The sequence below is a fragment of the Callionymus lyra genome, chromosome 7 (genome assembly GCF_982586985.1).
Source record: "Callionymus lyra chromosome 7, fCalLyr1.hap1.1, whole genome shotgun sequence".
Lineage (NCBI taxonomy): Eukaryota > Metazoa > Chordata > Actinopteri > Syngnathiformes > Callionymidae > Callionymus > Callionymus lyra.
The window spans coordinates 29472340-29584576 of NC_141824.1; the positions used below are offsets into that span (position 1 = coordinate 29472340).

Here is a 112237-nt window from a genome sequence, read left to right on the forward strand (position 1 = left end):
GAGGAGGAGATTTTGACACGACAGACTTGATCATTTGAGTTAGTTTTAGACATGATTCCAAGCCAGTCGTTGGGGCTATTTCCCATCAGGAGGAGGTCCTGGTGCAGACCTAGGGGTCACCCGAGTGATCAGTTGTCCTGGAAAAACCCGAGGAGTTGTCTGGACAATAGATGAAGTTGTATGTATGTAAAACAGCGATTACATTGTAGAAAATCAAAGGAAAGAAAAAGCACAGATGGTTAGTTTGGTTGTGTTTTATTCTGTCCTGATCCATAAATATTTGATAGAGTAGGTTTTGTCTATTTGGTGGTGATCTGCTGCGTGAGCTCTAAAAACGTACATACAAGCAAATAAAATAAGCTGCAGCCACCTGCTGGTTGATTAAGCACATTGCTATCAGTGATATTTCAAATGCTAAAAAGGTTCTTCAGTTAAAACGATGAAATAATGTTTAGTTGAATGAAAGTTCATTTGGGTGTTTGGTTTGTTTTCTGGCACCTTGATGATTTTTCCTACGGAGTGCTCGTTTCATAAGTTCCGCAAAAGGTTGGTGGAATGTGAGTGCTGGAGGTATGCACTCTCTGTGTGCTTCATCACTGTTGCTTCTGAATTAAAGGTGCTCCAACAGAAAATCTCAATCAATTCATAATGAAACAACAGCAGCAGGACAAACAGCGAGAATGCATAAAATAGTCAATATTTTATTCTTTTTTGACCATGCCACTGAACACTGACGCATACAGAGTTGTGCCTGAATCCACACTGAGAAAACACTTCCACACACTGTGTTACAAAGCTGTAATGAAAGGATTTTACTGCACACATGGCAAGAAGAACGACCCTGATTGGACACCAGGTCAAGTTTTTGATCCGGCCCTGAGGTAGACAGACATGGACGATAATCTAAAACAGTGCTAATCACATCCTTCTAGGACAAAATCAAAGGACATCTTCATCATCACGACATAGAAAGATCAAAGAAAAAAACCCTTTTCAGACAAAAGTGCTCGATTTCTTTTGGTCCAGCGAGGAAAACTCCACGTATAGTGCATGTAGAGAAGATACAGTGAATGTGTTTTCATGGCACTGAGTTAACATTTTGCGATGCACAAGCTTTTTCTTTTCTTTTTTTTTTTTTAAACCAGAGAGTTGTCCTTTTATTTTTTTCTTTCTCTTGAAAGGAACATTTTTCAGACACACGTTAGACTTTTACATCAAAATTGCTCGCAACTTGCATCAGATTCTCAGCCACGATCACAGTATGTTGCTTCCAGTTGCGATATTCAGACGTGGGGATCTACATGGCAGTCTATCTTTAATTAAGTAACATTAAACAAACACCCAGAGACGACTACCGAACTTCACAGACCCACATACTCGAAGCATATCGATGCTCTACGTATTTAGAAAAGAGGCACGAGGGAGGGATCTTAATCAAATCGGACTTATAAAACACAAGATCAAATCATAGCAAATGTAAACAGTGATACAAAAATACAACATGTCTATACGGCCTGCGTCAGGCTCACGTGAGGGAATAACATACTGTGACAGTTACAGCTACACAATAGAACCAACAATATCCTGCTCATGGTGATTCACGTTTTTGTAAAAAAAACAACTTCTTTTCATGATTTCTTTTCTTTTTCATCTAGAAAATTCTCCATGGGTGACCGTATAAGACATCTATAAGCGGGTCATTAAAAACACACAGTATAGCCTCGGTCAGGCTCTTCTTTTTTAACATTTAAAGTTTAAATGTAATGACGGCAGTCATTTCTCAAACAGAGTTGTTCAGATGTAGAGGAGGCCCCACAGAGGATCAGCAGGCTGTGGTGATGATGATGATGATGATGATGATGATGATGACACATATTTGGTAACACAAACAACAACACAAATAGATATCTCTCTGCAAATAAAAGCCTTGAATACAAAATAACACTCACTGCAAGTAAAACAAGGCGATGAAGGAAATTAGGTTGGCAGCAATTCAAGTAAAACATGCAAATAATCAACTCAAACAGGAAGTGAGGAGAGAACATATGAGCCCGACAATCAAAGGAGACGTTCGTGGGACGGTTTAGTGTTGATTTATTCTCGGAGCTGAGCGTTCGTGCCGGGAGATGGAGTCGCCTGGAAGCTGTTGTCAACGGTCGTAATCATTCATCAGGAAGTCAGACTTTCCCGACACTTTTGGTTGAAATAGAAATCTGCAGTTTTTTTCACTAACGCATGTTGCATTTAACAAAGAAAATTCATTCAACATCCAAAGAGCTGAGATGATTTGTCGGGACCTTTATATGTCGTGTTCCTACTTTCTTAATTTGTGATAAATTCCAGTACAATTTATACATTGTTTTTATGAAGGTCGTAAAATTAATTGAATTTTAAGAAAACAACATTGTTGCAGTTTTAGAAATTGTCATTTAGAGACGTAGAGAGACAATCTGTTGTCCTCGTTATTGTTTTTGTGTCAAAGTTTTCACAACAAACAAACAATTTCTATCATAATAATTACAAAAACTTTACTTTACTCTTTTTTTCAAATGATGCATTATTGAGTTTAAACATATTTCATTATTAAATGCAACATTCTTGTGTAAAAACAACAGTAGCAGCTGGGCTTCCTCCCCACAAACAGACTCCTGATATTATTCAGCCCAAAGTTAGAGGAATTCACAAATAACTCTTGGAAATATGTTGAGCAAAACTACAACGGAAATCATGTCTTGTTAAAAGTGTGTCTACACTGGTAAATTCTGGCTTAAGCGTTCACAGTTAAGTGATTTAGTGTCTGAACTGAGTTTGAAAGCATGTTTATGAATAGATGAAAGCAACTATATATGAATAAATGTTTTATATCATGACTTGAACGATGACCTCTGAGCCTGTGCTGAAAACGGGAAAGAATTTCTACTCTGATGTCAGAGATTCACTGCAATTCTTTACGAAGCTCGATTGCAACACTGTGCTCTGGTGTGTGTGTGTGTGTGTGTGTGTGTGTGTGTGTGTGTGTGTGTGAGTGTGTGTGTGTGAGGGGTCCAAGTCCAGCTCAGACGTAACAGACATACAAGTAAGTCTTTTCTATCCTCCAGTCGGCCGGGACGTCTTCGGGCTTGTGGCCCTTCATGTGCTTCTGCATGGCGGCCAGGCTCGGGCAGAAGTCCTGGCAGATGGTGCACTGGTACGGCGACGCTCCGTTGTGAGTGCGCAGGTGTTTGATCATGGCTGAGTAGTCTCTGGACCGCTGATGACACAGCTTACACTCAAATGGCTTCTCACCTGAAAGATTCAGCAGCACAACATTAACCTTGTAGACCCGGAGACGCTCGGGTGAAACTCAAGTCTGATCACCGTCACTGTACATGTGTGTCTGGTGTCTGTGTCTGTGTCTGTGTCTGTGTCCTCACATTCTCTTTTCTTTTTTAACTTCAATTGAGTTGCAACAGTCAAAAGCAAACAGAAAGAAAAGAAAATTAAAGTATATGCTAAATTATGCTTAAGGAGATTTAATTATCAGCAAAAAGGGGGAGATTCAAATGAACTCATACATTTTAGTGTATATAACCCAATTTTTATAACTATTACATTTTATGTAATTCTCTGCAGTAAAACAATTTGCGGTATTAACTCAAATCAACAATATATACATTTTTAAATACTGCAGAGGATGTATATCTAATAATGGCTTGGAATTTTATATTGAAATATTACTATTATCAACAAAATAATGTGAATGTTAATATTAATTTATATATGTTTGTTGGTTGTTTTTTTGTATTCAGCTTTAATAAACTGTAATACAAATAAAACCCCATTAAATTCTCATAAATACGCAGCTATAATCAATTTTAAAGTTCATGTAAATCAAAATAAATTAATCCTGGATAAATAAAAGCTATTAGGAAGTAAACATTGTTAATGTTTGGGCAATAACCTTTGACTGACAGGAGCAGCCGCTCAACTGTCATTTCAACATTGATCATTTAATAGTAACTTACAGAAACATGTCCTTGGGTTCCTCAATAAGAGGGATGTGTGGTCAAGTATTTGCTTCACTCTCACCTGTGTGTACTCGGTAGTGCGTCTCCAGCTGGTGTTTGAGGCTGAAGCGCTTCCCGCAGCCGTTGCACTCGTACGGCTTCTCGCCGGTGTGGATGCGCTTGTGGCCCCTCAGCGTGCCGTCGTCTCGGAAGCAGCTCCCGCAGAACTCGCACTCGAAGGGATGGTCGCCTGCGAGCGGGAGACGTGTCACCGGAGAGAGTATCGCTCGACACGCGGCGGTGTTGGCATGGTACGATGCATACGAAGCGGTGTAGGTCAAACAGCCAGAAAGGTCTCGGACACGCACGTCAGTCAGGGGGACGCTGTCCTTTCAGACGTGGCTAATGTTGTGACACGAGACGCGTCCTCGCAGATAATAGCTAGTAAAAAGTCCCGCAGCCACGTCCGGCTCTGTTCTCTATACTGTATTAATCTGTTTCTCTCCTCGGACGAGGTTTTGACTCATCTCCAATGACCTATGTGTCTCATTATCTCAGTGTCCACAGCAACAGCCTAGTCAGAGGATACATTGCTCTCCTCATTACAGGCCGATTCCCCCCCCCCTATCCCCTGCCCCCCCGCCCCGCTGCGGAGCATCTGACATTTACAAAATGTTACTTCCAAGCAGAATGGCATACAAACAAGATCCGCTGCCATGGCCAAAACTCCTTTCACTTCTGTCTCTTCACATCAATTATGTATTTCTCCTGTCTAGACGTCAAGCTGTCCTGACAGCTGCGAGTGTTATTTAAGGTAAGGGAAGGAAGGGGGACATCTTCTCGGTAAATATCTCTCCGTCTCTCGCGGCGATAAGACTCACACTCGGTGGAACACGCAGACAAGTCATTTCCATTTGCTTTTCCTTCAATATTTATTTGGGTTTCCTCTTTCATTTTGGCTAAACCACACTAGAACTGACAGCCGTGAATTGCAGCAGCCCGACGGCTGTCTAAGAAACCCAAAATATAAACTGGATGAAATTGTCCGAACTATGCAGCAGTACAGTGCTGTCATCCTCAGAGGTGAGTCACGGAGGAGGGTGGGAGAAGACGCCTGTAGATCCATTCTTAAATAAACTCACATCATTGTTTCAGCACACGCTTAATGTTTTATGTCGTGGGAAAACACGAGTCATTGAAACTATCCATTGAACCTATTCTAGCAATGGTTTTCTTCAGGGGTCAAAACACGATTCCAGAAATAATCTTATCAAAAAATATTCATCTGCTGACCTTTAGAGCCTTAGAACATTGTGTTAATACAAGTGAAGAAGGTGTCTCCAACAAGTCACGGCTGGTAAAGTCAGAAAGTAAAGAAGGTTTGCAACTTGAGATATTTGTCTTAAAGAAACCTTATTGTATCTAAAATAAAGGTCTGAACCCCTTTGGCACGGCCCCTGTAGTTTAGGGAAGACACATTTGGAGATGAAAAAAGCGATTGTAGTTTGAATTTACTTTTTGAATGATTATTGGATTGTTTACATTCGTTTCTTTACAAAAAAACCTAATATGTTTTTTTTGTCAATAAAAATACATTACCTTTTTCCATTTCAAAGTAGAGATTAGATTTTTCTAAATTAAATAAAACTATATATATTTTTTTAAATAGATTTCATGGGTTTCATTACCAATATTAGCCCTAGTTTATCATTCAAGTGGATTTGTCGGCTCTGAGTGAGTTTGAATTTTGCAGGAAACGTTACTAAATGGCTCTTCTCAAGATGGCGGTTTAATCTACATGATTGATGATAACAATCATCTAGATTGTGTCATGAGCGTGGCAACGATAAATAATCATTTGAATTCATGTTGATCACTGATCAGACTGAAGTTCAAGTATGAAAACTGTTTATACGTACTTTTATATTATAATTTAATAAGTAAGTAATGTGCCCCTTTAAATAATAAATTGATGGTTATGAAATTATTATTAATATAATTCAATTAAATATGAAAGAAATCATTATAATGGAAAATGAACATTTGATTCCATTATGTTGAAATAATGTTCTAAATCAGCCAGCACAACACAGTGTCATTTCCGCTTTCAGCGTTGCCTGTGAATGGCAGCACCTAAAGTCGGCTCCTGCTATTGAGTGTTAAACTATGCAGCGAGAATTCTGACCCGCTCAAGTAGGAGAACTCACATTTCCCCGATCCTTAAAACTATTCACTGGCTGACAGTTTCTTTCAGGATCGACTTTCAAAATTATTTTTCTGGGACTCCTGTGTTTGTCTTATGTGTCTTGGCCTTTTAAACTGTGTATTGTTTTTGACTGTTAAAGCGCTTTGTGAACCTGGTCTAGATAGGGGCTTTACAAATAACCTTTACTTACTTACTTACTTACTTGTGCAGGAAGGTTTGCTAACACTTTTTATCATCTGTTCAGAATCTCTTTAAACTTGTTTCAGCAGAATATTAGCAAGATTATTATAAAATATAATTTTGATGAGATTAATGAGGTTCTACAGTAAAATGGTCACTAAGAATTCACTGTAAACTATATCATAATTATTACTATTAAACTAATAGTAATAATGCAATTATAATTAATAGAAATAACAGTAAATAAGGAAATGCATATATTATCACTTATTTAAATCGTAGAAGCTTAATTGAGCTTAATTGCTATGATCAATTTATTAATAGCTTTAAAATTAATCAGATAAAAAAAAGGATTTAAGGGACAAGTATTGATTTTAAACATGTAAATAAAATGATGTGTGTAAAAGTCAGTAAGGCAGCTTTGTCAGAGACAGGGTTGGAAGTAAACAATTAAATTAAAAGCTGCAATCCTTATGTTAAGCTTCATGATTAGTTTACTGGTCACTTAAGAAAAAAGAGAGGATCACCAAACTAACCAAGTCTGGATGCAGTTGTGAGTTCTTACCAGAGTGCGAGCGCAAGTGTCTTTTGAGCGTGGTGTGGCTGGGGAAGGGCCGATCACAGTGGCTGCAGATGTAGCTGTGCATGCCGGCGTGGACCTCCATGTGCTGCTGCAGGGCCTTCTGGGTCTGGAAGCGCTTTGCACACAGCAGACAGAACACCGCCATGTCGGTCCCTGGAGAACACGCAAGACACCGACACAGTTATTTCCGTAGCACACACAGACAGGGCCTTAAGTGGAGAAACTGGGTCACTTCAACTTTGTGTGAGTCCTCTGAGGGAAAAGCTTCTTTCAAAGAGCAAGTGCCTCTACCTAAACTAACTCCTCTAAAAAGCCCACAGGCACTTTCAACTGCGAGTCCTTATGTGCTCTATTTTAAACCATGAAAGTCATTGTTTTCTTTAAGAATTTCCCACACAGCATGCCAATCACACAATCAATGGCGTCTTCCCGCCGTGTTAGATGTGTAATTATTCTCTTCAGTCTGCACCAGGAGTCACATCCCGCCTGTGAAGTCTTCTGTCTCGCCTCTCGACGAGCGGCTGATAGCGGCTCCACCCTAAATGATGCCTACACTACGCGCTCCGTGCAGAATGTTAAGTGGTGATATCAAGCCATTAAAGGCAGGACTGCAGGAAAAAACACAATCCAGTTTAATCCTGTGTGTGACCTGGCATCTCTTTGGGGCTGCTTTCCTGTTGCACGGAGTGTGGCGAGGAATACAGATGGGAAGTCGCTGGCTCAAGCGTTTAAGTTAAAATGGCAAAATGTGAAGAAGATCTATCGGCTGTCATAGAGGCGACGGCATTATCTATGCAGAGAAGACACGCTGCATTTATACTACGACTCTCGTTGTTCTTACTTAAACCAAATTGACTTATTTTGAGGCTTTGTATTAAAGTCGATCACATCCAATGTATATTAATCAAACGGTCTTTAATAGCGAGTCTCTCTGCTTCACCAAACACACAGAAAAATCCCTTTCTTTCCAAATCAGTTTGACTCTTTGAATTCTGTCTCTGAATAATTATAATCATTTCTCATCTCTGTTATCCTAAACACAGGCATCTGTATATGTCAAAGTTAGCATAAACATTTATTTGATTTTCGAGATAACCCTTTGAAGGGCCCTTATAACAACTGGACGTGTCAGATTTGGTCCCTGGGCCTTAAGTTTTAGCAGCGTGTGCTCTAATACAATGGCCCCTAACACCGGGTCCACGGACCAGTACTGGTTCGTGAGGCATTGATTTTGGATTTCTGTTCTATAGATTATTCTTTAAAAATACGTTTTTTATAATCTGAAAAATTTCAAATGTGTTTGTTTTATCCCTTGTTCAAGCTTAATCCTTCAGTTTTTTAGAATCGACAATTTAAAAATTGATTGACTTTTGCAACACAAGCTCTGTTCATTGTTGTCTACTAGTGAGTGAGTCGATCAGGCCTCATGATACAGCATCAAATGTGTCATGATTCAGTGTCTTCATTTTGAAAGGCCACTAGATGGCAATAATATTTGGATCTACTTATTCAACAAAACCTGGAATAATTTTCAAAATGAGAGTGTCATCTGCCTTTCATCATAATACACTGGATGATGTATATGATAGAGCTGATGCAGGATCAGAAGCCCTCATCAACCCATCATTAAAGTCACTGTACCATGATATATCATGAACCCATCACTACTGTCTACTACTGAATGAGTTCCATGAACACCACTGATCTCATTACTATCCTCAATATTTCAAAGGCTACAAAAGGAAATATTATATATTATATATAGTAAAACTATATTAGTAAAACATTTCTACAGCAGCTACATAGATGTTAAAAAAATGTTGTCTTGGTCTCTTCTAGATTATTGTTGTGAATTACAAACGGCCAGAGGAAAGTATCATAAGTATTCTATTCGATTTATTCTAGACTTACTCATTCCATGTCATTGCTAACATGTAACCCCAGCCTCAACTATTGTTTCATATACCGTCATTTGAGTGCTTCATCCATTAAGAAACACCGTATACAACTGTGAAATCCCGCTGAAGATCTAATACGTTGGCAAACAAAGCACACCTGAAGTGATCAAGATAGTCTTCCACATGAAGCAGACGACAGCCACAGTTTGCTTATAAAACAAACTCATCTCTGCACATTTACGACGTGTTCAGATGGAGATTGCAGAGACTAAATGTATCTTTTTGTCCTGAGTGAGTCTTAAATGCGGGATTATGAGGTCCTTATTTCTTTGTCTGCTCGGGTTGTAGCTCATTCACGACGCTAGCCGGTCCCGTCGCTGCTGACTAGGATTCAATCAGACATCTCCAGCGGAAGATCATTAGTAAACACAGGATTGTGTCGGCACTTCATTGGAATTCAAGTGGGGTTGCTGTGTCGCATTTAAAATGCAGTCTGATGAGGTCCACTAAATCAAATCATTTGTTACTGTTATTGAAGTGCCTTGAGGCAACTGGCAATTAAATTGGAATTAACGCGGGGAGCGGAATACAGCGTGCTCATACTAAGAAGGGAGAGTGTCAGCCACTTTCTTGTGGTTCAATCAAGTTAACGGACAAGAGCAGAAACAAATCAAATAAATCCACGCAGAGAGACACATTTCACGTGTATTGTTGTCCTATTCCCTCCTAGAGATGCACGGAAGACGATTCTTGGACTGATCATTTGTAATTATTAACCGGGGATGAAAGACATTCCCAACTCTTAACAATCCACCCCCCAGTGAAGCCAGTCCAGTGGAATGAGCTGCACCTGTTCAGAGGTTTGGGTCTCTGGACTGCACAAAGGACAGACAAAGAGGTTCAGACCCTCCTTGACCGAGCTCATTAGTCATTGGCTGCTCACGTCCCTCTAACAATCTCTGTCATTATGGAGCCTGGCTAATGACCAAAGCCTTTCTCACCCACAGATCACAATATTTTAGTTCGAGAACAAAAGAGCCCGCACCCCCACTCCGGGTTTACTTTCTGACACGACTAAAGTGCTGTTTGTGTCAGATAAAGATCCAGACGCTGCTGGAGACATTTGGGGAATCACAAAGTGGGAAGTGTGATCTGAGATCAGAAAGAGAAGATTGTGATAATTTAAGCAGCCAGCAGGGGGAGTGCTTTCTTTTCCGATGTGCCCACTATAGTCACGGTTGCTTTCGCTGCAGGCCGAGCAGCACTGATCCTGCAGCCCACTGAATAACACATCAACCTCTGAAATCACTTCAAAGACTCTTTAATTATCCACACTTTTACCAACAATCCTGAATCACGATTAACAGCAGCCCTGTTCTGTCTTTTCAGGAAGAGGAATATTCTAGTGCGACACCTGCAGATGTAAAGTCTGATCCCTCCTTTACAAACTACCCTGAAACTTGGGTGAAGGAATCAGACGAACATTCTGTCACAAGAATCACACTCTTGATCTCTGGTTGACACGCGGCGGCTCAGCATCCGTTTGCAGTCGCAGCCAAAAGTGAAAATAAAAATAACAATAGCTTGAAGTCTAAACAAAAAACAACAACTTTGGAGGCTGGGACGTGTTAGGGGCTGAGATTCTTGCCTCTCTGTGCTCACTTTTCCAACAAAAGGGATTTGCAGTCGTGGAGTTTTCCAGTAAGCTTGGTAATAAGTGCAGATGAGCTTCTTTACGGGAGAATAAGCCCTAAAGTTGGCTGTCATCGCCCCCTGCTTTTTCACCCTTAACTAGACAATGGGCTGGGGATTTTAGGCTCTAAGGCATGGGATGACCCCATGACCTGTGGCCCTGAATGGGTTAAATACCACCTAATCAATGGTAGTCCTCAAAGGCTGGACAGTTGACTGAGCATTGTGTTTTCAGGCAGGAGCTTTAACAGTGGGAATAATCATTCACCCACTGGTAAAGAAAACTTTTAGTGCAGCCATTGTTTTCTCTGCTGTGTGAGCGGCAGGGCAAAAGCACGACTAGCTCGGAAACAGCGCTTCTACACATGCAGCAGTTTTAACTCTTTCCGCCGTAACTTCTTCAAGTCCAGGCCTGAGAAACCAGACCACGTGTCCAGGCAACCAGATAGCATCATGCTTCTTGTTGGGGTGAAGTGTTGGAGCTAATCCCTTCATTCACAAATAAGCACAGCCTGTTTCCTTTCAGACACCAAACAAAAGTTTTCCCACCCTGAGAAACTGGAAGTAAACCCACGTCGCGACGTACAAGAGAGCGGCCCGCCAATCTGCATCTTCTCTTCTGTTCCTGATCTCGACTTATGCATCTGAAGCGGCCCAATTTAAACGATTAGCCTGTGGATGATCTTACGCTAAATAATCTAAAGTTGAATTAACCACCTAAATAGTGAGAAAACAGAAGTCATATGATTGTAAATATTTGCACTCGTACGCAACATTGACGAAAAAAAACTAAAAACAATTCGACATCAAAGTTCGTTTTCACAAACAAGTTGTTTAGATGGATCTTTATCTACAGAGTCTGACGGAGGCTTTACAACTGTCAATAGCTCGGTTTGTGCTGCCAATTTATTTTTTATTTTATGTTAAATTAATTTTACTCAATGAAAACTTGTATCCGTCCATCACATTTGTATAATTTTATTTTTACTTTTGAATCGTTTTCTTTTTGAAACAAATGACAAGGAAAATATACAAAGCATTTAAATTATGATAACAGTACTGGTAACTTGTTCTAATACATTTGAATTTAAATGTTTCTATTTTATCTTGAGTTCATGCAGTATCTGAGTGCGTGGAAAAGTGACGCAATTATTAACTTATTGATATAATCTTTTTTACCAGAAATTATATGTATATGCCTGTAGAATTATTACTATTAAAATGTGTTTATCTAGAAATTATAAAACAAATGATTCATATTACAAGAAAACTATTTAGTGTGATCGCTCCATATAAAGATCTCAAGAGATTTTTAATAACCGTTAGAGGTCAGACATGGAGTTTTGGGAGCCACTGACATTGGTTTGAAGCGAGGACACAGAACTCATTGTTAACTATCTCAGTGGAACTATTTGATATGTGAATAAGATTAAATAAATTAAATTAGTTTTCACATCAGCAGGTTTACGTGAAACAAATTCATATTACACAGTTTTAGTGCTCTTCAGATTCATCTCATTCCTCTGTGAAATATTAGAAATCCATAAATCTAAATGTGTTTACCAACATTGCAACATGGCTGATAAAGTCCACAGTCTTGTCACAGACTGTAACCTTAAGTACGTTCTTCTCTTGTGTGTTTAGTGATCTCACTGTCTGCCGCTATCATGCAGACAACATGATGTCCATTACCTCACATGACCCTGTGCATTCATGCTTCGTGCACTCAGCCCGCGGTGGGTGAAGTGTCACTAGCCTCCCGCACACACACACACAACCTACAGTACCTTAAACAACCTTGGGCGCTCATCAGTCACATGCTAATCTACCCGAGTGAGTAACAAGCGACTTCATAATTAATGCAACAAGAGATACGTTGCTCGTGTTTAAGCACTACTCCATGAACGAAGGAAGAGGTCGTCTTCTCTTTTTAAAGCTCTACCTGGTTTGCAACGAAGGTCTGCATATGTTGTGTCTGCAGCGAGGCAGGAGAGGTTTCTGTGTGTCATAATGGCCGTTATAGCAGGTACATGCTGATGACAGACGTGCAATTAGTGGAGCTAAAAGGTCTGGATTAAGAGCGCTGCTTTATAAAGCCGTGCTGTATCTGAATGGAGCGCTGCAATGTTTAATTAGAGCTTGGACAGAAGGTAATATTATTCACTTGATGAAGCAGCCTGTAATGTGTGGCAACACTGCAGCTGTTGTGAGTACACAAAGCCAGCACTCTTGTGGTTTCGGCCTTAAAGGTGGTGAGGTGGCGAAATGGTTGGCCAACCTGGCTGAAGCAGATAGAATGTCCATGAGGTCGAATGACGAGTCGTGTAGTTCCGTAAAATGAAAGTCGTGAGACCAAATGTCTTCATTTGACTTGATAGATTTCAGACTGGGGCGTATTTGCCCCAATAAAACTTTCTAAAATAGAATGAAACCAGTGATCAGTTGCCAGTCACTACCTCAAAATTTCCCAGCTGAGGGTTTTAGAGAGGTTCCAGTGTCAGAGTCAAATCATAACTTGTAATATTATTTCCTTCCATCTTTCATAGTTAAATACATCAAAGCATTTAAGAGCCACTACTGAGAAAACGTGATCTTGGCACTAGAAGTGCATTTTTTGGTCGTAATCGAATCAAAATGTCTCTAATTCTGTCTGATATGTTCCTTCCTTGATCCTCCGGACGCCCCGATTGAACAAGACCCTTTGTTGTGCGAGCAGTTCGGAGACGGATCCATTCTTTTATTTTGGGCACTGACAAGTAGGTCAGACTATGACAGGGCTGTGGTGAGGAGTAAACAGCAGCACATGATGTTGTTTTCCTCCCACTCTTGGCATCCAACACCAGCAGCAATCCTCTCGCCCTCAGGAACTCCTCACATACCCTCTACCCCCATCCACTCCTCCCCCGACCTCCCCCGCCTCCCTTTGATCTTCGGCAACCCACGGCCGTTCACCTCTGACTTATCCAATTGGCCGCGGCCACTTCCACTTGCAGAGCGGTGCGTCAGAGTGAGATCTACCCCCCAAAAAAGTACTTTCACAAAACCCTGCTCAGAGAAGGTGGCCAGCAACTCCTGCAGCTGTCGTGGTCTGACAAGTGCTAATCTGCTAAGAGTCGTTTCATTTGACTCACTGCTTCACCAGCCACATGACACATTAAGGCTGCAAACCCTGAAAGTAAGTGTGCTGGTATTTTCTTAGGCTGGCACTTTTGACAAACAATAACCTTTGTTTGTGACGACCTCTTAATAAATACCAGACAATGCATCATTGTCGTTATAGCTCCACTTTTTTTCCCCAACGTTAACAATTGTGAAAAGTGAAATATGGAATTGTAAGACATTTGTTTTATAGAACTTAAACATATATTGATCACTTTTCTGATCTACAAATGGTAAAGACAAACTCATTGTTGAGTTTCATTTGGAGATTTGGAGGTGTTGCGATCTTCCTCTAAAGTTTTGGTTGTTTAAATTTATGCACTTTATTTTATCTAAATTTCTTAAAAAAGAAACTACACCTTAATGTTTTGTCATTCTACTCGTATTTGATCTATCTAACATTATAGTGATGCACATTAAAGCTGAGTCACGGTTATAAAAGCTGGTGTTTCCATCAGCGGAGAAAGAGGACAAGAAGTATCTCCTTCTACAGGTGGCGATCCTCATAAATGCATCACAACTGAGCATCTCAGTTCTGCATGTGTGTGTCACGCACACTCAGACCATCAGCTGCGTCCAATATATGAATTAATCAGTATATCAAATAAACGCTCCCTGCGTCAGAGCGAGCCGAGCTGGGATAATGACAAGCTAAGAGAGTAATGTCCTTATGCACCGGGCTCAGGACCGGCTGCCAAGCTGAAACTGAGCTTGGGATGTTTACAACTTGGGGGGATGAGGGTAGTATCTTCTGGGCATCGTTAACACCCCTCCATGTCCACAACCATTAAGTATTCATTTTGTGTGTGCCACCTGGAGTTACAGTTACATGCCAGTGCTCCTGAGAGCCCGATCGCCTTTCTCTGACAGTAAGAGAAAAGGTGTGGGTTCACACGCTGGCCGGCAACAATTCAACTTCTTTACTAGTTCAGAGTCTGTTAAACTCAACGGAGCAGAAACAAATATCCAATATGATGAAGCCGATATGGAAGGATCTGTCTAATCATACCATTATTATTGTTAATTATACATATAATATTGGTAAAAATAATAATTACAACAATAATACTAATGATAATGGTAGTCAAAGTTTCACTAAGTAGTTGTTTGTTTCTGCCTGGTGAATTAAATGTTTTCATTTAATAGATCCATAGTCACAATCTCTCATCAATCCTCTATCGACTACATCCCTGTGTCCTGCTTTTCTTTGTGCTTGTCAAATCTAACATGCTCGGTCCACTACAAATGAACAGCAAATACTTTTGGAGATTTTCAGGATTATTTGTTGCATGATCACATGGTTATTAGAATATATAAATCATTTTAAAATAAACTGAACTGAACTGAGATGAAATTTATCTTTGAGATTCGTGGAAGGATTGAGAGAACATTCTGAGCATCGAAGTCAGTTCTCAGACATTAAAAAAATCAGTTGATATATAAAAAGCACAGTAAGCTAAGACAATGACTTAATTTAAGCAGTTTGTCGCATCAGCTTTGGTATGCTGGTTTTGAATCACTTGGGCATGTTTGGAGCTTCAGGACTAGTGGGTGAATGAATTCTTCACATGCATCATATTATGTTTGTTAGATAAGACTGTCACTTTAATGTCTAGCTGTTTCCAGATGAAACCGACTGTTAATGCTAATGTAAATTGTTGTGACATTTTTAGTACGTGCGGTGTGAGATAACATTGTAATAAATATTTGGATCCTCAAACAGATTTGAGATTTTGTGGCTACAACTTGCAAATGATGACATCCAATTCATTCCATTCGCTTTTTCATTTTCAAGGATTTTCACCTACAGGCTTTTTATAGTCTCTTCTTTCCCATGGTCATCAGTCAAAAACCCATGCTGAGGTAAATATGCATCTACCATTAGTTTCTTCATGGAGTTAAGCCGCAGCTTCCATCCTCCATCCAAGGCAGACCACAAGAGCAAGAGTAAATAATGGATAAGATGTGGTGAGAAAAGATGAGTTCAAATATTCGGTACCAGTCATACAGAGTTATGGGTGATCTGTGACAAAGGGTAGGAACTAGAGTGAAAGGGTAAGCCCTGATGTCTGGTGTAGAATCAGTGGCTGCGACTCACAAATATGGAAGTAAGTTTGGAGACTAGTATGAGATGCCAGCAGAGGTTTATGGATGAGGTGAGCCCATGAGGTTGGTAGGTGTGTCTGAGAATGATGACCAAGGTTAAGGAAAAGATGATGAAGTATGTTATGAATGATCCACTTCATTCCTGAAATGTATTCTGTAGGTCAAGGCTATTCAACTGATATTTTCGAGCCTGACTGAGATCAGTTCCGATATCAGTTCCTGAACGATACTTTTTTGATACCAATTTTATCAAATCAATTCGAACAAAAGAAAAATGACATTAAAATGAAACCAAAGTAGATAACTTGAGTAAAATGTTTCAGACTTGGTAAATTTCCCCAAATAAATAACAAATATTTTACATTGCAAAAGAACAAGTGACAAATTAATCTGATATTCATTGCCTTTGTCATTTGTTCTTCTTTTTTTTTACGTTTTGGTCCTGTGTGGGTACCTAAACTTGGCGAAAGACAAAGGATGTTTCAACACTTGGTGCTACCTAAGCTTTTAGATCAGTGCCACAAAAGAACTGGGATTACGATATTCAGCCCGTATCATTGACAGCCTATTAGATTGCACTGTCAGTTAAAATGATTCCGGGTTTCTTTGAATTATTACATCAAAGCCAAAGTTTATAAAGTGCCATCAATTGTTCTTTCAAAACTGTATCATGATATAGGTGATGCTGTATCAAAAGACCTCATCAACCCATCATAATGGAAAGAAGCTGCAGTGTGGCAGTAGGAGAAACTACAATTTTAATTTCAAATTTATTGATTAAAGTGTCTCTTAAATGGATCCTGGACCTCTATTGTACTCATCAGTATGTGTCTGTTTGTACAAAACCTTCTTTTAATTGGAATATTACATTAGAAAATATGCTTAAGCTCCGCCCACTGAAAACACTTCTGTTTTCTCTGAAAACCTTGTTTACCATAACTTCACCTAGGCATTGAGGTTTATCACTGTTTGTCATCAATTATGGAAGTCTCCACCTCCAAGGGACTCATTCTATAAAAAAAAAACAGGCATGATTACAGCTAGCTGGAGGGAAGCCCATTAATATGTCACAATGGACCCTGCCCTCGTAACGTCTAATTCGTCGACATTTAAGACACGGGAGAACTTTGTAAAGTAATAACTTCAAAACACCGTCATGATGAGGAACTTACTGGGTCATGGAGAGGAAGACTTCAACATATGAAACATGTGAGTAAGTCAGGGAGGTTTGGTTTTCACATTCGTTTCCCTTTAAGTTTAGTTGCCCCAGTGTAGACCATATGGTTGTAGGTGGGTGTAGACGAGCAAAACAACAAACACACATGCTCTGGAGGAAACTAGAGTCTCCTGTTGACACAACAGATCATAGAAACAGACACTAGTTCCCTCCATGAGTAGAACTATTGCTCATCAGATCAGGATTTCTGCTCCGAACTGTAATCAGAGATGTCTTGTGTCATTGTCTTTCAATTGATATCCTAATATGTTCGTTTAATTTGAGGCAACAGACTCATAAGGTTTTTACATCTTTTTTAACTTTAATCTAATCTCACCATCATTCATGAATCAGTTCTAAATGTAAAAATGACAATGGTTCGGACTGACCGACAGAAGGTCTTGGTGTTGACGCCCAGTGTCAGGTAAATAAATCCACGGAAGGAGGTTGAGGATCGTATGACTGTTTGATACTGTAATGCTGGCACCGCCGAGCCGGCTGCTGCTCGTGGCAAAGTGGCATGCTGTGGGATTGGATGCCAGGAGATATTAGTGGGTGACATGTGAGTGGGCCTCCCACCTCCCTGTTGATAAATTATGGAGCATCATGACAGGAACAGTTTAACCCAGCCAAGCATGACGAGCAAGTTTAGAGTCGTCAGAATTCCCGCAGTCACGGTTTGCGCAACAACCCCCATGTATTTGTGCGAGCACGTGTGAGTGCAGGAGTACCTGTGTGAGTTTGCCTGTGGGCCTCCAGAGCCTCCTCGGAGGAGAACGTCGCTCCACACTGGTCACACACCAGCGCTTCGGCAGGAGCTGGAGACAAAAATCTGATTTGTTAGACGGTAACTTGATCAGCTGGTAAACACAAGCATGTGTTTCGTAAATGAAAAGCAAACAGGTTCATTTAGAGAGGAAAGGAGTAAGAAAAATGCCCAATTACAAAAAAGGCAGCCCTTGTCAAACTCTTGTACTTTTCAGGTGTTTCCCAAGTGCAGTGGACACAGTGGGGAATCCCTTAAAAAAGCAACAATCGAAAGGCTTCAGTCGCGACGTCCATTCTTGACGAGAACGGAGCAAAGAGTTTTATTCACCGTGGCCTGTTATCAGTCTCCGAACAGCGAACAGACTGTCTGCATGAGAGGCCACAGAAGGACTGGGTGTTCTCTCTACAGCAGACATTTACCGCCCGCGGCACATCCCTTTATCAAAAAAACACAGTTCAGAGTCAACACCCTAAATCCCATCGCATGCAGCGGAACTCCAGTCACAGTTCACCTTTGGAACGCCCTTGTCTGGTCTGATGAAGACATGAAAGAGACAAGTTTGCATTTGCTGGCAGGAATTCTCAGCCCTCTTTCTGCGCTCACCTCACACCTGCTCAGGCAGACACGCCGGACAGACACACGCACACAGCTGTTGGGATGTGCTCACAGAGAGATGTAAATCGGTTGCAGATCCATACTGGCCCAGGGCTCATTCACTGATCTATTTTCTGCTCAGCTGGCTTTAAATGAAGTTAAAATGAGTCATTAAAACACCCACAAGCTTTGGGAACTCTTGAGCACGCTGCAGCCTAAATGTGCTTCTCTTTCAACTCCTATGAAGCCTCGACACACAGACGTTGTGACACTGTTTCCAGAAGCCGCACTGACACACACACACACGCGCACACACACACACACACAAACCTCTCTTTGAGAGAAAAAACAATTTTTGAAAACAAACGTTTGAACGCTTTGTGAGATGAAGCGGAGACGAAACTTGGTTGGAAGTTTGTGTTGCAATCGTCGAAACGGCACCGCCGTGTTGTCGACACTGATGTTGTGCGACGCTGTCCGGTGCGGTGCGTTGTGTTTGTGTGAGATTGTGTGATAAGGGGAGAAGAGAACATAGTGCATTGTCTTGTGCAGTCAAAGGCACGGAGTGTGCTCTCATCCATAAACCATCAAACTGTCTCCAGACGCGGCTGCAATCGTCCTCCATCAAAACACTTTGTCTGGCATACCAAAATAAGAGCCTGCATCGAGCTGAATACCAAATCAGCCCATTAGAGCGGTGGAGCACTCGCTCCTTAGCAACCAGCAGGATCTAAGGCTGCTACACAGAAACACACAGCGACAAAGAAATGAGATCTGCATCTTTTTTGTCGTCAGCGTGGTTTAGGTTGACACTCGGGAAGTTGTGTGAGGAAAAAAGGTGTCGCTGTGGATAAGAGTTTGAAAATCAAAGTATTCAGCGAGTGTGTGTGTGTCTGGGCGCTTGTGAAGAGAAGAGGGGGAAGCGAAAGGGTAGACTCCGGTAAAGTCCATCTTAAGTTGAAAGCAGCAGATTTGCTCTGGACTGTCAGCAGTGTGTCACTCCACAACAATATTCCGAGGAGAAGGCGGAGAGGTCCGAGGCCTCGTCATGTCTATACACATTTTCCCACTGAGGTTTCAGTCGAAGTTTCATTTTTAGCCCCACTCCCTTCCCGCCCCTCCACTCCTCTCTCACTTCCTCTCTCTATTTCGGATAAAGTAGCCGGGAGAGCAGTCAGGTCTGATTAAGTCTGCATTTGGGTACAGTGTGTTCCTGGACACACATCTGCGAGCGAGCCATCACACACGCTTCGGAACACTGGCAGAACACCCAGGCCTGCCGGCAGCTGATGATGTCATCAGTCAGAAGGGGCAGAGCTGGCGAGCTGCCAGAATCTCTCCGAAAAAAAACACTGAAACATTTCAACGTGGAGACAGGAGAGTAGAGAGAGACGTTCATAGACCTAAGCGTTGGTAAGAAAGTGCAGGGAGGAGAGAGGAAGAGGAGGAGGAGGAAGAGGAGGAGGGCGGCTAATATGAACAGGTGCACGTGAAAAGGCAGACTATCAAGAGACTTTATGAGCACTGAATAGTCTGAGATGAGTGTGTGAGAGGAGCTGAGTACCTGTGTGAGACAGCATGTGCATCCGCAGCCGCATGCTGTCCTGGAAGTGCTTGCCACAGTATTCACAGCCGTGGCCCTTCTCCTCATTATGCAGCCTCCTGTGGAAAGCAAACACTAATGTGAGCACAGAGGAGAACTGAGGGAGCACACTTGTGATAATACAAGAATCTTGTTGTGCCGCCGCCTTCTTCTGTCGGCTCTCTCAAACTCGGCGGCGTCATTGTCCTCGTAACAAGAGGAGCATGTTTTAATTCCGGCAAGAATCCCCGGCTGAATGCAACATCATTAGTGTAAGAGGCCCTCGGTGTTGTGAATCACGACGCATGAATGCTACTGAAACACAGACAATAGTAGATCAGGCTAATTTCAGAGCGCAGGCGAACACGTGCCTCCACCCATTACACACAAACACACAGCCAAATAAAGACCATCTGCACTAACACATTGTCACACACACATCCGCCGCACAAGATAACTAGCACAACAAGTTGATCAAATGCATTGACATGATCCTAAAATACAGTTTTTAGAATCAAACCTTTCATATCAACTTAAGCTTTATTTTACAACGTCAGTACATGATGATTGTCCACAGTCAAAACTTTTCAGTGATGGGCTGAAATAAATGATATTTATCAAAGTCTCGTTACATTTTGAATGTTAAAGAGTAACTATCATTGTGTTCTAAATTGAAGTGTAATCCGTCACTACTCATTAGAAGAGAAGTAATCCGTCCCCCTCATTACTCAAAAGTAACTCCTTCTTCTCGAGGGATCTGTTTTCCTGCCTTCCATCATCTTACTTTTTATCTATCTAGCATAACTAAACCACCTATGAGGAAAGAAAAGCTGACATGCACTTAAGGTGATCTAGTTTCTGGAGCGGTTTAGTTTCGCATTAAATTGAATGTTAAGTTAAACATGAATATTACGACTTGGGCTGCGTTACTCAATAATTATAATGATTTCTGGCCTTCTCTCTGTTGATTAATCAAGTAATCACTAAAATTATGAGCTTAAATATGATATAATTGCGTAGGAAAGACATCTGTTATTTGGAGTGGTTAAGTCTGTAATTAAATACATCAATTATTTTGAATACTGTGTGTCAAGTAATGCAAATTCATGAATATGCTCTGCACGTGTAAGGTGCAACAAAAACCATGTACTGTATGTGTAAAACATGACATGCAACATTTAATAATTGAAATCATTGGAGTGACTCAATTACAGGTTTTATCTGTGAATAAGATAAGCCTATTGGAGCAGTCAGAGAGTCTGAACATCTTCCTAACCAAATGTCAACATTCCTCGACATGAACACACACCTGCATGAAAACACCCTACATCACCCAAATGAACACACATTCAGTCGCCGTCTGATGCACACAAGTAGACACTTATGATCGCACATGTTTCAAAGCAAACCATCCTTAAACAGTCATTAAGTTTATCTACATGATCTCATTTTACATTTCTGTACTTGCACATGTGCACATACACACTTACACGCGCCTCTTCTGTAAGTGCAGTGAGGAGCAGGAAAGCAGATGATTCGCTGGAGCTCAGCCGGCAGCCAAACCTATCATATCATATCACAGACATGGGAGCATGCGAGGCATCTGTACTTATATCCTTACATCACCCCGCTAACAGCAAATGGCCTAAAAAGAGTCTGTGCTTTAACTCAGTCTGCGCTCCAATGAAATGTGGCCTGAGCTGCACTGCTGTACACGCCGCGTCGTTGCCAACATCAACATATTGAGTTTTTGTGCGTCATTTAGCTTGTTAAAATTATTCTGGGTTATTTATTTTGTTGTGCCCAGAAATAATCACTTCGGCATACACAAAGTGTAAGTGGCCTTACTAGGGATTTATTTCGAGTTTGAGCTGAGGTGCTAACAGAAACACAGTGAATGATTTGAACTAACGTGCCAGCGTCTGCAACATGCAGCGTCCTAGTAAATGTTGTAGCCTCCTGCACTTCGTATTTTTCACCGCTGATTTTAGTTCTTCATTGAAACATGCATTTGAAATCAGTCTGAAGTATGTCAAACTAAATCTGACCCCTCATACCATTTTATGTGGCCCTCTGGATGGTTGGCTCTAAATGAAAGTAGATGCAGATGTTCACCTATATAGTTGCTAATGATTAAGCTAAGATAGAAAGCAGATATCATGAATGTCAACAATTATATAGGGACTTCCTAGTCTCTATAGTTGATGGGAATTCGAGCCTTTTTTTAAAAAACAGTATGGTAAATAGGAAACTAGCTCGGCCAGCGACCAAGACTGCTAAAAGAATGTGTCCCCTTTTCTGATTGACTTTTACGCCTCCTCGTTAAATAAATACATAGTAATTCAGATGAATATCTGAATCATTAAAGTCCCATCTTTTAACTTGAGAATGTAAAATGTAAAAAACATATCTGTAAAAAAAAAAAGGTTTAATACAAAACAAAGATTTAAGAATTAACATTTATTTATTTGGGAAATTAAGGATGAATGCCTTTTCACTACAATAGACTTTGTAACTTACCTACAGGATGAAACACATTTAAAAATAAAGTTCACGACCTAAAACAGCATCATCTTGAGATGCACAAAACATGATTCTTCATGGTGGTACACGATGTCACGTTTAAAAGAAAAATAGTTTCAGGTAACAGCAACAGTACTCTCTGGTGGGATGGTTGAACTATCGCTGCAAAAGACTTAAAAAATGTATGGAACATTTCTACCTTAACAAAGTAAAAGGACAGGACTGACACATGCAGCATTTATGAATCTAATTTGTAAAAACAGACTGTGCTTTCCTCAAACCTGGGCTGGTGTCGCTTCAACAAAATGTCATCCTGCAGACCAGGTGTATGCTCAGTGACCTGGTTACAGCACCTCCAAACAGCCTGAAGCCCAGTCGCCACCGAAACTCTCCAACCCTGCAGAAACCCACATGTCCGTCCACGAGTGGAGAGCAGCCTCTCTAAATACTCTACGGAACACTATTTTCCAGCAGGTCTGTGTCTCCATTGTTCCTTCAGGATTTGCTCCGAAAACAAACAACCTGCCATCTTCAAATTAGGAGTTTTACTTTACTTCTGCCAGATCTCACAGGTCTATGTTCCCAGGCCAGAGTAGAGATTGGTAAAGTAAACCTTGCTGCTCTATGAAGAAAATAACCAAATGTTTTTTAACCTATTCTTTCATCTTTTTTTGGAAAAAAAAACATGTGATGAAGTGTTTACATCTTCACTCTGTTTTGGGTACATCCCGGACCATTCGCTGAATACCATTAAAACAAACAGAGAGGAGTATAGGCCGATCCTTCAATCCAGGCAATTGATAGGTTGGAAATCCCACAACTCTGAGTGGGTCGAAGCAAAGAGCCGAAATAATTTCTATTCATTGAGGAGTCATAACAAAAAAGATCTGCCTCATGTGAGATCAGTATTGTCCTCCCTTTCCATTTAATTAAATCGGAAGATGGAGGTGCAAGAAAAAAGCTTTTAATTCCAACTAAACATTTTTAAAGTTCTTGCAGGCCAAACAAAAGAACTTTTAAGGCTATATTTGCCCCCCTGGGTCTTGGATTTGCACCCCTGGGCAACACAGTTAGAGCAACATTTAAAATGAAAGTGAAGAAGATTCAACACAAAACAAACCAACCTGTCCTCAATCTCACAAACTGAACTGGTTTTCTCCACATGTCACTGTTCCGTCTTGAGCTGAGATAGTAATCAATGCCGGATTTAGGACAAGCAGATTGTCTTGTTTTTCCTTGAATGATTAGTCAGACGCTGCCAAACACAGCTTTAAACATCTGCAATCAAGTTAATGAGAGTCGGCGTCGGACTGAAATAAGAAGTGATGTCTTGTAAAATAAAAGTGAATAGAACAAAAAAAAGAAAAACTCGAATAAATTGATTAGTAACACACGAGTTAAAAGAGGAAGAGCGATGCCGGTTGCTCAGATAATCAAACAAAATGGACAAGAATTAAGCTTTGTAATGACGACAGACGACACACAATCTTCTATATCCTCACAAAGACTCGATTCAAAGATGCTGCTGCTGTCTGACTGCAGACACGTGAGTTCAGGTGTCTTTAAGATTCTCATCTCTCCCGTTTGCTGCATTGAAACAAGGCGGCATGAATCACCACACCTTGGATAATTGTAGAGAGATGTTGAAACCAAAATCTGTTTTCGTAGACAATCATACATTATATTTTATTTGGAAGCAGCTTTTATATGAGCTGCTGTATATGAGTCAATTTTATTTACCATCATGATTATTCATCATTTGAAATAAAATACTGTTTAAGTGCATGTCTGTCGCACCTCCAGCTCACAACACATCAAAACGTGTTTTAACTATGCAAGAAAATCATTTTGCCGAAGTTGTTGACACATCTGGAAAATAACTTTTTTTTTTTCTCTCTTAGTAAATTGTCTTTTTTGTGTAACTATCTGTTTCCATAACGTAGGAAAGATGGAACACTCACACCTTCTCTTTTCGCTCTGCAACCATATCTGTAGCTATATCTATTTTTAAGTTGTTGTTGAAATAGTTTTAGTACCAAAATCTTTTTAACACTAACTTAAAACATCTCAACACGACATCAATTTTTTTCAGTGTGTGCAACAGTAGGAGTGTCACTTTCAGATCTAGTGTGTTACCTGTGTTGCTCCATGGCTTGTCGGCTGTGCAGCTGAAGTCCACACTCGGTACAACACTGCTGGTTCTGTTCCTTCCCCTCGTGCCTCATCCCTGCAGCAAACTGGCCCAGTCTGCTCAGGAGCTCACGGTGCAGGAGGCCTTGATGTAGCAGGCCACTGTAGGCCCGGGGGTCCAGGGGAACACCCAAGGACGGAGCCACCGTGACCCCTACTGGCATCACCCCGTCGTTTGTGTAGCTGGACATCGAGTATAGGGAGGCTAGGTGTTTCTCAGCGATCCCGGAAAATCGCTCGAAGGCGTTTCCCACTGCATGTCCTCCCTCATCTGAACTGGTGTGCAGATCCCGGGCACGGGTGATCACACTGCCTCTCTGGGGGGTCCCTGGACCATCATCCTTGGGCACATCTGACAAGCAGCTGTCTTCCTTGGTGCTAGACGACCTACCCTCCCAACCGTCTTCATCCTCCACCTGCATCTTCTCTGACTTGATGGCTTGATCAAGAGAGGAGGCGGTCAGCCCCTGAGGCTCATGGGAACTCTCCACGTCCATCTCTGTGTCCACTCTAGGGATAGGTTGCGGGGCTTCTTCAGATTTGGGACCCGGAGAACCCCTGTCATTCACGTAGAGTTTGAGGTGGTGCAGAGAGTTGGGAGTGCCGTGGCTCTGGCCGTCATGTATGGAATGTTTCTTGGACATCATGTGCCTCCAGTGCCTGGCCCGGCCGTGGTCACTGCCATCTCCGGCGTTATTCCTCACCTCCTCGCTTTCTTCTGCCTGGATGGTTTCCAGAACTTTCAAGCACTGCTCCTCCAGGTACTCAATCTCCAGGATCTCTGCGGCATACAGCAGGTCATCCAGGTCTTCGGCCGTGGCCTGAAGGGAAGCCGTGTAGGCATACTCCAGGATCTGCTGGAAGGTTTTGGGTGAGAGGAAGTCCAGGGCGTACCTCAGGCTGCTGCGATGGAACAAGATCTCAAACATCTTGCTGGTGCACGCCAGCACTGTTCGGTGAGCAGGGAACTCCTGACCATCGACCGTGATGATGACGTCACACAAGGTACCCGTCAGACGCAACTGGTTGGCTCTATGCAGGAGGGTGCCGGGGTGGGTGGGATTGTGGAGCTGGAGCACACCCATGTTTGCCAGCGCTGACCTGGCCAAGCATCAGCTGTCGCGTCCTGGTGGAGGAGACAGTTAGTTCCTTCTTCAGGAATGATTTTCAATGCCAATGGCAATAAAACCACAGATCAGGAGAGACTAAAGGGGCAGGCTCCTTTAAGGGAGCTGTATTTTTCCGGAAGTTAAAGATGGAGAAAACTATGTTTCCAATTCTTATATCTAGGGCACATTGGCATTAAAGAGATAAAAAATGCAAAAACCAGGGTTTAAAATAATAGTTAAAGGGTCTTTGGGACCTACCGCATCTTGGAGAGAATGACTTCAACATTTGAAACATGTGAGTGAGTCAGGAGAGATGGGTTTTCACATTAAATATCAGAATATTGATTATGAATTACTTGATGTCACACATTTTCCTCCGAGGAGGCTTTGAAAATAATACTGGAAATTAAAAGTCTGTTTTCCCCCTTTTTTCTTAATGCCAAAAGCACACATGGGCTAAAATATAAAATATAAAATAACAGTCCATCGCAAGAAACAAATGTGTATTTTCAAACTGAAACAAGAATTTTAGTCAGATTATTGTCTTTGCATACTTGGAGGTTCAATCAATCTCAATGATCTGTGTTTGTCCTCCTTCAGCAAACACTCCCTTGAAATTCCTTCAGCATCACTTTCAATCTTATTGGACATTTTTAATCATCTATAATCTCTATTATTTATCTTATCTTAATTACTGACATCTTTATATCAATGTCAACATCACTGTAGTTCAAGGCGGACCCTTTTAAATGAGTCGGTGGGCCTTGAGTTTGACTACTTGAATTAAGGATCCTAACTAATGTTTTTAAAGAGGCTGAGATAAATAGTCATCTGTCTGGAAATGCATCTATTTTGTGACCAAGGTCTGTGAAAGAAGCTTTACAAATGTAAATTACTTACTTATTTTGTTTGACCTTCAAGTGTGTCTGGAAAGGCTTACTTACTCTAACATATTTTTAAAAAGTTTGGACACTTACGATTATTATTCAACATTCTCTGTCAATCATCCTGTTTCAAACAAAGATACTTTCACATCTTTAAATCATCAGAGGAAGACATATGGTTAGATTAGGAATTTATTTACACTTCTATTCAATCATAAAGCGACTTAAATCCAGTAAATTGGTAAGTAATTTATATTTATAAAACGCTAAATTTATATTTATAGAACGCTGATCTGATCCAGCCTTACACCCCAGCTCGGGCTCTGAGGTCTGTGGATCAGAATCTACTAATGGTTCCTCGCACACGGTTCAGGACCAGAGGAGAGAAATCCTTCCAGGCTGTTGCTCCTAAGCTTTGGAACGATCTTCCTCTCTCTCTGTGTTTGATGAAGTCTACTGACTCCTTCAAGAAACATCTTAAGACATTTCTTTTGTTCAGGCTTTTCCTTGATTTTCTGGAACTCCTGTTGTGTTATCAATTTATCTTGACCATTAAAGTATATACGTTATTGAATATTGTTTTGATTGTTTAAGCGCTTTGTGACCCTGGTCTGGAAAAGCGCTATACAAATAAAAATTACTTACTTACTTACATTTCCAGACCAGGGTCACAAAGTGCTTGATCAAACAAAACAATACTCAATAAAATATATACTTCAAAGGTCAAGATAACAACAAGAATTGTGCATCCAACTTTTAGTTATTGTATAAATCTAAACTGTCTGTAATTAGGTGACCTGCGGTGAACTGGCCTTCTGTCCAGGGTGTCCCCGCATCTCACCTTTGTAACTAAGATAAGCGACAAATAAATAAAACAGAAAACGAGTATCATAATTGAAGAGCAGAACTTCTGTGTAATCGCCGCCATTAAGAGACAAAACAGCAATTACTCCTGGTGTCTGAGTCTGATCTCTTGTATTATTTTAATCAAGACTCTGCAGACAACAGGTCGATGCGCGCAACAGTTTCTATTGTGGGGATTAGTCACGTCGCTGTAATAACGTCTGCATACTGAGAGGTGACGGTTCACTTCATCACACACACACACACACACACACACACACACACACACACACACACACACACACACACACACACACACACACACACACACACACACACTCAACAGGTAGACTCGTTATTTAAAAAACACGCCTGATGAGTTCATCTGCTCACGTCCATGATTGGATGTGTTGCGGACAATTACGCGAGGAATCCTGGAATAACTTATCCAAGTCTCACGTTCACGAGAGTGGGGGTCGCGTGGGTCCTACAGAACCACCTGGAATTTAGACTCGATTTTACCAACAAGCGAACGTGTTATTGGAGGCGCTGACAGATGCGAGAGGAGCCGGCGCGCATCAGGTGCACACGCGCCAAACACCCGAGAAAGAAGACAAAAAACACTTAGACACTTGAACAGTGATGTCTTCAGCGTGACTGATGCATCCGATCATCTCCACCTTATAAGTTCCACACTAAAAAACTTGTCTAAAAAACGAATAAAACCCCGCGTGACAGGATTGTAAATGGTGAGAAAAGTAAGTTGAGCGGATGGTGAAAGTGTGGCGCGAGCGCGTCTCCTCACCTCTGGTGTCAAGCGTCCTCCTGATGATTATCCTCGCGACATCACGCTTTCACGTTTCACAGTACGCGCTCCAAACACTGCTGCTCCGAGTCCGCGCGTCAGGATGCGCCGGCGCGTCAAGGCGCGGGAGACGTAGCCTACTTCCGGCGAGACCTTTCAAAATAAGGTCAACATCTAAAAAAAAAAAAAAAAAAAGAAAAATACTTATTTTGAATTCCAAAACAATTTAAGTAAAAAGTAAAGATTAGGGTTTCAATATTTGTTTTTATTTTAACTAATAAAAAATGTCTAAGCTACATCTTCAAATAAGACATTTGAAGCTTACAGTCTTAAGACATTTCTATTTGTTCAGGCTTTTCCTTGATTTTCTGGAACTCCTGTTGTGTTATCAGTTTCATCTTGATCTTTAAAGTATATACGTTATTGAATATTGTTTTGATTGTTTAAGCGCTTTGTGACCCTGGTCTGGAAAAGCGATATACAAATAAAAATGACTTACTTACTTACTTATTCTTGAAGTGATTAATTGATTAAGTGTCTCAATTTAAATCGGCTCAAATATGTTTTACTACACTAGCATTGAAGTTTTGTTGAGAAATATACATTCAAATTAAGATATTACAAACAATGATGGTTCCTGTGAAACATTACTCCTTTTTTCTCTGAAACTGCGTTATTTCATAGTAAATAAGCTGATATTTGTTCATGAATATAAGGCCTGACCTTGAGAAACCCTGGACGTTAGTCTGAATGTTTTACGCTGAAGGTGGAATCGACTCTTTTCCGGTTTAAGGGCTGCTGTCTTGGCTGACGAATCGTCCTCATCCTCGCGGTCACGTACAGACGTCAAGAACTCCTGGCATCCACAGCTGTTCTAGTGACGAAACATCAGGTAAACGGTGAGCAGATACGGGAACGAACCACCGTGTTTTCAAACTGTTGACTGGATGGAGCAAGCGCGCCGTCACGTGACACACGGGATGAAATGTCAAACCACAAATAGAACATCGCCGGTGTTTACTTCCACTCAATTGTGCAACATGTGTTTGTGAACTTCCGTGCGCGTGTATTCCCCGCGTACCTTATTTGCTCTATGATCTGTAGAAATAGCGTCCGTGACGTGACTGTCAGAGATTCATCATCTGTCCTTTACTTCCACCTGCTGTCAGTAGTGCGTCATTACATGTAGAAAGTGATTTATTTTTCATGACTTACAAAGTGGGCCAGGACAGAATTAGACTCGGAAATCTTTTTTTATTTTTATTTTTGAAAATGGGTTAGCAGTCAGACTGTACGCACAGATCAACAGGGTGGAGACCAGGAAGCGAGGTGGTGGAGGACTGTTCCATTCGCTCAAGTGTCCACACTTCCAACACGAGTGTTGACCTTCAACTGAGGAACACGTGACTGCACTAGAGACTGGAGAAGTATTCAGCTAGTTGTTATGCCTATTACATGTTAACTTTCAAAACAAGGATTCCTCATCTGACCTAATGTAAGATAAGACAAGACTGCCAATGCTGGTTTCCTTTGATCTGTATTAGAGCATCTGAACGTGTGACAAATATAAACCTAATATTCATCCTTTCTTGTTTATTTCATGGGTTATTTAGCTCACTAGTGTTAGTCGCAGCTATTACCCAATTGAAATAAATTGAACTTAAATTGGTGTAAAAGAAAAAACAGTTCAAACCATGAAGGAGAAAATGATTTGCAAAATTAAGCATGACCAACTAGATATGGAGAAAATATGTTCCTAAAATAAGCAATTGTTTTCGTATGTTCATCAGGCGTGAGTTCTTCTTTTTTTTGTATCTGTAGAGCTTGCTCTGTTGACTTGCTCTAAATGACATTTGTGTCTTTGTGAAGGAGTTTAGAATACTAAACTTTGAGTCTCTAAAAGATGACTGAGCCGACGATGGTCCTACTTTTGTGTCTTAGCCATCACTCTCTCCTGCTGTAGAGGTCTAGTTTCTAAACTCCTTCACTGACAACATAACAAATGAAGTCTTTATTGGAGGGCCAATGGTTCTCTTCCTGCCACGCCAAATCCTTCTAAACTGGTAACTGTACCCCAAGCATCTGTGACTCTAGTGACCACCTGCTTCCTGAGCCTCCTGAACTGTACAAGCTGGGTGTGAATTTTTTCTAGAAAAAGAAAAAGACGAGAAGGTGAAATAAAAAGACCACATTACAGGACATTCAATCAACAATTTTCGGGGGAAGTCAAATAAAAACAGTGTGTGTTCACGCACATACGAGCTCCAAAGACACTTACTGGATCAATAATGGAGCCTTTTGAGCCACTCGGACTATCTGCCTCGCAGTAATAGAATTCATGCCACGGCTCAAATCCTGCATCTGGCAATAATACAGTGCTGTGACTGGAGACAGACAGTTTAATACACCACACCTATTATTATAATCATCACATTAGTCCATTGATCATACTCTTTTTTTCTAGTTTTACAGTAGATATCGCTTTATATTCATCTGAATCAAAAGAAAGAAGCTCACGACAAAGCTATGCAGATTATCATGGAAACCAGTGACGAGACAATCTACCGACACACAGGCACAGTGCACAAGCTTGCAGGCAGGAATGGAAGTCTTTGTAGATTTTAAATAGTACAAAAATGCTTTTCAGACGCTCCTTATCATCGTCCCAAAGTCAAAAGTGTGACGGGGGAACCTTGGATGTGTGGTGAGGATGAGGTCGTTTTCGCAGACGCACGTGGTGGATATTCAACTCGTATCATGAGACATTCATTGATTCCTGGACCCTTGGCTTAGAATCTGCTGGAATTTTCTTGCACCCAAAACATTTGGTGAGTGGCAGTGACAGAGAATTTGATGGGTGAGTGGAGTTTGGTCGGATTCAAACTGTAGGGGGGGATTTCCTGCCTGGAGAGGGTCTCCCTGACCCGCGTGCGATTGCATTTTTCACCAATGTTCCAACTCCAGCTTGGGTTTTCACCTGTGCCAGCGCGTCCGGGAGCAATGACACGTCTCCAAAAACAGACGGAAAGAAAGAAAAAATCCTGCAGTTTAAACATGCATACTAGTGGTTTCATGAATCTATGCTAAAATCCAAAACAAAGTCAGTGTCACATTGAAACAGTACACACAACATAAGAAAAATAATTTCTCTTTAAATTCTCCTTATTTTTTTACACTTCTTTCATCATTTGCACGACATGAGCAGCTGGACTTCATATATATTAGAGATTCTCCCTAAACTTCTTGACCAGTTGAATAAAAGCATAAAAAAATAATAAATATCTTCATGAGCTTGAACGTCTCGGTTGCAGATGTAGCTTGGATCCCTTGACAGACAAGCGAGTGGTTGTTATGGACGTGTTGCTTAAGGGCACTGGAAATCAAAACTCCTGCAGCGAGTCTTGCCATCAGAATGTTTTGGGTTGATTCAAAAGGGGGTGTTTCCTTCCCATCATGCCTTGTTCTGTGTGGATTTTGTCTGTATGACACTGTTGTGTTCTGCAGTGATCTCTGTCAGGGCGTTTGCTAGCTCAGCCTCCTCCTGTTTGAGTTTGTCTTCAGAGAAGCCTTTCCTGAACATGGGGAGAGAGAAGAGAGGCGGGCGGAGGTTAACAACAGATCTCGGCGACGGAGAATTTGAAACGTTCAATGACGACTTCACCCAATATGTAAGAAGACTGGAGTGAGAAGTCTTCTTACATATCTCTTCACCACCTTGACAACAATCAGCAGAACATATCGATTATTCAAACTCTATACTTCCTATGCAGCGGTTTATTTGTCTTTTGTTGGATTTTGATTGTGTAGATTCAACTTTTATGTCCAACCTCCCAGAGCATCATTAGACCTTGTTCACTGCAGACTCAGACATCAGGAGGCGTCTGAAGAGTTGCTACTTAGTGGAGACAAAGTATTTCCATCTAAACCTTTAATGGCTTTTGCGTGTGTTTTAATATTGAGGCAGATCTGGAGGTTTGGTCCTTTATCTATTGGAAGTAAATGTGCAAGGACATGTTGTTGATCCTGTTCTGTATTTAAATATTTCTCGTGAAATATAAATAAATACATTATACCTTTTTTTCTCTGCTGATAAACTTCTTGAAATGTCCTCTAGGTGGCAACAAATATACGTTGAAGCGCAACAGAACAGAAACCAACACTACTCTTGAACCTATTTCAACTTTCGCATTCTCATTTTAGGACTCGCTGCTGCTGAATCTCTTTGAGGAATTATTTATTAGCTTGTTGACACTGTCTGTGGATGTCTGTCAATAAAGAGGTTTGGAACTTCCTGCAAGGATTCACTTTAAAACATATGTGCCAAACTAGAAACCCAGAGGAAAAATTCAAGCTGCAAATTTAAAATAGCACAGTAATTCAAAGTAGCATGTTAGAGCTGTAAAGACCTTATATGTCACCAAGCACGTACTGTACAATTTAGACACGTAAAAAACATCTTGTTTTGTCTCAGGAGAGACTGTGTTTCAGTTTTGTGTGCTTTGTGAGATTAAGTTTGATTGTTGATTTTGTGAAAATAGAAAATTCATGTTGAGTGTATTTATTACTTTCAACAGCACATGAAAAAAATGTTTGCACATTTACTTCCGTTTACTTCAGAGCTGAACTATTTGTAAATCCACCACCACAGGTTAACGTGTCATTTTGTAAGTGGTAATGAACACAACATAAAACAATAATACGATTGATACTATTCATTGTTTAGTAAAGAGTCAAGTGTCATTTTACACAACACACTTAAGAATAAAATAACAGTCCAGCGTTCAATAAATGATGTTTTTCCTTTTTGTCCCCAAAAAACAAAATTCTAACCATCATTTCCACAGTTTTACATGGATATATTTAATGTTTGATGGCAAGATGCGGTGGTGAATGAATGGGCACACGAGTCACACACACACTTGCACACAAACAGATAAACCTCTAGAGGGAGCCGTACTCATCGTTGATAGGAGTAGTCTTTGCCAGAGTCTCTGTTGCCTCCAGAACTGAAGGGGAGAGGTCTGCTGCGTCTCCGTTGGGCAAGAAGGGGGCGGAGGGTGGGCTCGCTAGACTGATTAGGTCTGGGGGAGGCTGGGATGGACTCTCTGTGCCGTTACTCAACTCTAACTCGAAGCCTGAGTTTTTAAGACCCATGTCGTCCATCAGGAAGTCGTAGGTGTCTGGTGATGAGTTTTGCAGGTTATTGGACATGATGTCCATGTTACTTTTGGGGTTCTGGGCAGTGGGCTGTGGAGGGGTGGCCACACTTGTGGATCTTTCAGCGATGAGAGCTGATGGAATGTTAGATTGTTGAGTTTGGTCATCTAGTTTAGAGGTTGCTAGGCCACTGGAATCTGTGGCATTATCGTCTGGTTTGGTCTGAGCTGGTGTCTGGCTGTCTGGCTTTCTGATCTTGGTGACAGGGGGGCTCGGTGCAGGTTTCCTGGTGGGCATGGTGGGTGAAGGGGAGGCAGCTAGTGGTGACACAGGGGGGCTGTTTTTCTTGGCGTTTAACGCAGCAAGTTTTGGAGAGTGTCTGCGCTTGGGTGGGATTGGTGTTCCAGCCTTCTGAGGTCTGGTCAGATCAGGGGTACTGGGAAGACTGATCTTCATCTCCTGATCTTCAGGAGGTTTACTTTCCCTTTGCTCCACTAGGGGAGCAATCTTAGCTTCCATATCCGAGTTGGAAATTGTGGGAGTGGGCGGGGCGGTGTTTGATTCTGGGGTCGGGGCGGGGGCTTGCAGCGGTGTGGGCGAGGGGTCATTGGCCATTGGGGTGGACAGGCTGCAAGTGAGTGTGGTGGTCTCGCTAGAGGGGCTGTCCTGAGTGGGGTCAACGGTGGCGGTGGCCGTGTCAGAGTTGGTGGCTACGGAGGAGAGCGTGTCCAGTGCCAGAGCAGCAGTGAAAGCCGCCAGCCTGAGAGAGCAGGGAGAGAACAGAGACACACAGACTAGACACCAGGGTGACTGTGACACAGGTAGGGTGGTCAAGACGAGCATGCAGGATTAGTTCTTAATCAGAAAATCATACAAACGGACAAAGCAACTGAAAAAGAGCCACTAAAAGCTCGGTGAGACAAAAAAATAAGGACGTCATGCTGTGAGTGAACATTTAAGGAAACTTCTCATACACACACCAGCATGGAGTTCACTAGCTGTATGTTGAAGAGCGTGTCTGCACAGCACCGCTCAGAACCACCCGTGTGGGTTAAACAGTACCAGTCTCTCTTAACCTCTCTCCAAACTTGTCATTTTCAATTACGTGTGCGGTGTCGGTCGGTTTTTTAACTGGTATTGCTTCAACCTTCAGGTAATGAGACAAAAAAAAACTCTCCAAAAACAAAGTGAACATCCCTCAGAACCAGGACGAGAAACGTGAAGCAACAATGGACTCCACTCCAGAGCGATCTCGTCTTCAAGTGCCATTGATCCACTTTTGAGGGTCATGGTTCGGACGTTCTTGGAGGGGAGTGCAAGGTACGACAGAGAAAAACCTAAGTGCACGTGGCCACCAGGTTGTTTTCTACTCACTCAGGCTCTGTGAGCGGCGTGGTTTCGTTGGGTTCTGTCGGTCCAGCTGCATTGTGATTGGCTGTACACTCGTCCTCTGTTCTCACCTCCACTATCGGCTCTTTGGACTCGTCCTTCCTGTGGAGGCAAACATTGAATCTTAAAGTGGTAAATACTTGCGTAAGGAATGTTTGGGGAGTGGTTGTATCTGCTTGACCATTTGACTCTATTGATTTCTGTAGACATGTCTGACATTACTTTGCTGCCCTTGCATAAACATCGGCCGCACAATAACTCATCATTCATCTTCATCTCTGTGCATCTTCTATACATTCTACCCGTGACTGGGCAATTAGTAACCCTGTGGTTGTTTTGGGGAACCCTCTTGAATATAAAATTGATCGTCACATCAAATGAGATTCAGAAATACCAAAGAAAGTTGCATCTTTGTTTGTTTTAAAAAATGATGTGACGTGGAGATTCACCACAAGGTGGGAGCAGAGCAGAGCGAAACTCATGTCAAGTGAAAGTAAAAATATATATCTCTAGATTTAAATGTTTAAAACAAAAGAAAAGTCTGGAGATTGATGCAATAAATTGTAAAATAATTAATCAGTTCCATACCGTTCAGAGAGATACAGGAAACAAAAATGTTGTTAAAAATTCTACTTTAAATTTTGAGTTTAGCATTTTCCACTACTAATTTCCTCTGTGAACTTTGTAAGCCCTCGTAGCTCTGATGAAATATCTAATCTTTAAACTGAAAAAGATTTCAATTCAGGCATTAATGCACTGACTATATCGTGGAACGTTGTGGCAAATTGTCGTAGCTACAGCTGTCACACCGAATCAGTGACACGACAATCAAAGTGCAGCATTTAAAGACAATTTGATCATTTATTTTTATTTTTTTATTTATTTAGTAATCGTCTTAGTAGAAAAGAAAAACTAGTCAAATAATTTCTGCATCAGTTAATATATATATTTATATATTTTTTAGCTTGTTCTTGATAGATTTTGTCATCTTATTCCAAATTATTTCACAATCTAATCCAGCAATTTCGTTTTATTTGGAAATATTGACTTAAAAAATTGAAACTGCACATTATTATAGTTTAAAAAATAATTATTAAACGTCAATTTGATCTTCTCTGGTCAGAAAAAAATTAATTTCTAGACAAGAGGTTATACATTTGCTACCACAGTAAAATGCCCCAAAAAATGTAAATGGGCGATATATAGCAAAAACAATAAAAAAAAATATGTGCAGAAAAAAAAGCCTAAAGACTACAAAATCTGCAGTCGAGTCCTGAGAAAATGTTTCTTTGGTGCCCCCGTGCCAATTGAGTTTGACATAATATAGATATCAATGTATTACAATATTTGGAAAAAATTGTCATAACTACAAAAAAGTGAGAATGTTCTTGTCTCCCTGTCAGTGTTGTGACACATATGAAACACAGGTATGAAGTAAGAGAGGAGAGCAAAGTCCTCTCGCGGAACTCACATGAACGCAGCCTTGCCCTCCTCCAGGTTGTGGCCTTTACTGCCGGTACCAGACTTGCCGCAGAGACACATGATGAGGCCACATTTGTTCACAAAGTAACAGGTGACATCGACGGCTAGCAGCAGGAGTACAAACACCACGACAAGGATCCCTGCCCAGAGGAAGATGCCCATGGAGAGCGCCGCATCATCACCCAGATCTGCCATATAAGAGAAGAGTGGAGCAGCTAGTGAAGCGGGACTGTATAAGTGACACTGTCACAAACCAAAACTCAAAATGCAGCAACAGAAAAAACACTCACCTCCTTGTCTGCAGAGAAGTCAGAGATAGTTTCAATTTAAATATCACAGTAATCACAGACTTTCTGAAAATATTCTGAAATTTATTTGATCATTTTAATCCTAGAATATGAGCAGTTAGCTGAAACTTTAAAAACAGCTGGCTTATATTACACTGAATTAGCTTGCATGCAAAGTTAAGCACCATCCAGATATAAATGTATAAAAACATTATTCACAACGTTCATTAAGTATTACTATTTAAATTTATGTTAAAATTCTGCTGTGTTACACTTATTTAAACACTTTTTGATGAAACATACACTGTGTTGTTATAAACACGTCTCCTATGATAATTAACGGCTAATTCTCCTTCTAAAATCCATCACAGTGAGCTGGTTGTCCTCCTCTAGTCCCTGTGAATTCACGTTCTATCGCTGTGACGATTCTTATCCACAGCCTTTGGTTCAGCATGAAAGTTCACAGGCTAAAGAATGACCTCTTTTTTCAGTCCATAAAAAAACAACCATCTGTGAGTGAAGGCCTCCGGATCAACAGCCGAGACAGAGAAGGTGTGTGTTTGAATTCTGTTCAACTCTACAACAGCAGGCGCGTCGTGATGAGGGACAGAATGAGTGATGCCAATGTGCACGTCACAGATGAGCAGCCCTGAGTGGCTGGATGGAGAGAAAGCACAGCCCGACACCACAATGAAGACGGAAATGTTCAGGTGGTCCACAGCAGCAATGTCCAGGGGCAGGTATGAAGACAGGAACAGTGAGAGAATGTCGACGCGGAAGGGAGAACAAAGAGGGAGAGGAAGAGAGAAAATGAAAAAAATGGTCAAGCCTGAAAAAACAAAATGTCAACAAAACAAGAAAAGTCTTAATAAAGTGGAGAAATAATATTCGAACAAGCTCAAGCAGAGGGACAGATCGGGAGTGAGGCTCAGTGGTGGAGCAGGAAGGGGCTTGAGATTGAAAGGAAATGATGGTTCTCTGCTTCTTGTCACACAGACAACCCTTCCAGGATTGTACGCATTAGTTGTCCTACCTTCACCTCAAGTAAGTTTGTCACTCACTTCCTGTCTACAGTTTTAACAGTTTTAATTATGACAACGACATCCAAAATAGTTTGAAGTATAAAGACAGCTGACTTCACTCACGATGAACACTTTATTATTACGATAACATGTGAAATTGACTTCAAGAGCTGTTTCAGAGACAGTGGATGAACTGTGTATGTGTGTGTGTGTGTGTGCTTGACATGCTTAAAATAATAGTTGCTGTCATTTAAAATCAACTCTGCTGTTACATCTGGACAGAAGATCATTTCTCTCCCGCAATCATACAGCGGAAATGGTTTCGCCCTGGACTGGAAGTGCACACACTTCTCTGCCGGAGAAGCCCCGCTTATTTAGCGACGGCTGTCAAAACTTTAAAGGGAGGAAATCCAAGTGGAAAATCATTTCAGGCGCTCTGCTCTCCAGGAAATAGTTTCCTTTTAGTGGATTTATTAAGTTGTAATTCACCTTTAAACGCTTGTGAGTCAAACATACTCCTGCTAGTGCTCTGAGAGGTCTGCTCTTTAGTTTGCAGCTTCGTATTTGTACTTCAGATTTAGCTTGATTTGCAAGGATACAGAGTGGAGGTCCTTTCCTACAATTTATTTATCAACACGATCCACAGAAAAAAGTGACTAAGCAGCTACTATTAAGGCTTAAGTGCATTTATTTTAAATGTCTCATAAAATATGTAATGTTTAATTATTTATGTAATCCAGGATCTAAAAAAGAGGTACATTTTAGGGAACTGCTACAGTGTCCACAAAGAGTCAAAAGTGCCTACCTGGAATGGCAGCCGGTTCTGACGATGTCCTGATGGAAATGAGTGCTGCTTCAGATTTTCCCTTCTTGTTCTCAGCCACCACGCGCACATTGTACTCCGTGTCCCACTCCAGCTCACTGAGCACCACATGGACACTGGCGCTTGGAAGTTTGATTTCAGGTTTCCAATTTGGGTCCTTTGCCTATTGTAAGATGATTTGTGTTAATGAATTGACATGAAGTTCTTAACCCTTGTGTTACCTCAGGGAAAAGATGACCCAAGAGACAACACAAGGGATACCACAAAACAAATGAACACACTGTATAATGATGCTGATGCTACTCATAAGCATTTTTTTGAGGTGCAACGAAATATGGATGAGATCATTTACTGGCCAATTAACTGGATAATTACAACAGTATAAAATGATCAACATTAGTCTCTTTGGTAGCACAATGATGTCATCCTGTTCACATGCATGGTAAATGTTGCGTAGTAGTCACAGCTCTCAGAAACCAAATGTTTGGCAGAAACAAGCACTAACTGTAGGTAGTGTCGTCTAGGTGGCACATTAGTCTTTCTATGAACTGGTCCTAGTCATCAAAAAGATGCCATGCCACATTATTTAACGTATGTATCACTGTTACCCTGCATGAGAAGCAAACACTTTGTTCTTGCTAAAGCCAGATGCCTTTCATATGAAAATATTTGTTATAATTAATGTATAATTTTTTTTTGCAGTTTATGATCGTGTTAGTCAGGCTAAGAATATTGTCCATTGTCAAGAATCCATTTAAAACCATAGAAATAATGAATAAACCTAAATCATATAGGGTGGATTTCGTCATATCTGCAAACCTCGTCTCGTTATGCCAGCACATCGTTGTTTGATTTAGTACATTTGATTAAAATTCAGTAAACATTTGTGCTCATATTTTGAGAGACAGTCATGAGCCTCAACCGCTGACAAATCAAATAATTATGACGAATGAGATCAAGGGTTGACTCTTATTTTTGTTTGGCTTTACAACTCTCAAAATGTCCCGAGGTAAAAGCTGATTAACTCCCTGTTGACTTCACTTTCTGCTCCAGTTGTTATACTCACTGGTTTGTAGCGGACCAGAAAATGTAAGATGGGGGAGCCGCCGTCGTCCTGCTTGATCCAACTCACTTTGAAGGAGTTGCCTTTGGACTGGAGCTCGCCTTTTAGTTTCGGAGGGTTTGGATTTCCTGCAGGAAGCCGATCAGATGAAAAGAGAGTTTATTCATCACACAGAGACGTGATTTCAATTAAATGGGTTGAAGATTAGCGTTTAGTCATTGAAAGAGCTCAACTGCTTTTCTTATAAATCCTTTGAGAGACGTATCAATAAATGCAAAAAAAGTGTTAATAACAATGTATTCTCGGGGGTCAGCTCTAGAATCAGATGATAGCTCGTTGAGTTAGTGAGATGAGACATAAACCAGTGTTACTGCTCACTGGTGATAGGTTGATGAGGCTGATGCTGAATCATGATACATTTTGAGAGGCCATTAGATGGAACTCTCAATGGCAATGATGCCAGGTTTCATTAAATTAGTAAATCACAGCCAAAGATAATAAAGGAGAGAGTGACATCTAGTGGCCTTTCAAAATGATGACACTTTATCGCGATACAACTGATGGTGTATTATCAGGCCTCATCATCCCATCACTACTGATAACTTACAAAAGTGCTTCAGCTCAACACTTAAAAACTTCTTCTTGGCCTAATTTACTCATCATTTCCTGAGCAGAACCAAAATTATATTCCATTGCTTGCAGGAGACTTAACTATTCAGATTCTTTCTTTCCTTTCACTAAATTTTTTAGCAAACAATAGAAGAACATTAAGTATCTTGTTTTTGCCACACTTAGAAGGGCATCGATTTACATTCTGATGGCAAATGGGAATAAGTAGAACGTTTAGTTTGACAAAACAAAAACAAAAGGACAATTTACTAGTACTAGCGCTACAACTACTGCCCCCACTAACATACCTTCTGCGTTGTGGACGGTCACCACCAAGCACGCCACATAACAGTCATGAAATGAACACGTGATTGGAAGAAAGAGATGGAAACGGTGAGAGCAGCAGCAGAAACAGACATGGCAGTAAGATGTGAAGGCGGAGAGAAATGAGGAGTACAGAGGGTTTCTAACGTGGAGTTGACTTTAATTAATGAGCGTCAAGATAAATGTTTCACCGCCGCCGCCGCTCAAGTCTGCTGCAGATGTAAACAGCCCCAATTAGGCGAAATCTCTGCAGCCAGAGGGTGAATGTGCAGCGCTTAAAATTCAAAGATTTTAATTTCTTCAATAATGCACTTTGTTAAGCCAATTAATCGAAAGATGCACACTTTTGTTAATATTTCCAGAGCTATCCATTCATGGGTGTAAGTGATCTACATGTGAAAGACAAACGTGTTTTAACTGACAAACCCAAACCCCAGAAAGTAGAACAAGATGTGGTTTAGTTTAACAACGCTGCTAATTAGTCCTGGTGATCAGGGAAATCCTGTAGCGACATACAATGGAAGTCTATTATCGTCACTACAGAACGAACCTGTGTCTTCAGAGAAAATATGAAAAATGCCATCTGAAGACACAAAAGAAAAGATGTCAGTCATTTGGAAGCAAGACAAAAGCGGCCCACGATAAGTGAGACGTTTTTCAGCGTGATCCTAACACTGGATTTCCAACAATGTCCTCTGTCTTCTTAATCTTTTTGAAGATGTCACAGCTAACACCCAAATATTTGCAGTTTAAAACTCTAATGTTTTTCCTGCATCACTTTTAGGAGTTGCTGTTCATCCAATTTGTGTTCTTTTGGCAGCCGTTTTAGAACAAACAGATGCTGCGAATGTTCAATATAGTGGCTTAGACAGCATGAATATGAAAATGAACGTTTGTTTCTTCTAATAGAAAATCAAGAGCAATCAAAAGTATCCATGCAAAGAAGAGTTTCTCAATAAAATTAAAATGATTAATAATGTAAGATTTATGGTTTAATATTTCTAAAAACGTTCACATACTTTATAGAGCTTATACTTTGTTGCTATGCTTAAACATGTGCAGCTTATATCATCTTCTTTATAGTCAATAGCAAGCAAATTCTGTTGAATAATAGGTTTTACAAATGTGTGGATATTTCTTGTTACGATTACTGTCATTTCAAACAGAATCCGTTTGGGTTTGGGTCAGAAGAGGAACATTATAATATTTATTACTTACACATTAACTATTATTCACATGTGTATTATTAGCAAAAATGTATTAGCCATTTGTTTAACACTATAAAGTTCTAACTCACAATGACAGAAGTTATTTACGGTTATTCACAAAATATTGTTTAAAATAAAAATTCACAACTATTAAAGTATTAATCCTTATTAATAATTTTACCCTATTATTATTGTTATTAATTCCTAATTACTCAAAAATGAGTTTTTGTAATTGTAAATATGTTCCCTATTGTAAAGTGGCAGAATATTCATAATTTATTCTATTAATGGTTATAACATCAAAAAGTATTTTTCTAATGTGGGAAAACAAGTATCAACAGCATCATAATTAACTACAACTACTTATGAGTAATAATTTTATGCACGCTATTAACACTAATATTTGTTGTCTTGATCTTTGAAGTATGTACTGTTTTGAGTATTGTTTTGATTGTTAAAGCGCTTTGTGACCCTGGTCTCGAAAAGCGCTATATAAATATATATTACTTACTTACTTACTTACTTACTAATATGTTCTTTACTTTTTTTACTTTTAAAAAGACAGTATTATTAATACTGAATTACCTTTCTTATCGTAATTACACCTAGAAAGGGGTTAACAGAGAGAAGCTAGTTTCAACCAAAGTTAATCTTTAATTATTTATTTATTTCATGTTAGTAATTACAGTGTTGTTCAGGGTGAACTCCAAATTATCATATAGGGTAGAATATATACACAATAAACAAGGTGTTAGTTAGTGCTTTACAATGGTTAATAAGTAGCTAATTTTCTGTGAATACACATGTAAATAAATAGCTTATTAATAGTTCATATGTGTCCTCCATTCTTAAGTGCTGCCGCTTCTTACAGCCAGATAAGCCCTATCTTATTTCCACTAACATGGTTGCACTGCCTTCTAGTAAAACAAAATTTCCTTAATGAATGGAAAATCAAAGAGAAAACGAGGGTACATCCAATAGTGTAGAATCTCACCTGGATAATGTTTTTTGAACTGAAACTTCTAGTGGTTAAAGTTAATAGTGGTGAATTTGCCTGTCATTTTTTCCTCATTTTCTCCAAGTACTTCTCAGCTGTGATGAGAAAGCTTGTATTCCGGTTTAACTTCGTGAAAACAGGAGTGAAACTTGGGATGTGAACAATTTGAAACCAAATTAAAATACACCCTACGCCAACAGAGGGAGCTAGAAACTCAAAAACAAAATATAAAGTCTTCAAGACTATGTCAAAAGAGCCTTTTTGAAAACTATATTGAAACAAAAAATAATGAACTATGCATATCCACTTTTGAAATCAAGCTTTGAAGCATAAAATCAATTAAAGTGTCCAGGATTTAAAGGTCACTTCATAGTAGAATCAACTTTTTCAATCTGCTATGACAACTGAACTGCTTGTGCCTAGTGAAGTCCTCAAGTGGAATAAAATATAATTAAATCAGTGTTTTATTTCCCCAAAGATGTCTCCCTACAAAAGGAAACTAATGAATTCTGCCACTGTAGCTGGTAAGAGGAGCGTGAAAGGGGGGTCTCCAATAAAAGATTTATGGCATGCAGTCATCTGTGTGTCAACATCCAACTTACGGACTGGTTCCGTCTTGAAGAACTCGGCAGGGCTGCTTTCTCCTTCACCTTTTCCGTTGATGGCCGACAACTTCACTTCGTAACTGGTCTCTGGTGTGAGGCCTGTGATCGTCACCTCACTGATCAAGCCTGTTACAACATGAGATGGTGTAAATATCACTCTTTCGACAAGGAGCGGCAGACACAAATATCTTCCAGAGTAAATAACAACTGAAATCATCTTTATAAAACTCATAATTTATCTCATGCTATGATGAAAACGTGCACAAAGTTCAGATGTCTTTTACCATCTTGGGCATCGAAGATTCTGTGCTGCCAGCTCCCCCGACCTTGAGTCCTCCACTCAGCTTTGTATTTCAGCACAGGAACTCCTCCGTTAGCTTCGGGCTCTTCAAACTGCATCTGTGCCGTTGTGGAAAAAGGTCTCACCTCTTGGATGAACGGAGATGATGGCACCTCTGGTAGAAAGAGTTATAAAATGCTTTTTTAAAACCTTATCAAAGCTCACAAACACCTGATGGTCTTACTCATTAAAGAAACCCTCCAGGTCCTCTTACAGAAATGTGAAAGTGTGCTTACTAAAATCCATATTCTGTAGTGTCAATCATTAGTATCATTTGTTCAATAAGTAGTATAGCTGGACTGAATTATTCATAGTGATGAATGTCTTTAATGTTTTAAGGAAGCCCATGTATGACTAAATCACAACTAACCGGCCTGAATGAGAAGGAACTCCCTCGACTCGGTTCCCATCTCGTTGGAGGCAGTGCAATTGTAGCTCCCAAAGTCATTTTCAGACTCAGGTGTGATCTGGAGAAAAGGGGGAAATGACAGTGTTTGTTGAGAGCAGTAGTTTAGAGAACCGTTAAGCAAAGCTGTGTCTACCACTCCAAAGGTGACCTTTTGGTTTGTCCATTAGAGAAGATTATTTTTATTTGTTGCAGTGAGCGCCTGCTGAATTATTAACCCCCCCTCCCACAATGGTATTGAAAGGAAACACTTAGCTCTCACCCACGCTCATGAAATGTTGATGACATGGGGGGTGTAAGTGTGGACCCATGTGTTGGAAAGTTCAATGTTAAGATCCTTGATTAAAATAACTGTGGTTTGTGCGCACATACCTGCAGGTAGCTCACCAACAATGACCTGAAGATCTTAATGTTGGAGGTGTTGCTGTTGGGGAGCTCCTGTCCGTCTCTGAACCAAGCAATATCAACTTCTATGGGGTGAGCTTTCACTTCACAGCTTATGTTGACTGGGTTTCTCTCCCAGGTGTACACCGTTACTGGGCCATGGATCTTTGGGGAATCTTGTGGGGAAAGAGTATAGTTGTCTTGTAAAATGAGGAGGAGTTCAACAATGCATAAATAAAAGTTAGACACTTACATTGGACCTCCAAATATGCCACCTGCTCATCCTCACCGATAGCACTTTGTGCCGAGCACAGATACTGGCCTGCATCTGTATACTTGACCAACTTCAGGGTGAGGGAGGAGACACGTGCGTCACTTCTCACCACAACATTCCCGTCTAAGCTCTGTGGGGGAGCAGACAAAGACGTAATTCAGTCATTAAATAATCAATGTTCTTTTGGTTCTTTTGCCCCGCATACCATAAGATCAGCACAATCCTCTTCTTATTGTGATGAACAAAACACATTGTCTGATTCATAAAAATAGATCACACCTGTAGTAGTCTTGTTGTTATGTCGTGGAGCAAATTAATCAAGTGTGAAGTTAAAGGGATGACAATTGTATCTGCAGTATATATAATAGAATATTTTTTTTTATAGACTATTAAAAAAAAGGAGAACATTGTTGAGACAGCGCTGTACAATTAATGTCACTGGGGGGACGCTAATAATTGTATTATTTACAATGCAAAAAATATAATAAATAAATACTAATGATTGGCCAATTTACAACATTTTTAAATTGATGAATAAAAAAATGAAGTTAAAATAGAAATAAATTACAACCAATATATGTACACATCACAGTTCTACTTCAACTGGCAGCAGAGATTAAGATTATATGATTATAAAAACCTTGAAAAAAAAGTTTGGTTCTTGGCTTTTACAAAAGGGGAAATATCTTGTTTAAAAAGTGAAGCCCTCGGTACAGCTGGCTGCAAATAGATCAGAATTCACGTACACACCCAGCCAAAAAATGAATGACTCTTACAGCATTAGCAAACAACTTGTTACAAAAAAAAGCTTGAGCCTTAAACACATTTTTATTATCTTGAGAGTGTATTAGCCGCCATAGCCTTAATAAACCGGCATAGTTTCATAATTCATCCCATTGCCTTCCAAACTGTGGTTGACTGTGGTATATATCATTTTTACAGAAATGTGAGTTGTTATTCTAAGTCCTCGGTGAACCAACAATCAGATAAAAATTGAAACAAAACTGCTTATGTCATTTTGATTTTGAAAAAGTTTTTTGAAAGCACTGTTCCGAGATGCTTCAGTAAAGCTGTTCAAAAACAACCCCCCTTCCAAACACCATAACAGTTGTAAACCAATTCTAGTTTTAATGCATTATCCATTATCAAAAGTATCAATAAGAATAAAAAAAGTATTTTGATAATAGGACTTGCTCTACTCTACTTGACTCTTACAAAATAAAGAAAATGTCAATGCCCATAATATAGAACGTGAAGATTTAATAAATCACATAATACCCAAATAAATGATTGGCTCTCACACTCCCAGATCAATCAATGAGAATCTGAGAGGTATATTACAAGAAAATCTGTCAGCAACAAGAACTGTTCCATATTCGATAACCTGGAAGGGCAAGAATCTTGTCATTTTAATAGACGCTGTGAGAATGGCAAAAAAAAAATCCTTTGATGGGTGCAAGATGTGGTGAGACTCCCTGCTTGGTGAAAATATGGAGGCATGAGGACACAGTTGACAGAACAGGGAAGCTCATCAATAATTGATGGCAGAAGGCTGCAGAAGCCACAGCCACACTGAGGGCTGAGAAATGTGTGAAATATGCTGATGGATGAGCATCGTCTCATGTCAAGTCTGCACATTTACGCTGAACTGAACCGTGTTGTTTTTATCACTTCACCTTAACATTTTCACTCTCAACTTAAAGTGTCGGACCAAATCTGTTCTTCTCTGTGCGAAACAATACTCGAGATGCCAGTGTTGACTTGATGCAAGACCAAATCTCCGTGAGCAGAGATGATTGTTCTGTCTGGATTTTCTAATAGAACACCTAGACATGTAGAATGGACTAGACAAGAATTGCCATTTATTTGTGGATGTTTTTGGTTGTTTGGTGCTTCTGGCCAATTATGTGGTGTTGTTAGCTCCATTATGCTGTGACTTCTAACTATGACTGGGACGTTCTTTACACATTGGTGAAGATTGTTTGATATATATTGCCTTAATATCAAGATCGGTGAGCTGTGATGAACAATTGAGTGCAGTGGCCAAATTGAATAATAAGGTAAACGTGTATACTAAGTGAAAACATTTTAGTTATTGAACTTAGAAAACGTTACCAACCTGATATACCAGTTATAAAGACAGAGGAGAAATGTGACAAGGCTTTAAAACTGCAGCTTCAAAAACATAAATTATCTGATTGAGTTATCATCCAGACACAGGGACAGCACTGCATATATCAAAGCTCAGTATTAATTAATATGCTTGAACTGCGAGAGATTAACTTAATTTAATTGCTTGAAGAAACCTTTCTCTGAAAAATTTAAACTTGAATGTACAGCCATAAACCATTAACATATTATCAGTACACAAAGTTCCTGCATCTGAAAAATAAACATTTTTACACTTATCTTTGCCATAGAGGTTACCCATATTGGATTTAAATTCAGACTAAGCCACTCTCTCGTTGGTCTCTATTGAAATTCAAAAGACAAAGCTTGTCTGGGGGTACTCATTATGCATATCAGTTAACAGGGCCAGGGGGCCACTTACATAACACACAATACCCTTTGGTTTGACCCGCAACAAGCAAGGAAGTCTCCCTCACCCTTCTGTGACCGTCTCTCTTGACCAGATCTAAGCAACATGTCGCGCAGCATAACCAAAAATCCCATTTGAAAAGGAGATATTGACCATTTACTGGTAACAGACAGCAGGATTATTTTCTTCTAGAGTAAGATATTTATCTCTTCAAAGAGATGTTAGCTTGGTGACAGTAGTTCGATTCTGCATGTCTATAAAGGTTGCATTGCAAAAAAATATATATATAAATTTAGACCACGTTAATAAAATCCAATGACACAAGTTTCATTAAAAGGGTGAGATTCTCTGTTTCAAAATATATGATTTGAATTTTAAAAGCAAGTATGATTACAGCTTATGTTTTCAATGTGGAGGGCTCATGCACATTTATTAATGTAAATATTTCAATTTAAAGAGAGTTTTGTGCAATTAAGCACATACTGATGAGTACAATAGAGTTCCAAGATCAATTTAACAGACATTCAAATCAATATATTAGTTGCCCTTTGAGCATTTATTAGCACAGTAGCAGTAGGAGTAATCAATAAGCTACCACACGGGGGGAAACAAATTGTTGTTTTTTTTTAGTGTGAAAAAAAGGTTGCAAAATTACTGGCACGACGCAGAAACGATGACAAAGATATATTTTTGTGAGTGTTGAAACAAAAGAGGAAACACCCAGAGGTTCTGCAATTAATCAGATCCAAATGCCAGCATAGCTCTGACAGATTAACTTGTACTTGCTGAGGAGCGACACTGCTGGGACACATGATCACTAGCTCCAAAATCTCTCAGGACATGTTTAATGAATCCCTCGCAAAAAAAAATGTTATGCTGACAAATATGTGCTCTTCAAGATCATTGGACAGCATGTTTAGTTGGAGCCTTTGTGTTTAGGAGACTGTCTTACATCCTCAGTGACATGTTGCTGAAGTACAATCACAGATGAGTCTACTGAAGTGGTGTGAATAGGCATGACACACCATATTTCAACTGTGAGCCTGCATTGACGTCTAAATTAATAAGCCGCTATTTCAGGAAATGTAAGTCTATTCTTCCCTCAAAGGCTGGATAGATATTTATTTATAGTGCTAATGGTTTTTAAATAGAGGCAGATTTTCCTTCATAAGTAATGGAAACAAAAGCAACATTAAATGAGGCTGTTTCATAGGAGTAGTTTTCTGCAATCAATTTAAATTAAACTCCAAGTGATTTACCTACAGGAACGCCATAGCCAATTGGCCATTACACACAGACCATCAGCCTGTTTTCTGCATCATTTCCAAAATTGCCATCATTGATTTTGCACTTTTACCACCGGGTTACTTCTTACTCAGTCCTGTTTTGTGAATGCCCAATCAGTAACTGCTACTACACACAGAACCATATGGTGAAAAATATAATTCTACAATCTAGAAAAATGTTATTCAAACCTTTTTTTCACTTCAACCCAAACAAGTTTTGACTTCTAACTTTCACAAACCCTCTTGTCTGCACCCACAGCATTAATTTAGCACAGATGAAATTGTCTTACCAATAACAGTAACCCCCCCCAACCTTTCTGCAGTTGGACCTTCCCACTACAGCAAAATTATTCTGTCATGGTGATTTACGCACATAAACCCATGAACAAAAGAAATGAAAGTAGCAATGTTGACATATGTCCAGATATTGGAAGATGTCATTTATCTTGAAAAACAAAAGAACACCATTTAAATTTAAATAAACCCAGGGAATGAATCTCCCAGTGCAGTTGTATGGATGGAACGTTGGATGGTTTACATTTGGTGGCCTGACTATTGCATCAGTGCTTTCAGTCTAGATGCTTCTTTTGCTTCATAAATCTTACACCATGAGCCTTTGGCTTTTCATTTACATGTGATGTGTTTTCTCATGGACTCCAGAATTAATAAAACGAAGGAACAAAGACAGGTTTTTTGACCGACAGGTGTTTGGATTATTAACCTCTACTTTATCTGAAAGTTAAACATTAGGAGCTAAGATTAAAGGAGGATACATGAATTAAATGATAAAGGCATTCTGTGCCAGGTGTAAAATATAAAAATCTTGATTCACAGACATTCACTGACATTGAAAGATTGAATCATTTTTTAAACATGGACATGGTGTAATATTTATCGAAAAGTACATCGATTAAATGAAGTGCACATCCTTCAGTTTCTGCCGTATTTTTAATAGATGAAGAACGTAGGAGCTCTCTAGCCTCTGCTCACGTCAAAGATGAATAGAACAGTCATGCATTTATTATACCTTATATTGTTCAGGACGAGTCCATGATGCCTGTGGAGAACAAAACACACAAAAGGCAAAGCAATCCTTAGACAATCACACTTATCAAGAAGAGACAGGAGAGTGCAAGAATCACAATTCGCACTTTGTTCTCTTGACAAAACCTAAAAGTTGCCAATTGTTTCCTAATTTAATATCTGGTCTGAGGATCTCCAAGAGTGTGTGTGAACATTACGTAACTCACTATCACACATCTAAAGTCAATCCAGCTAGAAGCTCAAATTAATGCAATGAAGAATTACAGAATGTTGTTTGCCACCTAAAACAAAAAACATTCATGTACATTCTTATTGTTGCATACTACAGTATAATGGATCTGTAGAACCATTGTGGTAATGACAAACAGTTAACAGTTGAGGTTAAGATAACTACTTCTTTAGTCAAGAGAGAGGTTCCATCATGATTGATTAAAAAGTTTTTGGAAAGGCACCAGGCAGCATGCAATGCTGGTTTAAATCACAATGACAGCGAGCGGCTCAACATGACTTGAAGCTTTTTTTTACAGGGCATGCTCTGAAAATGTGATGACACTACGAGAGAAAGTTAAGCAAGAGTGAGGTGTGATGGCATGAGGGCCCACATAGTCAAACAAAACACATGATCAACAGCCGTTTCATCCGGTGCAACAGCAAGAAAATGCCATGACACCAACCTCCTGCAATCATTATATGAAGCCTTTCTAAGTGGCATCTGAAAGAAATCCTACCACAGTCATTTAATCATAGCTTGAGTTTTTTAGGATATAAAACAGCCAGCTCTACAACGTGACACAAAAAATCCTGCAAAACCATTAATAAGACATTTGAAGACATACTGTGTTCGGATGAAAGTGGCTTATTATTACTCACACAATTAAGCATACTATCAATCTAAGTGCATACATGATTTTTTTATTTTCTATTCAAGAAGATTGTCCAGCAAATACACTTTCTGATCATTCTGCTCAACACAAAACCCCAGCCAGAAATGTACTGTACAATATTCATAAAACTGAGAAGTAATGGCGCACGTATATTAAAGAAGTTTGTGCCACATATATAAAGAACAGTAACACAAACATTGCAACAAAATTGTAACTACATTAGAGGCATTGGTGAGGAGTTTATTAGCTCAGTTAGGCTGTATTTACTGGTTGACACCATAGTGGAGTAACAGGAACGGTGTTATTGAGTTTTTTTATTGTTAAAAAGAAAATGCTTGTTTGAGAGAATAAAAGGATTCTCTCAACACATTTTTGTTTGGCTTCTCTTTTGTATGTTATTCTCAAATGTTGTGCATCTAAGACCATATTTTCTACGTTTTGGAATGGCCGTTCATAGTGAAAAGTAGACCTTTTGTAAAAACTTGTGTAAAAACTGTGGACATCAGCGTTTAGAAAAAAAAGGTTGGTCTATGGTCATTACTACGAGGAAATAAAGGGAAAAATTCACATGGACAAAACAAAGAACACATGCAGATTTAACCAGCTCCATGGTCGTTGGTTCTGGGCCTACACCAACTGTAATACAAGTGTCTAAGCTATGTTTTTCTTCTTTAATTCTTAAAAGGGGACTTCATCAAGACAATGTGAGCAACTGTCATGAATGACTATAACAAACAAGTTAATCGTACTCAAGTCCCCACCCTATCGTAAAACACATTGAACTGCCCGCATAATTGCAGACAGCTTTTACCACTCCCATCACTGTGGTGAAATAGTTGTGGTTCAGATTCAACAGGCAGCACAACAATCTGGAATTAAACCATGCCAACCCAGCACTTCTCTTTATCGCTGCCTCTGCATTCGGTGCCAAGTATCACTGTCACATCGGTGGCAGGTGTTTGATTAAAACAAAGGGACAATGAAAAGCAGCAGATGCAAACCTGCAAAACACAATTTGCTACATAACAATCACTTCGCTAAGCAGAGCTTCACAACAAAAGCCTGACAACAACACGTGGCTCATTAGTTTTTGCTCTGTTTTTTAAGTCCAAAGAGAATTGTCAGTTTTCTGTGGGAGTTATAATCGTCAATGTAAAAAAGCTATTAACACCAGAAGCAGCAAGATCAACAAAAAAAATGCTGGGTTAAAACCCTGGGTGAGTCCTGGCTGAACCTGAACAGTATTCATATTTTATGAATCCACTCTATGGCTGAAGAAATGTCTGAACGTGTTTAGAAGATGAAATCATTAAACTTCACGTTCGAGCTAGCAAGCATGCTGCTTTAAATCAGCATTTGTATGTGGAATAAAAGAAAAGCTCCTTTATCGCGCAGCATGAGAGCATAGGAGAGTATTCAGTGTCTATGTGTGCATGCTGATACTGCCACATTTCCTTTTTTCTATTAGCAATTCATTATTTGCTTCTTTTTATAAATAGTCATTTCTGATTTGAAACCATTTAGTATAGCAAATGCTGGCATGTATACATTTTCTTTTTTGTGAATTAATGAAGCTTTTGAGATGAAATGTGTCTTCTATAAAGAGTCACACTTTAGTTTCCCTTAAAACACAGAGATATGTAATAAAATGATCTGCTTGAAAACTAATTCCATCCATCTTCTCTTTTGCCATCACCAGTTTTCTGAACAAAAACAGCCCTAAATAAAACAATCTTCTACACTTACAGTATATAAAATATGTCAGATCTGTCTTCCAACCAAAACAATCTGATCATTGCAGCTCACCATCTCTAGCCAGTCTGGCCGTCCTACTCTCTCCACATGACTCTTCTGGCCTGACTTCTTCTGCCAAAACAAGCAGCTCGTTCTCTTTGTACCAAGCTCTTAATCTATCTTATGATCACCATAGTCTTGTCATGACTTGTTTTTGATATACAGGGTATAACCTCTGACTGAGCATTTTTGAAATAGCAGCAGTAGTGGTTTCCTAAACTACCTAAAGTTGGAAAGCAACTAACTTATTGTACCAACTAAAATTACTGACACTATTATAATGTTATATCATCTGATGTGAATAAATAGTCATGGTAGGTTTTGTTCTGTAATAAGTTTGCTCTTTTTAAGAGGAAAAAACTTTAAAAAAAAACAAACATTTATTACAGCAGGGCTCTTTTTAAAGTTGCAATTTAACTGACATTTTTGAGAAAAAAATGTGTGCCCTAATTCAATCCTATTAAATATTGTTTATTCTGATCACATAGTACTTATTTGATACAAAACATTTTGGTACACCTTGTATAACTGTCTTGTTGCCTTTGTTACAATGTTTGTCTGCAGTGTCTGAGAGCTGAATTTGTGTATTGGTTACAGTCCAATTGTTAAAAGTAATAGTATAAAACATGACATTATTTTGGTCATGTTTTGTTCAGCTTAAACTTTACTTTTACACTTATCATCGCCTATACAGATGTTCTTCCTGAAAATGTGGTTTAAAAATAATAGTAATAATAATATTGACTTCAATTTCACTCACTGTGCAATAAAAGAGCCAAAATTACTACGTGGGAGAATCACACTAGAATCACCTGCTGCATCATTTCTCTGACAACAACAAACTTTCCAGTCACAGGTCAAAGTGACCATTTGAATAAATAGACATGCTTCAACCCAATTTGTAACATAGCTTCAAAAATTAATTCTATCACCCCGAGTGTGTTGTTTCATTGGACATCCGAGATGAAACAGCTGTCATGATGATAACGATGAGACAGATCAGACAAAGGGACACAAGATGAACAGAAGATGGAGTTGAAAAAACAATTAGCAGCCGTTCTCGTCGACACAACTCAACATTAAACCACTGATAATTAAAAAAGAAATAAAGGCACACTAACTGCAAATCAACAGCAATCAGACTGCTTAACATTTCAATGAAAACAGATGTGACTCCAGAAGAGAGCTTTTTGGAGATTCAGGTGCAAAACAAACTGTTACCATAGAGCAGATGTGTCCTTTGACAGGAGGCAGTGGTGTCTGTCAGCGGAGTGGCACAAAATGGGTGTAGATGACTAATTTCGGTTAATCACAAAATGGCTGTGTGTAGTTAATTCTCACACCCTAGAGAATCAATCACAATATGGCCTTTTTGAAAAGTGTGTTTTTTGACATTCTTGTAAGGAAGCGCTCAAGCGTATTTTTCCTCTCCTCTCTTCCTCATGCTGGTCCACCTATGATGTGACATTTCCAATAGTAGATGATGTAGAGGTGTAAGCCAGAGCTCCTGGCTGTGTGAGTGTGCCTCAGTGCTGTTGGCTGTGTATGATCTTTCAGAGAGGATAAAATAAATGGTGTGCTTCTTATGACGGAAGTTTGTTTTGCACTCAAAGTAATGTTCCATTCAAAATCTGATGGCATTATCACACACTCAAACAAACAACACAAATGTTTGACTTAAAACCTTTTCTTTTACGATTGGTGATTTTAAAGTTTTAGACAAACAGTGTCTACTTCAAAGGAGTGTGTGATAATATATGAGCAGGCTTTGGGAAGAGCATCACTTGTCCGAATGTGGACAGAGGAAAAATGTTTGATGATTCTGAAGACGACAGAGAAGATGATTGAGAAACCCGACAACCTCATGCTGGGATGCAGACTTTAGAAAGCTCTAGAAACATTGTTTCTTTTTCCTATGTTAAAAAGCAAACTGTCATCTGATCTGTTGTGATAAGCTCTTTGCATCACTTGTCAAAAGATCAGTGAGCATGCCACACATGCAGCAGACGGATGGTTTTGGTGAACTTTGATGAAATCATGCCACAGGGGTTTTATAACAAATCACTAAAATTCGAATCCTTTGTCAGTGCAAGTGGCATACTTTCTCCCAATACTCCAGCAAATCTATGTGCCACATTGATTTCATACCTGGTAGATCCTGTTAAGAGGTGCCTGTAGGAAGAAAATGTAGGGCATGTAATGGACTTGTTCCGGAATTCCTTCATATACTATTAATGAACATCCATGAAGAGTCCCTTGCTCAGAGTGCTCCGACACAATGACCAGAAGAACTTTGAAGACCATGTGGACAGGGAATATGTGGGAATACCAGTGCGGTATTCAGCGCTTTTGATGGGATTTAAAATTGGGATATTGTTGGGAATCCCACAGTAGCACAAAGCAAGTATGTAACTTTCAGAGCTGCACAATACTGCATCTGGTGAATGTGTTGTTTTCTTAATACAGACTCTATTTTTTAAGGACTGTGATAATGTTATTTTCAACAAGTATCAAACAGCATCATGTCTTTGTGTGGTGATACAAACTCATAATAGTCTCTTTCTCATCTTTACTTTAAGCAGTCGCTGCAGAGACATCTTCAGATATGCAGCCAAAAAGTTTACTGCTTTACATTTTAATTATACCTTTTGTTAGCCTTCATTAATGATAGGCATATGCATTGCACTATATGTTTTGTAAATTATTATGATTTGAATTGTGTTATTTGATATGACATTAATAAATAATTTGCATGAAGGGTCGCAGGGAATTTGTTTTAAGGGAAGCATTATAAATCTAAAAGACACACTCTCTGTGGACAGCCAATCTCCCTGCAGCACTTTAGCACCAGCAAGCTGGAAACTGCATCAGGGGTTGAAGCAAGGGTGAGTGTCGGAAAAAATAAAAATTGTAAACGATCCAGCCTTTTAATAAATTTATCAAACTTGGTTTATGCTGTGGTAAGTAAGTCAAGTAACTTGGTATTCAAAATGGTAATAACATTGCAACCCTGAGTGTTATATGAGGGTGCCTGCATTTTCGAGACAGAGAGCAAACCTTAGCTCTCCTGATAAACTCGTTTGAGTTGTTGAATTCTACAAATGTGCCTTGACATTTGTGGAGCTCTTGTGTTAATATGGCTGCAACGCTTTCAAGGCAAAGTTAATTAAAAATAAAGAGCTTCAGTGAGGTAAAGAATGTAATGGCAAACATAAATAATTAAACATGTTTCTAACACAAGCATGCAAACTGTAACTCACAAACAAGAGAGCTAGACCAGAGTCTCGTGGGTCCTATTCCAATGCAGTCAAGACAAAAATGACATATGAGCTAGCTAGTATTGTGCAGCTCTATTTCTTTGCATGAAAAAAAACTCTTTTAATCACCATCATGAGCACAGTAATGGTAATGATTTGCTGTGTAAACACTTGATTGAGCATCTGGAGAGACAAATAAAAGCAAGGTGTAGCAGAAAGACTGTCACAATACAGAATCTATAAATAAAATCAGCAGAGAAATACATTCTGATTCCCTCTGAGCAACGGCACATTAATAATTATTGAAAGTCGAAACCGTTTCTTTATTCACATTTTTTATATTGTGTTTTTTGGACATATAATTGCTGCTCCTCTAATGCACTAGCATATCATTTTCAAACAACGATCTCCAGATTGTATTTCACCTGGTCTCCTTCGATAAAGGCCCGTCCACCGTAGCTCCAGCTGATTGTGGGAGTAGGATCTCCTGAAGCCTCGCAAGTCAGCGTGACTTGCTCCGCCATCTCTGAAGTGCTTGTGTTTACAATGAATGTAATTTTAGGTTTGGCTGTGAAACACATCACAAAGACAAAGTCAAGACAGCTCGAAGGTTTTAAAATATGGAAAGTAAAAAATAAATAAAAAAACATAGTGGATTTGGGCTCAGTTCAAAGGGAGAAAGTAGCTCAACAGCTTTAGACTTTGTGGGTGTGAGATATTTAAGTAAAATAAGCTTTCACAAACACTGTGGAGGAAAACCATATTTGTTTGATCTGTTGCAACCGTATAGCCACTAATCCGAGTCTTTACTAATAGAATTTGTGGCTCTTGTGTGTACGAATGGTTACAAAAAGTCATTAGTTCTCGTAGAGCATCTTCTTATTCTGTCCTTCCACACTTGGATAAACAGTCTGCTGGCTGCTCGAGTAAATCAAGACACTTCAATGCAAAATGAAAAGCCTTACTACATATGTTTCAAGCTGTATGATTTCCCCCCACATGTTCCTCAAACAATACTAGCTGAGAAAATAATAGCTTTTCTTGCCTGAACAAGTTGGCCTCCTCCATCTTAATCTTGATGAAAACTAATCTCCTCCTGTACACATTAACATTTCTATAAACCTCATCGGTTTTCGTTGAAAGGCACTTTAGAAATAACCATTACTTACTTACTTACTTACATACTATTATTTTATTTGGTATCTTCATTTCCAACATTATTAATCTAACTCTACAGTTTTCCCACATAAGCTGTCTCTTTGTTATTCTCACTTCCATTGAGAATGTGAGTACCTCTGAGTCTTCCATCTGCTTCTTGTATTTGTATTTGTCAAATGTTTCTAAACCTTACATCAAGTCTCAGCACTGAAATTATTTATCGTCATTTTGACTTTATTAAAGACTACAGTCATTTTAATTTAAACAAATTGCATTGTTTCATCCATTGTTTCACCGAGGTAAACCTGAGCCAAAATTTCTTCAAACTTCCCTGACAAACCTCAACACCAGATCTGATACAGCTGCAGAGAACCAACAGGATTGACGGTGTGATACCAATTAAGTCTACATCAAAAAACCGAGCCTGAGAATGAAAGAGGGAAGAAAACGACTTCAAAGATTTCTGTTGAGCTTGTCTCACTTGGCTGGCTCTTTAAATCTTTAAGCTTCTTCCTTAAATGAATCAACTACACCCCACAATGAAGAAAAACTCAACCTGCGGTCTTTTTCTCTCATCTGGTTTTCTTCATTTGGAAAACATTCTAGCCACATATGTTTCTTGATTGAACATTTAAAAGGATGCTGCCTCACCAAAGACTCTGAGACTGAGTTCCTTGTCACTTTCCCCCGCCTTGTTCTTGGCGATGCAGGTGTATTCTCCTTCATCAAGCTTGGTGACGTCCATGATTGACATTTCTGAGCCGTCATCGTTAAAGCTGTACTTCTCTCCTGCTTCGAGAACAACCTGGTTCCTGCATATGGAAAATAGATAGAGACATTGTATCCTTAAAATTGAATCTAATTAGGATTACAAGCGATTTGTAATAGCTTGGACCTAAATCTTCAGCAATGATATGTAATGAAGAGAATAATAGAAGAGAGACTAATCAGATTCTACTTGTTTTGTGTTCTTTCTTACAAATACAAAAGTAGTCCTTTTAGATGTGTATTCTCTTACATCTATCTGTGTAGGACTTTACTTGAAGTTTTCATTGCAGACCAAAGCTGTTCAGGAAACTGGAGCAACAGGGACAGTTTGACAAAGCACAAGGCTATCAATTACTCTATTCACTAGGACAAGAACAATGTTGCTTTTGAAGACAGCGGCGCTCAGGTTTCACGGTTTGCATGCACTTTTGATATCGGGTGATTAAGCATCATTTTACACTAAATAAACCAGTGAGAGAATAACCCAACGCATCTAATTCACTTCTCTGCATCTTTTAACCTCAATTTCCCCAAAATATGTACTTTTTGCAAGGGCGTTGACCGAATCAAGCTTAACAATTAATTGGTTGGTTTTTTTTAAAGGGCAACTGTGTTAATTAGAGTATTTCTTAAATGATTCTTGGACCTCTATTGTACTCATCAGAAGACTTTAACATTGAGTAAGGAGAGTTGCAGTTTGACATTAGTTGCCCTTTAAAGTCAACCATGTTGAAATGTATATGATTTCACATGTCATTTATATAATTCAGATACTTTAATATGTTTGCTCTCTTTATTATGCTGTTGTGCAGTTTGCTTGAAAAGTAATTATTCAGTCAGAATATACAGGTCCCACCTTGTCCAGGTCACCATAGGTTCGGGGTACCCATCAACAGCACATGTCAACATGGCAGGCTGCCCAACATCTGCTGTGGCATTCACTTCTGTCTGCCATATCCTGATGGTGGGGAGTACTAAGATGAAGAAGGCAAATAAAGTATTATTAGAAAAGGGAAATAAATTACAGATGGTATACCCAGTAGACGGGAAATCATAAATTGAAGCAGGGCCAAATGCTGAGTCTCATTTTTGGGCACTCATGAGCTCAGAATCAAAACAGCACAAAAAAGACTTCATTAGCATTGAGCATCTGATTGATATTTGCTCTGGGCAACAGTTTTCAAAGGGATGCCAGCGTTATCAACTCTATGGATCTATAGCCCATTAAAGTGTGGTAGAAATCCTGCCATACAAACAAAAATCTCACAAGGAGGAGGAAATGCAGACTGGAAACTGACCGTTTACAACAACCTTGATCATTCGCAGATCAATCTCGCCACGGGTCATGAGGCGGCCCTCGCAGGTGTAGAAGCCTTCATCAGTCTTCTTTATACCACGAATTTGAAGGTGATGGTTGCCCAGTATCTTAAAGCGAACTGTAAAAAAAAAGCACAACTCTTAATTTACTCGTCAAATGCAAACTCACTTGCACCTGCCTCTGACGGATTGATAACACAGAGAAAAATCAATACTTGTATCTAAAATTGCAGTCAAATCTGAACACTGATATGATCTCGTGGTGAAGTTATTCATCAGCTTCACATCTCAGAAATATTCAATATTAATCTGTGTCTGTGGACTTTGGCTCTTCTGTCTCCTTTTTATCAGTGAACCTTCACAACCTTTCCCTTCAGGTGTCGGTACAAAGACTTTTTCTTGAGTTCAAGAGCCAGCTCATTTGAAGATGTGATGGAAAACATTTGAATCATCCAGTAATTCATTAAACACTTCCATCACTCACATACACTTGTGTTATTAAGTCAAATCAACAGTTCCGTACACTTTATTATTGCTCTTGGTTAAAAAAGATTGGTGACTACATTTCAGAGTAGACCCCCAAAATATTTTTCCTTGTATGTCAGTGCATGCAGACAATGAAACGTAAAAATATTACAATTATCAAATGTTATGAGCGTGGTTGGATTCCATTGTCCATTTTTTCAAATATTGTTCAGCTCAAAGAGAGAGTTAAATAAAAATGGAAATAACATAACTAGTACCTTACTTGAGGCTTTTACCAAAAAAATCCATGTTATGAAAAACTGACCTTTTCTTGTATTCAGGTTGATATTTTCTGTCTGCAGTTGCTCAGCATGCATGTGAAAGATATAAAACCATCCATGCACTTTAGAGATAGATAAGGATTTCTGGAGGCAACCAGCTGGGAAGCTTCAGTTAAGCTGTTATGATTGGAGTGCGGGTGAATTTAGTTTTTTCACCTACTTCCAGATCATTTATTGGTGAAAAATATATTTTATATAGTACTGTTTTGTTTCCATGGAAATATACAAAATTTTCGGATTTTGTTTAATTTTAAGAGTTAGAAAATGAGCATGGTTATGTGTGACGTCAACTGGTGAAGTTTCAAGCTCTATCCCATTTACTTTCACAGTAAATACAAGGGGAAATACATAGAAAAGTGTAAATCTGAGTATTTTTTCACTTTCATATGAGTTGAGTATGATTAAAAACAAAACATGACGATGATTGATGAGATTTTAAGCTGAACTGATCACTTGATGTGAATATTGAATCGGACTGGCTCTAACGCAGAAATGTACAACTACATCTTCGAAACTAGTTTTCAGATGTTCATCAATGATTATTATGGAATACTTTAAACACACTCAGGAGCAGACAGCACATTCAGATCTGTTCAGATCAAACAGTTTTTCTGTGCCTAATTGTTAATGGACAAGTAATGTGCAGATTTAAGTGTTTTTCTTGTTTTCGGTAATTGATAAAAACAATGTATACTTTTCTACTACTGCTGCTTTATATGAGTTCAAACCAACAGTTTCTGAGGGTTATTTTCTAGATAAGTAAAGCCTAAGAGGTGTTGAAGTTTTTTTTAAAACAGCAATCAGGATTGTCAATAAAGAGTAAAACCAAATAGAAGCCCCAATTGATTCACAGTTACATTCACTTTGGTATTCAGTCACTTCTTTTACAGGTTCACACAATTGCTTAACCCTGTATTAGCCATTTATTATTATCACATAAGGCATCACTGTCATCCTCCATTCCTCAAGGATGTAAAGAAATCTCACCATCTTTTTCCATTTGTATTCTTGCTCCTTTAAACTTCCAGATAACTGTAGGAGGAGGTTCGCTGATGACATCACAGACAATGTTGGCGTTGTCTCCTTCTGTAAACTCCTGAGGTGAAGGTGCATTAGTGAAGGTGATTTTTTCTGAAACGTAACAAAAACAACAATTATTATAAATCATTAGTACATTGACATTTGCATCAGGATTTGAAAATGTGATATGTCAAAAGAACTGTGTAATTGAAGAACAAATCTGTTATACGGTAAATAAGATTTCCACTGGAGGGCAAATGATGTGGTAACAGCTCAAATAAATCATTTCAAAAAGCATTATCACAACATTAATATTTCAAGCAACGCATTCTTAACCTGGAAGCATGACTAAGGATTTGTAATACTAAACTGCACAAAGTCACATTCTCTTATCATTAAACAAGAAAGCTAAGTCTTGGATTACTATTAATGTTTTGCTTACGTATTACTGAGATACACTGAAAAACTGTTTTTTAAGGTATCGGGTGAATGTTGATGTTTGTTAAAAAAAAGGGAAAGAAGGCACAGACATGCAGCTAAAGGATTAGCTGAATTGTAAGTGCAGGAAACTTCTATTCTAAGTATGAGGAATCCAAATGGAAAAGCTGTTAGCTGTGTCTTGATTGCGATAGTGATTGACAGTCTTGTGAATGAGATGAGACAGGAGTCTCTAGGGCCTCTGATTTTCGTAAATAACATTGCAATATATGGAGAACATAGAGAACAAGTTGAGACAGCCCTGATAGGTTGATGTATTCACTGGAGCAATGGCTAAGAAAGTCTGTGGAAGGGGAATGGAAAACATGAATAAATAACAGCAGAGGGGAATAGCAGCATATGGTTTCAGGAATATTTAAAAACTATGGTTATAATTATTATTCTGGATCAATTCTGCAACATAATAGGAAAACAATTCACAGATATCTGTTATATAAAAAAAACAAAAACAGAAATAAATATTTTCAAAAACTCTTGCTCTACACAAAGTGACAAAGCAAGAAGTCGTATTTTTTTTTAACTTTTGATTTAAAGGTATTCATATTTTTTAAACGTTATTTACAACTGACCGTATGGAGTTCAAGGTTTCTTCACATTGCATTCTCACAAAAATAATGTCCTAGTCCCCTCACCTTGGCTACTTATAATGTAGTTTATGTTAAAGGTTTATCAGCCTATGTATGTTTTGGGTTCCAAGTGACTAACAGCACAATGATAGTTTAGCTATTTGTTCATAGATGAATATTTGTCTGACTGTGTCAGCATCAGGACAAACAGACACAAGCACACACACATAAAACAAACTCTGAATGTGTTTGTTTGACAAATGAAGAACACAACAGGCACTTGCAAGTTAAATTCATTATCGCTTATGTTGGGGAAAATATTGACAAAAAATGTATTTGGCAATGAACTTAAACATACAACCATTGGGGGCCATTTCAAAGATAAATCGTAATATACTCTGAAAGTTAAACATTAGGTTTTTTTGTTTTCAGTGCTGACGTTTGAGATTTATGGAAAACAAAAGCCATTACTCACAAGAGCAGCACAACAGACAGGATCATTACACAGCTCTCTAATGGTCTTCCGACCGTTTACGGAGCTGAGAAAAAAGAAAAATCTATCCCCATTTTAAAGGAGAAAGAGCATTGTGTTGCCCTTGAGAAGTCAATAATATACAAATACTATAAACAGCATTTTTTTTCATAATATATTTACACAATATTCAATATTCTCAATATTATCGAGGCTCTGAAACAAAAGGGAGTACTTACGGAATATTTTTACATTGACTGTTGCTTCAGCTTGCTGGTCTCCCAAGGAGGCCACACACTTGTATGTCCCTGCATTTTCGGACACAGCTTTGTACAGTGTGAGGGTTGAAGATGACTCATCATTGCGGGCTACTGTTATGTCTGGTCTGTTGGGCTCTATCCTGTCCCCATTTGGTCCGTACCACTCTATGTATTTGGCAGCACCTATAACTGCAATGAAGAGAAGAACATTAGACCAGAGCACACAAGCTAGAGCTCACAAAAGAACAGTAATCAGTGAATAAAAAATATATTTATAATAATAATATAAGTGTAATTTCTATACACATTTAAGATCACACTTTTCTTTCAATGTCTTTCAATTTTCATACACCACATCAGTTTCATTTTCAAATCAATTTTATACAGGAAATCAGACTTTATTATAATGTTTTTTCAGATCATGTCTTCTCTTCATTTCTCTATCTCTTTTTCACAGACATCATGACTCTGCTAATACCCAGTGAAATGCTTGTAAGGGAAAATCCAAAATTAGCCTGATACTACACTGGACCTGATTTATATTCCTTGAGAGTGTGCAAAAGCGGAAATTTACACTTTTATACTATTTTGCATGCGATAAGAATTGATTTGCTTACCTTCACAAATGAAGAATTTAGACTCCCCCAAACTGATTTCCCCATGACTCGGCATGATCTGTACCTCAAGTGAAACTGGAAAAGATTAGAGAAAAACATTGTTTTAGATTTTCCAACAGGTATTTTCTTCAACAAAAAAAATAGAGTGGAGTATTATTTGTTTGCAAGCAATGTTGGCTTTCTTTTGTGCCTCAAGATACACAGTTGGGGTTTATTTCAAACACGTCTTGACAACGGTCCTTCTATTTTCTCATGGAAATTATTTCACAGCATTTAAGAAAACAACTTGTGACTGCATCGTTTGTTTTTGTAGATATACTGCCTGCGCATCAGGAATGTAGCACATTCACCGCCCAGACGGAAACATTTGAAATAGAACTTTCACTCTGAGAGGGATTTTTCATCTTCCGTGGATATGTTTGCTATCTTAGGGGCTCGTCTTTATAATACGGGGACAATGAAGTGTGTAATTGCAAAATTGTTGCTGAGAACAAAAGTGCTTTGTCAGATGCTCTCTGATTTCTACTGGATGTAACCTATGGCCATGAACTTAAGGTCATAAATGAACTGAATTGATAACTTATCATATAAAAAGTAGAAGCATTAATGGTAAGAATATGGTATCCTTAATGTGGAGGCTGGAGGGGTTCTTTTGGTCCAGCTCTGAAGCTTCTTCTTATGCTGTAGAAAGCCATTCACTCACTCACTCCACTCACAGGGCAGATCCCCGCCAAGCAAGGCTACGTTGTTTCTCTCAGACAACAAAGACTATTGGACAACAAATGTGCTCTCTCTAGTCCCTTTGTGACCTTTTAGTTCTTCTGGCCTTTGTCTTAAGGGGTCGGTACAGCCTCTTCTAACTCAACTTTTCTTTATTATGATTCCTAGTCACGATGCCCTTAAAGTAATCTTGTACAAAGCAAAACATTACCAAAAAAAAACAAAAATGGTTAAATTCAAAAAGATAATGTGTATTACTTTTGAAGTTGTTTTGCTTACATTTCTGCCAAAAAAGAGAATCTAAAGACACCCTGTTGTATTGCCCAAGAGCGATGACAGCAATCGGGTCTAGAGGAAGAGTAAGCACTATTAATATCAAGGGACACCTCAGCTAGAGCTTGCTGAAGTTTGACGTGAAGCCAGACAGTCTCTGGATAATAACTGCCGTTTTTGATATGTCTATGATGATATAGATTATGTATGTGGCCAGATTGCCAGCAATTTTAAGCCCTTGGTCTGGGACTTAGAATTTATTTTTGTTATTCATAAAAGTGGGAGCATTGCATTTCTCATTTCTTTCTTCACTTCTTCAGAAGACTACAAGCCTTGAGGTAAGATTCTACTTCTTGTTTTCGTCAAACTGCCAAGCAGATTCCTTGCATCCTTTGGTCTGCTCTGCATTAAAACTCTTGCAAAACGGCCAAAGGACACTGAGATTATGCAGTAGAATGTATTGTAAGAAGGCCTCACTGATGTGATTTATAAAATGTTTCTGAAAAATAAATAGATAGATAGATAGATAAATATAAATAGAGTGTGTACCAACAACATTTGTGGAGATATTTGAAATAATTCAGCTTGGCACTTAAATGACTCTGCAATCAAGTTGCCCATTGTTGCCGTTTGTCAGTGGCCAGGAGTCACCCTAGGCACACTGCCTGGCATCACTTCATGCAATGAATTGTACTGTGTGAACTGCATGGGCGAAGTAGTTGATAAGCAACTAAATGGCATCCACAATGATACTTGAGGTACATTCAGTAAGTAAGTAAGTAATTTATACTTGTAGAGCACTTTTCCAGACCAGGGTCACAAAGTGCTTAAACAATCAAAACAATACCCAATTAAATATATACTAAAAAGGTCAAGATAACATTGAGAGCAACACAGGAGTCTCAGAAAATCAAGCAAAAGCCTGAACAAATAAAAATGTCTTAAGAGGGTTCTTGAAGGAGTCAGTAGACATCAAACGCAGAGGGAGAAGAAGTTTGTTCCAAAGCTTAGGAGCAACAGTCCGGAATGATTTCTCTCCTCTGGTCCTGAACCGTGTGCGAGGAACCATCAGTAGATTCTGATCCACAGACCTCAGAGCCCCAGCTGGGGTGTAAGGCTGGATCAGATCACTGATGTAAGGTGGAGCCTGACCACAAATAGATCTGAAAGTAAGAACCAGAATTTTAAAACTGATCCTGAAAGAAACTGGCATCCAGTGAAGAGATTTAAGGTTGAAGAAATGTGAGTTCTTCTACTTGAGCGGGTTAGAATTCTCGCTGCAGAGTTCTGAATCAACTGCAGACGAGACAGCTCCTTCTTGTTAAGACATGAAAACAAACTGTTGCAGTAGTCCAGGCGAGAAGAAACAAACGCATGGATAACAAGCTCCAGATCATGTTCCGACAACATTTTCCTAAGTTTAGAGATTTTTCTCAGTTGAAGGAAACAGTTTCTGGTCAGTTTTCTGCAGTGTTGAACGAGAGACATGTCTTTATGCGCCATTCAGAATTACAAACACGGACATTCAGATTCACGCGGGATTAGAATTGTCACCCGACGTCTGTGTTTGGTGAATTACAGTAGGTCATTTGAATTATTACATAACAAATCACACACATTCGCACGGGATTAAAACTCAGAAATGATCCGTTATTATTACAAATACTTATTATTAATACTTATCCCGTGCAAATCGGACATTAGACTGTACTTTTAAAGCTATCTCCAGGGAAATGGTCTCCATTTGTCTTTCAAACGGGCAAAAAACAAGAGCTTTAACCCCAGGAGGGGGCCATCCTGTTCCATTTTTCTGGGGAGAACATATACATGTATACATATATATATATATATACATATATATATATATATATATATATACTGTGTATATATATATATATATATATATATATATATACTGTGTATATATATATATATATATATATATATATATATATACTGTGTATATATATATATATATAACCAAAGTTAAGTATAGGTGACTGAGGAATTGATAGTCATATCATAGAATATTATTTAAATCATATTAGTGTAGAGCGTATTTTATATTCTATTCATGGAAATATTAAAATAAAACTGTTTTTAAAGCTTTGTTACAGAGCTTACCCTGAAGCTGGATAGCAGCAGTATGCAAATCAGAAATAGCATACCCTTCATCAAAAAAAGATTATAAAAACAGAGGCTGCTGTGATTTATCACAAACAGAGGCATGGTTGGAAACCCTTTAGTGCCTAATTAGAACAAAGCCTCACTTGTTTTCATCCAAAGGATCTTCGGAGGAGGCAGCTACGAGTTCCCATGGTTAACTAAGAACGTGACTAAATGGCTCTGGAATCCAGCTCTATATGTTTCTATGTATCTTTGTTTCACAGGAATGCTTCTCTTTATAGAATCCAGAGGATTTAAGTACTAACTAATGCAGATCATTGTGTTGTGAAAACGTTTTCTAAGATACCAAAATGAAAAAAATATTGAACTGTTAAGAAACATCAATTAACAAAAATGGCATATACCTTTTTTTTTCTTTTTTTTTCTTCGTTTTTTAAAATCTTCTCTGTTAAATCTTTTTTGTATGTAAAATATTGGCAACATTAAATGTAAACTCATTTTATGTAGATATAATTGATTAAGAGTAATAATTCCATACTAAAAACTAGTGGTTGTGATTTTTGAGGCACCAATAAAGTGTGAAGGTTCATATGTGTTAGATTAGTTTAGTGATACTGTAGAATGTTAATTGTAAAATGACTGTGATGGCTAACTAAGCTGTGCTGCCAGTCAAAATTTTTAAAATTGAAATTGCTGATGTCTTGATAAACCTTCAGTTGCCTCAAAATAAGCATGTTAAGTATATGTTTACATGTTTAGTGCTAAATTTGTTCGAATATGGGTATTCAAGTCTTTCTTGAAATGCAAAAGAAGATTGCCTCTGACTTAATCTTCTTTTGTTCATATTATGTGAGTCTCAGCTACTTACTTTTAATTGTGCTTCCCCAGTTGTCACTAAATGCACTTCTTTATAATGGGTTTTCTTCCATCCACACACAATTTTATTTAATTTTAGAAAACATCAGTTTTATTTAGAAAACTGGACCCCAAAATTCACACTAACTCTTATTCTAGATCATCTCACTACAAAACAAACTGCTCAGATTTTGTTACCAAAAGTTTGTCTACAACTCATCACAATGCCAAACATTTTAGTGAGTGTTGAAAGAGAACAGGAAATTATCGATAATAATCTAATGTCTTCTCGAAAGACCATTGATTTGAGGAATAGAAATATAATGCTTATAGGAAAGATATATTTATTTGTGAGCAGAAAAAAAAATGCAAGTAAAAAATTGAGAAGTTAATGTTCAACATTGACCTAGATTTTGTCTATTTAATTATATTTGTATATGTAATAGTGTGAGGTGTGTTTAAATGTATTGAGCCAAAAACCTTTGGATGTCATTTCCGGACGGAAAATGAAACAGAATAACAAAAAAATGTATAACATCACCCCCTTTTCACAGTATTTTCTTTTCCTTTGCATTCATCCTTCTTAGAACATTTCTTTATGCCAAAGTCATTTAAGTTGGTTTAAATGAAGCATGTTAAGTCAACTGTGAACAGGAATGACTAGTAACTATATAACTGTAATTATAATATAAAAGAAAAGGTCAACTTTACATGTTCAATGTTTTATGACACTGGTAAATTGTGTTCATGTGTTGTAGTCCTCTTCAGTACTCACTTTATTCAGGTTTGTTAAGATTTTTAATCCCATGTTTCAGTGACTTTAGAAGATTAAAGAACATGTATCTCCAATTAGTCACTGTCGCCTTACTCTGTGTCAATAATAGGTAGTGTGACATGCATCTTTAAGCATGATCCACCTCTTCTTTTATTATTTCCATATACAATTTCAGAAAAAAATACAAAAAATGAATTAGGTTGGTCTCTGTCAAAAAGGAATGTTTTCTGTAATTTGTAAAAACTTCTTCAAAATAGCTTACAGTTAATGCTTTGAAGACTAAAATACAGAACTAGTCTATCAATGCACTCTGCAATACTGCCATTGTTGGAAGATAAAACACTGGTCCACATGTGCACTCATGTCCGCAAAACACGCGGACATGTAGAGACTAGAGAGATGGGCCAACATAGATGCTCACCTCTATTTTACTCTTAATTGTTTCCTTCTTCTTCTGTTAAAAAGAAAGTCCAATCATTTGCTGAGGCTGCAAGTTTCCAAAATGTAATTATTATGCTGTCTTTCCACTAATTGAGTTTCTCACATCTAATTTAGAGCCAGAGTCACTCCTTGCATAAATGTATGAACAAGACAAGGTAATTGTGAATCAACCGACAGCTCACAATTCATATCATGAAGATGCTAACAGCCTCGTACGGGTCAAGTATTTTTAAAGGGCAGTTATTCTAGCAAAATTATGGCTATCCAGATAATATCGGACGTCCCAGAAGGTATTCCTGGAATTAATCTGTGATGGCCGTTCTTTTAAATTGGTCTCTGCATCAAACTTCAGTGACAGATCACAGTACTATATGAGACGATTCAATCTCAAGCTATCAGAAAACCAAATTAATGTTTTATTTATTGTCAAATACTTGCAATAAGGCAATCATTATGAATTAAAATGTATTTGATTGTTTCTTCTGAATCTCAGGAGCAAGTTATGATACAATAATCAGTCCTAACATACAGTCCTAACATATTTCCAATGCTTCGAAGATATGTAGCTCTCTCTTACCAGCAGCACATTAACTGTCCAGCACATCTTTTCTTACTTGGCAAGGAAGGACCCATCCAGGGCTGCAATGCGAAAACACAGTTTGTATATTCTCTAAAACGTAATAATGCCCAGCATTCTATACATTTACATCCGTTTCACTATTCTCTCACTTTAATGTACGTATTTGGATGTTAAAGCACCTTCAAAATTTAGGATAAGTACATCATGCCAAAAGTCTTGAATCATCCTTGAGATGATTGTTTGATGAAAAACTAAATGAATTTAAAAAAAAACGTCAGGACACAAAAGTGAAAATAACCTAACCAAAGGCCAGTAAAATAACTTGAAAGGATTTACAGTTGTGTGTTAATTGTCCTTTTTCTCAACAGACTGCACTTTTGATACTCAGAGAAACCTAGGGAGAAATGGGCAATGTGCGACCTAGTTCTGAAAGAAACACGAACACTCCCTGTGGTTAAGCTTGGCAATGCTCATTAAGCCTCTTTAAATAAAATTTCTCAGTCATTTTAATAAGAAAATCTAAAACTGGAAGTGTCATATGAACTCTGTTTAGCCCCCTTAAGATCACGTGTGGTCCTGATGGTTCCACAAAGTCAGGAGACAATTTCACTTTCTTAAATGGACATGTGATGCAAAGAAAACAGCTTTTTAAGCTGACAATTAAGTGCTACCCTATCCTATGCCGTTTATAAAATGTTTTATAGCTTAGTGCAAAAACTTAAGAGGATTAGTGGCTCTCGCCATTAAACACTACTCGTTGCATGCAAGTTGCTACTCTATTTTATATCAAAACTGTATCAACCTGGAAGTTCGACATGAGGGTTTGAACTAGTGTCAGTCAATGCCAGTCACAATACTTCACAGAATCATTTTTGTAAGATCAAATACAAGCATGTTTAAATGTTTGGAGTGGAGCAACTAGCTTTAACACACTCAAATGGGCAGAAGAAGAGGAGGAGGAAGAGAGAACAGAGAATGATCAATGCAATGCAAATGTGATATTTTTTCTAGACTGTGTCTGCAAGATACCAGAAGGTGCTGATTTCATTATCTGAAATCAAATCGTTAGCTCAATAAACATCTGCGTGTCTATGAGACAGTCAATACAGCATTTGTGATCTGTGCTGTAATTCCTGTCTTCAATATATCTATTTTATAACCAACGAGAACCCTATATCAGATTCTACCGTCTGGTAGATAAACCGTTTCTAAATGATTTTACGGTAATATGAAAAACAAACACTGCAGTTTTATTTGACTCGAGCTGCTCACTAAGGAATACATACTATATTTATGCATGTCTATTTCAGAACCATATTCTTGACTTCTTAAGCACAGCCAAGGGGCACTGTACATCTTAATAGCACGTGTGCTAGCATGTGAGCGCATGATGATAGGGGGTTGGGATGCAATGTTATCAATGAAAGAAGATAGTGATGTCCCCAAGGCTTGGCAATCACTGGTTGCAGGTGGATGTAGTTGAATAGCATGATTTTGCCAAATGCATCTTTTCTAGCTCGAGTTTATCTTAAATTAATGTTGCCCTGAGGAATCTACTGACTTTTTCCGGTTATGTTAAAGTTACTGATACGACAAAAGGTGCAGGAACTCCATATGATGATGGACGACGATGTACGCAGAGAGAGGCCTCTTTCCTCTACCATCTGCAGTTATCTGAGAACAACAGCTCAGGGGCTGCAGCCTTTGCTATTGGACGTTGTAGTAAGCCTCAATCCCCAGCAGTGACTCGCTTCAACTGCCATGTGGGATTATACTCATTATCTATTCTTCCAATGTAAAACATACAGACAACCAGCACTCACAAAGAGAATGGATGCATGATGAAGTTTTCTTTATGTGGGCAGATCTCCACTTCAATTGTAAGCTTCACTTTGTCAATCACTTTTGCCTAAAATGGCGCAATCAACAACAAATACCACTGTTCCTTTAGCATGACTGTATTTTCAACATCAACTCGTTTTTGATTAAACAAAACTAATGTTTCAAGATCCAACTTGGATGCCAATGTAGACTTATTTCAAAGCAGGTTTATAAAAGGTTGGGTCATAAATAGTAGTTTCGCCCTCGCAAACACTGTATGTGGATGGTTTCATCCAATAATCAAAAGTCAGCCCACACCATCTTGACTGGACTGACTTCACTGGATGACTGAATTTACCAAGATGGTCGCGACTGCTGATTGGCTCAAAAATGTGGTTCATTAACAGTGAGGTAACATATACTACCGCCATATTTTGTGCAGTCTATGATTTCCCCAGCAAAAGACAGAAAAATTGGATCAATGTTAATGTCTGAATTAAATAATGATAGGAATTGTGCCATAAATGTGTTTGTTTTGCGAAGAAATAACTTAGTTTAAAGGCTATAGAACTTGCATCTTTATATTACAGGAAGGCTCCATATTCTCTATTTTGAACTCAAGACAAAGATTTTAGTTTGTCTTGGACAAAGAACAGTATTAATATCATCAATGTTGTAAATACATTTCAATTACAAAGAATTTAAATTTTACTGTCAAGTGACAATAGCTGAAGTCTTATTCAGCACCACCTCCCCTGTGTAACAAGGAACAAGTGAGTATTTGCTTGCTGCTCATGCCTCTCCACCACAGTTAGACTCACTGCTGCTAGTTACTATGGAAACGTGTTTTCTTGCTCCCTCTCACATATTGACATCGCTATTCTCCAACCTTGCAAGGAGAGACTATTTACATTGAGGAGGCAGTAAGAACGCTGCCCACTATATGTGCCCTCATCACCCTGCATTCACTGGGGGTTTGTATCGCTGTAGACTTTCTCTCAAGATACTTCATCTGAGCAAAAGTACAGATTAGAAATGTACTGTCAGCCCTCGCACTGAAAATAAGAATAAACTGTGTTGAAGGTGAAAGCCATTATGTGCTACATTTCCCTTAGATTCTTAGTCAAAGATAAGCTGTGACTCATCACCGGACAGAATTTGCCCTCATTCAGGCAATTTAGACCAGGTGCCCCTCAGCATCTGCCTCAGCTGCGAGCCATGAAACAACAGTAGGAGGCCATGGAATGAGTTCTAGAAAGTGCTACTCCAAGGGATTCCCTTGTCCTGTTGGGAGACATGTTGGCCCATTTTGGCAATGGCAGTGAGACCTGGGGTGGCCTGATCAGAAAAATTGCCCACCTGATCAAAACCTGAATAGTGCTTTATAATTATATAAATGCAAAGACTGGCCATAATGAACACCATTTTCAAGCATGATAGACTTTGTAGTTGTGTCATTGGCAACATGTCTTAGACACTCGGTTGAAGAGAGAGGCAGAGCTTTCAAACGATCAGCACCTGGTGGTGAGTAGGCTATGATGGTGGGGAAGGATGCCGGTCCGACCTGGCAGACCCAAACATGTTGTGAGGGACTGCTGGGAATGATTGGCAGATTCTCCTGTCAGAAGAAGCTTTAACTCATGTCTCAGAGAAAACTTACACCATGTTCCTCTTGCATGTCTCCATTTTCGCTAACATTTGAAAATATTGCACTTCCTAGCATAGTAACCCCTAATGGTTATGACTCAACACATTCAAATGAAGTAAACAAAGCTAACAGGTTGATCAACACTAAGTACTGTCAGCCCTCGCACTGAAAATATGAATAAACTGTGTTGAAGGTGAAAGCCATTGTGTGCTACATTTGCCTTTGATTCCTTGTCAAAGATAAGCTGTGACATCACCGGCAGAATTTGCCCTCATTCAGGCAATTTAGTCCAAGTGCCCCTCAGCATCTGCCTCAGCTGCGAGCCATGAAACAACAGTACGAGGAGGCGGGAGATGAGTGTCTGTGGGCCATCATGCCATGCAGCGTATTCCTGTAATGACTCAGTATTTAGAGGGCTATAAACAAGGCCATGGGAATTGGAATTGGAAAGGATGACTTAAATATATAGTGAGTTAAATAAGGGAGTCAATTACTACTGAATTAGATTATCAGCCATTCAGATGATGAATCTTTCTTCAGTACTGTGCTAAGAAAGCAATGTTTATTTCCAAACATGATGAGTTATTTAGATTAAATGGTTACCTTGACTACAGTAATACATACTACCAGAACACACATATACACACAAATGGACATTTCAAAAATAAGGCTAGAGAATATGCACCCAAAAATGATGTTGTATGTTTAAAGTTTTAAAATTCTTTCAAAGATATATATATATATTTTATGTGAACATTCTTAATCACGACCTCCCTCCCACATCAGTATTTGTTAGTACAAAAAAAAAGTTTATTTGAAAATGCACTTCAGATTTGCCAAATGAAAAAGCTTGGTTTATCTGAAGCTAAGCTCTTGTTTACTTCTACCACACACTCTCTGCTGTAATTTTTTCAATTATTGAGGTTTGTCACCCAGTGTTATCAATCCCGGAAGTCTACACCTCCAAGGGACTTGTGTATAAATAATCAAACATGTTATGAGGGAAGCTTCAACTCACGCCTACACCATGTTCCGGGTGAGGTGGGGGCGGTAATTCCATATATATATATATATATATGACCGTTGTTGTTGACCGACCGTCCGTCCGTCCGTCCGTCCATCCATCCATCCATCCATCCATCCATCCATCCATCCATCCATCCATCCATCCATCCATCCATCCATCCATCCATCCATCCATCCATCCATCCATCCATCCATCCATCCATCCATCCATCCATCCATCCATCCATCCATCCATCCATCCATCCATCCATCCATCCATCCATCCATCCATCCATCTATCTATCTATCGGTAGCTTTGGTTAGCCAATTTCAGTGTGTCTCTTTGAGTGTAAATTTTAAGAGCAAGAATTTATTACTTTTAATAAAGGCCCAACAATAAATGTGGTTACTGGACAGCTGCACAGAGTGGCTTAAACTGGGACTTGGGGAAGTTGTTCATTTTAGGACCAAAATATGTCAGTACAGAGTATACAGCATATGTATAGAAAAAATTCGATTTGCTCAATGTTGATGTGATGTTTTTTACATTCAATATTTAAATCGAGCTGATAAAGCACGCTTAAAAAATTGTGTAAAATTGTAAAAATTAAAAAGATTACTCGAAAAATATATATATAAATATGCAGGTGCTTAGAACAACGCCATTTTTGCAAGTCATTGAACTTGGATCATCATCTCTACTTGATCGACACCATTTACAGTTAGTAGTGTTTAACTTTGTTATGACCGTAACTTTGTGTATTATTCATCATTAATTGCCCTGAAGTCATTTTGATTTTTTTGATAGTTAATCAGCCTTGATTCTATTATTAAACAAAAAATGAACAACTTATTGAATTGATGCAAATTTAAATGATGAATAAAACACTTCTATGAAGAAGAATCAGTTATTTTTTAATGGCGTTTTATTTCTGCCTATTTGTTGAGCGTGCAGTTAGAAATGTTGAGCACCTGAGAATTTTGCGCGTACAGAAGTGACAGTTTGTATGTCATTTTTCACAGAGATTGGAGAAAGCTTGTTTCTGATTGGCCGTTTGGTTTCATAAACAACAGGCAGAAGCAAACGTGCAAACTATTGTTCATTTGACATTTTTACTTGCTGGTTAAAGTGAGCGGTTTATTGTTCAGAAACACTTGAATGCGACACCTTCTCCGGTCTCTGTGATTGGTTGGCTCATTGGCACAAATGAAACGCTGTGTAGAAGTCGAGCGAAAGAAAATCTGCGCGCACACAGAGAGATAAGTAGAGCACTCGTACAGCAGTAGCAAAGCGTGCGCGAAGTGAGATTTATTAAACTTAAAAGAGATTTTTGTTTGCTCAAACCACTTTATTTATTATTATTATTTTTGCTGGAGTCCAAATCACATGCAAACTGTCACTTACGTGCACGGGAAACATATTCTCAGGTGCTCAAAATTTCTATCTGCACACTTAACAAATAGGCATAAATAAAACGCCATATTTTTAAAGCTTTTATACAGCTTCTTTCCTCTCCACAGAACAGCCGGCGAAGTAAACTCTGTGGCGAGCACTGAGGGCCGTTTAAATAATATTAATTCCAAGGATCTTTCGATTCACCTCGCAGGCGATCTATTTTTGCTAAGGTTGATTTGATGCGTGGTTATCATCAGGTTTCCATGCGCGCTATGATTACACTATTAAAGAATGCTGTTAAGCCTTAAGGGGGCAGCTCAAACATTTCTGCATTTGATGGACCTGTTGTTACGTGACCTTGATGTCATCTTTGCATATTTGGGCAACACTTTGTCAACACAGCCAAGTGCCAGTTTAGGTTGTTGTTGATTGATTTTTTTTCGGGCCAGTCTCCCATTCAGCCTCCGTATGATGGTCCATTAGGATGCCAGAGACGAGCTCTAAGAGTTTTGTACTTGATTATGGAGGTCGCAGGGAGAAGGTTTTGTTGGACCAACTGAAGCAGGCTCATTTGTTGGCTGGCGAGGAGGAGCTGCTGACCCGGGTTCCTTGGAGTTGCCCCCCCCATCTGAGCTCCCTGTTTTTTTTCCCCTCTGGTTGCAGATCAGTTCCGGTGCCTTTGGTTGATCATGTTCTCTCCTTCTTTCACACTCCTGCAGTTTCAGAAATAGTTCTGTATAGTCGTTGTGGCAGACTGTTTAATTCTCAGAGGAGGTATTTGTTTGATATTTGGTGAAAGAAAAATAATATCGCATTAATATCTGTTTATATTCTTTGATGTGATGCTTCTTTAGATGCTAAATGAAGTTTTTGAATCTTACAGTGAATTCCCCACCTCCAAACACCCGCACACATCAACATTGCAGCCGAGCCACTGCTGTGAGCAGCCGTTGCTTCAGAGGTGCCAGCATGTGATGTCAGTGCAAACATAGTTTAATTAAAGCTGCCTAGATCGGATCCAACCTTGAGAGTCTGGATCGGACAAATACCACGATTGGATCAGTGCATCTCTAGTAAATATTCAACAACAAAAACACTGGGAAATATTGAAGACTTTGAATGTTATTTAATTAAAATCATACTATATAATACCTTTGTCCATCTTAAAATTGAGCCATTCAAGACTCCAGTTCAACTTCCAGAAGAAAATCAACGTGCACCTTAAAAAAGAACAAAAAATCTCAACTAACAAATGAACTATGTCTCCACTGAAACCATTTGTTTCAATTGGTTTAGCATTATTATCACAGTCATTTTCCAATATATGAAGAATTATTATTATTATTATAAAATTAAATAATTAAATAAAGACAAAGTGTGTGTTTAACAAGAGGATGATAATAACAGTCTCCTCAGAGACTATTTGTCTCCGGACTTTCTCCTATATGTTATATGGATCACTCCTCTAATGAATGCAAAAATGTAAAGAATTGTGAAACTGACAAAAGACAAACTTCTCAAATCTGAGGACTCAACAACTTATCGCGGTAGTTGGGTGGTGTGTCATCTCTTATTCTTAACATGTCAACATGGAGGCAGAATAGTGAATATTAGCAGCAGGGCGGAGAGGGCCACAAAGACCACTCAGCCACAAGCTGCCTGGGAGTACACAGAGCCCCCGAGTCTGGCACATGCACACAGCTCGCTCTGTGTCGTCCATTCACGAGGCAGACAAGCCGGGACGAGCCGGATAAGCCTGCCTGCGACTCCAGCAGGAAGAGGATCAATAGAAGGGAATGCACCATTTCAGATACAGCCAAACAGAGCCAGGGGCAGGGCGGAGAGGAAGAGCAGCACTTGACGGTCATTATGGTGTGTAGGATGACATGGTGTGTGAGCTACTTGTGGAGCATCAATGAATGAAGGGAAATAGTGCAGACCAGATCGGTGCAGCCCACACATTAATTGAATTTAATAGCTAATGATATATATTTTTTTTAATAGTGTATCTCAACCCAGACTTCAGAACCGTGACAGAAAAGTGCAGAGGCTTTTAGACAGTATATAAATATCATTGTTGCTAGAAGAACAAAATCCGTAGTCATAGAATATGTTCACCGGAAGCATCTCTTTTCCCTGCTCCCTGGCACTGAAACAGTTGGTTGCAGCTTCACATTTGGCTATCACCCACCAGTAGTCATCAGTCACATTCTGAAACGTCTCCTCTTATTCAAACTCCGTCTGAAATTAACACCTGTCAAGTGCTACTTGCCAGCAAAATTCGTCATTGCCTGTAAATAAACACGGGTTATCCATGACAACAGCCAAAATAATGAAGCATCAAGCTGCTCCCTTGTAGTCGTCATTTTAATACTTTGGGTTTTTATATTTGTGTCAAGATCAAGAATCATGTTTTTAAAAGACAATAGGTAAAGGTAAAGTATTTTAACCTTGACAATAAAAAATATTTAAGAATGTTTTATAAAACCAGCTATAACAGCGCAGCGCATAACAATGTCTGCTATGACAAAATGAATATTATTGATATTTAAATGAAATTCATTAAGGAATATTAACTTAGAGGACTCCAGTGTGTGCCTGTAGAAGTGCAACAAGAATCCTATCATACCCACAGTGGTGCATCAGGTTTCCCTACAATTATAATCTTTTTTTAAAAAACAGAGACTCGCAAATGTTTTTTTGACAAGTTTTTGTAAGCCCACCTGTCCATATTCCTAAGAGACTTTAAATGCAACAACAAAAGCTTAAGTATCTACTCTCACACCTGATGTTTCCCTCTAGATGATTACTGACTTCCCATTCCGAGACACTCCTCAAGTAATAATGGATAATGGCATCTGAAAAATAATAAACAAGTACAATTTCACAATAGGAAAAAACGTAATTGGGCAAAAAAATCCTGCAATAGAGATGCTAGATGAGACAATACAGAAGAAAGGGAATTAAAAATACACAAAGCAAGAAAAATATGAAATGAGGAAAATTGTCTTATACGATGTTTTTGGTTTGTCTACATCATTTCAAGCCATTTTGTTTGTTAAGTTAAACCTGAAAGATAATCATTATTTAGAGTCGAGTCACTAACGTAACATCATTACTATACACATTTGTTATACACATTTTTTAGTGCTATATCCTATTGGTGTGTGTGGTTCTTCTTTCATCCTTTACTCACTTGATAAAACTTGATCTTTGTGTTTGTGCAAAATGGTAGAGAAGGCATTTTACTTTAAACCCATGAACATTTTAGGACTAAAATGTGCTCTATAATTCAAACAAACTGATAAAATTACACTATAAAACACAACACAGGCCTGATCAAGAAAATCCATCAGAAAATGAACCAAAACCACATCCAGTATCTGCAAAGGTTGGAAAAAAATAACTGCCTTTCATGGGTAAAAAAAATACATTTTACATCCATGGCTTCTTAAGTAATTCCTGTCCTTTTGAAAACCCTGACAGTAGCAGTCAAAACACATCAGTTAGACATGCCAAAGGGTGCTTTTCATTCAGTGAGTCAGGATGAAGGGGCGTGGTCTATCCTCACTACTCCTTCACTGAGTGTGACAGATGGCACATAGGCACCTTACGACACAACATAAGCTCCACAAAACACCTCTGTTGCCAATCAGGGACATGACAGTAAAAATAGATCTGGGTGTTTGCCCTGGAGAGCTGAGTAGACGGTTCCTTAAGGCTTAATTATCTTGTGAACGCCATCATGATCATTTCAATACCCTTCAAAGACGGGTTCGACAAGTGTTCGATGCCTCATCTCAGTTTTTTAATACCAATATAAATTTGACATGACAGTTTCCGATATGTTTTAAGTTTTCAATATATTTACATATTTTATAATTCATGCATTAGTCAATTAAAAAACACAGCTTTGTGCAGGACATTTACTAAACAATAATGACTAATTAAACAAGCTTATTTATCTTTCATGTAGGCAACACTGTGCTCTAGTTTAGCAATGTCGTATACTCCTCTTTTGTGAGCGCTGCACCATTGCACCTTACACTGTTGTAGTTCTAAGATTTATCATAGTTTTCTCTGTAAGCGTCTGGCAGACTGCTGTAGCGTTGCACTGAATAAATAGAGGACATGGCAGTGCGATTTAAAAAACAAGTGATTAATAGTTTTCTTTCTTTTAAGCGTTACATCTGCTTTTGATGTAGCGCCGGGAAATAAACATTGTCAACTTTAAAATTCTGTTTATTCAAATGGTAAAAAAAAAACCTAATTACATTAACCAACAAACCAGGAATGGAAAAATCAAACGTTTATTTTCTAAGCAGTACATTTTGCAAGAAACACTACTTAAAGAGTTTATTTCATGTGAAAGATGATGAAGAAATGTCTATAAGGCTATAAATCAAACATAAAATCAGATTTTAAAATAAAACACAAGAGCAAAGTTGTTTTTCTTGTTTTATTTAGTGAGCCACTGCTGTAAATCTGATTCAACTAAACTGTAATTTGTTATTTTTATTTTATTTTTTAGCATTGCAAAGTTAAGTTATTAATTTGTACGAATGTGAAAAAAAAATACTAGGGTGATGCAAGATAAAAATTAGGACCACATCTTAGAACTTAAAAGTTCCAAGATGTGGTCCAAAGATGAAGAAAGTGTTTGTACAATAGCTACATAAGTATAACAATATAATACAGCTACTTAAGTATAACAATATAATACTGTGGCCTAATTTGGCCAATTTTGTGTACATATTCCTATTGCTGTTTCAGCCTGGTTTCGTGGTTGCTGCTGCATTCTATCAGTTCTTGGCAACCGTGGGTAGTTGAAAGACCAAAGTTCTTCCTGTGGAGTCTTTATATTTATTGTTTCATCCAGTCAACAATAAACAGAGGTTTATTTGGATTCAATTGTATGCATACTGGGCAGAATTTGCAAGAAGAAATTAAAAGAAACGCTTGAACAATAAACCTAACACTGACACTTTCCACTAAAGCTGTATGAAAAGGTTGTGCGACTTAATGGTGATGGGAAAGGAAATGTGCATCATTGTCTGAGGAACTGTCATCTCCAATTGCAGTCTATGGGATTCATAGAAAAGATGCACAATAGAGTTCATGGAAACGGATGCAAAAATGACAGTAGTGTGAGCCAATGAAACATGCTGTGTTGGGACTCTTGGGGGAGAATCAGCATATACAAGTAAAATATAGTTACAAAATAAACCGTGGGGCAGTTTTTTCTTGTATTTAGAAAGTTGTGTTTGCTCTTTGGTACTGCATTTGTCGTGCTATGGTCCTAGGAGTGGATGCAGAAGCAGAAACAGCAGGGCTCCAGACTAACTTTTTTGAAATTTGTTAAATTATTATTATCATTTCAACAATGCAGAAAACTAAATAATAGGACATTCAAAATGAAATGATTTCTTATCAAAATAAAGTTAATTTATAATAATGCGCAGGTAACTGTAACTAACTTGCTGAAAAATATTAAATATTTTCTATGTAGGCTGAAATAAATTATAGTTTACCAAGTCTTGTTTTTTTAGGTCTGCATAATATTGAAATTACATTTTTGAACAAACTAAGGTAAAATGCTATTACGCTCATTCTTGATCATGTTACTGTTGCTTTAAGAGTGAAGCAGGTGAGTGAGGGGGAGCGAGGAATCAGAGTTCTGCACTGATGAACGTGGAGAACTGATGTTGTTCTTATATCAGCGAAGTTATGTCTTACAGTTTTTGTTAAATAAAAAGTAAACTGAAGGAGAAGATTGCTGGTTTTTCATGCATCATTTGAAAAACGCTACGAAACATTTAAATGAAATACACAATACCTATACTTATTTTCAAAAACCTCAGTGAACCTCTTTTATCATGTGAGGGGGGACTAGGTTCTCAGCCAGCGGGGGGCGCTAGGAGCTTGATTATTTTCAGTTTACGCCTTAGTTCTGCAGCCATTAACACAGGTTTTCATTTCTGATTGGCGCACCATTCGACCGTAATCACACCCTGAAACATCCGTGTGCACTCTGGAACCCTGAACAGTAAATGATAGTTTCGGTCAAATAGTTCACAGATGGCGTCTGAGATAACCCCAACACCATCTTAAACCCTCTTCGCACAGGATTAGTTTTACCTGTGGATCTTAAATGATTAGTAAATGACCCCCCACTTCATTCTCATGGGATAAGCGACGTCTGTACAATAGTTTGTTTTACAGACATAACCTACAACTACAGATCTAAAAAGGCGCACAATTACTGAAATGTAAAGGTAGCAAATATGCGCCAAGATGGAAGAGCGCAATTACAATAATAAACACCAGGATGCAGATTACTGGACTAGTAGTATCACTATGTTAGTGGCTGTCTTGGGTGAAATACAGTAGGTAATTTGCGGCAGAAGTATTACATCACAAATCACAGACATGGCGCACTCGCTTGGGATTAAACCTCCGACATTCTCCGCAATTATTACAAATCACCTTAATTCCACAGGTTATACTTATCCTGTGCGAATCAGGCTTTACATACATATACATATCAACAGCACATCATACTCTTTTGAGTAATGTATTTTATATTGCTGAATACGGTTTGTATTGTGAGGTATTGGTCTTCATTTATTTTCTCATTGATATATGTAAACTTATCATTCAAACTTTAGATTTCACATTCAGGTGTGTGTCTGCAAATAAAACCATGTACAAAAAAGATTTACTTCATAGTTTGACAAGTTATTTTGGTAATTTACTATTTTTTTAAATCATGTGGATGTATAAAACTTTCTGTCATCCGTTTTCTACATTATGATCTATAGTATTTCATTAAATTATTTAGGGTATTGTCATCTACTGTCAACACATCACATTTATATCAAACATATAAGGTTAAACGGTTAAAAGGTTAAAAGTTCAGTGACAATCGCTTAAAGAGAGGACATTTAAAGTATCGACAAAACAAATGCAGGTCCTGCAGTGGAGGGGATAGATTTTAGAAGAGCTACACAATCATAGGAAAGGATCATATGGGCAAAGCAGATTAAGAAATGGGTGTCAAAGGGGAAATCGAAATTAAAAAATATCATCACATCAATTACTGATGTAAGCATGAGGCCTTAGTTCATGAATTCAATGCCTATAAAGACTTTTTAAGGATCCGCAGGAACCCTGTGGACACTCGTAGACATAACTAACTTTATTGCCAAGAAATTGGCTTTAAATGACAATAAAAGAAAGTCTAAAGTCTAAAAAAGTTTTGTTTCTTCAAAAGAAACAATATATCGCTGTTATTACAGTATCACAATGTATTGCAATATATCGCAATGTATCGTATCGCCACACATGTATAGTGGTACATATCGTGTCACCAGATTCTTGCCAATACACAGCCCTAGTCTCTATCCAATTCGTTTTTAAATTCCAGCTCTCTCCATGTGCAATTTGCTGCCAGAATTCCATATCTGATCTATTCATAATTCATTTTGAGATAAAGATGCAGGATGACACAAAGGATTAACCTGAAGTAAGCCATTTCAATCAAAAAAGTAAAAGTTTAATATTAAACCATTTGTTCTTAATGAATTAATTAAATGTGAAATTAAATACGTCTGAGAGTAAGGTGCCAAGGAAGTCTGACGGGGCTGATGCTTTGGCTATGTTCTAAGGTGTATAAAACGAACGGAAGGAAGATGTTGAAATTCTTATATTTATTGTAAATTATTCAAAAATATTTTTTCAAAGATTGATTGACCTATTTTGATATTTTAATGACCATTTACTTTTTTTACAAATAAATGGAAAAGCGCAATTTTATTCAATACCAAAAATAAGTTCATATGTGTAATGCTGGTAATGGTATTACATCAACTGGGATAAAATATAATTAATAATTATTCAACTGGAATCAACACAGACCTGCTAAAGTAAGAATTCAGAATAAAATCCTGTTATGGACTTATTATTCATAATATGGGGGGGGGGTGATGGTAATTTCACGGCTTGACATCGGTAAAGTACAACTAAACAGTTTGTAACAAATTTGCTTCGTTAGAAACTCTAAATGCAGACTAACTCTCACGGATGCAGTTAACTTTTACCCCAAAAGTTACCCAAGCTTAGACAAGACAGTAGAATTTATAAATTAGGAATTTATAGAGGAATCCTATTTGAAGACATCATCGAAAAGTTCATTGATTTGTTACATTTAAAGAGCTTTCAATTTGGGGATTATTTAAGACAACATTATAGATCTTATAGTCAGAGTTTAAGCCAGGAATGGGCAATATAAAAAAAAATCATCACAACTTGGACAATTTCATATCACGATAACAATATACCAGGATATACATAATAACTCTATGTATTACTGTATTTTTAAACTTCAATACCGCTTATATATTATGATTAAAGAAAAAAAACCCGTACTTTGTGGTACACAACTTTTTTTAAATAACGGCACCAACAACAAATCATTTTACATTCAAAGAGTGGTGATGGTTACATTTGTTTTGTTTTTTTTATGAATGTGCAAATAAACTACAGGACCAATAACTACTATATATGAAAAGTAGTGATGAGCAACCTTTAAATAAAAAAAAAAAACCTAAACATTTGTTTCATTAATGTGCTAATAAATAAGAAAACCTACAAATATTATACATTCACACAGTGACGAGGAGCACTTTAAGTATAAAAAATAGAACATTCTTGTCTAAAAAATGTGCAAATCGTGTCATGTAAATTATGTGGATGGAACTTATAGTTACATTTTCTGCAGTCAGAAACTGGATTGTTAATCGTGTTAATGTTCTTTATTTGAATGTGGGTCATATTTTTTTGCGTTTCATAGATTTCTGTGAGACTGATATTGTAAAGGAAAAAGGAAAAATAAAGTTTTACTTCAAATACAATGAACTCAGCAACATGCAGGGAGCATCTCATTATGTTATATTGCAAAACATTAACACATTAAGTAAACCATCAATGTAAAGTATTGTGTGTCCGTATTAAGCTAAATGTTACAAAAGTTAGAGCGAAATTAAATCCCCTCACCTAGAACTCTTTAAATAAGTCAGGATGTCCTTCAAGTGTTCAAGTGGTGAAGTTTGTACGATTCCTCAGTGTTATTTTCCAAACTTCAGAGACACGTTTGCATGTTTTTGAGGGTTAATAATTACTCTACATTCATCCGCCTCAAATCTTATTTCCAAATGTGACTACAACAGGCAGGTTTGTCGTAAAACAAGGAGTCTTGTTTTTCCCTTGAAACAGCAGAAGCCATTGTTCTGAAGACGACAGAGGTTCTTATTTGGAACTCACAGCACACACATGTGTATACTGTGCCTGTCGTTTCCATCAGCAATTGTCTCCTGTATCCAATACTTACTACTAAGTGATTGTTGAAACGCTTGCATCCACTGGGAAAATTGTAATTTATTTTGTTAAAGTGACAAAAGAAACGATACTAGAGAATTGTCTCTACAATATATATCTTGAAATAACTAGTTGAAGCTATAAACCATCTTAACCCCAAAAACGGTGTTAAACAGATCGATTACAGTTCAGTATCGTCCTCTAAAATCCTCTGACATCATTTTGAAATGAATCAGAGCAACCGCAATCTCCAGAGATCACCATGATCTAATTAGTTATATACAAGTTGCATTTAATGAAACCATGACAGGCAATTGCTCCTTAGTTTATTAATTTTGATAAAGGATGCCTTGACCTTGTCTAACATGACAGTTTCTGATCCACTTATTTAATTATAGAGCATTAATAAAAGTGCTGTAAAAATAGATGAACACAAGTTGCATTGTGAAGAGGAAGCATACTGTTTGGAATAGTCACACATGGTGAGTGCATAAAAAGTAAGCCTGCGGCAATGCAACCATAATTTGCCTGCCTCTTGCATAGTAATGCTATCCCATAGTGTTTTAATAATGAATGTACCATGATGTGCATGGATGCATGAGTAGACATGCACAGTTCCGTTAACACACAACATAAAAGAAGTGGAAAGCAAAATCCTTGCCAACAGCATATTGCTTTTCCATGGAAAGAAGACCAAACACTACCCTTCAATCAGACATACTGTAAGCTTATTTTTAACAAACCAAGAAGACTCATTGGATATTGAGCACAAGTCACCTTATTCTTAAAACTTATTCATCTATTATTTGTCATTCCTATTGTTCAAGAGCTGGAATTCCAGATGTAACATTATTGAAATAAAACTTAAGCACATTACAAAGATTTTCTTGAGAGTGTAAAGGTATTTATTGTGAGCTTTAAAGCGATTCTAAGCGATTTGAAGTCGAGCGACGCCTGTGGACTAAAGTGGTAGTGTTTAGTGTAAATAACATAACTTTAACTTTGCTAAAACTAGCACGATTAAGTTAGAGCAGCAGCATGTTCACACCATCCCCAATAACTTTTACCGTGAAAATAAAATTCAAACAAAACACCTCAATTCACGGTATACGAGTCATTCAACTACTTTGAAGTGGATGTATCATCACAAGTTTTATGAAAATATTTTAGTACAAAAATATTAAGGTACCCAAAGTGCCAAGAGCTGCTTTAAGCAAACTCTCCTCTTTAGACCTTATCGGATTTAACAGTTGTTACCATCCAATTACCGTAAATTCCGGACTACAGAGCGCACCCGATTAAAAGCCGCATGCTCAAATTTTAGAAAGAAAATCAATTTTGTAATTATACAAGCCGCACCGGATTTTAAGCCGCAGGTTTAAACAGCCAAAAAAATGAACTACCGGTAATTCACGTCCATTTCTTACACTAAAAATAAAGCACTGTGTTATTCTTCTTAAGCATTGTTCAGATATTTACAGTCCGAGGAACCAGCGACAAAAGCATGAGGCAGGTGGACAAACTGTCCGTGTCCGGGGAATTATTTCTTCATCACGCCGGCAACACAGATGAGTAGTTTGCTTTTTTCCACCTGATTGCAACGCAGTGATTGCGCGAATAAACGCGACTTCACGGCGGGCCGTCCTGCGTCTCTGCGCCTCACCTAGGATTCACTTAACGCAGCCTTTTTTCTGGACAATAATGGACTTGAACATTGGACACTGATCGCGGGGATTTGACTGTGGGGTGTCGTGGGTGTTTGTTGTTTTGTTCATGTTTGATTGATCCTCCTTTAAGGAGCGCTTTTTGTTAAATGTTATTAAGTAAATATATTTTGATTAACTTCTATAACGGCTTCATGTGTGGTCAGTGTTGTTATAATTAATGCTCTGGAGCGTAACCAAGTCCGCACCAGAGCTCCGCCCCATGAAGAATGTGTGTGTGACGATCTCTCGAGGAGTTATGTGAGAAGGTCCGTTACAAAACGTCAGAGGTACTTCATCCATATTTATGATTTCATCTGGCCCGATGGAATTCTCCGCTATCTTTGTTTGAGTGAATGTGCGGAATGAAGTAAGTTTCTCGTAGTCGGGAGGGAGCTGCTGACACAAAGTTACTCATTCATTCTATTGGTCTACTGTTGCTGAGCAAAATGTTTTTCCCGCCACGAAAAAAAAATGATTAAGCCGCACCGTAGTATAAACCGCAGTGTTTAAAGTGTAGGAAAAAAGTAGCGGCTTGTAGTCCGGAATTTACGGTAGATGAGAATTTTTATTTATTTTAAACTATTCCTTCTATAACTGAATAGTTTTTGATCGTTCTTGTCCCAAGTGATGGTGTCTGAGTAATGATGAGTTTATATTTATTAGTATATAAGGAAAAAAGATTGTCTTGTTGTCAATTGGAAACTAATTTATTTTGGCAGTGGGAAAGTGTTAATAGAAGTGAATTAAAACTGTCATGTATGATTTTTTTATTTTGATCATACCTGCGGTCAAAATATTTCACTTTTTAAACTAAAATCATGCATGTTGACAGACAGACTGCACTTTACATATTTAAAATACAACAACAATTGGGGTATATCAGAGATAATAATTGTATAAATGAAACTCCAAAACCAAAGGGGAGGACTGACTTCTCCACAGGCCATGAAGTCCCTGTTCTCATATGTCTTAAAAGTGTATTGAAAACCAAGCTCAGAAAGTTCCAGTACCCTAACACCTCTGATGTCCTGAATATTTTCAGCAGCAGGCATCACAGGAACATGAGAAGGATTGATTTTTCACTAAAAAGTAATGTGTTGAATAGGATTTACCGTCAGAAGAGTAAGTAGCTTGACATAATGTTTGCCGAGTGACTAATTGAAATCTCACAGGAATAAGCTCTGACGATAGCCTGATAAAATAACAACTGACTCGCTCCGATACAAAAAGGTGCTTTTTTTCTTGCGATCATACTCTCTGGAAAGGACGTTTATTGTCCCTTCACAAGGTTTTACAGGGTCACACGAACATGTAATGTCATCTTTTAAGCATCCTTAGGCAAGCTATCTCCTCATATCTCACTCAGACCTGGATCTGTCTGATCCCCTTCACATCACCAAAGAGTCAAGTAGTCCTGCTCGGAAAAAAACACTGCCTCTTGTGGCTGCTGCTTCTCCTCTGTGACTAATGATACATATATCGTTCATTAATTCTTTACACATTTTCAAAAAATGAAATTTAAGGGTATAGATGTTTCCTGCAACTCCTTTTCAAAACAATTGATTTGTACTAACTATAGAACAATGAAACAAAACCATCTGGAGAAACAATGCAATGCTATTTGTTTAACCTTTTTTGACTTTAAAATCAAGAATTCTTCAGGAAAAATAGTCATTCATGGACGCCCCTTTTCTATGTATTACAATGCAAAAAAACATGAAAAATAAAACAACGTTCTGCTTCAAAGTAAGAAAAAAAGTATGAAACTAATGTAAAATCCCTTATTCAACATAATGTTGTATATACGACTTACCTTGCATTTTGATTATAAGGTAAAAAGGGTTTTTGTTCTACCTTAAAATAACAGGATGGTCATTTTTATGTTTTCATAAAGCATCTGCTTTAAATGTTATATATCTTTTGTAGAATAATTACTGGATATACTATCCTGTTAGAATTGCATTGTGAAAGGATCAAATTGTAATCACACAAAATTATAAAACAATGAATTTGTGTGCCCTCTAGTTTCCCCTGAGATAAAGTGAAAATAACTATGACTGACTGTTTCAGGCAGGAAAGTTTATTCATCAGATGCCAGCTGCCGACTGACAGGTACAAGATGTTTGTTGTATTGAATGTGAAAGATGGACGAAGGAATTTGCATTCTTTTCAGTGTATCTGCATTCATTTGCTCGCTGTGAGCAAATTGAGATTACGTTCGGGTACACACCCGTTGAAAAATAGGTATAGTTTCTTTTGAGTAAAAATAAAATCAACATGATGATCAAAACCCTGAGTGCAAGCTTCCACCAAACCCTCAAGTTTTGACAGTTTTAAAATATTGAATATAACAGTTTAATGTTAGGCTTTCAATCAAAAAAAAAACTTTACTTGAGTCATATAGCTGGGAGGTGTAAACTTATCAGGAAACTAGATTATATCTATTGCTCACTTTACTCCTCTGTTGCTCTGGTAAATAAATATCATTTATGTTTTCTGTTTGCCAGTTATAGGCACTACTTTGTGATGGATTGTCAACACAGCAACAGTGACATCTTACATACCAAGCGTGAAAGTATGTCACACGACTAAATATAATATGAAAAACATCTACCGTGCATCATTTCAGTTCACTTGTTATTCTGCAAGCTTTCTACGGAGACATTTTTCAGAAGGTTTCATTGAGTTGAAGTGTTACTCTCACTTCTCCTCTGGCTGCTCCTCACACTACTCCTGCTCATCTCATTGCTTCTCTTTCTCTCACTACTCCTGCTCCTCTTAGTGCTCCTCTCACTGCTCCTGCTACTCTAACTTCTCCTGTTCCTCTTAATGCTCCAGCTCCTTTAACTACTCCTGCTCCTCTCACTGCTACTGCTCCTCTAACTACTCCTGCTCCTCTCACTGCTCCTGCTCCGCTAACTACTTCTGCTCCTCTAACTACTCCTGCTCCTCTCGCTGCTCCTGCTCCTCTAACTACTTCTGCTCCTCTAACTACTCCTGCTCCTCTCACTGCTACTGCTACTCTAACTACTCCTGCTCCTCTCGCTGCTCCTGCTCCTCTAACTACTTCTGCTCCTCTAACTACTCCTGCTCCTCTCACTGCTACTGCTACTCTAACTACTCCTGCTCCTCTCGCTGCTCCTGCTCCTCTAACTACTTCTGCTCCTCTAACTACTCCTGCTCCTCTCACTGCTACTGTTACTCTAACTACTCCTGCTCCTCTCGCTGCTCCTGTTCTCTAACTACTTCTGCTCCTCTAACTACTCCTGCTCCTCTCACTGCTACTGCTACTCTAACTACTCCTGCTCCTCTCGCTGCTCCTGCTCCTCTAACTACTTCTGCTCCTCTAACTACTCCTGCTCCTCTCACTGCTACTGCTACTCTAACTACTCCTGCTCCTCTCTCTGCTCCTGCTCCGCTAACTACTTCTGCTCCTCTAACCACTCCTGCTCCTCTCACTGCTCCTGCTCCGCTAACTACTTCTGCTCCTCTAACTACTCCTGCTCCTCTCGCTGCTCCTGCTCCTCTAACTACTTCTGCTCCTTTAACTACTCCTGCTCCTCTCACTGCTACTGCTACTCTAACTACTCCTGCTCCTCTCACTGCTACTGCTCCGCTAACTACTTCTGCTCCTCTAACTACTCCTGCTCCTCTCGCTGCTCCTGCTCCTCTAACTACTTCTGCTCCTCTAACTACTCCTGCTCCTCTCACTGCTACTCCTCCTCTAACTACTCCTGCTCCTCTCACTGCTCCTGCTCCTCTAACTACTTCTGATCCCCTGACTGCTCCTCTAACTACTCCTGCTCCAATCACTGCTCCTGCTCCTCTAACTACTTCTGATCATCTGACTGCTCCTCTAACTGCTCCTGCTCCTCTCACTGCTCCTGCTCCTCTTACTGCTCCTCTAACTACTCCTGCTCCTCTCACTGCTCCTGCTCCTCTCACTGATCCTGCTCCTCTCACAGCTCCTCTAACTACTCTTGCTCCAATAACTGCTCCTGCACCTCTAATTATTCCTGCTCCTCTCACAGCTCCTCTAACTACTCTTGCTCCAATCACTGCTCCTGCTCCTCTAATTACTCCTGCTCCTCTGACTGCTCCTCTCACTGCTCCACTTACTGCTCCTGCTCCTCTAATTACTCCTGCTCCTCTGACTGCTCCTCTAACTACTCCTGCTCCTCTCACTGCTCCTCTAACTGCTCCTGCTCCTCTAATTACTCCTGCTCCTCTGACTGCTCCTCTAACTACTCCTGCTCCTCTCACTGCTCCTCTAACTGCTCCTGCTCCTCTAATTACTCCTGCTCCTCTGACTGCTCCTCTCACTGATCCTGCTCCTCTAATTACTCCTGTGCTGTGTCTCAAATCGCATACTACTCTTAGTATGCTAGAAGTTAGTATGCATCAGTTTAGTGTACGTACTAACTAGTACGCAAATTCTCCACAGATAGTATGTCTCAAATCAAACTCTGCTGCTACACACTAACAGGAAATCACATGACAGCTTCTTCTTCTACTTCTATTTAACGATGTTTCAACCAGCTGTTTGAACGCTATCGCCGACACCTGCTGGCAGCACGTATTGCAAAAAAGAAATAATGAAAAAATATGAGAATCTAAATAATCGCGAGATATTTAAGCTGGTATCAGCAGCGAAGACGTGTTTATCCTCCTACTTCTGCTGAAAATGCACCTGTAAGTATATGCATATATATGCATTTATATATGACGTAACTTCCGTTTAAAACGTCACTAAGATGGCGGCTGTTTAGTGTGGTTAGTGTCCATCGAACCATGCTCAGTTTTGTGGGCGTGTTAGTACGACTCTTTAGTGTGCATGGCGCACCAAATTTCGCATACTAAGAATTGAGACGCAGCACTAAAGCACTAAACATACTAACTTTTAGTACGCTAGTATGCGATTTGAGACACAGCAATGCTCCTCTTCTGACTGCTCCTCTGACTACTCCTGCTCCTCTGACTGCTCCTGCTCCTCTCCTAAACCAGACTGGGGTCAGTTGTGTTTGACATACTTTACATAACATGTATCAATTATTAAATTGTTTTTCAATTATATGTTGAGATATATAGTTTTAGAACTGATATCATTGCAAAAACTTAAATATTGTGTTTGCCATTGAAAACATAAGCATTGTGAAAACATTTTCTGTAACTGCATATTGTGTGAAAACAACATGAAATGTGTAAATGTTATGGCCACAAACACTGATGCTACTTGTTCTAAGAGTTTGAAAAAAAAAAGTGCTTGTTAGCGACTGAAAGAAACTGTAAGTTGTCATTTATAGTCCCAATACAATCCCATTTGACTATTAATTTCTGATCAATAAAGATAAACCCTGGTTTTAGAATAACAGAAGCTAACTGAAAAACTGTCTTATTGTTTTTGAGCATGTGGATATCTAACTTGCAAACGTGCTAATGTCTCCCACAGCTTTAAAAGTCAGCCTTCTGTCAGACACAATCTTTCTCCACGTTGTAACTGGAGCAGCATGATGGGTGGCTACGTCATCACCCACAAGGGGGCAGGGTGATGATGTAACAAACAAAAAGTGAGGAAAACAGTCCTACTGTAGTAGGAGTAATTCTAGGAACGTGTGAATAGATGCAGAAATTAAACTACACCATTTCAAGTTTACAAAGTACTATTGAGTGCTGTTATCATGACCAACATAGCAATCAATAGTAAAAATTAAAAGTAGTCTCAGATGACTATATCTGGGTATAAGAAGATGATGATTGTATGCAATTCAGCAAAAATACCACAGTATTATCATATATAATGCCATATAATTATCCCTGCTGAATACAACAATTATTAAAGGAAGACTTGTTACAGTATTAGTACAACCAATCTTTAATACCTTGTAACTTCACTAGTAGTATGTTTGAAAAGCTAATGTTACAGAAACAGTGTATGCAAACAAACCGCACCTAAGACATTTTAATTCGTTTTTCATCCACAGGGTCCCTAGAAAGTCAACCAACTTGAAGCTTCTATTTAGTTCATTACTTACAAAAGGCAGCATACTTTGCTTAAAAGCGATTCTAGGCGATTTGAAGTCGAGCGACGCCAGTGGACTAAAGTGGGAGTGTTTAGCCCGACTGGAGACCACGTTTCCCATGAGCACTCACTAAACATTGCAAAAGTTGTCATGAAAAAATGAAAATAAAAAACACCTCAAGTCACGGTTAATGAGTCATTCAGCTAGTTTGAAGTTGATGTGTCATCACAAGTTTAATAAAGTATAAAGTACAAAAATATTAAGGTAACTACCCAGGGGTGCTTTAATATGTTTGTACTAAAATATTTTCATAAAACTTGTGATGACATTACAGAACAAAAAAAAAGTTAAAGTTATGTTAGTTACAAAGCTTTCATAACACATATGATATTTCATTATCCACAATCTGATTCATTACCTCATTGGTATCATCCTTCATTCAGAAGGAAGTCTGGAAACAGAAAATTCGTCCAACTGCTGCAAACCGGAACAATGCAACTTTTGCGACGTTTAACGAGTGCTCATGGGAAATGTGGTCTACCGTTGGGCTAAACACTACCACTTAAGTCCAATGGTGTCGCTCAACTACAAATCGCTTTAAGGTACCCAAACTACCCAGAGCTGCTTTAAATAATTATTGCAATCCTTCTTTCATTACATTCAGAAATATCAGAAAGTCTGTAAGTGTTAAAGTGTTAAAAGGCAAAAATCAAGATAAAATCATCCAGAAAGACGGCGCATCCATGGTTCAAGTTTTACCAAAATAATGATGATGTTTAAAGTTGTAAATTGTAGTATTTTATTCATGCCTTTTTGAGCCCATTAAAATGTATTTCTGTGTACACAATCCTCACATCATTGTCTCTTGAATAATCCAAATGTAAAGTGTTTAGTTGCATCTGCATGGCAGCTTCGAACAAACAGAGTGGGATAAACACAAGTTCCATGGGCTAATATATACAGCGTATAAAACAAATAATTAAAAGAGAAATGTGTGGTCACCAGAGTAACACCAGACATGGTCCACTGAATGGTACTGGAAAATTAGCCTGAGCAATGTTGTGATTTCAGACCCTAATTGGGACTGTCTCCAGCCAACCATGTGCAAGCCTTATAAACTTGTCTTGGTTTCATCTAATTATTGGGAATAGTTGTTACTAATTGGGGTGTGGCTGTAGACACGCAGTACTAGTGGGTCTGCAAGATTGTATTTACATTCTTCATTATTGCAGCTAGTGATGGCAGTTATCATAGGGACAACAGAATAAGGGATATAACGTACATTCTCTTATATTGTTTCTATTACCATTTGATAAATTTAAGCACATTTTCAAAGTGTACGGTAGCATTTTCACAAGATCCTCTACTCCGATAATAACACACAAAAAAACACTACTAGCTTGTTTCAGCACCATCAGTGCGGATACACAATTTGGTTCTTGCCTAAAGCGACAGGGCAGTATACGAGCTTACACACTGAACAGTCAGTTCTCAAGAAGAACCTATGACATCTTCCAAAAAATGGAATCTGCAATTTTTAGAGAAAAAACAAAGTTTGAAAACTAAAGGATAACCATTTAAACCTCACAATGAGTGAATTTCAGTTTGCTTATCACTTATGTCGCATTCAACTTAAAATGACATAAGAACTATGGTTATAAAATAAAACAATGTTACCGTCATAGTTTCAAAATAAAAGGAGAGAAAAAGTAAGCAGTTCTTGTCGTTTGTTGGACAGTACATTTTCAAGGTATTCTTTGAAAAACCATATAGTGATATATCATTATCACATCGCCCATCCCTAATTCCAGCCTTACCTAGAGGTTGAATGATGAGGCTTATCAATTTCCATTACATTCTAGGGTGATTTATGCCACTTTACTTTCCACCCTATGAAGTTGTACGCTTTTTTTGACAAAACTAATCACTAAATTATGGAATCGTAAAATTGAATTGGTTTTACGAAGGGGGTCAGTATAAAACAAGCATTATAACGCATGCACATATTACAGTTAAAGGCTTGGAAGGACATTTAGGAAACTAATGTGTTGATTTGGGTGTATCTTAAATTGATCTTGAACCTCTATAGTACTCATCAGTATGAGTTTGTTTGTATAAAACTCTCATTCAATAAAGATATTTTCATCAGAGTTCTCGCCAAGATTTTTTCACAGCGTAGGGGGAACTGTGGAAGTTGCAGGCGCGTGACAAGCTTGCCGTAGGAGCGAGTACTGTAGGGGAGACCCTACAGGGGGGTTTGGATAAGGACAAGGATGCGATATTTACCTTTTGTTTATTTCTGCGCTTCGGTGCTTACATGATTGGAGAAAAACATCACTACTAACGCTCTGTTTTGCAGGATTTGCACTTATTTTCTCGCAAAACTGAGCGACATATCACATTAATTTCAGTGAAGATCCTGGAATCTTGTGAACTGTAATACAATACAATACAATATACAGCAAATCGATAATAAATCCCACCTCCTAGTACACGCACATATAACAGTTTATAAATGACCTCACGATAACAACTGAGCTCATTAGCATATGGCTAAGAGGGAAGGGTTTACTCTTGGTTTGAAGTTCCGCGATCTTATAGAAATGCTGATACGATTTGAAAAGTACTTACAATACCATAACAAGACCATAGTAACCGAACCTAGCATGCTGTGCTGCGGCGTTACGATTGAGACTAATAATAGTCCAAAACGGAGCATCGTAATGATGAGGGATTTACTGTATTTTTCAACATATGAAACCTGTGAGTAAGTCAGAGACGTTTGGCAAAATCACATAAATTGAAACTTCAGTTGCTTTTTCTCTAGACATAAATGAAGTGTTTAATTTAAACATTTTGGAAAAAGAATGACAATCTACTTGCACAAATCCAAAGAATGATTCATGGGTTCCATGTAGTGCTAAAGACAAGAAATATAAACAAAACTATGAAAGATGTTGAAGTCTTACTGTTCTTTGTCGTTCTTGATCAATGCCTTGTACTTTCCTATAACAATCTAATTATGGTTAAATAAACCATCACATTGACTCGCCACAAATGTATATTAATTGCTGAAAAAAAAAGCTTTCTGTAAAGAATTCAACTGCAAGATTGTATTGGTCACTACTGTGCTATTACTTCCCTATCGCTGGGAGAAGAGTAATTGATGATAAATGGGCAGCACACTCATGTCAAGCACATTCAACAGAGATTCCATGAAATTGCCCAAAGAAATCACAGGGAGAGAAAAAAAAATCAATCATGAAGGTCTTGCCAATTTCACTCCCAGTAGACATCAGAGAAGTATTACCATTACAATAGGGCAAGGGCTTCTCTTTGCCCTGTGTTTTTCTCGCCTGCCTCAGGAACACCCCTGCACATATCGGATTGTACATGAAGGATTAAAAGGCTATCCCACGCCAACTCTGAGCCTGAGATCCGCCTGCAGCGGGTCCAAAACATAAGCTCCTCGCGAAACCACTCATTTAATAAAAAAATATAATTACTTTTAAAAACAACTACTGTGAACACATAAAAAAATCAGAATATTGACTACCAAAAAGTGATATTAACCAGGCTTATATAACGACACATTTTTTTTGAGCAAGTTGGAGGATCTCGTTCCAAAGCCTCTATCGTGTAATCAGATTACATAAGAGATGAATCAGAGTAGAAGTTGAGCTGTACGTGCATCAGGGGGAGATAACAAACCCACACTGTCCCAGCACGACTGGTGCTGATGCGAGCATCCGTCGTTTACATCCGGCCAGGTTGCACACGCCTCTTTTATTTTTTGCACAAGGTACCTTTAAGGAAAACACCTCCGGGCGAGTAGCATCACTCCCGATACAAACAAACAAACAAACACGTAATGGCGTTTTTACTAACACTCGCCATTACAAGAATACATGGGCATGTTGCGCTACGTCAGCAGTTATTTGTTTTTAACAAAAAAGCAGCATGTCAGTGTGATGTTAGTCACACGTTTGACTGAAGTAGAATCCTACTTTATCCGGAACCACTAAGCTAATTAGCAGTAGCCGCAGCACCATGACTGAAGCACCTGCTCGTGATAGATAGAGCCTGCGGGCGGAGGAGGAGGAGGAGGAGGGGATAGGACCGTGAGGAGAGTGGATACCAGTGCAAGAATTTCAATTTATACATGATAATAATGGTCGAAATAAACTGGAAAAGAATGGCTTCTTACCCGTATAGCCCACGAGAAGCACGGTTAAGAAAACATCCCTTGACAGGACCATCGTAACTCCCGAACACCGTGGACGTCACAACGGCGCAGCAACGGCTCGGTCTCTTGCTCTCGGTGCTGCCCTCAGGTTTCTATCCTGTTTCACTGCATCTTCCGGCGGGGTCTCCGAGACGGTCGACGGCGGCGGCAACAGTGGGGGGTCGGCGTGGAGGAGGCAGCGGTCGTTCGGGGGTCGGCAGTGATGAGCGCCAGTGCCTTGTTCAAAGTCTGACTGACAAGCAGCGCCTTCTCACACGCACGGATCACTCCGCCCCGGCGCTAGCTAACCTGAGCTGCTGGGGAAAATAGTGCGGGGGTCTCAGCACGACTGTGGGGAAACCCCTTCTTTATCTTAATAATAAATGAAAGTAGATGTTGAATCTTTCACTAAATCGATGATTTATCATTTGAGTATGTTAAAAAAAAACAACTGGAATTAAAAATACACATTTTGAAGCGGGCTTGGATTTTTAAATTATGATTAAAAGGATCGTCTATTTTTCTTCATCGTCATTTCTTACACACGTTACATATAATGTGGTCACATAATTTATAATGTTCTGAAGTACGAAAACATAAAATGTAGGTTGATGATTATTGCACATTCTTATTATTATTAAGTGTTATTATTGTGTCCTGAAATGCAATCGCTCGTGCTTCAGCCTATTTATTATTGACATGAGTCATTTATACGTCTCACTTCATCAGTAACAAAAGAAAAAACAAAAAAGTATACTTTAAAAGCCATCTGACTTTTACGATCAAGTAGCAAACAAAATGGATAGATCTCAATGTAGAGCTTTTACTTTTCTTACTTAAGTATTTACCATTAATACAAAAACAGAATAAATAAAATAATAACATGTAAAAATTAAATACCATTCATTTATTCACTCATTGATGAACCAAAAGGTCATTTTCCACCCGGCTCCCGTCCTTGAACAGAAACGGTCGGAGACTTGACCTTGTAGCTCCAGCATGCAGAACCATACTCCTAACAGAGGGTCGTGGGGACACCTGTACCAGCTATAAGTGCTATCATCCATGCTCAAGCATGGAGTCTCTTCAAGCCATTACAAATTATAAATAGATATAAAACCTTTTTACAGTGTGACGCACTTAAACAATTTTCTGACACCCACTGCTACCATTGACCTCCACCTGATACTTATGCAATACATTTCAGGCTGTCGATGGTACCTGAGAGGGAAAAGTGATGCTGGAGAGGAGAGTCTTGTTTGCCTGCTCAGTGGGGAGCTGCTCTATATTTTGGCACCCTGGGTGATCAGTTTGCCTCTGATTTAAACACTTGGCCTGTGCAGAGATCAAACGATCCAGAATTAAATAAGCCCAAATCAATGTGTGTGGCTTGTTTAAAGCGTTATCATCAAAATCTCATTGCCAGGTTGCCTTCATTCGTCCTTTGACTAACATTTCTTCTGATCACATGACAGGAGCAGGTCCCCACAGTGGGCCACAGTGACAAAGGCTGGCAGCAAAACTGGAGTTGAAGATGAATTGACTGTTCTTATATTGTGACTTAAATTGTATTGCACAATGAAACATTTTCACACTTTGGAAGATTTTCTGTAATGAATAGTTTATTTTTGAACTGTGATGACATTTTATTTACTTTTGCCTATATATGGAAATCCTACTGGTCACCATGTGATAACTAAACTACTTTTTACGCTGTCGTTCTGTTACAGCACATGTATATTATGGCTAAATTGTTTTCAGTTTCCGGTATGAATTAAACAAGAAACCTATTCTCGCAGGCCTGGTTTCAACTTTTATTCACAATAACACTTATCTAACCAATTAAGAGATTACAATTAAATTCATTGGTGCTGCTTTTGATCAAAGTTAGTAGTTTATCACATCTTTCTTAAGAAATGCATTAATAGATGATTAGATTTTGGTTTCGTTTTGTTTCTTGAATGTTTTGTGATTCACATTTATGGGCGCTGCTCCAAGAATTAGCAAAAATTTTAAAGCTCGACTTGAAAAACAACATTCAAATGAATAACTAAAACTTTCATAACACTATGGTGATAAAATACAGAAGAAATAAGTTCATAAGTGGCCAGGGCTTAGAAATGATATTCATTAAACACAACTATTGCAACTAGTTGTACTTCATAGCACTACTACGAGTTTAGGTTTAAAGCAGAGCTTCAAATATCGATTTAATAGACATATTATGGGACCATTATTGCTCTGCAGGTGACTCTTGGCTTCCAGGAAAGAAACATGGTCAGGAATTTGACTGGAAAAAAAAGTCAGAGTCTGAGTCAGACAATGACTCACAAATTAATGGACCTTAACTGCACTAGATTGAGTGCTTATCTTGAAGTTGTAGAAAGCTGATTGAGGTATTGTTATTTTTAGAATGTCTTGATGGTGTCGACCTGGGATTATGTCTAAATAACAGCAAAACACTTTTGTCAACACAGCATCATGTTCAGTTAACCTTTATTATATTAGCACAATATGGCAAGAGAAGTGCACATGAAATATTTTAATATCATTGACAACATGTTGGCTTGTAAATTCAGGATTTCTGCTATTATTGATTGACAAATATGGTCTTAATAATTCATTCACTCGAGGTATGTTGTACACCTAAGTGAGATGTTTATTTCCCTAGTTTCATGTTGTTTTAAATATTTAATATGTTAGCAATTCAACTCCAAGAGAACGATATGAGCAACCTCAAGAAATTTACACTGAATTTTGGATTTTTTATTGTTCATTTTCCGTGTTGGCTCGAAACATGATGGTCTTATAAGAATGTTGACAGTCAGCATCATGAATGATTAGGTGTTTTCCAGACCTAATCAGTTTTCAGCTGCATATTTTCATCCAGGTCAAATTACTTCTGGTGTGAGGGGTGATCCATCACATGATACGCTTTGAAACCAACCTCCCGGGCTTTTATACACACTGTCATGGCACCATATCTGAACTGCATGGATGATTTGAGCTGTGAAAGGTAACTAGTGTACCAGGAGAAAACCAACTAGAGGTCACTGCAGTGGGCTCCATGCTTCATTGAACATCTGTGCATAGAGTGGAATAAACATTCAATTGGATATGTTTCTGGAGCATCAAAGTCACAGCAGATGAGAGCAAATATTATTTTTTTTAAGGTTTTTGGATAGTGAATTATTGACAAAAAAAGTATGAGATGATTGGATGGTAGGATTGACACTAGTTTGTATCGATGGAACTTAAATTTCAACATTTTGTCTTATGTACTTAAGAATAGTGGGTGTGATGATCAGTACGTAGATATTTCTGAGCCTGACCCATGTCACTTTAATTCCAGAAAAAGTCAGACCTAGAAATGTTTGCTAAGGTTTGCTATTTGATGAACGATTCATCTTCTCCTTCATATCAGAGGTCAGGTCAGCAGGGTAGCAGTCGGCGCAAAGAGGTCTGACACATGGACCAAGTTGCCTGTGTTAATGACCATAGTGTGTTATGGTACACACAGGATGCCCTGGTCTCTTACTTAGTAAGTCACTAACACTCTCTCACTATCTCATCTCTGTCAGGCAACACTGAGCGACACGTGATCTCACTCCTCTGATGATTTTTAAATAGCCTCTCTTCCTCCTCCACTGTTGGAACAGAAGGCTGCACACACACACACATAACATACACATCACATACACATCACTTTCTGGGTCACAGGAGCAGAGAACAGGTCAACTGAGGAGTGTGTATGTAGGTGTTACGTTGAGTGGAGGGTGTTGTTTTATGGAGAGGGCTGCCACATGTTCACCCTACGATGAATTTCAAAAAACGCAGCGGCTTCTTTCAAACGTTGTGTCTTGGATTAAAAAAAACGCTCATGCACGACATCCTGCTTTCGGCGATCTGCGACGCACTAATGTCTTGCTTCAGCAAAACCAAGACATGCAAATTTGCTGTGATGAAAACTGCTGCATCACAATCTTACTCATCTCCTCTGACCTTTTACAGAACGCCATTTTCTTAAAAACACTTACAAGTGCTCTAATTTAAAATCCATTCTATTTGGTGTTAGAAAATTTGAAAGCAGTCAACCAGAACTAAAACATCCCGAGATGAGGCACAAACAGAACCGGTGGTATTGGATGTTTGTCTTAGACTCAAAGGTGTCAAACCGGTCCGGAAAAGGGCTGAGACAGTGCAGGTTTTGGATCCAACCAGTCAAGCACATATAGTTGAACCAATCAGGCGTCTGAAGACAGTAGTCAATTAATTGTCAGTCAGGTGTGGCTTGTTTAAGCCGACACCTGATTGGTTAACTTGTGTGTGCTTGACTGGTTGGAACAAAAACCTGCACCCGCTTGGCCCTTTTCTGGACCAGTTTGAAACCCCTGTCTGTGTGAATGACTTCTTGAGAGAGCGTTGAACGAGTCCCATCAGAACTCACCTTCAGTGTATAAAAGAACTTATAAGTGCCCTCAAAAAGAGGAACAAATGATTCAATATGAGTAAGCTTGAGTCGGAGATTGTGTTTTCAGACAGTGGATTAATTCTCTTTTGAGCTACACTGGCTTCTTTGTGACCTGCACAGAGATCTGGAGGAGTCTGACTCACATACAACCACACAGGCTGGCACATGGAGTGTACATATTCATTATGTAACATCCACAGAGTGGATGCAATGTCTGATCATGCAGCAAACACCTCTGTAGAGATGCTGTTCCTTTGTCATGATGCACACAAGGCTCTCAAAGTGTTGAGCAGATGTCACTGCAGAGCTCAACTTTCATCACCCCTAAGTACAAAGAGATCTTGGTGTGGCTCGCAGCTGGGTGGCCTGACCAGTGACAGCATGTCCGTCTCGCTCGGTCAGCACAAAGTGGACCACCAGAGAATTTAGTTTTCTGACCTTTTGGATGCAGAGGAACATAAAACAAAAAGTCCGCATTTGAAACAGAGGAACACCCGGTCCTTCTGACCCAAGGGTGGGTATCAAACTTATTTTATGGTACAAAGTAAATGATTCTGTACAAATGGATCTGAAAATATGCTTCCTCTTTCCGTACCATGTTCTGGTTCCCTGAAGTTAATCATGTGATCCAGAAGATCATAGATTTGCTTGATTTATACAGTATTATGTATTGAAATGGATGTTAAAATTTAAAGATTTGTGGTGTTATGCAGTTATTAGTTTGTTAGATTCCATATATTCTAAAAAGGTAATTGAAAAGTTCTGCATCTGGTATCAAAATGAATCATAAGGTATTAATACTGTACTATTCAAAAGTAGCATAGGCACCTTTGTCCAAAGCATGTTTTCCCTTTAAAATAAAAGCGATTTCAAAAAGTACAATTGGGCTTTGAATGTTTTTTTTTTCTTATTGTAAAATTACGTTCTCAAGTCCTGTCAGTTTCATTTGAGACTAACTGCTGCTCACCTGCCTATTCACAAGCTCAAAAATATATTTGCATCACTAAGATAAATATTTTATGATGTATCAATAGTGACAACTTACAGTACTGTATATGTGACCCAGCTCAATATGTATATGACTCTATGCCTTTTTTAAATGTATGTGAAATACACCATGGTGGAGCTATGTACTGTTAAGTTAAGTACTTCTATAGTTTCTAAAACATTCCCAAAAACCCTATCACATTCCATCGTTGTAGTCACTGAGTTTTAGTAATAAAGCTCTTCTCTGAAGAGCCCTGTGCTGGACTTTCTCTCCTCCCTAAACTTCCTCCTTCAGAGAAGCAGAGTGTCACTCAGCTTGACATCTGCTGCTTACTGTCTGTAATCCGTATTTTTGTGTTTCCATCTGTCATCTAGCATCATTGTCTCTCCCCTCCCATCTCCTGTCCTCTCTTCCATCTACCAATGAGTCCATCCGTGATTCAGATGCTATTCTCTGTTTCTTGAATGTATCCAGACGACATGGTCAAGCACACATCAGGAGAAAAGATTATGTCTCTTCTTGGTCACTTTTGACAAAATGTTGTTATCCTAATAATATCTTATTGTTCATTAATTATTTGTTGTGCAACTGTGTGTTTAATATTAATACATCGGCGTCCATTTAGAATCTGACATTTCACTATAAGTATAAAAAACCTATATCACAGCTGAAATGTTATATATTTATATGTTTCATTACAAATTCCAAAATATATATTTCAGTTATTAATCCAAAGGACTATTTTTTAAACATTAATCGGCTGCCATCTAGCGGTCGACAACTGACACTTCCACTGACGGTTTAAATATGACGTCATCGTGCGTGGCTTAACATGTAATATAGTGAGTCTGACATGTGAGGGCAGCAAATCTCTTTTAAAATTCTGTTACAAAAGAATTAGAACGTAAGTAAAATCATCTGCTGGAGTCTTCTTCAAACAAAAAAGAAAGAATTGAATGCGGCAGCTGTTACTGCGTATAAAAGTACTGCATCTGTAGTTTCTCTATTCAAAGCAATAATGATATCCCTCTATTTTACAGGCTTCATTTATATATATACAATACGGATCTGTTTGAAAATAACTTAACCAGTAAGACTGTTGTCTGTCAAAGAATCCTTTTCAAATTGTTACTGCAGAGTTTACCAACATGTGAAGCAAGCAAGGGATTCTAGTGGCTGCTGTAATACGCAGTGACAATTTACATCAGATGTCTGGACTTTCAAGATGCCTGTCACATTGCATTCCAGTCAAAGGTATGACAGGCAACTACTAGAACCCAATTTTACACCGCAGAGAAAGGCCCCAAGGCTAAAACATGCTTGAAATCTGCCTAATTGTAGACATGTAAGAATTCTGAAAGCCAACATGGGATATATTTGCTAAGTCAGTGTACAAAACAATCAGTAGTCAAAGAAAAAAACACTCAAAGGACACAAGGACATTCCAAAGTATTTCTATCATGTGATAATATTTGAATTTCTCACCTTCAGTCTTATTGAGAATAGAATTGGAAATAGTAATGATCTTTCACAAGAAAAAAATAACCAGATGTATACTTCATTTGAAAATCTATGGTCTGTATATTTTTAGAAGTGATTGATCAGTCCTCATGATACAGTGTCTTACTTTTGAAACCTAAACTAGCAGTCTCTGATTTTTCATATTTGGCTGTGATTTAATTATTTAATGAAACAGAGAATCAGATTTCAGCCTTTTAAACTGTACATGATATAGGATCAGCTGCCTCGTGAAACATTTTAAACCATCAGTAATGTGTTGCATTATGGTCTATATATACGGTACAGGACAACAGTTTGGAAACACCTTTTCACTCTATGCTTTTTCTTTTTTTTTTAATGATTATTTACACACAGAGTTGCATTGAATTTATAAAAACTATGAATGAACACATGCAGAATTATGTACATAACATATAAATTGTGAAAAAATGAAAATATGTCTTATATTCTAGTTTCCATAAAGTAGCCACTTTTCTTCTCTGATGACTGCTATGCAGACTTTTGGAATTTTCTTAGGGTTACAGTATAATTATTTGCCTTTTAAAGGGGTTGGGACCATTAGTTGTGTTGTGCAGAAATCAGGTTGATACAGCCCTAATGGACAACCTTATAATTAATTTCATGAAAAGAACCAATCAGCTAAGTTAAGAGAAATGAGCACCCATCATTACTTTAAGAAATTAAGCACAAGTTGCCTTGAATATGAAATCTTTGAACCAGAATCAGACCACTTTTAAACCAGGTACTGAATCAGATAAGAATCAGATTTTTTTAATACGACTGCAGTTTGAGTAGTCGTGTCACATTGAATATTCTTTTCCATTAAGGAGTAGTTTTTCCAGCAACTGCCACACACTGTTTTGAGCATTTCACCTTACAGTCCTGCTGTCATCCAGAGAGAACGCTGTTTTCTCATAACATCATTTCAATTTTTTTTATTAAAAGTAACTTGAGCTCCAATATTATTCTAAAAAGCTCTAAAAATGGTCCCTTTACTAAGATCAGAAGTAAAGTTAACCATGCCTGACAACATCATGTCGGCTTCCAGTTGTTGCTGCTCATACATTCCTCGTGCGGTTGGTTTTAATGTTAAGGGTTAGCCCTTTAATGATCATGATGAAGCAGGAATGTTAATGTTGTATGTAATTAATTTGCCTGTCGCTCGGATCGGCTGTGTGTGTCCACCTGCCCCATTAACTCCTAATACTGGGAGTGGATTCTAACACCATTTTGATGTTTAAAAGAGCCGGGACATATACTTCTCAATTAATTCTGCTGACATGTCATGAAATTGATTGCCCTCATTTAAGAATGAAATTGCCTTTCTATTAATAATAAAACAAATACTGAGCACAAATCGCAAAGGGCTTTTAAAGGCACATTGAAAAAGTAATCTTAAACCTTCTTCCCTTGCAAGCAAGACTTTTTGTCATTCAGATTTGAGGGTATTTCATTAATGAGGAAAAGAAAAATGAGTGATTAGGTGGTGACAACACTGTCACACAGGACGAGACAAGAAATATGACAGCAACTACAAACTGTCAACCTCTAATTTACTTTGCAGCCCACACTATTCTGTGATTTCTCAGGAAAGAAAAGGCGCTTTACAAATAACTATTACTTACTTACCTATTGTAGTACCAAAAGTTTTGATCAGATAGAAAAGGAAGTTTTATTAATAATAATACTAAGCACAACATTCTCCAGAAATGATCGGTTAGAATGCCAGAAATCTATTTGATGTCTATGCAGTAGCCAAGCAGCAACATGTAAGACCAGCCGCATTCAAAGTCCATGTACCAGAACAAAGAGAATTGCAGTGTATTGAGTCACCTGTGACAGCACAGACATTATTAGCTGCATTAGTGGAGATTGGTTCTTATCTGCATGGTGCCGTGATCCCTAAAAGGTAACCATGAAGGGTTGAATCACGGTATGTTTGGTTTTCTTGGGTAGTAAATAAGTGATGTGCAGTTAAGTGAAAAGGGTAAACAAACTTCCACCCCCTTTTCTTTCTATAAATGTTCAGCCCAAAAGCCTGGGACTCAAGTTCTCAAGAGTCTTTAGGACTATTGACTCCTCAGAATAAAAGATGGCCATAAGAAGAGAACAAACAAACAGGTAAAGCCCTAATTGTCTTTGTTGTGCTTCTGCTTGAGGAGTTATCATCGCCAGGAGCCAGACAGACAATATGACTGGCAGAGCGATACAAGCCGACTATTTATTCATACGTACATGATTAATACAGACTGTGTTAAAATCTGGGGAAGCATCCTGGCATGAAGGATGAGGATTATATATTTTCCATCCCAGAAACTAATTGAAAACGTCCATGATGGTGCTGTTATCTTTCTTGTCCCCAGCTGAGTTACGGCCAGCAGGAAATATGACTGACAGAAAAAAAGCAAGACTTAATGAACAGCATGTGAGTGTTCAATGGGAAGGTGCTGGACTGTGGTTTTTGGCCACAGTTTAATAAAAAATATTCGAAATGATTCGTCCACGTGGGCACCTGCAGGTTTTTCATTGATTGAATGAGTATCAAAGTCTGTAGCTAAAATCATTATAATGGATTTTTCTGATGAATGTAAATTCCTCTTTCTCTTGATTAACTAGTAAGTTCCAAGGTTCAGTGAATGAGCAGTATAACTGCTGTGCGTGAGTGTATCAGTGTCAACACAACCCATTTTCTATATGCTTTTGTTATCTGGTAAAGGAAATGCTTCTTGAAAAAAAGTATATTCTAATACCGGAATGTCTGCAGGTCTGGATTAGGCATTTGGGTGCAAACAAACTTGATAGCAATGGTAACTAGAAGTCATAGAAAATGCAGAAAATTTGAGATAGCCAGTGTGATAGCTATGTACAACACAGAGTGCAGTACACTTTTTGGGTTTAAGAATGGGCAAAAGAGGTCGTGACACAGTAAAAGGAGTTGATTTGTATTGAAATAAGCAACATTATGACATCTATAACTAATAAATATAGACATACTACCTTTGATCTTGACTTTGAAATTGCCGAAGACAGATGAAAAGACAAGAAAAACAAACATTATACTTTGATCCAGTAAAGTTGGATCAGAGTGGGTTGATACACATTTTGTTGATCCATACTTATTTCACGTTTTTGGTCAATTATTTTTTGTTTTTATTTATAAATATAAAAACACCCTGTGTTTACTTGCGTCACACATGTTTTACACTGGGTCTCCTTTCCACTATTTAGTGTCGAGCACTAAACAAGCTTGAGGTTCAAAAATTATCTTTGTTGTTGGTGTATGATAGACTACATTAGTTTTATTTTAAATACTTAATTATTTTACATATTTAGTGAGAGATTCCTCAAAAATGTTCAACTTAATTGTGTTAAGCTCCGTAATAAAAAGGCAGAATCTTATGACTTGTTAGTGGGTATAACTATCAGTGTTATGGACGATCTAAATAAGTCTCTATTGTCAATTATCATTTGCAGCTTTATTAATGCAGTGCATGTTTAAAACGCTCACAGGAGGACATACATATTTATGGCGGTGTTTGTTTAGCACAATTTGTGTACATTTTTTCAGCACACTTTGCAAACACAATAACACATTTGTAGTTCACAAAAGCTACTAAGTTCATTCATCATCCCACATAGTTTAACTTCCTTTAAATCTAAACCCTCAAAAGCTATTAACTGATTGTGACATTAATCAACACCTTCCAACAAAGATGAATAGACGATGCTGCGCTGAATGAAATGTGTGTTGGTTCCAGCACTTCTTCTCAGAGAGACTCGTTATCTCACACTGAGGAAATATAAGGCCAAATGTATCCCCAGCTGGAGATTCATTGATGGTCTACGAGTCTTATGTGACGGATTTTATTAGATTCTGCTGAATAGCAAATTGCATCTTTAATTCAATTCCGCTTCCTGGCTCAGTGAAGATTAAAACTGGTTAATGTCTATTGTCAAAGACGGGAGTTTAATGCTTGTGGGCTCAGAAATATCATCACAAACTAAGAATTTTAAGCATCATCTTTTTTTTATTATAAGACTAGCTGGTAGCTTTAGCTATTACATCAAAGAGAATCATTGTTGTAATTTTGGTTTCAAAAGCAAATGGAAGTTTTTGCTCTTACACCAAATATTATGGTCTATATTGACGTATTATGTGAGGTTAAACAACTTCTCAGTTACTTTTTCTTTGGTTTCTTTACCTCATTGTGTCATGTCAACATTTTTTCAGCTCTTATCATTAGGGTAAGTTTTTTTGTTCCATGGCACCCGTGATAACAATTTCAAGGGGCACATAGTTAGAGAAAAAAGGATACGATACATAATCTTTCATTTTTGTTATCTTTAAAGTGCAGTGATATCACATTTTCTTCAGTCTTTTAAAATCAAAATTGTGTTTCATGTTGTCACACCTTGTGCATTTAGCATTAGGAGGAGGCTCGGGGCAGAGAACGCTGCAGAGATTCTTATCCCTCGATTGACCTGATTCCAAAAAGCAGAGGTTTCTGGGCAGAGTTAACCCTTCTGCTTAAACCACTGCCCCTGTGGCTCAACCTTGAAAAAGAGGAAGGAAAGGATAGTAATGAAAGGTTCTTCTGAGTATATTGTTACTTTTTTTATTGATTTTGCCTCCTGAAAGATCCTTGTGCCTTGTCAAACTTAATCCCACAATGGTCCAAACTATTAAACAAATCTTAGGTGTGGGGTGAACAATTTAATATTTATCAGACATCAGTATGAGTCCTTATCTAAGTTCACAATCAAAATGAGTTTGTCATTCTTGCACTAATTAAACATTTGCTTTCTGGTATTTCGCTTAAATCCATGTTGTAGTTTTGAATTCCTTAAAGTTTTTCTTTTGGAAGACTGGTAGTGTTTACAAAGCTTAATCAAATACAATGTTAAAAAAAAAAATAGGCATTTAAAATTCCTGCAAACCATTAAGAAACACAGCAGACCAGACTTTGATTAGTTTGCCATTTATTGGGTAACCTTTGCATCTCTGCCCTCAGGTACAAGACTATGGTTAAACACTTAACTATTGAAATTGCTTATACTGTTCTTTTGCACATTGTAAATATCTAATAATCTAATAATAATCTGTATTTACAATTGTACCAAAGTTCATTCTCAGTTCGTAGGATCCTTCACAGACTCTTGCAATAAAAAATATTCTGATGCTTTTTAATTTGTATAAAAAGGGGCCTGGTTGGCTTAACTGGCATGTATTAGCCTTTAAGCTTTAGTGCGTATTTAGGCTACAGATCACTGACCTTGATCGGTTTTATAGAGTCTGCTACTTTAAGATAAACTTAGCCCAAGCATTGAGCTGAGTGGGCGTGGTTTCATCACATAAAAATAATCCAGCGCAGTTTATATTTGTGACTGAAACTCTTCTGTGCCTGTTTGAGCATTAAACTGAACAAGCAGGCGTGACATTCTTGTGACTGTGCAGCAATTCACGTCATGCGACTAATTATGCCTAATAATGGTGACACTGGGTGACACACATATTTGTATTTTTAATCAAGCAAAATAATGTTTATTTGGCATTTCATGGGTTAATTAAAAGAACACAAATGCCAAATGTCAGGAGAAAAGTTTGGAAAATACTGACGGGTTGGATATTTTAATTAAATGGGATCGGCATCCTGTATTTATGAAGCCGACACAGGCAACATGACTGGGATTACATTCCAGGACGCCTCACGGAGCTAATGAAGTGTTTTGATAGTTGGGGTCAGTGTGTGAAAGAAAGGCCGCGTTCTCTATTCCAGTCATTTACATAATTTTGTGAGAATGTGGCCTATTTATTTTCTGGTCCATTGTTTTAGAATTAATCAACAATTGAGGCTTCGCTGAGCATTAATATTAGTGAACAGCTGTATGATTCAATTAAAAGAAGATCAGTGCAAATCTTTGTCTGAAAGAGTTGATGATGGAATTACATGGAAGTTGCTTAGAGGACAAAACCATTTTTAGCTCATGCATCCTCCTCCTTGTCTGTATGTGCAGGCTTTATTGCTGTTGCCAAGAGGAAAGTGGTACCTATGTCAGTGTTTTGAGGTTGTGTCAGTCCTACCAATGGTTATTTGACCCCATGAACCATTTATATCTTCAGCCGTAATAGTTTTCGACTTATACAGAGTCAGACATATTTGAGAGGATGTGGAAATGCTACCATAAGACTGGCACATATGGAGCTACGTCTGTGGCCATATCTGCAGGAGGGTGAACAACCAGAGGAGACCAAGACCTGCCAACCATTCCTAGCCCCAAATCCTGTCCTAGGCAAGGGACACAGCTATGATAGAAAAAACAACCATGATCCCGATATTGTCTTATTTTGTTTAAACCACATCAATATCCATGGCTTCCAAAAAACAATGTGACTGTGAGTAGTACACAGGTCGTGGTAAGCACAGAATGATAACCATTAGACTACCCCTGAGACCTTGAATAAGCAGTAAAAACAACTATTGTTACTTGGAGCTTTTTTTATTTTAGTGTTTTGATTCTAGGTTGTATTTTTATCAGATTCTGATGGAGATCCAAGCTACCGTCAACATTTTATGAACCATTATTGTGTCATTAATATATTCAGACAATTAATCCTGAAGCAAAGTATAATCCAGAATAAAAAAAGTGAGTTTGCATTACAAAATATGAATACTGTCTGCAGGAAGTCGTTGGAATGGGCCGTGGCAACTAAAAGGAGCTTCTCTGAAAATCGGTGTTCTTCTTCACAAATCTAACAGAACTTGGGACCGTCACTCAAATGTGAAGAAAACGACAGCTTGGCTTCAAGCTTGCATGTGACTTTTATTCAGCTCGTTCGGCTCTTCTTTTTCAGTAACATGTGTGCGCGCTGTGCATCATAACAAAACGGAATGACACCTGGTGTGTCATTGGTGTTTCTACACTAACATAAAATCAATCAATCAATCAATTAAGAGGTTTTTCAATGCAAACAGTGGCAATTTTGATGCCAGGGGACAAGTTGTAAATAAGTGTATTTTCAATCAGGTTTCATTAAAATGTGTCTGGTAATGTATACTAACAGTAGTCTTTCAAATTCAATGTAAAAAAAAAGGTTCATTCTGTCCTGAGAACAGTGCTTTGTGAGTTGGTAGACAAAAGCGAGTTAAGGTTTAGGTATTTCATATGGTCACCACCTGCTCTAGAGCTGGAGATTTTTAAGGTCAATCCGGCTGGTCACGAGGAAAAGATTAAGAGAATACATTTCATCTCAGGATCTCTTAGACGGACGGACGGATAAAGGAAAATATACAGATTTATTTGTGGATTATTCTAGTTGAAATCTTTGATTAATGCCAAGAAGAGCTCTGAGGATAAACGACAATGTTTGTTGGAGTGTAGGAGGGCAAAAATAAAGGTAAGATATTTAGAAAGTTTATGGACGTTACAGAAAATATGTAGGACTGACAGCAAGAATTTTCCTATTCTTCCTCTTGTTCAAAAGAACCAACAAGACATTTTCCATCAGCAAACTTTCTTTTTTCAGTTCACACGAAGCGTCCCTCTGGAGTGTGAAACATCTTTACTAATACATCAGCTTTCTCTGAGCGGTGCCTGATGACACTCAAAGTACAAACGCTGAGAGAAAACGGTGTTCCTGTTACAATAACGTTGGAAAATATGCAGCAAGGACAGTGGAGGAAATATGTTGGCTGCTTCTCCCTGCATAAACAGTTTACTTTTAAATTCAAAACTTTCATGGGCTCTGCTCTGGCAGTGTTTTTTTTTTATTTTTATTGTAATGAAGTTGCATGGCTTCAATCTAAAGCATCCATTTAAATATGATGGATTCAGAAGGAGACTATAGGTAACAGTCTGTCATTGGTTGAGCTTGAATGCTATTTTATCTATTTACCTGAATTGAAGTGTATACCTTGTAGAACTTATATATGCAAAAATGGGAATTTGAATTAGATAGTTCTACTTTCTTAATAAATGGTGGCTTTTGTTGTAAATTTAATGAAGGCTAATGTACAATGTTATCTAGACCAAATCAATGTTTTTAAAGAGCAACTAACATGTTGATTCAAGTGTCTCTTAAATTGATCTTGGACCTTCTATTGTACTCATCAGTATGTGTCTGTTTGCACAAAAATCTCTTTTCATTTAAATATTTTCATTACAAAATGAGAATAAGCTCCGCCCAATCAACTACACACATTCTGTTGTGATTGGTGAAGCTAGAGGTCCGTCACCGCGTGTCATCAATCCTGAAAGTCTATACCTTGTAGAAGTTATGGATACAGGGACTATTATGAATAAGCAGGGTGTGATTGCAGAGGAAGACTTTAACAATTGAAACATGTGAGTGACTCAGGAGAGCTGGGTTTTTACATTTGTTGTCCTTTTTATTACTCTTATTTAAAATGACTAAATTAGATACAATAGAAATATGTACCCCTTTCACACTGTATAGAGTGCTGATGCAAGACTTTCTTTAACCATGGAGGGATTCACCTTGATGTAGCACATAGCAAAAAGCATGGGTTTTGTTCCCTGATGAGATGCTGTGTAGTTGCTACCCAGGGCTATTTTGTAATTGGGCTTGGAATGTCACCATCACTGAAACACATCGGCAGAGACCAGCATGTACAATTGCCTATATTGAATTTGTTCCTTTCGTTTTGAGCATATGTGACCAGTCGTTCCCTCTTCTCACCTGGTGGTCTGGCTCATGTTTTCTTGTTTCTAGCATCTCATCCATGATGTCATTCATGCTGGTGAGGGTGTTGCCCATTAAGATGGTTTGTTTCTGCTGTAATATGAACCAAAGTTTTGGCAAAGGGCCATGTTGTGGAACATCCGGAAAGCGACAGGGACTCGTCACGGTTTGTCTTGTAGAACTCATTGATTAGCATTAAAGCGCCACACAGCCCCCATTCATGGCTCTGAGTGTGTCCCATGCTGTCCCATTGGAAGAAACACAGCAGATGATAAAGTCAGTAGAAAAGGGACATAAAGACGTTCAGTACTCTTGAGCACTATTTAGATGGGAATTGTATAGTTTTTATCAAATACTGATGCCAAACTGTTACTTTCAACAGCACCGGAACAGTGCTTGAAGAGTCAAACAAACATTTGTCCAAAAATTTTTAATTGAAGTTATTGTTAACCAAAATTGCAAAATGATTTGACTGAGAGCCATAATGCCAAATGAAGCCTGGCTCAATGTGCTTCACTTACACAATTACATACAAGGCAAGGTGGGTAAGGCATCTTACTCATGGAAACTGCAACTAGGAACTACCAGCCCTTACCCACTCTTCCACC

At 38.5% G+C, this 112237-nt stretch overlaps 2 protein-coding genes across 5 annotated transcripts; both read right to left on the reverse strand.

The window, feature by feature from the left end:
* Window positions 1–810: 810 nt before the first annotated feature.
* zbtb16b (zinc finger and BTB domain containing 16b) lies at window positions 811–28423 on the reverse strand. The gene is made up of 7 exons (XM_087795362.1): window positions 28326–28423; window positions 24631–25810; window positions 19954–20051; window positions 17758–17844; window positions 6938–7108; window positions 4069–4236; window positions 811–3285 (listed from the first exon to the last, which is right to left on the reverse strand). The coding sequence occupies exons 2-7, from the start codon at window positions 25767–25769 to the stop codon at window positions 3056–3058; spliced, it is 1893 nt and encodes a 630-aa protein (XP_087651488.1). The 5' UTR covers window positions 25770–25810; window positions 28326–28423; the 3' UTR covers window positions 811–3055.
* Window positions 28424–29572: 1149 nt separating this feature from the next.
* Window positions 29573–96194, reverse strand: ncam1b (neural cell adhesion molecule 1b). 4 transcript variants are annotated; one of them, XM_087794808.1, is made up of 22 exons: window positions 95931–96194; window positions 62982–63056; window positions 62344–62553; window positions 60536–60679; window positions 58724–58861; window positions 58282–58399; window positions 57309–57469; window positions 55925–56067; window positions 54391–54414; window positions 49548–49577; window positions 44675–44825; window positions 44410–44597; window positions 44002–44098; window positions 43576–43746; window positions 43289–43417; window positions 41032–41064; window positions 39552–39676; window positions 38468–38648; window positions 36343–36541; window positions 34857–34973; window positions 33283–34242; window positions 29573–31897 (listed from the first exon to the last, which is right to left on the reverse strand). In XM_087794808.1, the coding sequence occupies exons 1-22, from the start codon at window positions 95980–95982 to the stop codon at window positions 31777–31779; spliced, it is 3567 nt and encodes a 1188-aa protein (XP_087650934.1). In that variant the 5' UTR covers window positions 95983–96194; the 3' UTR covers window positions 29573–31776. The 4 variants fall into 4 exon arrangements, with proteins under 4 accessions (XP_087650934.1, XP_087650936.1, XP_087650937.1 ...); XM_087794810.1 differs by lacking the exon at window positions 41032–41064; XM_087794811.1 differs by lacking the exons at window positions 49548–49577; window positions 54391–54414.
* Window positions 96195–112237: the final 16043 nt, after the last annotated feature.

What these genes read in the sequence shown, in the direction of transcription:
- ncam1b (XM_087794808.1), bottom strand. Translation starts at nt 95,982, where the DNA reads ATGGTCCTGTCAAGGGATGTTTTCTTAACCGTGCTTCTCGTGGGCTAT. An exon ending in CTCTTAACAGGATCTACCAG is followed by an intron (nt 49,578 to 54,390) that starts GTATGAAATCAA and finishes TGTTCTCCACAG; the next exon opens with GCATCATGGACTCGTCCTGA. An exon ending in TTCTGGTCCGCTACAAACCA is followed by an intron (nt 38,649 to 39,551) that starts GTGAGTATAACA and finishes ATCTTACAATAG; the next exon opens with GCAAAGGACCCAAATTGGAA.
- zbtb16b (XM_087795362.1), bottom strand. Translation starts at nt 25,769, where the DNA reads ATGGGTGTGCTCCAGCTCCACAATCCCACCCACCCCGGCACCCTCCTG. An exon ending in GCACATGCTGTCTCACACAG is followed by an intron (nt 17,845 to 19,953) that starts GTACTCAGCTCC and finishes TTTTGTCTCCAG; the next exon opens with CTCCTGCCGAAGCGCTGGTG. An exon ending in ACACTTGCGCTCGCACTCTG is followed by an intron (nt 4,237 to 6,937) that starts GTAAGAACTCAC and finishes TCCCGCTCGCAG; the next exon opens with GCGACCATCCCTTCGAGTGC.